Here is a 121,896-nt window from a genome sequence, read left to right on the forward strand (position 1 = left end):
TGAGCAAAAAGTTGTATCATATGTGATACAAAAAAAATGTCAGAAACAAAATGATATGGCAAAAAATTTGTTTTGGATTTTGATAAAAGGTTTAATAAACATCTCAATTCCAAAAAAAATAGAATTTTCTGGCTATTTTTTGATGGGTCAGGCTTTACAGGGTTAGGGCAGGGGTCCATGGTAATTATTCTCAGATAGATTTCTTTTGTATATCCAAACAAGATATCGGCAAGGTGGAATCCTGTAATATTGAACCAGCAGCTATATCAGATCATGGACCTGTAACCCTTCAATTTAACCTTGGAACTAATAAGACTTTTAAATATTGGCGACTTAATGTATCCATGCTGTCTGATTCTATCATACGGGAGAGAATAAGTAGAAAACTTAAGAACTATTTTGAGACAAATAATAATGGGAGTGTTTCGCCATCAGTTTTGTGGGATGCAGCAAAGGCTGTAATGAGAGTAAAAATTATTTCAATGTCAGCTGCCCTAAAGAAACATCGACTGGAAAAACAGCTTGATCTTGAAAAGGAGATTAGAATATTAGAAAGAAAACATAAACAGTTTAGAGATGAAAAGGACCTAAAAGCTTTGCAAAATTGTTAAAAAAAAATTAGATGAACTCTTGACATACAAAGCAGAAGGGCAAGTAAGCTGTTGGCATTCCAGCTTCGCAAAATACAATCAAGTTGGATAGTCCCAAAGATTAAGCATCCAATTACAAATTTGGTATTAATGCAAACACAAGAAATTGCCAATGCCTTTGCTGCATACTATAAAGACCTTTATGAAAGACAAGAATTGGAAAATAAGGAAGAAAAAATTTAAAAATGTTTGGATAACCTTCAACTCCCCAGACTAACAACTAATCAAGTAGAGGAATTGTCCTCTCCTATTACTGAGCAGGAGATTTCAGAAATTATTCGGCTGCTTAAAAATAATAAATCACCAGGTACAGATGGGTTTCCAATTTTATAAATGCTTTACTGACCAGTTAACCCCTTTACCATGTGAGATCTACAACCATGCCGTATTCAAGAATGACCTGCCAGGAAGCTGGTCGGAAGCTATTGTCTCAGTAATATACAAAGACCCCACTCGATGTAGTTCTGATAGACCTATAAGCCTGCTGTGCAATGACTTGAAAATATTGACATCTATACTTAATAAAAGATTGCAAAAATTATTAATCCAGATCAGACAGGATTTATTCCTGGACGCCAGGGTATAAACAACATTAGAAGAACTTTAAATCTACAATCAGTGGCTGGATCCAGTGGAGAACCATCAATGCTTCTCAGCTGGGATGCTAAGAAAGCATTTGATAGAGTTGACTGGCTGTATCTGGAACTAACACTGAAATGTGTGGGATTTAATGATACATTTACTAATTGGATAAAAACCATATATAAGAACCCCAAATCTAGAATCAGGGTCAATGGTCACTGTTCTCAGTTTTTTGAGCCACAGAGATGTTCTATCTCTTTCGCTATTTGCAATTAGCATAGAGCCATTAGCGGAGATGATTAGATTAAATCCACAAATACAAGGAATAGATGACCAAAAGGGTACTACACACAAAATTGCCTTATTCGCAGATGATATTTTACTTTACATAACAAACCCCAAAAACTCAACCCCAGTTGTAATAAACAGTCTAAAAAAGTATGGAGAGTTGTCGGGGTACAAAATAAATGAGACCCAATCAGAAGCTATGATGATAGTGTGAAGTTGGCCATCTCATTTGAACAGTATAGCACCCTTCCACTGGGCAAGTGAAGGATTTAGATACTTAGGAATCATTTTAACCCCCAAGACCAGTCAGTTATATCAAGCCAATTATGGGAAACTAATTTCACAAGTCAAATCAGACATTGCTAGATGGGAAATTCCACCTCTGTGTTTACTGCGATGAATAGAGACAGTTTGCATGAATGTGCTACCAAGATTTCTCTTTCTGTTTCAATCTCTACCCATACAAGTACCTGCAACTACTTTCAAGATGTTAGATGAACTGTTATCAAGATTTATCTGGCAGAAGAAAAGACCCAGAGTTAGGCTAAAAACACTCTTTTGCCAAAACACAAAGGTCTTAAATCTTAAAAACTATTATTGGGCAACCCAATTACGGATATCAGTGAATTTGATTAATAATGACTCGGACACAGGATGGGTACAGATTGAACAAAATTCAATTCCAGAGACCCCTCTCCGATCAATAATATTTTTGGGGAAAGCTCGCTGAAAAAAAAATATAGAAATAATAGAAAATAGAAAAAAAATTGCCGGGAAAAAAGTATATATCAAATATTTATAGAATTTTGCAATTGGAGGAGGCAGGAGATACTTCATATATAAAGGAAAAATGGGAGTTGGAAGCTAATGTTATTATAAATTATGAAGAATCCTGTTAGATATTTGTGCAAATTTTTTGTCAAAATTAGAAAGTTGAAATCTTGAGCTGTGGCCAAAAATGTGTTTAGTGAGGTCACAGTGACCTTTGACCACCAAATTCTAATCAGGTTGTCTTTGAGTCCAAATGGACATTTGTGCTTACTTTGAAGGAATTCTCTCAAAGTGTTCTTGCTTGAGATATCGCGTTCACAGGAAAAGGATGGATGGATGGACCACGTGAACACATAATGCCTCCGGTCAGTGTGGTCAGTGCGGTGCGGAGGCATTTATTTACTTATCTATTTATTTATGTATTTATTTAAAATGCACTAAGTACATTTAAAAACATAAATGTCACTATTTGATGTACCATACCAGATTAAAGCTTAAAGCTAATTCACATCTGTAGCCCCTGTGGTTTCTTTCTTCTGGACACTGAGCGGCTCAGTTCACACATGTGGCTCACCTGGATTTAGGACTGAGGTACTGGCAGGATCGGGTCTCGTTCAGCTAATAGAAACATTTGTGTTCACACATGCAGCTCCCCCAGGCAGTGTCTTTTTGCAGGCTATAATTGTGTATTGCAATAGTAATGCATGGTTGTCACAAAATCCCACAGCACGCCTGAATTTGACTCACTATTTGGAACCACTGCATTAGGATCTCTGGTTGAATATTTTGTTGAATTTTGTTGAAAGAACACATTGAGCATGAATGTCTCCATGCCGGTGTTGTATCCCTTCTGGTTTTCAATTTAACTGATTACTGTCAGGGTGTGTGTGCTCCTGTGAAAAGATTTGTCACACATTCACAAACATATACATGTGTGAGTTTCATGTGGCGCTTCATATGACTGCCACTACAGTTTCATTTTGAAAGTCATAACCAGATGTTCTGCTTGTTGACACTGACTACGGTGAGCGGCGGTAGTATAACTGTGTGTGTGAGCTGCAGGATGGCTGAGAGCTCCCCCAAGGAACGCAAATTCACCTTATTCGACTATAAAACAGAAAAATACGTCGACACCAAAAATAAGACAGTTGGAGTTTTGTACAGACTTATTCAGTTATCTGTCATCGGTTACATTATAGGGTAAGTGCATTAATGCTGTGTTTTTCCACGTTTTTTATTACCTCATTCCATATGTTATAAATTGGCACAAATTACTTAACTGATTGCAAACAATCGTAGTTTACGTCTCTGATGTTGACCCTAATAAATAACTTTTGATAAATAAATACATGTATTGGTGACCGATGAATAACTGTAGGCATTTAATTTCTTATTAATATCATCTCATATTGATGATGATTTTCAGGCTTGATAAAGCTGTAAACTCTTTAGTTGGTGCTATAGTAGGCTACGGTAAGTGACAAGGTTTGTTTGTTTGTTTGTTTTTTACATAATCAGTTGTTGTAAACTAAGTTTTACTAATGTTCAGTGTCTTGTGACTTGTTCAGTGCACTAAAGTCAAACCCATAAATATCGTATCACCTTTCTAGAACAGAAATCACAAAGTGCTCAGTAGTAAAAGTGAAAAGTAACAGGCATAAAATTCAGTCATTGTAAGAGTAAAGAAAGACACGCAAGTCTTATAGTAAAGTTTGTGTACATTTAGTCCTATTTTACCACTTACTGTTCAAACATGTTCAGTCTGGAAGAAGAAAAGAAGATTTGTCCAGTGTGCTGTTTGACTGATACAGACAATAAGTTACACTCTGTTTTCTATTGTCCTCTTTACTGGGAACAGCACAATACTTTGTTTAGTAAAACTGAAAGAAAAACAAAACAGATATTGCTTTTGTGAGTACACATGACGCACAAATGATGATTTCACAAATGAAAGGTTCAGATTAGCTAGCAAGTTACTTGGAGAAATCCTGGGAAATGAGAAAAAAAAATTATCAGAAAAACTGTTGGCATGTAGCAGTTATTTTCAGTGTACTATTCATTTGATTTGATTCTTTATTTCAGATATGTTATATCTCATCATACTTTAGTGGTAGTAATAGTGGTAATCTGTCTGACATGCAGGGGTGGAGGGAACGAATTACAAATACTCACTGTAATTAAGTAGTTTTTTTCAGTACACGTACTTTTGGGAGTATTTTTTTCAAATGTGTAATTTTACTCATACTTAAGTACAATTTACACCATGTAATCTACTTCACTACTTTTAAAATCATAAGTCACTACTGAGTACACCCACGATTTGGTGTTGGGTACTTTCGAAATGAACCGCGCCTAGTAAGGCGAGATCAGGCGGCTGCAGCAGGAGGTGGAAACAAAAAGCTACAATAAAGTTGGATAGTTCTCAGCAAACTTCAGAGAGCAGACAGGAAGAGACACTAACATCCTGTTAGTTTACCTGTAGGTTATCTGAAGTTTGCAGAGCACGTTCATAGCTGAAGCAATGAAGTGTGTTCTTGATCGTTGATTGAAGTAGAAACAGAGATTCCCTTCTTTTACGTGGAACATTTGTTCTTTTATCTGCTTTGTAAAAGGACTTTGAAACTGTTCTTCTGATAAGTCACATATAAAAAAAACTTAATTATTATTATAAGCCACAAGATATCTGCTTGTTGAGCACTGCATAACCGACACCTTTAAAAACTCCAATATTAGAAAATATAATATTTGCAAGATCACGCTGGTCTGAGCTCGATCTCACCAGAGCAAAAGTAATATTGTCTCCATGTGCAATACTCTGCACCAGGGTCCACTGGACCACACACATTGATCTGTGGTAAACCTGCATTGATTAACTCTGTCATCATCCAGGTAACATGTTGTTTTGGCTGATCTAAAACAATCCGTTTCCCGTTAGTTTATCTTGCAAAGAACGCAAACATGCTCATTAATAGTGTTTCCTAGAGGCTGCGGCCAAATAGACCACTACATTGCAGCTCATACAACACAGTTAAAACCAGAAAACCAGAAGAGACACAACACCAGCACAGGGGTCACATGCCATTTATGGACATGTGTCACGGTGTCTCATGCAAACATAAACAAGGCATTAGCTCACCTGTTCAAACTCAGCTTGTTTCTAAATTGTGAGCACATCTGCATCCCAACATTTAGCTCAAAGCACCACTGTGCAAAAATCCAGCCTCACAGAGAGGCTAAACAATAACATAATTGTTTTCCTATCTAAGTCCTCAAAACAGCATGTTCAAACCACCACCATGTGTCTACAAAGAGAATACCGGATATGACTGCCACTACAGTTTCATTTTGAAAGTCATAACAAGATGTTCTACTTGTTGACACTGACTGCAGTGAGCAGCAGTAGTATAACTGTGTGTGTGTGTGAGCTGCAGGATGGCCGGGAGCTCCTCTGATGGATGCAAATTCACCTTATTCAACTATAAAACAGTAAAATACATTGTCACCGAAAGTAAGACAGTTGGAGTTTTGTACAAACTTATTCAGTTATCTATCATCGGTTACATTATAGGGTAAGTGCATTAATGTTGTGTTTTTTTTCCAGGTTTTTTTTTACCTCATTTCATATGTTATAAATTAGCACAAATTACTTAACTGTTTGCAAACAATTATAATATTAATGTAGTAGTTTACATCTATGATGTTGACCCTAATAAATAACTTTTGATAAATAAATACATGTATTGGTGACCGATGAATAACTGTAGGCATTTAATTTCTTATTAATATCATCTCATATTGATGATGATTTTCAGGCTTGATAAAGCTGTAAACTCTGTAGTTGGTGCTATAGTAGGCTACGGTAAGTGACAAGGTTTGTTTGTTTGTTTGTTTTTTACATAATCAGTTGTTGTAAACTAAGTTTTACTAATGTTCAGTGTTTTGTGACTTGTTCAGTGCACTAAAGTCAAACCCATAAATAGAAATAGAAAAGCTGATCTAATAGATTAAGGTAATTTTATTTTCCTATCACCTTTCTAGAACAGAAATCACAAAGTGCTCAGTAGTAAAAGTGAAAAGTAACAGGCATAAAATTCAGTCATTGTAAGAGTAAAGAAAGACACGCAAGTCTTATAGTAAAGTTTGTGTACATTTAGTCCTATTTTACCACTTACTGTTCCAAACATGTTCAGTCTGGAAGAAGAAAAGAAGATTTGTCCAGTGTGCTGTTTGACTGATACAGACAATAAGTTACACTCTGTTTTCTATTGTCCTCTTTACTGGGAACAGCACAATACTTTGTTAAGTAAAAGTGAAAGAAAAACAAAACAGATATTGCTTTTGTGAGTACACATGACGCACAAATGATGATTTCACAAATGAAAGGTTCAGATTAGCTAGCAAGTTACTTGGAGAAATCCTGGGAAATGAGAAAAAAAAATTATCAGAAAAACTGTTGGCATGTAGCAGTTATTTTCAGTGTACTATTCATTTGATTTGATTCTTTATTTCAGATATGTTATGTCTCAACTCTTATCTTACTTAGTTCTTATCTTAAGTTTTATACTTTAGTGGTAGTTGTTTTTAAATCTGTCTGACATGCAGGGGTGGAGGGAACGAATTACAAAAACTCACTGTGATTAAGTAGGTTTTTTCAGTACACGTACTTTTGGGAGTATATTTTTCAAATGTGTAATTTTACTCATACTTAAGTTCAATTTACACCATGTAATCTACTTCACTACTTTTAAAATCATAAGTCACTACTGAGTACGCCCACGATTTGGTGTTGGGTACTTTCGAAATGAACCGCGCCTAGTAAGGCGAGATCAGGCGGCTGCAGCAGGAGGTGGAAACAAAAAGCTACAATAAAGTTGGATAGTTCTCAGCAAACTTCAGAGAGCAGACAGGAAGAGACACTAACATCCTGTTAGTTCACCTGTTGGTTATTTGAAATATTGAGACCACATTCATAGCTGAAGCAATACAGTGTGTTCTTGATCGTTGATTGAAGTAGAAACAGAGATTCCCTTCTGTTACGTGGAACATTTGTTCTTTTATCTGCTTTGTAAAAGGACTTTGAAACTGTTCTTCTGATAAGTCACATATAAAAAAAAAAAGGAATTATTATTTTGAGCCACAAGATATCTGCTTGTTGAGCACTGCATAACCGACACCTATAAAAACTCCAATTTTAGAAAATATAATATTTGCAAGGTAAGGCAATTTTATTTATATAGCACCATTCATATACAAGGCAATTCAAGGTACTTTACAGAACTTGAAAATGCAGTATAATAGAAACATTAAAAGAACATTAAAATTGCGTTTGAGATAATTAAAATCAAAAGCTAAAAGCAGGACAATAAATAGTTTAAAACATTACAGAAAATGCATTTAAAGAGCAAACATAAAACTAAAACAAAAGCAACAGCAGACAAATATAAAAACAATAACTACAGATTATCCTAAAAATATGTAACGTATCCACTTCACTGGTAAGCTGCAGTAAACAGTAATGTTTTAAGACCTGATTTAAAGTTTCAGCTGACCTCAGGTGTTCTGGAAGTTTGTTCCACAGGTGGGGAGCACAGAAACTAAAGGCTGCTTCACCTTGTTTGGTTCTGATCCTGGGAACACTGAGTAAACCTGTTCCAGATGATCTGAGGGGTCTTGGTGCTTCATAACGTACAAGCAAATCAGAGATATATTTAGGCCCGAGACCATTTAGTGCTTTGTAAACTAGTAACAAGATTTTAAAGTCTATCCTTTGACACACGGGAAGCCAGTGCAGTGATTTAAGCACTGGTGTAATGTGCTCCACTCTCTTGGTGTTGGTGAGGATTCTGGCAGCAGCGTTCTGGACGAGCTGCAGTTGTCTGATTGATTTTTTACTCAGACCTGTGAAGACACCGTTACAATAGTCCAGCCTGCTGAAAATGAAAGCATGGACAAGTTTTTCTGTATCTTCCCCAGACAGAAATCCTTTAATTCTTGCTATGTTTTTAAGGTGGTAGTAGGCTGATTTAGTAATTGTCTTTATGTGACTGTTGAAATTTAGGTCTGAGTCCAGAATGACACCAAGATTTCTGGCTTGATTTTTAGGTTTTAGTGTCATGGATTCAAGGTGAGCACTCACTTTTGATCTTTGTTCTTTAGGGCCAAAAACAACTATCTCAGTTTTGTCTGTTTAGTTGAAGGAAATTCTAGCACATCCATGTATTGATTTCATCAATGCACTTATTTAACAGATGTAGGGGACTGTAGTCATCTGGTGACACTGTAATATAGAGTTGTGTGTCATCTGCATAAGTATGGTAGGAGATGTTGCAAGATCACGCTGGTCTGGGCTCGATCTCACCAGAGCAAAAGTAATATTGTCTCCATGTGCAACACTCTGCACCAGGGTCCACTGGACCACACACATTGATCTGTGGTAAACCTGCATTGATTAACTCTGTCATCATCCAGGTAACATGTTGTTTTGGCTGATCTAAAACAATCCGCTTAGTTTATCTTGCAAAGAACCCAAATGTGCTCATTAATAGTGTTTTCTAGAGGCTGCGGCCAAATAGACCACTACATTGCAGCTCATACAACACAGTTAAAACCAGAAAACCAGAAGAGATACAACACCAGCACATGGGTCGTATGCCATCTATGGACATGCCACGGTGTCTCACAGAGAGGCTAAACAATAACATAATTGTTTTCCTATCTAAGACCTCAAAACAGCATGTTCAAACCACCACCATGTGTATACAAAGAGAATACCGGATATGACTGCCACTACAGTTTTATTTTGAAAGTCATAACCGGATGTTCTGCTTGTTGACACTGACTGTAGTGAGCAGCAGTAGTATAACTGTGTGTGTGAGCTGCAGGATGGCCGGGAGGTGCTTCAAGGGACGCGAATTCACCTTATTCAACTATAAAACAGAAAAATACATTGTCGCCAAAAATAAGAAAGTTGGAGTTTTGTACAGACTTATTCAGTTATCTGTCATCGGTTACATTATAGGGTAAGTGCATTAATGTCGTGTTTTTCCACGTTTTTTATTACCTCATTCCATATGTTATAAATTGGCACAAATTACTTAACTGATTGCAAACAATCGTAGTTTACGTCTCTGATGTTGACCCTAACTTTTGATAAATAAATACATGTATTGGTGACCGATGAATAACTGTAGGCATTTAATTTCTTATTAATATCATCTAATATTGATGATGATTTTCAGGCTTGATAAAGCTGTAAACTCTTTAGTTGGTGCTATAGTAGGCTACGGTAAGTGACAAGGTTTGTTTGTTTGTTTGTTTTTTACATAATCAGTTGTTGTAAACTAAGTTTTACTAATGTTCAGTGTCTTGTGACTTGTTCAGTGCGCTACAGTCAAACCCATAAATATCGTATCACCTTTCTAGAACAGAAATCACAAAGTGCTCAGTAGTAAAAGTGAAAAGTAACAGGCATAAAATTCAGTCATTGTAAGAGTAAAGAAAGACACGCAAGTCTTATAGTAAAGTTTGTGTACATTTAGTCCTATTTTACCACTTACTGTTCAAACATGTTCAGTGTGGAAGAAGAAAAGAAGATTTGTAGCAGTTATTTTCAGTGTACTATTAATTTGATTTGATTCTTTATTTCAGATATATCTCATCTCTTATCTTACTTAGTTCTTATCTTATGTTATATACTTTAGTGGTATTCTGTTTTTAAATCTGTCTGACATGACATAGAATAAATATAAAGTTAAATCTAAACTTACTAACCTATAACCATCACAGCATCTATCATAGCAGTACTTATAGTTGACTAATAACTCAAGTGAATATCACACAGAAACTTAAACTCCTCTGGAAATCTGTATTTTCCCTCATGTTTAATGTAAACAATGGGAGAGTTTTTAAATGTTTGCTGTCACTCACAGGTGGGTTTTCATAATTAAGAAAGGCTACCAGGAGACAGACGAGGCCCTCCAGAGTTCTGTCATCACTAAACTGAAGGGAGTCTCTGTGACAAACACCACTGAGTCTGGTGTGCTGGTGTGGGGACCAGAGGACTACGTCATCCCACCACAGGTAATAATAGTTAGACCTTAGCAGCAATATACACGTACTTATTATTAGTGCATGGTCATACTAGTCACTGCTTTTATTTTTAGTTTTTTAGGTAACAAAACATGTTTTTAAACTGCTTGAATTTATAGATGAAGCAGATTTAACTGAACTGCAGTAGTAACAAACATCAATGCAGGCCGGCAAAGCAACAAAAAGTGCAGAATTGCCTGATTCAGGAAGTAGGGTTGTCTGTCATTTTGAGAAATATATTTTAGATGAGAAGATTAACACCACTCTCAAGTCTCTGGGGTAAATGATACCACACCCAGCAGCCCGTTAGATCAGCATGGCAAAAAAAACAAAAAACACCTGTGAACAGGTTTACTGTTTGTTAACAAAGGTAATTACAACATGCACAACCTGATTGGAGAAGCAGGTCAAACAGGTAGCAGATATCAGGCGGATTTCAATCAACCCTCCCCCCAAATCCGCCTATGCAGCTATAATAGATGGAACTATTTATTGATTGAGTTCATATTTGCCATTTAAAGTATAACAATATGTTTTTTTCTTAAGATTACATTATTTACATAATTAATAATGTTTTGATAAGAACTAAACAAGTTAACATTTTGCAATACTGGTCACGTCTTACATTATTTTATCCTTTTAAATATATTCTTGTGTGTTGGTAGGGTGAGGGCTAAATCAGGTGATGATGATGCATTGATGATTGATTGATGATGTCAGTGCAGAAACCAATTGACAGAGTTTCCTCTTCATATAGGGTGAAGCTGCTCTATTTGTTGTAACCAATTTCTTAGAGACGCCAAACCAGAAGCTGGGACACTGTGCTGAGGTAAGAATATTTTGTAGAGATACAAAAGATTGAAATAGTAATTCATGGACTGTATGTAATCAAATTCATGAATGTTTTGTTAATCATTTGTTTCATATTTGATGTAGGGCTGAACAAATTTTATCAGCATTACTGCATGGTCCAGTCCAAAGTTTCATTGCGCAGTTGATAGTCAGAGCCTTTTCTCTGTGTTGTGATTATCTGTGCATTAAAGATAGTCAGCTGCTGAGTTGTTTGAGGTCAAAATCAAGTACCTGCACCTCCATCCACCCTTTGTATAAACAGGTCAGATCAGTTTGTATTGTCACTATCAGTGTTGTTTAGGGTCCTCACCAAAGCTTTACATCTTTTTAAAAAATACACAATAAGCCTGTATCTCACCACCATTCGTTTCTGTAAAGAAAACTAAAAGTTTTTTTTAGTTTAGATTAATATTTAAAACATAAACTTAAAAAAAAGGTCACAGGATAAGTGCACGGTGAAGACCTGAATACAAGCTGTCGTCACAGAGCGTTCAGTCTTTTCTAAACAGCCTCATCCTGCATTAGAAAAGTAGAACGTTAAAACAACCAAAGAGCTGAAAGATCAATGGTGACACGTCAGTGTCAGTGTTATTATTAGGCATTGAATAATAAGAAATATCTATAAAGTATATCATTTAGTCAGATAGCCTGATAGTCACCAGGATGAACCATGTGAAATTTTAGGCAAACATGTTAGTTTGTTGAGCACAAGGATACTGGTGAGTTTTCAGTGAGTTGTTTGTATGAGTAAGCTGGAGGGTATGATGTGCTGTTAAGACACCCCTCAGTTCACTGTTCCGAGCCGTCTGAGACTAACTGTGTTTGTTTTAAGGTTACTTTGTTTGCTCCCCACTGTTTGACGTCTGATCATCTGGAAACTATTCCAGCCGGCCGTTTTGACTGTAGGCAGGAGTATGACTGAGGTTAGAGGAGAGCTGGAAATGACCTGTCCTGTATTTAAGTTTTATGAAAAACGAAAGGTCTCAACACTTAGATCATCTGATACCCAGAGGTGTGTCCAGTCCAGTAGCATTAATTAACAATTTCTCTACATCACAGTATCTTCAGTCTCTTACATTCATATTTCAGATTTTTATTTCAAAGATTAATAGTCCTACTAATCACAACTCAACAGAGTGGCACCATACAAATATAATATAAAGGCTCCATACTCCATTCTTTAAACACTTAAAAAAGAAATTGTTCCCCCATTCTAAATTCAACTTCAGCATTCTACCATGAAAAATTGTTTTAATTTTATGATTTATTTGCTGTATATAGTAATAATAATACTAGTAGTAGTAGCAGTGATAGTAGGGAATTTCAACTAACATCTCTTTATAAAATGATCCATGAAGTAAATTAACCACATAAAAAAAGAAAAATAGGCTACAGAATAGAGCTGGAATGATTAATTGATTCACTGATTATTAATCGACTATTAAATTAATCCCCAACTATTCTGATAGTCGATTAATCCTTTTGAATCATTTTTTGAGAAAAAAATGTCCAAATCGTCTGATTTCATCCTCTTAAATGTGAATATTTCTATCTTTAGTGCTCTATGAAAATAATCGAGTATCTTTTGGTTGTGGACAAAAGAAACTGAAACAAAGATTAACATTTTTTGCCATTTTATTGACCAAATAACTAATTGATTAATCAAGCGGTTAATTGACAGATTGATTGATGATGAAAATGATTGTTTGTTGCAGCTCTACTACATGCAAAAAACAAACAAACAAAAAAACAATGCACATTCAGAAATACAGACAGTTGGTTTAAACTAAGGTCCCACTTCTCGCAGGACAGATAGCCAATCAAAGTTGAGAGTAAAGGGGTGACACTTAAGGTGGCCAGTTAGATTTCAGGGGTGGCCAGTGTCCCCCCAGGCCTTCCCACTAGAGACGTCCCTGCTGTTACAAGCATGGTATCTCTCTTGAGAAGTGATTTCTTTAGCCAATCAGCTACCAGTAACACCACAAATCCGAACAATTTAGAAATAGCAGGATGGAGAAGATAACAAAAATATCATCAGTGACATCTTCTGTTATTATTGACTGTCTTCTGTTCTATTCAGTGAGATGGTGTCTCAGTTCTATAAAACACACTTGAGTTTTGAACATGTCGTAGACTGTTGCCTGCTAAAGTCGCCCTCATTTATAAAGTTGTGGCTCATCAGTGCTTTTGTGGACAACGAGCAGAGAAACAGGCAGTAAGATGAACTATGGCAGATCTGCAGTCACTCTGATTTTTGTAGCACAACAGCAAATGACCCGTACATGGTGGCATGACCATCACAGTCAGGAGAGCACTGGTCTGTATTTTCTTAGTCATAACAAAAGACTTAAAACTTTTAACAAGGGCTGATGTCTCGCTTTTCTTTCTATGAGTGTGTGTGTGTCAGTTACTCTATTCACCATTTCTCTCAGCTGCATCTTCAGCTACAAATTTCCAGAGGGTTCCTGGTATGTAAACTCAGCCTCTGTTGGCCTCCTGCCCCACTGCAATGGCCAAGATGAATAGCAAAGCCCATGCAGGCACTAACCAGCCATAAAACACTGCTCTTGTATACATTTCAGCTCTCACACCAGTCAGAGTACCCGTGCATCTAAAAGGCTACCCCAGACTTCCAGCCAGGCGCTGTCACATGTCACTAAAACAGATTTTAAAGAGGAATTTCTCATATTCTGAATGAATTTCTTTCTAAAATCTATAACCATACAATCAGTCAAGACTGGCCTGTAAACAAATACATGTAAACAGGGAAGCTGCTGCACTATGATTACATTTCTAAACCAGTTTTTGTATTCAAGCATTCATGATGTAAGTGCAGTAAATTAGAAAAACAAAGTTTTTCCCCCTCTTCCATGTAGATCATAAATAACATTATAACATGATTCATTGAAATTGGTTAGGAAATGTAAATGTTACAGTGCATTTCACATAAATTGCGAATGTTGGGACTTTACCTGTTTTAATAATGTCTCATTTCCAATTTTTTTTTTTTAAATAACAACCAGTATATATGATATGTAGGGAAGCCCAAAATTATTAGCTAGTAAATCAAAGTTATGAAATACTTAGTCAAAATTATGAGCTATTTAGTATGTAAAAAATCATGCATTATTATGAATATTTTAGATTCTACTTTACCTGAAATGGGCTTCTGTAGTTATGAGCCTTACCATACTTTACCCTGCAGTATTTGCTTCCTGAATCAGGGATGCTGCTAGAAGATTTTCCATCCAAGATGGTTCGTTTGTGACTTCTGACAAAATGGTAAGTTGTTGTTAAATGTTTCCTAAATCTCCTTTTTTCTTTATTCATTTGTCCTCAGAGCCCCAGGGTGCTGGATGGCCACTGTCACGATGACGCAGACTGTGAAAAAGGAAAGATGGTGGTGGCTGGTCATGGTAGGAAAGAAACATCACTGCTATTAAATAATCAGACCTAAGGCCATTTTTAAAACATAAATCAGCAAGGTTAATTTGTTTCTTGGAGTAATTGAAAGTGAATGCATCATGCACAATAGAAAACAACAGAATAACACAGGTGATTAAAATAAAGTTATACTTTCCCTGACAAGTAGTCAGTTCAAGTCCATGTGCTAAATATCACTGAAATGAAACCTGGAAATAATTGCAGATTTCTCATTTGACCTTACTGTAATCCATATCTTTGCAACAGAAATTCAGATGCAGTGTCTCCTCTCGTGTGATTAGCTGGATGATTTCAGGCTGTCTTATTCTGGTATTTTTCTGAAGGAATTAAAACTGGCCGATGCTTAAGAAAAGATGAAAACTCCACCGGTTCCTGTGAAATCTACGGCTGGTGTCCCACTGAACAAAAATTCAAACCACAGTAAGGAGCACGTCGGTCACATCAGAAGCTCTTGACATGAAGAGTTGGTACATGTTCCACATGTACCGAGGCTTGATGTGAAGTTAGTAGTGAGTCATTGTTTTATTTTTTTTTGTTTTGTTTTGTTTGTACAGAGGGCCTCTGCTGACAAACGCTGAAAACTTCACCATCTATATCAAGAATTTTATCCAATTTCCCAAATTTTTATTTTCAAAGTAAGTTCTGTGTTCAACACTTACTCATCATAAACTCTCTATCTACTGCTTGTTAATGTGGAACAGTTGTGTACAGTGAGCCCTGCAGACTCATAATACACTCTGTGTTTTCTTACCTCTGAGGTCCAACATCCTTGAAACCCCTGATAACTTCTATTTGAGGAAATGTCGGTATGATGAGGAGGTCCACCCCTACTGCCCCATCTTCCGCCTGGGAGACATCACCAGGCGAGCTGGATACAACTTCCGGGACATGGACACATTTGTAAGTATTACGCTTCTTAAATTTTTTTGTGTGGTATTCTTTTTTTCTCCAGGCACCATCGCATCTACATCACAGCTGCCTTAAAACATTTAATGACATCTTAATGACCAAACTGCAACACTTTACTTGAGGTCATGTAAAATATTCATGATGCTAAACTGTTTGATCTGTACTCGGAAGTTGGATTGGTGCATAAAGCTGGGCAATGTAGCTGAAAAATTTGTCATGATATGTTTCATTCCAGTCAATAGTAATAATTGATGATATTTTTAAATGACATATTTTTAATTATTTTTATATTTAAAGACCAGGAGAAAAAAGTTGAATTTTAACTGCTTCATTGATCACACCAATTACTGATACATGTCGCTATCGTTATTGCTGAAGCTTTTCAGTGTCTTCCCTTTTGTTTACTTGCTAGTTAGTCAGGCTGCACTTTAGTCGACTCATTATTTGGGCTTTCCACCACAATAGTTGATGAATCATATGAAAAAGCCATGATGAATGTGAGCAGGACACTGGCAAAGAGAAAATCAGGAAATGCAAAAAGTCAGAGTAATGACTTTATTTTTCAGTTCAATGTTCCTGTACAAACACGTCTCATTCTGGAGTGAGCATCAGTGTCTTGATGTCTCTTTGCCCTGTAGGACTAGTGTAGAGATGTGCACTTCAGGGGAGCCAAACTATTTACTACTGTGATTAATTAACGTGTTTTTAGAAGCCACATGTGATCGAATCTATCCTCTGTTTTCCAGGGTGGATCCATCGGCATCATGATAGATTGGGACTGTGACCTGGACAAAGGCTACTCTAACTGCCACCCACAGTACTACTTTACTCGCCTGGACACCAGTGTCTCCAACAAGACCATCGCAGCGGGACTGAACTTCAGGTGAGACTCACTAAAAACGCTGTCTTGGTCCGTGTAGTTATTTTTCTCGACAACGCATTTAAAAAAAAAAATCATTATTTACAATTAAAAACATATACTCTGACTGGAGAAAATGATCCAGAATCTGTAATTATCATAAATGACTTTTTTGTGTTCTCATGTTTCCATATTTTCCTTTTGTTTCCACAAACAGACACACTCGCTATTTCAAAAATGCTGCTGGTGAGAACTATCGATCTCTATTCAAAGTCTATGGTGTCAGATTTACCATCATGGTGTATGGAAAGGTAAGTAAAATGTGTTTTACAGGATGAATGTATGAAATACGGTCAACTCTGCTGGAGCATTATGACATGACTTCATTGATAAATAAGAATAAGAATAATAAATCTGACTGAAGCTTGTAGGTATCCAGATAATAGGATTAACTATTACTTTATAAAACCCTATAGAGAACTACTTAAAATATATTTTCATAAAAGAGAGACATATTCTTTAATTCTATGTGTTAAGGGTTTTTTTTTTTTTTCTTGTGTTTTTGCTGTTATTTGTAGGCGGGGAAGTTCAGCATCGTCCCAACAGTCATCAATGTTGCATCAGGACTGGCTCTGATGGGTGCTGTAAGTACAACTCAAACTTCGTTAGAATGATTGTAAATGAACTGCACACGATATTTTTTACTTTTATTTTGCCAGTTGTGACAGTCACATCACTGAATAACCCTTCATGTCACAGGGAACCTTCTTCTGTGACATGGTCCTCCTCTACCTGATGAAGAGGGGCGACTCTTATCGAAAGAGCAAGTTTGAAGAATACAGGTATGAAAAGACAGACATGGCTACAGATACCCTTTCTACATAGTTAAACTTCACAATAATGCATCAGATACTTTTCAATGGAAAATCATCAGTTTGTAAGGATACAGTGCTGAATGTGTCTTTGATGTCTTTAATGTTTTTGATTTTTACCACTACAGTTAAGAGGACAAAGGTGTGTTTGACTTAGGGATGAACTGTCTCTAACAGATCTAGCTAGTATAATTCTGTTATGACATTTGTCTTATATGCAAAAATCATGTTGCTTTCTTACGTATTTCTCATCACAGTCTGGCTCTCTTCCACAGACTGGAATCATCTGAAGACAAAAAAGGCCAAGAAGAGACAGCACTCTGCCATTGTTTGTCACAACAAGTAGAATGATAAATATAGTGTTATAAAAATGACATATACAGTATAATGAATAGCCATAGAGGTATGACGGGGCCCATAGAGCATGTATATATGTATATAGGATCCAGAATTGTCTTGCTATGCCCCTGACTTCAGAACAGAAATTAAAAACATTCATGAACAGATATTCTGTTAAGTTTATACCAGGTTTAGCCATAAAATGAGCATGTTTTAGCAACACTTTCTGAAACTGATGTTCTTGCGTGCACATCACTTTTAAGTTGATAAGATTAAGTTGTATAGATGTTTGTTTGTTTGTTTTTTTGTTTAAGAAACATACATTTTGTGTTATATTTTGAATATTCTACGTGGAAAATATTGTTGAAAATCAGCCAAATATCAAGAATGAAGATATGACATTTTTAGTCATGTAATTCTGATCATCTGACTGCTAATTTTTCATTTTACAACTGTTTTGATACTCGGTCAGATTGTAAGAACCTGCATTCAAATCTCAGCGACAACATAAAACAAACAGTTTTCACTTAAATTCAAATAAGCATATTTTTAAGGAAATGCAGCTTTTCTATATAATCATCATTGTGTAAAGATCATATTTCTGATTGTTGATTGTGTAAAAGGACACATTTGTCTTTCAGTCATTTGCTGACTGACCTTAAAGGTGAAACAGGAATAATGATAAACTGACTTTGCAGAGTATATACGTACTGTAATATTGCATGTATTTCATTTAAATGTCACTGTTTAGACCTAATGCCTCATGCAGTGGCTCAGTGTTTATGACATGGTTCTTCATGTTGCAGAGACTCTCATTAAACTATCACAACCCACACTAACCCCGCAGACCCGCACAAGCACAGTTAACTCATGACTCATACATGAATCCTGCATTAAGTGCCAGTTTTCCTGCAACATACTTGTGTCCTCAGAGTGCTCATTCATCATTTTATATTTCTTATGTGATTTTGTTCGGTCAGATGACCAACTAAACTTTTTTTTTATTCTTGGGTACAGAATAAAGTTCTGATTGTAACCTAAGTGAATGGTCAATTAAAGATTTTAGTAAAAAACATGATGTGGTTTCCTGCATGTATCATGACTTAATTCTTTATGATAATGCTAGTAAAACACAAGAGTTTTGCATGGAGTTGTAGCGCAAGATGCTGATGTAACACATGCAAAATAAGCTCAAACACACTGAGGCCTCAGGGTGTCTACACAGGATCAGAGGCAGAGTTTCTGTGTGACAGATTCTGTATCGGCTTCTCTTCATCATGACATTAACAGTTCTTGTTTATAGATTGTATAGATGATACGGTGTGATGATGAAGAAGTGGTGCTGAGCTGAGCTCCATATTAAGTCTTAGGGACATCAGAGCTCCAAGAAATATCATTTTCTTTATTTTAATTCCTGGAAAGTAACTGTGAAAACAAGTAAAACGTTCTTTGTTAAATATTTCCTTTGGGTATTGAGGGGGTTACCTTTCTATCTACACAGCTTTGTAGAGTAATTACCTCTATCTGCAGTGCCAACTTGTTTAGCAAGAGTTGGTAACTTTTGATGTGACAGGCAATGTCAGTGGGGTTGGTAAACCGGTTAGTTTGTCACCCCATTACAGTTGGGGTTAATGCAAATTCTTGTGGAGCTAAGAATATTGAAATATTGTTGTCAACATCAACAGTAACTCTGGAAAATCTACAGGCCAAACAGTTTGTCTTTGAATACCTTTCTACTGAAGAGACAGTTCTTATAAAAACTGCTGGCTGCTCTGTGGATTATCCAGAGTAACAGGGACATTGTCTCTGGACAGATGTGTTGTTGCATTTTTCAATGCATTTTCCAATGACTCACAATTTCAACTGCTTAGTGAGTGTACAACCAAATGGAGCTTATAGGGCAGGTAAAATCCAAGATCTAAAGTTTTACTGCATGGTTTGTATCGTAAAATATGTCATTTGTTATCATGGGATTAAAAGACCGACAAACATCTCACAGTCTCCACATGGATGTTTCTATTTCTTTATAGATTTCTAGCAGTTGCTTTAACTTGTTGCCTCATTAAAAACAGTTTGAGAAAAAACAGAAAGTCTCATGCCCACACTATCTTGCACTTTCCCATTGTTGCCTGCCGATGTCACTATAGGACAACTGCACTCTGTAGTCGCCTTCAGCAACAGCAGGAGCTTCTGCACAGGCTGTTTGTCAGCATACAAAGTTCTCCTTACAGTTACCAAAATGGTTCTTGTTCTTTGCCACAGCAGACATTTTGGCATGAAATAGTAGGCAAACACAGGTGGTGGACAAGTTACTCGGGGAGTGTAATAAGCTACTTTTTACTGAGTACTCCTTTAAAAATGAATTATTTGTTACTTGGTATCAAAAAATAATTAGTTACAGTACACGTCATGTTATTTCATTACTTTTGTACCTTGTTGGCAGCTTTGTGGTGCTCCAAAGTTGAACTGCTGATCCAGTTAACTGCTAACACCCAGAAAGCCTTTGTTGTGCGCTGTCGAGATGTCGGCTGTGGTGGAAGCAAAGGAGCTAAAGAATCTCAAAATAATGACAAGCCTCTCTCCCTCGCCTTCATCCTCCATCCTGAGTTTATTTTTTTGGCTGTAGCTGACGTGACCTGCCCTGACTGGCTTAGAAACTGAAATATAATTACTTTTTTGAAAAGTTTAATCCTTTACACTACATACAGTATTTCTGGGTAAGGCAGCAACATTACTGTAATACTTTACTGTAAAAATTAAACTGGTAGATTATTACATGTTAGCAATATTAAAGAGGTAATTTATTGACTCACAAATGAGATTTTATTGTGATGATAGTGATGGTAAAAGGATAATAAATTCATGAAATTTGGTATCTATTATTAAAGGATTAAAAATTCATATAAACATCTCTTTTCATAACGTCAGATTTTAGCTAGAAAACAAAACGTACAGATCCCCTGCAGATAAAACTTGTAGTTCCAAGTCTGCTTGCAACAATAATGTGTTTATAATGTCAATAATGTGCACAACAGTATAATTTTCACGTTAGACCCATGAAAAAGGCACATAATCCTACTTCACTGAAAAACAGAGAATCTGTGAGTATGCAAATTTCGTTAATTTCTTAAGTTTTGCTGCTGAACACAAGATGCCACCTACTTCACTGTAAAGTCCAATATCAGTATGTATGCGCTGACAGCTTCCGGTTTCTACATCCCATTTGCATAGGTTATACATTGGACCAGGATTGTCTTCCAAACTATTTGCAATGTCACAAATCATACTCACAGGCCCACCTACAACCTAAAAAAAAAATCCACTTTCAGCAGATAAATGTGACAACAGCTTTCTCATGTCAAACTCTGCACGTATACACTCCTGTACAGTGAAACTCAAACATCCAAATGTAGGAAAAAGGAGAAAAACATATTTCTGAGTGGAGAGGGGCTTTAAAGAATTTAAATAAATTGCAGAGTTCTGTACAGCTCCTTTACTTTAGTGGACTTTAGTCTACTGCTCTCTGTCTTATTGTCCTTTCAAACACTTGTATGCTTATTCTGTTTGCATTTGAATGATGAGTAAATGTTTGTACCTTGCAGACGCTAAAGCTGTGATTTGTGTTAATCACCAAAGGTCAACATGCTAACACACTTAAATGGTTCTGAACATAGCAAACATTATACCTGCTAAACACCAGCATGTTAGCTTTGTCATTGTGAGCATGCTAGTATTCTGATGTTAGCATTTAGCTTACAGCACTGCAGTCCCTTTGTGCAAAAGGCCAAAGTTTCCAGTGGCTTTTTCTGGCTTTCTAAACTGAACAGGCTGGAACTAGCACACTGAGTAAGGTTCAATTTCTCCCAAGTCTTATGAAATGATACCAAACTCAGGCACTGTAATTTAGTAGTTGTATTATTATCACGTAGGACAGTAGGCTTAGAGAGCCAAGACAAACTAAAACAACAAAACACATTATTGTCCTGTTGTGGGAGGGATGTTATCTCACTGGTTGGGTGTGTGAGGACAAAATTAGACCTTGACTGCTCCTGCAGAGCCAAAGAATGGAAAACTCAAATATAAAGCAAATATCTGAAAACAGCATCATTAATAACCCACAGCAGAGGGTTAAAAGCAACCTTAGCCGATCTTCCTGCAACACAACCCTTTGTCCATCAGCAAAAGGTATAAAGCAGATTAAATAACTCTTTGTTCACTTCGTCTTTTCTTTGAGACAATGAGATTGAAAGGAAAGTTACTGGAATATGGTACTCAAGGAAGTGCGTGGCTCAGTTCTTGTATGGTATGTGGTATGTGTGTACCGGTATAAAAGTGCCAGTAAGAGAGGTTTGTCCACATACCATCTGACAACATGAAGGTCCTGCTGCTCACGCTCCTGCTGCTGCTGCTGTGTAGCACACAAGGTGAGGGAACAATCAAGACAAAAATACTGTCATAAGAATCTTATCAGACAATCTACACCCGTGCTCGGACATTGCTAACTTGAGGAGAGCTGGGAAAATGTCTTCTGTCATTGATAATGAAAAGCTATCCAGTATACCTAGTAAATATTGTAGCAAGTAGTAAGAATGTTTTGATTTTGATGGATTTTGTCTTCTCATCAGTGCTCACGCTCAGATGCTACACCTGTGAAGGTACCGACTGTAAGACGGAGACTGACTGCCAGGACTCAGCGCAGTACTGCAAGGCTGTCATAAGTGGTACGTTCTGCTGCATTAACTTTGTTTTCTCTTAAGTCCATGTTTTAATATGTGCACTGAAAAAAATTGGATTGTTAGACAAAAATGCAATTTAATTTTAACAGACAAATAAATTCTTTAAAAAAAAAAAACAATTGTATTAATATAACTTGTTAACTGGATTTTAAAAGGAGTCTTAAACAAGTTTTAAACTGGTTATGAAACAGTCTCAGTTTATTACTGAAGCTTCTAAATGACCAACATAAGCAAACGATCATTGGCAAGAAAATCTGCTATTTCTGTTGTTATTCTTAATATCAGTGGTTTGGATTTTCTATGAAATCAGGTGAAACAAGTCTGTGTTCACATTTTCCCAGCCAAAGTTACAGTGATTAGCATGTTCTATAAATTATGTTTGAAGATATGGAAGCAATACCATTTTTGTCCACAGGTGCCTCCACAATCAACAAAGTATTTTTTGGGTTACAACCACACTGAAAAAAGTTTTAAAAACGTTTTAAACGTTTAATAGTTACTTTAACTGCTAACACACAAATCAATAATGTTTCAAATCAAGTTAACAAGTTAGATTAACACCAGCGATTTAAAAAACTGAATTCATCATTTGTGTGTCACCCACTGAATTATTTTTTTGTTAAAAGTTGGTCCAACAATTCTTTCTTTTTGGTGTGTTTAAAGCTACTGCAAGTAACTTTCAAACTATTGACTTTGGAAAAAAGTATTGTTTCCACTGAAATAGCCACCAAAAAAAAAAAAAAAATCTCAAAAAAAAAAAAAAAATCTTTAAAATAAAGATCTCCTCCTGTTTCCTTTTAAATTGCTAATCTACTACTTACTGTATCCTTGGGTGGGAGAATGTAAACACAAGCTCATTTGATTTGATTTCACTGAGTGGTTGGGGAAAAGCCATATTATACGTTACAGATGCAGACGAATGCATATTGTTGTGCTTGTTTTTCAGATGGTGAAATTGTGTCTCGAACTTGTGAGGAGTTGTGTGATGAGCAGGAGAATCCTCTCACAACCTGCTGCCAAGATGACTTGTGCAACTGAGACATCACTCACTGCTCACTTTTGCTTTCTGTTTAATCAAAAACTATGAAAAGATCAATCACTTATGATATGATCATCTTATAAGATTTTAATGTGACAACACTGTCTTTGATTTTTCTTGCTTTCATTTAGATTTTTCAATGACATCTAGAAATACTGAATTGTTTATCCTCATTCATCATCTCACTGACTTCTCAAACTGTGCACCATGGTGGTTGTCACAGCCATGATCTTTTTTTTTTTTATGAACTAGTGCTGGAAGCAGGGCAACCACACACACACACACACACACACACACACACACACACACACATACGCAGACACACACGTGCAAAACATGCACGCTCTTAATCCCTTCCTGATGTCACTTAGTGGGTCATTGCACAGCCTACTGCTATGTGGGTCGCTGTCTGTCTCTAAAGTTGGACTGTCTTTAGGGAGTCATCTGTTTCAAAATGATTGAATAAAAAGTCTTTTAATTGATCTCATCAGTTTGTCTAATTTGTCTTTTGTTAGAGGTGATGCAGGTTTATACCAACTGACATGCCCATACCACTGTGTAGCTGACGTGTGCTGACTTTAAGGGTTTCTTGTGGTTTTCTTTAGGGAGGTGAAACCAAATACTTCTTTCTGATGGCCACTGACTATAAAGGAACAGGAAGAGGAGTTTTTGTTTGTTTGTTTGTTTGTTTGTTTGTTTGTTTGTTTTTTACCACTTGTGGCACTATAGAGCAATGTTTTGATAACAAGGTCCTAAGTATTTTATCTTCTCTATGCACAATGCACACAAAAGGATGCAAATGGATGCAGTAACAATTTATAATAAGGGTCAAATCAGATACTTTAGTAATGCTGAACTAATGCATGACTCAAGATGATTTACTGCATGAATTCATGCATGACGCTGGCCTGCTGCTGTCCAGACTGTAATTGTATTCTGGTGTCCCCCAGTCATTAATTTGTAATATAATTAAGCATGCGAATAGCTGTCACATACTTAACATCATTATGTTGTAAACCCTCATACACTTCAGAATAACTTATAAGAATAAGTCTCATAAGTACATTTTTGTGTTGATGCCATTTATTACACAGATGTGGTGTAAAATGTAACCATTTTTGACATCTTTGTCACAATAGGCGATTTTATACATAGAGGTCAGGTTCCAATAAATGGAATCACTACAGTAAAATAGCTACTATGAGGACTAGCATCATCACACAAGAATACATACAAGAATTAATTCCTGTCACTCATCATTCAGTTATTTCATACTTTAACTGAAATGTGACCAAGTTAATTGGATTTCAGTTACATGAAAGTTCATTCATGTAACAGTATGCATTTATGGTTATTATATAAATGTTTACATTTTACTTAAAAGTCTCATTTACTTAAAATCTCATGTGTCTATGAGATCTTTTCTGCTTACAGTAAGACAGAGCAAATACATGGGTCTGGAAAAAAAAATTAATTAACTGGAAACCAGCCAATTTGGTCACATATCAATTCATATATAAAGTAACAGGAGTAACTAAACGTCTTGCATTAAATCATCATGAGTCATGCATTAGTTAAGCTTTACTGAAGTCTATGATTTTTACACTTGTTATGATGCAATAAACAAGGTATATTGCTATTCCACTGCCAGTTGTAGGTGGTGAGGCAGAGAAACGTAGCAATGGGCTACAGAGAAAAGGCAGCAAAGAGGAAGACTGCTCACTGATTTGAAGCTGGATTAAACAATGCAGGTTTAAATTTTTCAAAAGATCTGCCCTGCAAATTTATTCAAAGAAGAAAATGTAATCAGCCTGTTTATTAGGCCTCAAAGCTATACACATAGCATTTTAGCGAGAAAACGCAAAATGTAAACATGACTGTGTTTATTAAGAAGACTACACAGGGTGCCTTTAAACTGGGCCAACAATAAGTTTCATATTACAAAGTTTAGCCATCAAGTGGTAAATTAAACCGGTTAATAATTCACAGTAGGCCACTTATCCTGGCTAATACCACATAGGCCACGCATCGATTCATGATAGGCCAGCATCTGGACCAGTCGGGCTAAAAATCTAAAAATTAGCTCCCTATAGGTGTGTCAGCTCAACTGGGGCCAAGATGGATTATATGTATCATCTGTCATCCTGAAGGCCTGCCCTAACCTGTTTTGTGTCCTTTTGTTTTCTCATGAAAAGAAAGTGAAAATGTTTAACTCGTTTGTTTTGACAATAAAACGCACATGCAAAATTCACCCATGAGTCATATGCAAAGTTGTCGTGCGCACCTGTGGCTGTAGAGCATCTTGCCTAGCAGCATTCCTTCACCCAGAAGTTTATGTCACACGCTGTTATTGTCAGGCTCCCACAACACCTGGCAGTCTGGTCCAGAATCAAAACACTGTGAAACTTAACAGGGAATTAAGAATAATGCACAATTAAAATTGATAAGCATCTATGAATATGCTGATTAACTGAGCCATTTAAACAGACTCTTAAAATCAGTGGACTGAAGTCAATGAGAAAATGTGATTATTTAGTTCATTCATTCACTTATAAGCATATGATATTAATATGATCAATAAAGGTTCTTCACTCCTTTAAAATGTGTTCCCTTTTGCTCCAAAAACACAAATATATATTATTAAAATACTACAATGACTTACTAGACTGAATGAACTGGATTGATACTTGCCGACATCACAGATCATTTCTCTCATAGCAAATCATACCGTCACGTCAGCATGAAAATATAGGTCATAAGTGTTAATCTCTCCAGCTGTTTCTTCCTTACATTAGCGCAGCTCTGACATCAGAGGTGGATGATTGGTGGATTAATAGACCACAACCTTTACACTAAATGTGTTACCATTTAATACACACATATTGTACATGGGATTTGTCCAAAACATACATAGACTGAACCTTTGACTTCTTGTGAAATGCCTTCAGATGATAAATTAAATCACTGCACGCAAAACATTTTTTATTATTTTTATCCTGCATCACTTTTGGGTGACCTCCCTCAAACCAAAAATGTAACCGCTTTCCATCCTATAGACAAATTATTCTAATTTATGAAGACGCCAGCATATTGTTCAAAGCCACATTTAGAGCATGAGGAAAAATACGCTACTCATCTGTTGCTGCCCACACAGGAAAGAGTTGTGGCTGAGACTGTGAGAGCTGTCTGTTTGTTTGTTTTAATCAGTAAATGGGGACGTGGTTGTTTCAAACGAAGTTCAAGTCGTTTTCCTGGAAGAGCTTTTTTCTACATAATTATCAAAGCTGCTGCTAATTTCTAGCACCTCAGCATGGCTACTTGGAAAGTGAGGGGTTTTTTTTGTCTATTTACTAAGCAGAGTTTCTAATTTATTTGTTTGATTCTGTTAATACTGTGGATACAAAGGAGTAACACCTTTATCAGACTTTTTTATAATGACCCTGTAAATGTTGCACGAACCCCAATTCCGTACACTGTCTCGCTTTCTGTTGATTTATTAAATATACGGCGTTTCGAGGTCGACGAGGTCGTCCAGATCGAAACGCTGGATATTTAATGAATCAACAGAAAGCGAGACGGTGTGGTGGAGTGTTTTCTGATTTTCTTCAAGTCGAATCTTCCTCCGGCGCACCTAACAAACCCCAATTCCAAAAAACTTGAGACACTGTAAAACTTAAATAAACACATATTCAACGATTTGCACATACTGTTTGATAACTGACAACAGAATAAAGACAAGATATTTATTTTTCGTATGTTCAAACTGATAAACTGTGTTGTTTTCTGTGAATCTTACCACTGTGTTACATCACCTTTTCCTTTAACAACACTGAGTAAGCATTTGGGAAATGAGAGCACTAATTGCTGACTTCATGTGCTTAACACTTCAGAGTTTCTGTCACCACATTTTGTGCTTCATGATGTGCCACACATTTTCAATGCCAGACTGGACTGAAGGTACGTCAGTCTAGTACCTGAACTCTTTCACTACGAAGCCACTTTTGTTTCATGTGCAGAAGGTGTCTTGGCGTTGTCTTGCTGAAATAAGCAGGGATGTCTCTGAAAAAGACATCGTCTGAACGGCAGCATGTTGCTCCAAAACCTGTATGTGCCTTTCAGCATAAATGGGGCCTTCACACATGACACATGACAGTTATCCATGGCGCCATGGGCACTAACAGGGTCCCATATCAACACAGATGATGTTTTTTGAACTTTGTCTGTGTAACAGCCCAGATGATCCTTTTCCTTTTTAATCCAGAGGACGCAACATCCATGATTTGTGACAACAATCTTAAATGAGGACTCATCAGTGCACTTTTCCACTTCGTGTTGGTCAATTTCAGATGAGCCTGTGCTCAGAGACGTCGTCAGCTTTCTAGATGTTATTGAAGTATGGCTTTTGCTTTGCAAGGTAGAACCTCTAAATTTCTTTCAACTGTGTACTGAAAAGCATTCTTTAACTGTTGGACTGTTGGATATTTACTGTTTGAACATTAAATATCTCATCTTTGTACTGTATTCAAGTGTATACAAGTCAAAAATGATTTGACTCATTGCATTCTGTTTTTATTGCAATGGTTGACTGTTGAACAGAGTGACTGATTAATGTGCAACACCAACAGGCTATGACTGAATGTGAATCATGTAGTGTAGGCAGGGGCAGAAAGTCAGAGGTCTTTTTATTTAAAAATGAATGGCTTAAGCACCTAGACACAAATATAACAAGGTATTCAGACCATCAGGGGAAAATAGATACATACAAATATTTTATATTGTAATTTATTTCCATATAACCTTATAACCTTATGCAGCGTGCTTCTGGCAGCAGCACAGCATCTCTCTCTCTCTCTCTCTCTCTCTCTCTCTCTCTCTCTCTCTCTCTCTCTCTCTCTCTCTCTCTCTCTCTCTACCCTCACACTGTGCACCAAGAGAGTGAGCTTTTATAAACATACTAAGCTCATGGGGAAACTGTGTGTATCTGTCGCTACAGGTTTTTGTAGCAGGACACTGTTTTTTCTTCCCTCCCCTTACATTAATCATCTCAACACTCCACAGAGACCAGATTTATCTTGTGACATTTGCAGGGGGCTCAGCCCCTTGATTGGGATTAAACTACCAGAATATAAAGGAGTAAAATAGAAAAGCAAATAATATATAAAGTAGTTAAAACTAGTTCCACCAGCTGCAACAGTATAATCCTGATACTATATACATAATGCATTAGTATTCATCATTCAATTGGAACATTTTGCTGCAGAATGAGTATATTTAATTTATATTTGAGAGAATAGTTCAGAAAGCAAGATTTTGCAAGCTTTCTGTTGTTCTGTTATCCTAACTTGAGTAAAGAATAAAATAAGCACCACTGTGCAAGTAAAAAAAATGGTTTCCTGACAAAATTATCTGGGAAAAAAAAAGATCACAATAAAGACTCATCCTGTTGCTCCACCAATGGTGGGCTTGTTGTCAAGAGTGAGTTGTGCTTCAGCTGGTAGAGTAATGGTGGTCCATCTATTGGATTAGTGGAGGGATTTCACTGTGGTATTAATCTGAGAAGACAGCAGGCGGCCTGGGCTCTGGGCTCACACTGAGCTGTTGTGTCTCTCAGTCTCTGGCTGTCACTCAGCTCGCTGTTTCACCTCCATCAGACGCATCAACAACACGAACAGAACATCTGTGAGTCGACATGAACCTCTTCTGCTTCTCACTGGTAAGAGACGCACTTTCTACATCTACTGACCGAGCTGTGTGTGAGTCGCTGAGGGAAAGAGAACTTAACACTGTGGTGCGGACGTGAGCTTTGTCAGCTGCAAGGCATCAAATATCTGTTGATCAGAGCATGCTGTGTCTGTAAGTGTAAGTGGGAGGGAGTGCATACAAAGTTATCACTGAGCGTCAGCCCCTAAGGAAGCTACACATGAACCAAAGACAGGCGACGCTCCCACTGTTAGATCTTGTTTGTAGTCAGATCATTAACTCACTGACTGTTTAAGCTGCCCCTGTTTTCACAATGCATATTTTAACTGTCTCAAAATGTAAAAATACTTCTCTAAACTCATCTGCTTTATTAGGTTTTCCTTGGATGTTTGCCTATCTTGTACTGCAAAGGCACACTGTACAGGATTTTTCTAAAAAAAAGTGATATATATATATATATATATATAGAGAGAGAGAGAGAGAGAGAGTAATATATAAATAATCCCTCTCAATCATCATTGTATGTCCTGATTTTCTCATTATTTTACTATGCTTGAGACACTTAACCAACCCAAAATGTCAGTATTCAGTGACCTGAGAATGAGACTCAACAATCATCTACCTTTCTGATGTGCTTGTTCTACCTTTCCAGTTATGGATTAGTAATTGTTAATGATGTATAGGACGAAGCAGAGGAGTATTGATGATAAAGTGAAGCGACAAGGGTAAAGGTAAAAGTGTGCGGCGGCAGGCGCACACATAAGCACATGCACCGCTCTCACATATGGTCCCTCAGATGCTGCTGCAGCTGTCACGCTGCACGTGGGAACAAGGGCATCTATACAGAAACTTTGTCTTTAGACAGATGTTGACGAATAATCAGGATTATTAACTAACATCTCGCTACAGTAAACAGAAGCTTGAACTGTGATTGCACTGATTGTCCTCTCTGTTGCTGTTATTCCACATCACGTGTAGATTGACTTCTTGGGCAAAGACAAACTCAGTCATGAGATATTTTAAAAAAACTTTAAACACATGCTGTTTGGTTCAGGTTATCATTTGGCCCCACTACGTTCACACCGCAGGCAACCGTGGACCAAATCTGTGGGGTTTTTTGTTTGTTTTCATTTGCTTTCATTTCATCTGAGATTTTTTTCATGCCAGTGTGAACAGCTTTAGGCAAATGGACTCTGATCTTATCAGTTTTGGTCTCAGTCACTTTCATATGGGCTGGTAGTAGTCGTGTTTGACACTGAGACAGCAGAGCAGACACACCCTCAGCATTTCAGAACAGAGAAATCTCCTTTTTTCATGTATTTCCGAACTAATTTTAGCATTTTTTTGATCATTCAGAATGATCTGGGTGGTAAATAACATGTTTCTGTGGTGTCACAAACTCAGGACACACATTTATTATTGCTTTACACAATCTTTAAGAATTTGGCTCTGTTTCTCCTTGCCCTTGTTATCATCTGCTCACAAATGTGATGGCTTCCACTACACATCAACTTATAAATTAAACTGTAAATGCTGACTTCAGTGGCCTCCATATTTACCACTGTACAACAGCATGCTGCATGTAAAGTCTTTGTTATTGTGCTTTTGTACATGCGGGCCTTTTTTTTAGGACTGTGACCAGTTCACACTTGAATCTGATATTGGCCACATTTAATAGATAATTTAAACAGCAAAAAAAAAAACATCAGATCTGAGCAATAAATCTGAAATGAACACTAAATCTTGCAGTGTGAATGTAGCAAGAAAAAAAAATGGGGTAAATGATATGGTACACTCAACTTTAGTGGGTGAAATAACACACATACACACATTACATGATTATATCACATGCATAATTTAATATATTACAGAAATTAAAAGAATGAATAAAGGGGAGGAGTTGAAATTCAGTAAAAGTCTGTCCAGTACAAGATGAGATGAATGAAGAGAGATATTGGCTGTCTGTTCTTCGAAGGAATCCAAATAAGCCAAATACATTTTAATCCACGCTGAAATCTGCTCTGAGGAATTCCAATCCTCGCCTACATCCATGATTGTCAAGCAAATATGAGGACCATTGGCGCAGCATTAGCAGCATATTCCAACAGCCATATCAAACCCTCATGACCCTAAATGTGATGCTCTGTGTCTGTTCATTGGTAAACATAGATTTATGTGGCATCCATGTGACATTTCTGCAGGTTTTCTCAGCTTCAGGCTTTTTGAAATAACTTTAAACTGATATGTGTGCTTTACCGTTGTGGAGAATTTATTTTCAATTCCTGAAAGGCAGGAGTGTGAGGATTGACTCAGCAGTCAATATGACATTTTCTTACCACTCATATAAAGTGTGTAACCTGTTAAACCTACTTGATATGTGCTCCTCATCACAAGTACTCATCAGACTTAATCCAACAGGATAAATGAAATCCATTCATAAATTGCACCTGCTCCCAAAGCTCAACTGTCTAGCAACTGTCTGTCTGTCTGTCTGTCTGTCTGTCTGCCCACACGGCATCAGGAGGGGTCTATGGACAGCCTGTATGAGGCAGTGCAGCAGAGCTCCAGCGATGGCCCACCACCGCCCATCCCCAGCCGCTCCTCCAGCCGCTCATGCAGCCGTTCCTGCAGCCGCTCTTGCAGCCCAGCGGTCCTGCTGGATGACAACACAAAGTGGCGAGGCTCCGGGAGATCCATCTCTATGGTGAGAATGATGCATACTGTTAAAGGCAGCGTATGTATGCAGCATCTGAGTCCAAGACAAATTTACCTACTGAGACAACGAAAGTTATCGTTTCTTATCATATCTTATTGCATTGTATTGTATCGTATTGCATCTATCATATCATATTGTATTTTACCTATTGTATATATATTATATCATATTGTAAGGTAATCATATTGCATTGCATTTATTGTATCATATTGCATTGCATTGTCTTGGTATCATTTGTATGAAAATGATGCCATTTCAAATTGCTGAGAGGTTTTCAGTATAAAAGTTGGTAAAAATGATTTCAGTGTGTGTCTCAGTACTTTCCAAACATTTCTAGCACATTAAAAAAAAAAACCACTATACTGATAACTGTGGTCATTTTGGTCACCATATTCATGACATGAAATTTTCGTACAGTTTCATCTCTGGTCCACACACATGCATGTTGTACAGATCGTGAATGGTGGAGCCATATGAGCAGTCATAACCAGATTGTATGAGGTCACTTCTCAGAGGAATTGGGACTTTTGGACTCCGCCAGATTGTACCTGTAAAACAAAGCTGATTATGAAATGATGAACAGAGCCGGTTGACAGCTGCTGCTGCTGCTGAAGCCAAACAATTAAGAAATTTTAATTTGAGCTTGTCATGTCTACTAAAAGTTACTGATGCCATTTTATATTTTATCCTATCTATTGTTCCTTTTCCTCTTTTATTTCTTATGCCTGGCTATTTTTTCATACATTACTGTGGATTTTACTGTTATGTTTTATGGATAAAGCATTTCGTAATTCCAGTTTTGATAAGTGCTATGCAAATAAACTCTTATCAGATTACTAAAATCTGCCTGAAAATGCTTTGTTTTTTTCAGGACATGCCTCAGATGCAGGGAACCAATTGTAATAAGAAAAAAAGAAGGTGAGTTCACTACAGAATTAGAAGCAAACATGTCAACATTGTTTTTTAGCTCACAGGTAAATACATTTTGTTCCTTCACTAATCATGTCATTCTGCCGTAAACAGACACTGAATAGTGAATCAAGAACATTGTAATCCTGCCAGGAATTCAGGGCTTTTGTGTGTCAATAACCTTCTTTCTGTTTCTTTTGTTGGATGTGCGTGCAAACTGCTGCGAAAATCTGACATGCAAGTGAAAGCGCTTTCCCCATAGAGTAATAATATGGCTTGAAAGGCTCCCTGTTTATTCTCACTGAGGGTTAATACTGTAAATCCTTCCTCCAGCAGAGCAGACAGGCCCTTCAACAGTGCTCCCCTCCTCATCCTCATCTTTAGCTCATTCAGTCTGGCCAATGCAATGCAGTACTTTAGGAAGAGGGATTGACAGCCCATTAGACACAATTGAAAAAGCTTTATATATATATTGTTTAGTTTGAATGGTAGTGAGTGTTTTTTGAGAAGCAGGGCCCTGTGGACTGTTGGTCCAGCAGAAGGCAGATTATGGCTTTAGGCTAGTTGGACTAAGCGGATTCAAGGCCCACCTACTTAGAGGCACCAGTCACCTCAACACCTTCACTCCCCCGGCTTTACTTTAAAAGAAACGCTACTTTGTGGTCACAACATGGTCTCTCAGCCCAGAGAAAATGTAGATCATGCATTCACACAGAGTAACTCTGCATGACACCAGCCACCTTTCTCACGCTTTTATCCTCAAGTGTCTGTCGCGTTTGGTTATTGTGTTAACCTGAGCTGCAGCAATTAATCAAGTCATTGTCAACTGTTAAACTAACCACCAACTAGCAGCTCAACTTTCTACTTTTTATTGTATTTATATTGTTCTTACTGTTTCAGTTCTTGCTGTTTTTAATTTCCATCTGTTTATATCTTGCTTTTTTTTTTAAAAAAGAAAACAACTTATTTTTTGCTTCTTTTTTTATTAATGCTTCTTTCTATCATACTATCTCCTAAGCCGATGTAATAATGCAGATTTCCCCACTGTGACTGACTTAACTGTCACAGAAGAACGTTAAGGATTATATAAAGAATTAATCTGAACTATTTTGGTAATCAATTAATCGCTTTCAGTAAATCTAAGTTATATAGGCCAAACAATTAATTAACTAATTAGTTGAGAAAATAAATCACAATGAAATCAATCATTAGTTGCAGTTCTATTTTTAACTGACTTACAAAACGATCCCATCAGTGGGGCTGTTATGGTTTGTTGTCAGACTAATGAGCTAGAAAATATCTGCTCAGACACTTATTAAACTGTGCAATTTATATTTCTTTATCATTTTAATTTCAGAACACATATATCCAAATCAGCATCAGATAATGAAGCACTTGGTGAGTACAAACAATTGCCTTTGTGTTTATCAGTGTTGGATTCGTCTAAAGACTTGCCTAAGTTTAAAGGGGTTTGATAGCAGCAGGAACGTCATTGGTGTTTGTAGTGTAGAGTAAATGAAGATAATGTTGACCAAGACACTGAAAACAGCGTCAGCTCCTGTGTTGTCCCATGCATTCACTTGCATCATACACTCTCAGGAAGACTGCAGTAGAATAATTGACTTTATCAAAGCTGCTATGAACATGCTGTTGTCTTTTATTCAGACTAAAACCTCCAGTAACCCACAGGACCGCCTATCTGTGACTCAGAAAACGATTTCATTCAGCCTGATGTGTCTCTGTGACCTCCGCTCACCCCGACTTTTGACTTAAAATCCTCAATGTCTGTGATTTGTGTCCCTTCACGGCAGATAACCCCAGCTGTAATACTGCTGTCTGGCAGTCCGCCAAGAGCCGAGAAGATTTAGTCCACATCACCAACAATCACAATGAAGGTAAATGGGAAAATAAATAGGTTAAGCTCATCTATATGCCAGCGTTCATTTGGACCCTCAGCATGACGTCTGAAGACGTGGGCTGGGTTTTCCAACTAATTCACCACCAAAATTTCATCTCAATCCATCGGGTATTTTATAATGTTGCACAGGTCTACTCCTTTTCTGATTCACTTTAAAGCATCATAAACGAATTTAGTGGAATCAACTTTTCCTGTTAACTTAAACATAATATACCATAAATATATGTTTTAATTTTTCAGACCACTTCAGAACTTATAAACATGAATTGTTTTGACTTAAAGCCTTTTGAGTCAAATCAGTGAACTGCAGTGAGTTAGCTCAACTCATTAAATCAAGTTTTGAAAGAAATATTGTCATTAGCAGACTTCCGAGTATGCAAGTGTTTGCATTTTGTTAAGACTCTTTTTTCTCTTCATTTTCTAGTTTGTTTCTTTTCATGCTAACGAAAACAATTCAACCAACCATGATTAAAGTTACATATTCATTCCTCCTCCCTGCAGACTTTAGCTTATTAAAACTGAATGTTTTCGCAAGCTCACATAACTCAAGTGCTTTTTCAATGTCAAAATTCATAAGACATCTTTGAACCACTTATTCAGCCCTTTAACTCACATTGTAAGGCAGCAGGATGCTTATGTTTTTAAGTTGAAACAGCTTAAAATGATATACAGTGTTGGGGACACTTTGGTATCACTTGATCTGATCAACTCAGAACCTCATATTTGCTTGAAATCAATGTTGGAAATATAATTATGCACAGAGAGATTACTTTGGATTTTGTTCCCCATCACTTATGAATGTATTAGGATGAGATCTCTTAATGTCCAGCGTAAAAAGAATGAATGATTTCAACATGCAAAACCTGATTCAGTGTTCATACCTAACTACTATTTTGAACCTGTCCATTAATCTTGAGGAATAGAGAAAAACATAAATAGATCAGCTTCATGAGTAACTTCTTCTTTCTTAGTTTTGGCGTTTCTTTCGTTTTTCCAGCTTTTCACTAACCTGATGATGTACTGTAATATCTTGTGTCCCTGTAGAGATGAGGAAGACCAAACACAGAACAGAAACCAAAGATGGGAAAGGAGGTCATCACTCTGGCACAAAGAAAAAGGAGAAACCGCACTCAAGCCAGGTTAGAATAAAAAAAAAACTTCCCTGCAGTCTCCTTAGCCAGCTTCACTTATTAAAGATCTCACTCAACAGATATTTTCATGTAAATGTGTTGCAAAGGGATTTTTGCGATGCATGGACCTGTTTTGAGATCCTTTTGTCCCTCTGTTAAAGCAAAAATATGCAGGATTATTTGTGAATGCACCATTTGAAGTTGGCCCCTCCTCCCCAGTTAAACAAATGAAAGGGGTAGAGAGTGAATGAAGGGGTGGAGTGACTGGCCTCAGTGAGATCAAAGTAGTAATCTGAGAAATGAAATGTTATTATCTGATTGGTTCATAATCCTTACATTCTAAAGCACAAATAAACCTGCCCACATTTACATACAACACCAGACTTTGCTTAAATACAGCAGAAGTGAACCTTCATCCTTTTTCTGTGTCCACTCAGTCTGCTCTGCCTGTGTGTGTGTCTGTGTGTATAGCTCTCTCTGCAGCTCTTACTGACAGAGAGCAGAGGAGAGAGACACAATGTGGTGTAACCACTGGTCACTATGTTTTTATTCCCAATCTCACACCATACACACTGTTATTGGCTGGAGGCTATGCATCACTGTCAAAGGTTAATGTCCAGAAAAGTCCTGAACATGGCGACATAAGAAAATACAAGCAGATACAACCACTTTTAAAGAAAATCCTGCATAAATTGCCTTCAAAGCACATAGTATGACCTGTCAAAAGACCTTCATTTATATCTCCGCACCACTGTCGATTGATACAGCGCTAAATAAAATTGTTGTCTATCACAGACTGGTGCATCTGTGCCCAACCTGGTGTTTGAGCAGCATTAAACTTGAGGAGTTTCAAGCTGCCACCTGCTTGTGACATCCACAGAGCCTCTGGTGGCCTAAATGGCACAATCATTTAACACAAATGCTGATTGGGTTTTAATACAGTGCAGATGGTCCAAAGAGGGTACTGCTCCCTGTGTAATCTCCTGGCCACATGGTGGAGAGAGATGTGAAAACAAGAGGAGGACTGTATCTCTGTGTGTTTGTATGTGGGCGTGTGTGTGTGTGTTTGGAGTTAGACGGGTTTAGAGGCCTCATGCCAGGTCACCCAGTGCCCCTTCGAACTAATGCCCATCATAGCGAGAAGCAAACAAAACAGAGCTTGCCAGTAGTGGATCAGCAGCAGCTTTCCGCACCTCACAATGTGGCTCTGCTTCTAAAGAGACCAGTGACCTAAATGGGATTTGGTAGAAGATATTATTGTGTCTATCCTTTTTATAAATAACCATAAAAATCCCAGCTAGAGGCTCTATGAGGCACTTCAGTGCTTTCAGTTAAATCAGCATGCTAACATGTTCAAATGACAATATTAAAATGCAGATGTTACGTAGGTATACTATTTACCATGTTCACCATCTTTGTTTAGCATGTTAACATTTAATTAGCTCTAAAGGCAAACCACAACTGATGCTGACCAGGGTTTTATTAGTTTAGCAGGTGTTTGGTCATAAACCAAAGTACTGGAGAAATAATAAGAAGTTTAAAACTGATGATAGCACAAGATAGAAAGTGGGGGAAAACCCCCAAACCAGGACACCAGCATTTTCATTGCTGGTTACTTTTGGAGGAAAGAGTAGGCCTCCCGGAGCTCTTTAGAGGAGACTCGTTTTACGTTCAGCTTATTAGCTAACTGTTGACATACTGAAAGGTTCTGTCAGAAAGAGTCAAGTGTCATAGCTTAGCAACAGCCTTGCTAACAAAAGCCTTGACAGCAACACCACTTTATTTGACACACACAGAGATAAATAAGTGAATTTAGGTGTGTGGCGCATTGTTTATGTTATTGGTAATAATGAGTCAGACAAAACATGATAAACGTATGTGTAAGCTCTGAAACAAGTATGAAATTATAATTTTTTAATTGTGGTGGAAAATGGGACAATTTTATTGTGAATGTTGGGACATTTTGTTGTTTGGCACATATTTGCTGGAATTTGGCACCCCCAGCTTAAAACTGGGACAATCCCAGAAAAAAACAGTGGGTTGGGTCACTGTATGAAGTGATCGCCAATGTTACAAAAACATCCTGAGGGAGATTTGAACGTTTGTACCAAATGTCATGGCAATCTAAACATCATGGTGGCAGTAAAACAAAAGTCAGAGTTTTGCCAAAGCCAGTAGAAATTGTCCTCTGGGTACCAGGAATGATGGCAACTGACCAAAGGACCAACATTGCAAGCTCTGCAGTTACGTTACTTGCATTACTAAAAACTGTGGGGAAATAAGACTCACAAAATGTGTTTTTATATGTGTGATGTGTTGCATCTTTCCAGAGCATCCATGCCAATGGCATGTCAACAGAATCCAAACCTGCTGTCAAAAGAAGCCAAAAGCCTGGAAAGAAACAAGGTGGAAAGAATGGGAAGGAGGGGTCAAAGAAAAGCCACAACGCCACAGGTGAGACCACTTTCCACAACAACGTTAAGATGAGGGGACTGTCCCCTTACTCTGTCAATTAAACTGTCCTTTCTGACCGATGTATGATTCAATGACCAAGCTATGACTAAACTAAACTCGTGCTTACAGTGGCAAAAGGACGCCCGTGCAACAAAATGTAGCAACTCTAGTTCATGACTTTTCTTCTTTGAATTCTGAGTTGTACTTCCGCTTTTAAGTGTTGCAACAACTCCAGTGTAGGTGTCACTGGTGGCTCTTCGGCATAGGTAGACAGAGGGGTGCTTTGTAGCGGACATACTTCCGCTCAAACTACCCACAGGGGCTACAAAGGCAAAGGTTAACACCACAAGAACTCTGGTGCTGCTGGTCTTGTTTCACAGATGTGCTTCTCAATCTAGAAAAGCCATTTCCAAAGCAAAATGTCCCTTCACTGTCTTTGTTCACTGTCTTTTCCGCTGTAAAGTAAATCTTTAAAGAGACTAAAGGGAAGTTTTGTGGTGGTGTGTGCCGTTACAACACTTAAGAGCAGAACTATGAATCACTCTCTGCTCTGATGAATTTTTGCTGCAGTAACACTTCAACATGACGCATATGTCTGATTGCAGTTTAAATGAGGTTAAATATGACTTCCCCAGTCTCAGAACGATGTCAAATGTCAGTTTTTCATTCATATTTTCTTCTGTCTTCTCTCTCAGTGCACTGCCCACCCTCTGCTATGAGCCCACCCATGGGACCCCACTATCTGGACGTGCCATACAGGTCAGACAGGAGACCCTACCTTGGCAAGTCCTCTACCCTCCCAGCTCAGGAGAACACAACCCCGGGCCGATGCTCAGAGATGGCCATCCTCCCTGGTGGAGCGACACCCACCCACACCTACCACCAGCGCTGGAGCAACCCTGGTGATGGCAGTCCTGCCTGGGGGGGTGTCCAGCACACCTGCCGCAGGCCGCTCACAGAGTACCGCGTGTACTCCCATGACTTCGCCACGCCCAATGGGAAGGAGTGGGACGGAAAACAGCAGCAAGGGACGGCCCAGGATGACAGCTTGAAACGGGACTGTAAACCCCAGATTCCCCCCAAAGTGCCGCGATCGATCACAGACGTGGATCTAACAGAACCAAATGTGAGTTCCAAAACCAAATGTTTGTGTCTCTGAAGCCATCAGTTAGTCTTTGAAAGAGATCGGAGTATGCTCTGAGTCACTGCTGTAACAATTCTGATGATTAAATGACGCTTAAAGGATAATTTGGATTATTAAAATGAGACTGTATGAGGTATAATAGTCAGTGTATTACCTACAGTAGATGGTGGTCAACATGTCCCCACACAGAAAGGCAGAGGAGCACCAGCGCAGAACCTAAGCTACAGACTGCTGTGAACAGGGTCAGCAGCAAAATAAATTTTAGCCACTTAAAAAGGTACACCTAAAAAAATCAACATCAATTTAAGCGTATGCTACATGTAGAATATTTCCACCGCTTTACTTTGCAGTCAGTTGTTACATAAGCCAAATATCACTCTTTCCAAACCAATCAAATATAATGAACTCTAAAAATGGTCATTTTACCTCATAGAACATGGGAGTTAATGTTGTGTTGCTGCCTTGATCTGTTAGTTAGTTTGTTATTGTTTGACTTCGGTGAATCCGCACTAACCTTTTAAAACACCCAAGTCACAGAATAACACAAAAAACTAACAAATCAAGGGAGCGGTAGACCAGCAACTCCTGTAAACATCAAAGTAAAGCTGAGAAAATTTTCTAAATATGGTGCACACTTAAACTGATATTGATTTATTTAGGTGGACTTTTTTAAGTGGCCAAAATTCCTTCTGCATTTACACTTCAGAGCTGCTTAGCGCAACTGCAATTTTACAGTACTGGTCACTTTGCAGCTGTAATGACATATCTTGCTTAAAGCTGCGGTGGGCAATTTGAACATTCACGCAAAACCTTCTGCCTCTCTTATCTGCTTCCTCCTTTCACTTCAAGCAAATGATGCACCAAACATGAACACACCAAACACATTTTCCTGGATGCTTTTGTACAGAGTTGTTGTGTTTGCCCGGTTACCTGAGAGCCTGTTTGGTTGTTTGATTCAGACTATGGCTGTGCTTTTGTTTGTTTTTAACAACACAAAGGAGCGGGTGCTCACAGACACATATTTTTAAAGGAACCCTTCAATTAAATATTGTTAGTGACATGCAATGGAAAGTAGTTATTAATTCAATCAAAATTATAATATTTCCTACTGCAGCGTTAAAGTAATCTTAACTTTTCTTGCCATTGTCATGCATTTTTGATGCACTTGTGCCCCACATGCTGTGACACTATCCTTGAATGGGTCTTTTAAGGATACTGATAACCACCACAACATTACACAGTACTGGAGTCATAATTTAAAGCCCACAAACTCAGCGGCAGGTCCATGCCGTCTGGCATTTGAAGAAGAAATTTGTTGGATTCGCTTGGAAATTCATTTCTACATTAATCTCAGACTCTCCCATTGGGATTCTTTCAGTCAGTTGTTGTTCAATATGGCAAGTTCGTGGTCACTCAGTGCTAATACCACACAATAGTGCAGATTGACCTTAAGGTCAGTGCCTTTGCCTGCATCTCCTCTGCAGCTGATACCCAGTGAGCACGTGCAGCATGCACCCTGTGTGACACAAAGCAGTTGTGAAAGCTTAACATGACTTGGGAGAAAATTGTCTCAGATGAAAAGGATGATCCGGTGTCGGGATTACAAGATCCCTATGGATCTATAGTGTCATTGGTTCTTAGAGATAAAATGTAATTTCATTAGAAATGAAACCTCTTAAGAGTTTAGACAAGGGTTGTGCTCTGCTTACTATTAAATGTTAAACTGGGAACTACTATTTGCTACTTAATTCTCTGAGATTCTAAATATGCCAAACTTTTACAATTTCTAGTCAGTCTATAGTGCTGTTTTTCAGTAAATCTAAGTTATATTCTCTTGCTCAGTTTAAAACACCCTCACACTCCCTTCACAGCACTTATTTAAACAATGATCAGGTGACTTTTTCAAATGGTGGATATCTCATTTTGAACTCTTCAGATGAACAACTGCCTCTCCAGGGAGCTTCTGAAGTAATAGATTAGAAACCTTAATCTGGATTGACAGGAGTTTACAGTTGATTGCAAGCCGTGGGATTAAGCAATGGTTTTGTCTGTAGAATTCCCTTTTCTTCAAACCCCCTGCAATGTAAACACAGTGGCAAATCCCTGCATGGCAACATCAGAGCAATGACTAACAGCACTGTGGGATCCTGTGAGTCAAACAGTGGGGAGGCCATATTTATAAGAAGGTTACCAGGTGGTTATTTTGTGATTTTAACCCACAAATCTGCAGTAGAAGATTCTCATTTGACAATGAAGTGTTTCTAAGACAAAAAATGAAATGTATTCACTTCTAAAATGAGAGCAGAGACAGACCGGAAAGTGTTTCGACACAGCAAAGTTTCAGCTGTTCCTCTGTCACACATCAGCACTTCCTCAAACATATTCACCCCACATGAAGAAATGACCGCACAAGAATAATTACTCCAGCATCATTTACCATAACCAAGTTCCCCTTTGCCAATAAGGGACATTTTGAGGAATATTGATATGAATGAAAGATTTTGATCTTGTCCATGAAATTAAGAAGGAACTGATTTTGCGTTAAAGTTTATGGGCACACAGAATAATTGTTAGTTATTTCATGTGAATGTCCGTTTCACGCATGATGATACACTCCAGTGGTTAGTTTAAGTTAAACTCTGAGTAGATCAACCACAATTATGAACAGTAGCAGGTATGAGACAAGCTCATCCTCACCACGATATCTAAAAAAAACAGATACCACAATTATAAAGCCTAAATACAGACGTTCCTGGAAGTGGTTCTTGATGTTTTTGTTGAGCGGGCCACAAAATGCACACTCAAGCACTTGTATTTTTCCCCTTTCAAAGCGATACTGCTTCTAGAGACACACAGTGCCAATTGCCTCACATCCTGTGTTGTAAGGAAGTGGGCCAGCCAGTCCATCAGACAGGCCGCCTGAGCGCTAGTTAGCACTTAACACTTAACTGTCAGGAGAGTGGGGTAAAGACAAGAGAGAAGCAAAGACCAAGATTTGAGATTAACCTCAAAACAGGAGAAAATGTTGCAGAGGACGGCTTCCAGTGTGTCAGACAGAACAAAGAGCAACAAGCCAAAGGTAGGTGAAACTCTAAAGGAAATATAAGTATACTGTAGGAGCCATTGAGATACGATATGACATTTTGTTGAAAACTAAGATGTTCAAATGTGACTTCTAACATAGTCACTTTAAAAATGACAGAAAAGAGAGAGAGAGCTAAAAAAAAAAAAAAAAATCATAAAAGTTGGAAGTTGCTGAAGTTAATGTTTACTTCAGAAATTTTATTTTGAAAGGATGAACAGTAAAAAAAGACTATAAGACTAGTTGATGTAAGGTGAAGTTTCTGCCCACTTTTATACAGTAAACTGTATTTTCCAAGTGAATTTTCAGAAGGTAAAACCAACAAGCAACGATGACAATAAAATACAAACCATGCAATAACACAAAAATGAAAATTAGGCTTTAAAATGAAAACCCTTCAATTCTGCTGCTGCATTTATAGACAATGGAGTAAAATGTGGGCCTGGCAGACGCCACTGCATTAAATCAATCCAAAGAGGGCCGTCTAGGAGTATGGAGCTCATATTTAACCAGGATTTCCAGGGATTATTCATTTATATAATTATTTTGGTGCTCTGCTGTGGACATGATGGGGAGTTGGGGGGGATTATAATGACTTTTAGTTTTATGAAAAATTGGAAAAAAGGGACAGAATTAAAACAGAGCCAGAGTAAAGCCACTATGAGTGCACATCACCAGTGATCTGGGGACACAGTGTATTCATCTGCTCATTTTGAAGACTGACAGGTTTGTCACTGCATCGGTATAGAGACCAGTGGTCTCTCTGCTACCACTGAACTGCTACATGATTTAAGACATGACCACAAATGTACCACATATTTTCCAAGCTCTCATTTTGAAACTCTGTAGGGTACTGCAGGGTGTCCTTAATAGACAATAAAGTAAAAATAGACAGCTGAATCCACTGTAAAGCTTCAATGGTATTTCATCAGTGAGGTCCACTCAGGTTAGGTCATAGAGTGAAGACGCAGCAGGTTTTTAAGGATTTTTGAGCCTTGAGACAGCTGGCACAAGGATTCGCAAGTGCAATGGCTTGATGTTATGCAATGCTGTTAAAGCTTGCTGCAAGTTGTCTCTATAATTCTTTGTCTTTGTCTTTCAATCCTACCCACAGCGCTCCACAAGCTTCGGCAGGTTTGAGGGTCTCAGACATCATTCATCTCAAGCCAAACCAGAGGAAAATGGAACAACTGTGGTGTGTAGATTTGTTTATTTTCATTTCATCCCCATATACATAATAGCAAAAATTATGAATAAATAAAGATGAATGACTCAGTGAATAAATTAAATGCACTTAAATGCTCCAAAATATTTTTTTTAAATAAATGTAATTAATTTATAAAATGTGACATAAATTAATAGTAATTGTAATTATTATTAATTCCCCTTTTAATCTACTTTCTCATTTAACCACCATTTCATTTATTTATTAAAAAATTGAGTTATTTTTTCTTTATTATTTCCCTTGGTATTTTTGCCCTATCTATTCCCCCAAAGTTACTTATTTCTGTATTTTCTTTATACATTTCTGCTTCATTATGCAAAAGAGGGCTGTCATTTGAAGTGTGACATGGTGTCAACTTGTCACCTATAGGTTGGCTATAATGATTATATGCACATATACAAATATTTGCAGCCATGGCGCTGCAAGGTGTTTCGTATTTTTAAAAAAATGACATCGGAAAATAAGTCTCATGCTGGGAAAAAAAACCCTTTGCTGCACAGGAAGTAATATTTTTTTTTGTTTTTGGAGCGAAAAGACAACTTGTTTGAACAAAAAGTGATGAGATTTGAGAAACGTGAGTAATTCTGAATACACTGTCTTTAGTATGACATTACTATATATCCTAAACCAACTGTCTTTACACAGCTCGCAGAAGAATGTGAGAGCCTGGACCCAAACAAATCAGCTGGACTTGGGAAGAAAATGAAGGCAATTTCACTGACCATGCGAAGAAAAATGGGCAAAAAACACGCCAAGTCTTTCTGTGAGGAGACAGTGAGTAACTGAAAAATACACTCAAACACATTTTCATTAAATCATCTTATGATTCATTCATATAAATTCATAATTCAAAGGTACAGATAAAGCAAAATTCCAGACTTAGCAGCAAATCGTAGCTGTATTTCTAAAGAGTTTTATCACGCTCATCTGTCTTAAACCCACATCCTCACAGTTACGCTGCTGCTGGTAACATTTCAATGACGCACTTCATTCTGACCTACATCAAAAAGTGTTTGTGTTGTGTTTTACTGTAACACAGATGGAGAGATGAGATGAAACTTTTGCCAAGCTGTGAAACTTTCACTACCTACATCCCTACCCAAAGCTCTCTGTTTTAGTGTCCTTGTTTTCTTTTACTTTCACATGGACTGTTGTTTGCACGTTTTGGCAGCCCGGACACCAGACGGATTTGTCAAGCTCATGTTTGCATTTGCTCTAATTCACATTTTGGCACATTTGGCAGATCTGGTCAATTCACATTTCAGAACTGACCCTTCCTAAGTCCCACCCCTTTTAGAACCTTGATCAGCTTCCCCTTTCCTGTTTTCTGTACTCATCTAACATTCATCTATGTTTAAAAGACAAATAAAATTTGAAAATGGTCAAAAGATGCGACATGTAGCCTATTGTCAGATTTTAAGTTAGCCAATGTTACCAAAAGCTAGCTACTTACGCTACATGAATCGTCAGTTAGCTAATTAGCTAGCATTTTGCTAACATTATCTAATTTAAGATGTGTATGTATATATCGCTTTTACGTCCACCTTTTAACCATCTTCAAAATATGGTCTGCTTTTTGACATAGACAAGTTTAGCACATAAAACAAACCCAAGTGAAGGAAGTTCTACTTTTTCCCCAATATGGTGATGATATGACCTGCCCTACTCTGACAGTGATTGGTTTATTCTTACCCTAACTTTACACAGTCTCACCCCTCATGCCTAAACCTGCCTAATCCAAACAACCTAAGTCAACAAAACAGGAGAGTAGAAATTTGACCGAGGTTCTGTTGGGTACTTGGCTTGTTCAACTGTTCATGGAGCACAGAGCAAAAGGGGCGGGACTGAGGAATGTTCAATTAGTCTAGCGATGCCAGGTCAGCACTTTGGTACAGTTCATCCACGATTGCTTGATCTATGAATTGACTGTATATATTTTCACTTTTTTCCTCCCAGGGTGATGACACAGACAAAGACCCAGAGGCAGAGGCAGAGGCAGAGAGTGGTGTTCCCGCTGAGAAAAATTCTGCAAAGACAAGCAACTCCTTAGAGAGTCTTTACAGCGGACAGAGCTCCTCTAGTAAGTCTCTGCACATACTGCAAGCCTGGACCAAAGAGTGCTGGGTTGTTCCACAAAAAAAAAAAAAACAGTGTAGAATTGGCTTGGTCTGCATGTGAATTAACCATATCTGTGTAATAACACTGTGTTGTGTGGTGTTTGTGGGTTCAGGTGGTGTGACCAGTGAGTCCAATGGTTCCGGTCAGAGAGACAGTCTGAGGCTGGAGGAAGACGGCTCTTACCAGGGACAGTTCTGTGGCAGAGCTCGCGTTCACACAGACTTCGTTCCCAGCCCGTATGACACAGATTCCCTCAAACTCAAGGTAAGATATCGCTGTGTTTGTGTGCAGCGCTGCTGTATGCTGTGCACTAACAACAAGACCATCTCAACTAAGTTAAGTTTTCCCCATCGAGGGCCCGTCCCCCAAAAAAATCAGTTTCACAAAACACCCTTAAGTCTTCTCCCTAAGACTCCCTTAAAATGCTCACTTATGTATTTAAGGTTTTCTCTTATGTTGATCTTATATTTAAGTAGTCCCTTAAAGATAATTAAACCATTCAGTAAGCTTTAGATATTAAGTTGAACCAAAAACCCCTCAGTCACACTGACAAACATTACAAACAAATTTGATTTCCTTTTACATTTACTCCATTTGAAAAGTCAGTTCTTCATCTTTCCACAACGTTTTCTTCAATCTATAAAAAGAAGGGCCTCAGCAGAGTTTGAACTTTCAAAAGATGCATGCTGGGAAGTCTGATAATATGCTAATCATAATTCTTTAGAAACTTAATTTAATGAGTTGTTTGCACTCTGAACATTACATTCATTAAACTAATCATTTCAAGTCAAAAGACTTCAAGTTAAAAGAACTCATGGTTATTAGTTCTGAAGTGCTCTGGAAATAAATACTCAAAGTTTTATGTTTAATTAATGTGAATACATAAAATATGTATATTTAAGTTAATGAGAAAAGATTAGTTGACACCACTGAGATCCTGTGTGATTTTTTACACAGTGAGGTGCTTTGTGCAACAGGCTGCTGATGTAAGTGATACTTTTAAGAGATAAAGATAAGCATCATCTTCATGATTTTAAACTTTTGCTATAATTTTTTCCAGGTTGGTGACATAATTAACATCATCAGTAAGCCTCCCATGGGCATCTGGACAGGCATGCTAAACAACAAAGTGGGCAACTTTAAGTTCATCTATGTCGACGTAATAGTGGAGAAGGAGGATGAAGAGGAAGCTCCCAAGATCAGACCACAGAAGCTGTGCAAAAGGCCTCGGCCTAAAACACTGCTGGAGTTACTGGAGCGACTAAATCTGGAGGTGAGATTGACGTTGTTTTAGTCAACGGGTTTTCAGAGAGTTAGGATCATAACAGGAAATCAGTTAAATGAGTAATGACTGTGAGTCTGAGAGTATGAGTAACCTCATCTAATAATTGAAAACAAGCATAATGTGCAAGTGTTGTTGTCAGAGGACATTAAAATGCCAGATTTAAAAGAAAAAAGCTGTGCAAATTCAAAGAAATCCTTCTAAAATTCAACTTATTTACCAAGAAATGTCACCATACTTTCATAACTAAACCTCACAGATCTGATATTATAAAGTCTTTGTTGTCTCAGATTTGAAAGCCCCATTCATGTGTAAACACGTCTACCACAAATGATCTGAAACTCGCACATCACTGGGGTTTTTACCCAAGTATGCTGTATGTGTTGATGCTAACAAAGATAACCATTGTTGCTGCCGCAGGAGTACGCCTCTGCCTTGCTGCTAAATGGCTACCAGACAGTGGAGGACCTGTTGCACCTGCAGGAGAAACACTTGATAGAGCTGAACGTCAAAGACCCTGAGCACAGACGCCGCCTTCTCGCCGCTGCTGAGTACCGCTACACAGAAGGTTAGCAACAGACCAAGTAACAACTATATTATTAACAATTAATAACACTTCATTTTACAGATCACTAACTAAATACTGACATGTCTGTAGAGTTAGACTGTCTCACTGTACACGTTCCTTTTTTCACAGCCGACATTTTGTCATTGTGGGAAAGCACAGCAGGTCTAACTAATACTGTAACATTAAGGATGACTCTAATCTATTTGAGTGTGCCAGTAAATTATGACAATAAATGAAAACTGAAACTAAAGCAGCAGTTATATTTGTGATTTTCCGACTGTGACATGTCCAAAGTTGAAAAAGACCGGTTTCGTCATTACTTACAACCTTCGCTTGACAGTACCTATAATTTCACACAAAATATTGCTGATAAATTATTTTTGATTATTAGTTTCCTGTGACCTACTGTCATCTGCACATGGAACTTTTTCACAGCAGCCATTTTGATATGAACTCATAGAGCAAATGCAGGTGTTACCGATGATACTAATTAAGGTTTGGTTCTATTCAGGTCAAACAGAGTCGGGGTGCTGCTATTGTGCATGTTGACTCACTTAAAAGACTCTGCTGCATTAAATGGAACAGGATGTCCATTAGTATCATTGATAACACCTGTGTTTACCTCACTATTTCATTTCAATATGTCTGCAGAGAAAAAGGTCTGTAAAACAAGTTTAATTGTGACACGGTGACCTAGTGGTCCGGACACATACTAACATACTAAGAATCAGGAAAATCTCTTTGCATCTATCTGTAAAGATGGTGAAGTGTATTTTTCTGCAGTAATCAAATAATAATGGTAGTACTTATGCAGTAGTGAAAAGTAACATTTAACACTAAGTACATTTATCCAATTACTGTACTTCAGTACTTGAGTATTTCCATTTTATGCTATTTTATACTTATGCCCCACTATATTAGAGATTAATATTGCACTTTTACCCCACTGCAGTTCACTTTTTATATGATATGATATAATCCAGTACTATAATACTCATCTACCCAGTATTACTAATACAAAGCACATATGATTGGCTCCATACCGACAAACTACAACATTAAAATGCTCTTACATGTATTCGTTAGTAATAAAAAACAATAGTATGATAGTTTTTTTTTTTTTTAACTTTTGATACTTAAAGGACATTTTTAGGATTATGCTTCTCTACTGTAACATTCTGAATTCAGAAGTTTTACATGAATTCAGGACAGTATTTTTTACACTTTTTCTCAAATAAAAGCTTTTTGTTCTTCTTCCACCTCTGAAATTATGATTAAATGCAACACACCTGTGTGAGATGAGATTTTTCAATAGCCAATTAGAAATGAGAGCAGAGCCCTGCGCAAGAGTAGTTTTATACCGCTAAGACTAACCAAGTCTACTCCTTTAGGTTTAAAAATACAGAACAATGTACGTGTATTTTTGTCACTCATTGTTGCTTATCACTGATTTGGTTGGAAATTATTTAATTTTTTTAATCTATGGTTCATTTCTGATAGCTGAATGAACATTTTTTAAAATGTAAAACAGCAGGAGAAAGCTAAGACATTTGTGCTGCACAGAATAGAAATACATCCTGCGCACTGTGAGAGGCTTATCAGTGATTTCCTGTTACTCAGATAGAAAGTGCTTAATGGGGCAGAAGGTGTTCCTGTAATCTGATGTCTTGAAGCAGAAGGCTGATTATCGCAGATCCCATGTGAATGAAAACAAAACTGCTTTCCTGTATGCAGAGGAAGCGACATTCTAGTTTTGTTCAGTTGTTTCATGTTTTACTGCAGTTGTGTACAAGGCAAAGGAAAGTTAATAATGTTTCTGTTTGGGTGACACTTTGACACAAACAGATGGCAGTGGCTGCAGCGTGACCCTGCCAAGCCGGTTGACTCACATGAGATGCCAGTAATTTAATCAAGCCGAATTCCATTAGGTTAGTGGTTTGGCAACCTCGACGTGAGGATTAGCAGCCTCAGTCAGTGAAGTAGAAATATTAAAGAATTGAGAAATATTTTTTACTTTGTGAGAGTGGAAATTAAAAGTCAAAGAGGACATTTTGTATTGTATCTAAAAAGAAAAAAAAAAAAGATTTTTGCTGGGTCACACCTGCAGAAGTTATTTCAGTATTTGTGTTATTTGGCCACTCACAGTCAGCCAACAACCCGTTGTTCTATTTTCTCAGTAATCTTAGCAAAAACAGCTTTTAATCTTGGAAATCTACAGTGCTATTACTATCACAGCAATATGGGTTAATTTCCAGTGACTGAAGCATTAGGCTCAGACTTCAATCCATCTGTGGTTGGAAACAGAAACTTGCCATATTATGACATTTGATTAATTTCCGTCCGCTTTGTTGCCACAGGTGATGACATCAGGGAGGCAGAGGAGCATAAATCCTCTCACAGTCTACAGGAAGAAGACAGTGACTGTCCCAGAGACTCGGGCTGCTTCATCCCATCTGAATGTTCAGACAGCAAGGAGGATACAGAGCAGCTCACAGGCACTGTGGAGTCTTAGTGTGATTACTTGTCACATGGATTGTTTGACATTTGGAATTCAGAGTTCTTATAGAAATTATCCCTTAATTTTGTTTTTCAAAACGTTATGTTAATAACCCTCATTCCAACAGGCTAGCCACTAGCTTGCCTAATGTAGAAGCTTTTTAAAATTATGATATGTATAGGAAGAACAACCAATATTCTAAATGTCATCCTATCCATTTATTAATTCATCAAGACAATAATTGAGTTGTAAAAGTTCTTGGGTTTTTTATGTTGTTGAAAAGGTGACATTTCAGTGATTAAATGTCACTTGTATTTATTGCATTTTAAATCTTTCAGTGTTTTTCCATATAAAGCCTTTATTTATCACACCTGCATCATTTTGACCTTTCTATCAAATCCAACCTCAGTTCAACATCCAGTGTAATCTTTCTTTCCTATGAACTATGGCTGATGGCTGATATTGGTGAAGAGCTTTTTGCAGTGGGTTTGAACAATGCATATTCAAATTTTGCCTATAATGTATACTGTACAGGAAAACATGTATGTTATTTTCTGAATGTGTGTGTGGAAATGTGTGTGTGTGTGTGAGAGAGAGAGAGAGAGAGCCTGTGTGTGTACTCATGTGAAAGCCAGCATTTCTGCTGTTTTCACAACTTTTTGTAAATAAAATAAAATAAAACAAACAAATATGTTTTTTGTCAGTCAGAATAATTTATCTCACCCATTGATGCCTAATATACAGTTAGTGCCTTAAAGGAGCAGTATAGAAGCTTTAGTGGCATCTAGTGCTGAGGTTGTAGATTGCAACCAGCTGCCTCCTCCTTCCAAGCATGTAGGAGAAACTACATTGGCCACAAAACTTGTGAGAAACAAGAAAGGTGTTTGGTTTGTAAGTGGAAGAGGACCTGCTCACTCCGTAGATATAAGCAGATCATTCTAAGGTAACAATTACACAATGATTCTTATTTTCAAGTGATTATATACGAATGAAAACATACTTAGGAATATTATGTTCCTGCTGCATTCTGCTGAGAGACCCCCAAAATCTCACACACTAACTTTTAAGCCTAAATAGCTATCAATAATATAACATATACGATAAAAAAGTGACAAAGTGATTTTTAATTTGATAATTGAAAACATTATTTTGATATTATTTAATTTTTCTTTTCTTTTACATTATTGTAAGAGTGCAAGAGTTTACATAAATTTACATTTGTTTACATATAATGTTCATCCTTACATTAAATTCTTACAACATATACATATATACACATTATACAACCCAACTTGCAAAATAGTTGGTACGTTGTGTTGAATGTGAAACAGATAGAATGCAGTCTTTCATTAATTTAATCACCTTCTTGAAAATCATTGTGATATTTGTGCAAATTGCGTTGCATTTGTGTTTTAAATAATGCATGTGAGAACAGCAAAGGAAGATTATTAAGTGACTGCTGGAGGAAAAAATCCTGCTAAACATTACTGTATTTAGATTTACAGTAATAATATATTTACTGTAAAATTATCCTGCCAATTATAAGTATACAGCAACTTACTGTATACATATTATGCAGTAAGCATGTCTACATTTTTCAGTAATCATGCTGTAAAAACTACAGAAATTGATGTATACATATTATATAGGATTTATGCATTTTACAGTAATAAAGCTGTGAAATTTACAGAAATTTGTTATGTGTTATGAGCAGTGTTTTGAGCATTCTGTTGTTGCACCGGCCCCAACTTTTTAAAAATGTGTTGCAAGCACTGAGAATTAAATTTTCTTTGTATTGTATTCAGCTGAATACAAATCAAAAACTATTTGCAGATCACTGCATTCTGATTTTGTTTATGTTGGGAATGGCAAACTGGAATTACCAATCTCAGGTCTTGTGGAAGAATTCAAATGCACCAAAGCAAGACTAGTCATGACCCTTTCTGAATCGAGGACACAGTCATTCGAACAGCGGCCCCCCAGGTGACAACAGGAAGGAAGTGGACTCCATCAAAAGCGGTTCAGAGGGCAAAGTCTGCTCTTCACTTCAGAGATGTGGTTGGCCAAGTCCAGCAAGGGAGAGCGGGTCTTGGGCTTATCCCAAAAACTCCTCTGTGGCACAAAGCAACATCAGTGCAGAAAAGACAGCTTGTGGTAGAGGAAGTCAGGAGGCAGGAGGAGGCGGAGCGTCATGCCAAGGCTGTGTCAATGGCTAGGCAGGGGAGATGGACCAACTGGGAGAGCCTGGAGAAGAAAAAGCTCAGTTGGTGTGACATCTGGCAGATGGAGGGAGCGAGGCTGAGTTTTATCATCAGAGCCACGTATGACCTGCTACCTTCCCCTGAAAATCTGAAGCTGTGGTACGGAGATGATCCCACTTGTTCCCTGTGTCATGCACCAGCATCCCTGAAGCACATTCTGTCAGGGTGCACTACAAGTCTCACCCAAGGGCGCTATACATGGTGGCATAACCAAGTACTCCGAGAGCTGGCATCAACACTGGAACAGAGGCGAACCACCACAAATAACCTCCCACAAACATCAGCAAGGAAGGTCCATTTCCTACATTTCGTACCAGCAGGCCAACCTCAAGAACACCAGACAACACCAAAGGATGCAAGCATCCTACAGTCTGCTCGAGATTGGAAATTGGAAGTGGATGTTGACAAAAAGCTTGTGTTTCCCCCAGAAATAGTGGCAACAACACTCTGGCCAGACATGGTCCTGTGATCTCTCCAACAGCAAAACTGGTTTACATCGTGGAGCTGACAGTACCGTGGAAAGATGGGGTTGAAGAGGCTTACAAGAGAAAAAAAATATATATATTCTGACCTGGCTGCTGAAGCATCCCAGAACGGCTGGAAGACAACCATCTGCCCAGTAGAAGTGGGATGCAGAGGATTCGTTGCAGCGTCTGCCATCAGTCTGTTGAGGAAAGTGGGGGTGAGATGCTGCTCCCTCCAACAGGCTATCAAGACCTTGTCAAGTGCTGCCGAGAAAAGCAGCAACTGGCTCTGGATTAAACGGAACAACAACAGCTGGGCAACAAAATAAAGACAGATGGTATGCGGCCAGGTGTTCACCTGGCTCAGGGAGAAGGACGCCCCTGCCATGCAGAGTCCACCGAGGGATATGGAGCGTATGGCATAGAAGGGGGTGTACCTGGGACGCTGGGTACACCGTTGAGCCCTCTGGAGACGTTGTGGGCTTCAATCAATGAAACATCGAGGAAGCAGGGTGCCCACCTGATGACCCCAATGATGTCCATACCCTCTCCTTCACCACTCCACTCCGACGGCCACTTCCAAGAGGTAACTACGTGCCAGGGATTGAAACACCAAGTCCTATTAGCTTAACTAAATGTTCCAAACAATATTGGAATTGGGGTTGTACATACATACATACATACATACATACAGACTCATACAGAAAGAAAAAAGCTGATTCTTTAAACTCTTCATGGCTGAATCCTTCAATATTATTTAAATAGCATTCCTTTTATACTTAAATTTGTGTTGTATTAATTATTTTCCTTATCTTCATTTATTTAATAATAATAATTTATTTTAAAATGTGTTTTAATGTCAGTTTTCCTTTTTCTTTTCTTTTCTTTTGATTTCTTTCTTTCTTTCTTTCTTTCTTTTTCCTTCTTTTTTTATTATACCTCAGCTGTCCTGGCTCTGCATGGTTGGCTGAAAACACGGGTACGTTCGATAATAGGTGCGTTCGAGATGAGCCAGGCCTGTGCAAAATCGATCAGCGGTGATCGCCGCACAATGCATGACGGTTAGATTTGTGTCCAACTTGTGTCCAATGAGTTTACATCTTTATTTATCTGTAAATGTAATGGAATACAGTTACCTGTTAGATGTAATCTATTACCCCTCAAGTCTGGGAACGATGCTGATCGTCGATCCGCAAAGACACGACACAACTTGTCTGACAAGCCAGAAGATCTGAGCTCCTAAAAGCTGAACAGCGACAGTTTTCTTATCGAATGTATTTAATCTGAAAAAGGCCTCAGAATTTGTGTTTCACCAGCAGTCAAATTAGAGGGGTGGTTGTTTTGACCCAGCAGGAGGTCGGGGCAGGACGCAGGAGCAAAGTAGGCAGATGTGTTGCTGTCATACATAGCAGGATGTGTCTGTGTGGAGCCAGACCTCTCTATAGCTCTGTGGACAGACGTCTGTCTCTGTTTTGTCAGGGCTGAATGCGGCCCTGGCTATGTGACACTACTTGTCATATTTTGTTTCTGTTTTAGCTTTTTTATTTATATCTTTTACTCTGAGCCCTATTGTCTTTTTAATTGGATTTCAGGAGTCCTCCTTCATCACCAGCATCATCATCATCGTTGTTATAATTCTTGTTGAAGATGTTCCTTTCCATTCTTCCATTTGACAAGCTTTCATCTTATCTACACCAGGGGTGTCAAACTCATTTTGGTTCAGGGGCCACATACAGCCCAATTTGATCTCAAGTGGGCCGGACCAGTAAAATTAAAGCATAATCTATCGATTATTCTGCCGATTAATCGACTAATCAGATAAGAAATATTGCGTGTTCTGCATGGTCTATTACATTACTTTTGCTTTATTTAAGAACAATGGTAAATTGGTAAATTGCTAAAGTAAAAAAACTCAGTAAAGTAACTTACTTTTACTGTAGATTTACTTTTACTGTATTTAATTCATTTTTGACTTTTTTTCAAGTACAAAGGTAAAAGTAAAGGTAGTAATGTCTGCAGAAACCACAAACAGAAGATGGAAGTAACTCTTTTAACTGAAACAGTCACCAGAATGTTGTTAACATGTTAAAATCACAACATTTTTCTTCTGGAGCTCCCAGACCCCCAGAGGACAGGGGACAGAGGACAGGGGACAGGGGACTGGTTTACCAACATGCCACCTTTTTCTCCTCTTATGAGTTTGCAGGTCTGTATTTAGTCATCAAAAAATAACGACTAGAATACCATTAAAGTACAACAACAGCAATAAAAATGTTGATTTTTCAAAAATGGAAACAATAACATACAAGATTTTTAAATTGTAATTAGGTATTTTTAGATCGTGGTATTAGTGCTTTTACTTAAATAAAGAATGTGTGTATTTTTCCATCACAGCAGGTCAGTGATCAGTGTTTCAGTGACTCTCTGTGGTTCAGTGAGTACGCTCTTGTAAGTCTGTGGAAAACTGTCCGACTTGACTGCAGACTCTCGTCACCACCTCCTGCTGCAGTTCATCTCGAACGTACCTACTGTCATTTTACGTTGCGTTTCTCAGGCGTTGACGGGAAGTGTAGTACAAAGTTACCATTTGTTACGTAGTCCGTGGCGTCAATTTTGTACGCCACAAACTACATTACCCAGCATCCACAGCGAGCAATGGAACGTTGACGTGTAGTTTGTTGGTAAATTTCCTATTTCGTATCATCCACTGGTCAAAGCCAGACTTAGTTTAACCGCAACCTGAACCATTTTACTCATATTTTGTGGAATATAAGCGTCGTTTGACTGCGCAACAGTTTGCGACGATGTCGGGAGAAATTTCAATGATTGGTAAGTTGAATGACATTTTTCCTCCGGTAAATAACGGGTGGTGACAGGCTGCTAACACATGAGCTAACCGGCTTGTCCACCTGTAACACTCACAACAACATGATGTTACCCCGCCACAGGTTCGGTGATTCTAGCCTTGTTCCTGGCTGGATATCTGGGGCAGCAGTACCTTCCGCCCCCCAAACCCAAAGTGATCGGCCTGGACCTGGGCACCACCTTCTGCTCTGTGGGGGTCTTCCACCCGGGTAGCGGCGAGGTGGAGGTGATAGCGGATGAAGAGGGAAGGAAGAGCATCCCTAGCGCCGTCTCCTTCACCACCACCGCGGTGCTGGCTGGACATGAAGCCACGGAGTTGGCCGACAGCAATCCCCAAAACACCATCTACGATGCCAAGAGGTTCATCGGAAAGGTGTTTGAATCGGAGGTGCTGGAGCAGGAGAGTGCTCGGTACCCGTTTAAGGTGGGTCATGATGGGGCTGTGGAGCACACTGGCTATGTTCACACTACAGGCAAAGGAGGCCTCAATCTGATCTGATCTTTTTTTATGCTGGTTTGTGGGTCAGGTCTGCTTTTTTTCAAGACGGTAAATAGTTCTAGTCACATGATTTTTTTTTTTTTTTTTTTTTGCATTTATGAGCCGTTAGTGTGAACAGTCATATTATCTGTCATAAAGTCTCCAGTATCCCTTAACATCCTGAAATTTTGGATAAAATCTGTGTCCGTGAAGCCATTCACATCAGTGCCACCACTTCCGGCTCTGACTTCACATCCACATGCACCTCTGTACAGAAGTAGCAGCCCTTGCTCCACAAAATGCCATAAATTAAAATTTGGCTCTTTCTTCCTCATCCCCGTTATCATCTGCTTGTGATTTTGATGGGGACCACTGCACATAAACTTATAAATGAAACTATGCTGATTTCAGTGGCCTCCATGTTTACTTCTGTACTACAGTCTCTGTAATTGTTTTATTGCACATGCAGGTGTATTCAGGACTATGACCAGTTCACTCTGGTAGTTGAACAGATAAAAAAAACCAAAAAACTGTGTAAACAGCCAAACAAAAAAATAGCAGAGCAATAAACCAGAATGGGGCAGTAAGACTTAGCATGAACACACATGCATTAATAGATAAGTGATTCCTGTGGCCGTTTACCCATCAGCTGCGATGATGATGATGTTATGAGGGTTTTTCTTTTCACAAGAGTACATTTGTAGCATTACATAGATTATTCTCGGAAAAAGTGATCTCACAAACCAAATAATGACTCTGACTGTGTAACAGGCAGCACTGTTGAAACATTAGTATTAAAATAATGTTTGGATATATATGCTGAAACAATTTGGCAGTCAATATTGAGTTTAAGCATGCATTATATGTAATGGCTTAATAAGACAGTGCCACATAGCCCTCATTAAGACTCATCAGCCCTTATTAGAGGCAGTCGAATATAGTCTGCACAAGATAAAAGCATCAAAATTGTTGTGAAGATATTTGTCAGTTTTGTGAATGCAAACCAGTGTTCATCCTCACATTGGTTTAGTTCAAGACTTGGACCTATAGGCCTGCCCTTGAGCAACATTGAAAGTTTAAACAAAACCATGTTTACATATCACCTGTCATTTGCTCTCACTTTTGAAATCTCTATATCTTCACTTCGTTCACTTTCCTCACGTTGTTTCTCACGACCCCTCTTCCAGGTGATTAACAATAATGGAAGTGCAGAGTTCGTAGTCTCCACCAATCGTACCTTCTCCGTGAGCCCTGAGTTCATCGGCTCCAGGCTGCTGCTCAAGATGAGGAAGATGGCCGAGCAACAGCTGGGTGTGCCCATCCAGAAAGCCGTCATCTCAGTGCCTGCAGAATTTGATGAAAGACAGAGGAATTACACCATCAGGGCAGCCAACCTCGCTGGTCAGTTCTCTTATTATTTGACTTTGGATGTTCTGTTTATGTACTGCTATGTGTATTTTTTGGCTTTCCATCTTTTGATAATAAAGTGAAATTTCAGTAAACACTCACATGTCTGGACACAACCTGTTACTGGGGTACTTGGATGTATTTAAACTATGATGTTGAAATATGAAATATTCAAGCTGCATGCACTGCATTAGTGATATATCCGACATATAGTGTACATTCTTTCCTTCATTTCATAGGTCTGGAGATCCTGCGCGTGATCAATGAGCCCACGGCTGCAGCCATGGCGTACGGTCTGCACAAGGTGGATGTGTTCAACGTGCTAGTGGTCGACCTCGGGGGAGGAACCCTGGATGTCTCTCTGCTCAACAAACAGGGAGGCATGTTCCTCACCAGAGCCATGGCAGGTAATGTTTTTCACTGCTTCAGTAACAAGAGGCAGGAGGTGATATGAGCCCATTGTTATCTGAAAAAAGAGATTTACCTTTGTTTGAGAGTTCATGTCCCAGTTAAAGGCTTATAATATTGTTTAATCATATGTTCTCCACTTTCAACAGTTGATATTGTGGGGTCAGAACTTGCACCTGGTTTCATGCAGACCGTCTGTTTCACAGAATGATCGGATGTCTAATATCTGTTCACAGAATAATCTGGTGTAATTTCATCTTTAATCTGAAACTTTGCAAAGCAGCATATGTCTAAATTACAACTCCATTTCCAAAAAAGTTGGACATTGTGAAAACATAAATAACAACAGGCTACAATTACTTGCAAAAACTTTTTCACCTGTATTCAGGTGAATACAGTACAGAGACAAGATATTTAATGTTCAAACTTATTAGCTTGATTGTTTTTTGTAAATATGTGCTTGCTTTGAATTTGATACCTGCAACATGTCCCAAAAATGTTAGGACAGGGGCATGTTTACTACTGTGATATGTCACCTTTTCTTTTAACAACACTTCTTGCTTGATGTTCAGTTGCTCAACAGTCTGGTGTCTGTTGTCATATTTTGTGTGAGTTTTTCACAAAGTGGTGAACCTCACCCCATCCATAATTGTGAATGACTGAGCCTTTGAAGGATGTCTCTTTAATACCCAGACATGATACTGTCACCTGAAACCAATTAACCTGTTTACCTGTAGAACATTCCAAACTGTGTTTTTTGTTGTCCCTGTCCCAGTGTTTTTTAAAATGTGTTGCAGACATCGGATTCATAATGAGTGCATATTTAAATAGAAAAACAACTTTAATAGTTTGGACATTAAATATCTTGTCTTTGTACCGTATTCAATTCAATACCAGTTGAAAAGTATATATAATAATTGCATGCTGTTTTTAGTTAACTTTTACACAACGTTCCAACTTTTTTGGAATAGGATTTCGAGAAGTGTTGTTGCTTGATGGAACAGTGGCCTAATCTTAAGTGGACTATATTTTTGGCAGGAAATAACAAACTAGGAGGTCAAGACTTCAGCCAGAGGTTGCTCCAGTACACCACAGAGCGAGTCCGACAGGAGTTCGGCGTTCCACCCACTCTCAAAGAGGACATCCACCGTCTCCGACAGGCTGTGGAAGCTGCCAAGCTCAACCTCACCCTCCAACCCAGTGTCATTATCAAGGTGCCCCTGCACCTTCACACCCATGACAACGCCGAGTTACCCAAAGGCTCCGCTCCTGCTCCAGTTCTCTTCCAGGCTGAAATCACTCGTAAGCTGTTTGAGGAGCTCAACGAGGACCTTTTCCAGAAGATCCTAGCTCCTGTTGAGACCGTGTTAGCGGAGGGGCAGCTGGAGAAAGAGGACGTGGACGAAATTGTCCTGGTCGGAGGGTCCACCAGGATACCACGGATCAGGAGGCTGATCAGCGAGTACTTTGGGAAGGAGCCCAACACATCAGTGGACCCTGACCTGGCTGTGGTTACAGGTGTGGCCATTCAGGCCGGAATAATGGGCGGCTCCTGGCCTTTACAAGTGAGCGCCATAGAAATCCCCAACAGACACCTGCGCAAGACGAACTTCAGCTAATCTTTACCCATCTTTATTATTTATTATGGTAAAAGTGATGCCATAGACTTGCCACTGATTGCTTACTGTTTCATGCTTGTTATATGTGCATAATTTAAAATCTGTTGCAGTGTAACAAATGACCAATGAGAGGCACCTGAAAGAAGACAAGCAAGATACTCAGGTTTTTCAACTGATTGGATGTTTACTTGCTTCTAAAACATTTGCCATACAGTAGCAGAAAAGTGTGATTATATACTGAGACATACAACATTCCACTTTGAGGTGAAGTAACGCTGCATTTCAGGCAAAATCAGAGGTCAGAATTTCCTGACCTCAGTAAGTTCGAGGTGCATGAAGCCAAAAGTTAAAAAAAACAAAAATCAAAACATGGCTGACAGTGACAAATTGATAAGTTTCTTTGGCAAGTGTCCATACAATTGAACCCCTAGCAGTGCTACCTGCTGTATGTACAGAAGACAGCAAGGAGGAAAATGGTAACAGGTGCCATTCTAAATTTTATTTTATGGCACTCAATAACATTGTTCACATATTTTGGTATGCAGAACAGGTTTTACTATATGATAGTATTTATTTTTAAGGCTTCCGTGGGTGTTGCCATTGTTGCATAACATCAGGAACTCCATCTTTGAATGGTGGTCAATTGTGGTTTTTCCAGTAGGGATTCGAAAATGTTTAATTTCTGAGTCATCTGGAATGCAGCCTAACTGATAACAATTGCAGAAACCCTGTCAGGTTTCTGTTTATATAGTGACAGTTGCATTTATTTTGCATGTATCTTCAGCAGAATAACACAGTGAAATGCTGATGAAATGTGAACACAAAGCCTCTCAAAAGGCAACATCCTCTTTCTTGTGTCTACTGATCCATTCAGCTTTTTTGATGCTTATTCATGATAGACACTTAAATGGGGTTCAATTAATTGAACAGCTACTGTTTAAAAGGACTGAAAGACTAATCAGTGCATCTTCAGCTATTTATTTATTTATTCCCATTAACTGTATGGCTGTGAGTGAGTGTATATGTATGTATGTGTATGTATGTGCGGGTCTTTTTGACGGTTTTTAATGTGTTTTTACATCTTTCCATCAAAGGTTGACACACAGTGTGCCTGTTCAGGAAGCTGCTATATTGTTTGAATTGAAGTGTGGTAACTGAAGTGAACTGCTGCACCCTGGTGGTTCAGTGAGACAACATGCATGGTGTCCCAAAGATGATTTTATGTCCACTGGAAGTCATGTGGACAGAGGGAGACCTCAATGACTACATTTACATGCACGATAATCTTCCGCTATTTTTCAGAATATGACAACACTCTGAATTTGATAGAGGTCATGTAACCAGCATATTCTGTGTGGATATTCTGAATTAATCCTTTATGTGATTATAGCATTTTCCAGTTATTACATTGGCATATATGTGCAAACATCAAAACACTGACCTTTTCAAAAGTTGGCTGAATGAATGAAAGAGGAAGGCTGTGTTCACATGGTCCAATAGGACCACCACCAGTGGAAAACTTTTCATGCAGAGATGCAAAATGGCCCAAGCTGCTTTCAGGCATTCCACATTTCCATAATCAGGGAATGCCCCGGAGCTGCAAAAATTAGTCTATTAATCAATTAGTTGTCGACTGTTACAGTAATTGACCACTATTCTGATGAATGACTTATTGCTTTGAGTCTTTTTTTTTTTTTTTTTTTTTTTTTTTTTTAAAGAAAAAAAAAGTCTAAATTCTCCAATTTGTGCTTCTCACATGTGAATATTTTTTGGTTTCTTGACAGTAAAAGGAATATCTTTGGGTTCTGGACAAAACAAGACATTTTAGGACCTAACTTTGGGCTTTGGGGAACAGAGATCAACATTTTCACCATTTTCTGGCATTTAATTAACCACTAATCGGTTAGTGAAATAATAAGAATAAGAGCAAAAAAAATGAAATATTTTCTGCATGTAAATGTAGTCAGTATAATAATATAATTATGTACAATTCATTTCAAACAAATCCACTGCAATAAAGACTCCTCACTTCATAAATAAATAAAGGTGTTGTGGTGAGGTGGAGAGTAGATGAAGGTGCATGATGGGGAAAGCCTTAATGTTCACTCAGTACTGTAAATCTTAAATTGTTAGCATCACCGCCCTTTGAATAAAATACAGATTCTGTTATTTTTACAAGTGACAGAGGAGTCATGCTCAGTGCTGCACTTTGAGGACTTCCACTTGTTGGCCAACTTTATATTTTTGTGCAATAGTGCATCTTATTGAAATGGCAGTGGCTTATGCTGGATTTACACATGTCAGATGTTTGTGCTGCATATCAGAGACTGAAGAATAACTGTAGGTAAAAAAGGTCAACTCTGGTAGTCTCACAGGAGGACCAAAGCTTTGCTTACTGGTGCCTTGAGTATTTGACATTGTATTTGTGGTCGCTGGGGTGCCTAAAATGTGATGAGAGACGGGAGATTTATTTAGTGATTGCTCTTACTATGGTTACTGTACATCCAGTATGAAAGCTGATTTCTGTTTTCATTCCATAAGTATGTCTTTGGAAAACATAAAACTCAGAGCTCTGTATCTGAAATGCAGAGGCTCCAATATCAACACTTTCAACCAAGAAGTAAATGAATCTACATTCCTTTCAAAAGTATAACAACTTAGGTTTGCCAAATGTCTATTTACTTTGTCTATTTTTTTTCCCCTCAAATGTATTTCTTTGGAGCTGAGATATTGATGTAACACAGCCTTTAGTAAGGATGCAGAAAATTTGAGGCTCTGCTGTTTGCCTTTGACACTGTACGAAACATCAGTCGTTATTGAAATAGGTAGAAAAAAAAACTATGAGAATATGATCTATTTTTATATGACGATCTACTCACATCACCTACAAAATGATGAAGTTCAACTGTTAAGACTTGCTTTTTAGCCAATTAAAGCTTTTTTTCAACTTGATGAGCCCTACTGTGTTGTCTTGTCTCTGCTCACTCTGCAGGGGGGTCGGTAGTGGAACTGGAGCACCTGAGGGCCCCAGCGTGTTCACATGTTATTAAAGCCTGGCTGCAGTGTAGTTCTCCCTTCATCTTAAGATGACAGAAAAACCCTGTTAGCACATTCATTTTGGGGGTGTTACCACTTCATCCGTTTCTGAAGTGAGAACATATACTTAATTTAATGTGGCCATTTTGTGTCCACTAGATGGCCACAATCATTAGATTAGTATTTGAGCATAAATGGCAACTTGTTGAATTTTATGTACATTCTGGAGAAAAGGAAAGAATGTAGTGTTCTGCAAAGCAAGAACCTTTAATGACCTTTAATTTTCGTAAAGCTAAGAAGTATTTTTAAATGTAATGGTAGTTGTAATATATACAAGGTTGGGAAGGTTACTTTAAAAATGTATTCTGATACGGTTACTAAGTAAGGGATAATGTTCAGTGAGCAGGTCAATATTGTGAAATAACTCCTGACAGGATGATACAGGTCTTGAACATGGTTATTTACCAAAAACTTTTTTTTTTTGAGCACCATTACCGAGTGCCATTTAGTTATATTGGAGAGAGGGCAGACATCTCTACAGCCGATATCTCCATAACTCTGCAACTCACACACACAAAATAAATAAATAAATTACAAAAAAAAAAATAAATAAATAAATAAATAATCCAGATGAATGAATAACCGTTTAAATCAATAATGGTAATTATGCGCTTTTATATGGACTTTGTCAACAATGTTATTCACTCTCAAACTTAAAAAAAAAACTCTAGCCCACCTGATTTGACTGTTACCAGCAAACAATCAGGATGACATCCGTATCAAATTATTTTGGGGTGACATGGATAATATCAGTGGACAAAAATACTGAAAAGTAAAATAAAGTAAAATAACTACAAATAAATATTATCAGTAAACCAGTCTGGGGAAAATACAGATTTGTTTATATTAGTATGTCAGGTTTAATGTCATCTTCGCTTTAGTTATCACAATACCTAAATATGTAGCCTGAGATTTCAAAGCAATGCCAATAAATATGTATGTTCACACTGTGACATAGACAATAGTTAACATGTTTTATATACTTAAACAAAGACGTGATTCTACCGAAAATAATAAAATGCGTTTTATTGCATTTCAATGTTAAATTGAATGCCTTTATTGTGAAGGGCTTCAAAATGAAAAGTACCTTCCGTCGCTACATCAGGCAGTGGTTGTCGGTAATTTATCGCACTTTCGACAGACTTGATGCGTACAGTATTTAATTACTGTTCTATAGCAGCATTATAAAAAATCAGCTCTGCTTCGAGTGACATACACAGTGACCATAATATTTTATTTGGTATGAAAATTACTTTTTAAATAGGTATTTATGTAGGTTCTTATTTTTCACGAAAATACCTCCTTCTACACGCTTAGATTGGCTTTGATAGCCAGTGAGCTAACATGTGAGAGCTGGATTGAAAGGTACGCTATTTCGCACATGACTAAATCAACGACAATTAGCGTTTACTTTCTCCAAAGAGAAAGGTTTACAGTATATTAATGTTACTTGCATGAGTTATTCTTTTGCCAGCAGCCTCACGTGGAAGCTAAACTTTAGCATGTCCTCTGTCAGCCACTGTCAATACTATCAGCTTCAGTAGACAGCAACAGGACACAACAGCAGATTCAGGACACAATGTCTGCGTGTAAAAGGCTGCTTTACTTTGTGAAGCACAGAAGTTTATGGACGCATGTTGGGAGAAACGTGACAACATGGTCTCCCGTTGGAGCTGCTTTCAATGCCAAAGCTCACAGGAGACTGAACCTGTTCGAGAAAAACGGGGTTAGTATTTGTCCTCCGTGTGTCTCTCAAGTTACAACACTACTGCATTAATGAAATAATGTGGATATAAATTGCACCAGTTTGTGGGGGGAAAAAACAAAACAGTTATGACATTCTCAGTCTCTGTGTTCGTGTGTGTGACCTCTGGTTACAGGGTTTGTTTGGGGTACCAGAGCTGAACTGTCCTGCAGGTTTCCAGGTGGCCACAAAGGCAGCTCTGAAGAACACGGAGCGCCTGTTGGACAAAGCTTGTTCTTGTCCTCCAGGAGTGGAGACAGTCGAGTCTTTTGACCAGCTCTCAGATGGTTTGTGTAAAGTGGCTGATCTGGTGAGTACAACCCCCAAAATATACTAAAACTTGAGTATTAACTAAGTTCCTATGCAGGATTATTACATGGCTTTGGTAAATACTCGATTCTGATTGGTCAGTTACGACATTCTAAGGTCTGTTATTTCTGTATGAGTGACAGACCGGTGCTATGAAGAACAGGCTGTTGAGCATTTAACAAAGCCCTGTGATAAATCATCAGTCACGTATGTTCAAAAATGAATGAAATGTCCCGGCATATAGGTATTTTAGTGTTGTGTGTGTTCACCAAAGATGTTCTATTGCAAAGACATGAACTCAGATTCAGAGTGGAGGGGATGTAGTTTACAATAGACAGTTTTTTTCTCTGTAAACAACAGTATTATGCAGAGCATCTAATGATTTCTGTTGATTACTAACAAGTTTTTTACAGCCCTTCTAATAACCGTAGCAAAGGTCACGATATTATACCAAACTGAGATGCTTAACACAAAAATGCTCTCTGATATTTAGTTTGTTTTCAGTGTTTGTTAAATAAGGTATTTTTGCAGGAAAAACAGAACCAAATGGATCTTATTTAACACTTATTGATTCTGAACCTGTGCTGCTACCATCAGCATGCATCACTTTGTGCATTTCATGTGATCTCTCCAGAGTTGTAAGGAAACTGTGTTTTGTCTTCTTCTAACAGGCTGACTTTGTAAAAGTAGCACATCCAGATCCAGAGTTTCGTGAGGCTGCAGAGAAGACCTGTATAGAGATTGGCACAGTTGTGGAGAAGTAAGAGGAAATATATATTGATCTGACATTTATAAACACGTAATTTGTGATCAAAAAGAAAACATGCTGCATGACTGCAGTGTGGAGGTCTTCTGAAGTGTCCAAAATGGATAGCAAAGTTAATATTTGCAATGATTGTTCATCCTTCATCACTACAACTTTAATTGGCCATCTTAAGAGACGTCATCACAATCAAAATGACAGATTTGTGAACAACAAAGAAAAACAGGCACCACTACAAAACATGTCAGTAGTATCTTTTTTGTTTTGCCCAATGAATATGTTTATGTCTGCATCATCCAGTGAGCCATCACAATAATAGTAAGCACAATAATATGTTAATTCCACTTCCGGAGAGACATGATGTTCTCTGAAATTAGGTGGAAAAAAATATGCATATATATTTGCATCAATAATCGGCCAAAATCAGTTAGAAAATATTGGCATGTCAGATATCAGCAAAAATGTAATATTATGCCATCGCAGTGGTGGTCATGTTTCTGCATGCTCCAGTTAACACAGACCTTGAGTTGCACTTGATAGATGTTCAGGTTTGCTGTTTATATGTTTCAGGCTGAACACTAATGTTGAGCTATGCCAAAGCCTTAAAAAACTGCTGGACAACCCAGACATTGTGGCTCAGCTGGACCCGGATACGAGGTAATTTTACTGTCATCTTATGTAATATATGACTTAGGGCTGCACAGTTATGGCCAAAATGACAATTTTGAATTTTGAAGTATTTTCAAACAGCAGATGATAATCCATTTTGAGGCACTAGCTCGTCACCTTCTGCTCCAGACATTAGATTTTTTTTGTGTGTCCTCTCTATCTTCTACTCTGGACTGTGGCTATAACATCCAAGGAGTTTTGCACAGGCTGCTGCTGCAGGGCGTCTGGCTGTTAGTTTTCGAAGCACTTGATTTGATATGCTGCAGAGTTAATTATGTTAATTTGATTATGGGAAGCTAGCATCATAATAAAGATTAATTCTCAGTTAGTAGTGCAGCCCTTTTTTAACTCTGTGGTAGGCATCTGAAGCTGTGGATATGTTGGTCCATGATCTCTGTCCATAATAACATCAGTAACTAATGGTAATATCTTCTCTTATGTTGGTGAGTTACTGATGTATTTGTTCCTTTCCAGACGAGTGGCAGAGTTGTTCATGTTCGACTTTGAAATTAGTGGAATTCATCTGGATGACAAGCTGGTGAGATGTTGTGGTAGCATGACAGTGACCTGTGAAACATGAATTTGAACACACAAGTTATCAATAAAACATTAAGACAACATCAACAAAAGACATTTTAATATGCCTCTGCCCTCTCAAGTGTAAGGTATTTTCTGAACATGATGCTGTTTTCTCTGCAGAGGAAAGAGGCAGTTGCACTTCATGTGAAGCTGTTGGATCTAAACAATGAGTTTCTGGTCGGCTCTCACCTGCCCAACAGAATTGCGAGGTCTGCGATTCCTGAGCACCTGCACTTGCACTTTGCAAGTGAAGGAAGCTTCATCCAAGTTGGGGGATTACATGCAGATTCCCCTGATGACTTGGTACGTTGTTTATTTGCTCTGAGTCACTGGAACATTTCTGCCTTTTGCTCAGCAGGTGGCGCCTTTGCCATGTAACAGTTAACAGGCCTGGCTGTAAGGGCTGGTTTGACATGGCAGTAGCCTGTTCTGTCCTGATTAATAAATAGATTCTCTTTGAAATGTGTTTTTGTTTTTGGCTCCAGCCTCCTGTCAGCATTTTCTAAAAAGTAGTAAACAGTAGCTATAAAATCTGTCTTAATGCACTCTCTATCAAAATTACCAACTTTTATTTGTATGACTTTAATATTTCTGTTACCTTCACCTGATATGGTGATGATGATGATATGATATGGTTGATACAGAGTTGAATCAAATCATGAGGTGCCAAGAGATTCCCACCCCTAGCCTACACTCATGTCAGTGGTGCCACAGATCAACATGCCAGCTAAATTTTTGCTCATTTAAGTGACACCATTGAACATTTTATTAAACAATTTTGCTGTTTGTTATTGATGATGTGTCTATTGCTGATACATATCCTTATTTTTTACTGGCCAGGCCTAAGTCTAAGTCACATATAAAAGGACACTTTACAATAATGTGTCAAAACATAACAATCTGACCATGCATGTAAGGGTAAAGTTATAATTACTGTCTACATCTGATCGTCCAAAGATCTCTCTGAGTAGTAGATTGTATTTTTACTCTGCAGCTTTGTTGAAATGCTGCTTTTTAAATGTCATATTCTGTCTGTCCTGTAGGTGCGAGAAATAGCCTACAGGATTTACCTCTATCCAAACGCAGATTTGATGGAGTGTCTGGAAGAGCTGCTGAAATGCAGATACAAACTGGCTAAACTGGTGGGCTATGATTCCTACGGACACAGAGCCCTAAAGGGAACGATGGCCAAAACACCAGGTTAATATGTGTCTTTCCTACAGAATCCACATGGTTATCATTAGTCAGTGCCGTGACTGTATGATTGTTTGATGGAGAGAGTGTGAAAAGATTAATTTAATTAATATTTCAGAATTTTCTTCACAAGAACTTGTAACCAGATAATTCTCATTTTATTGGTTTTATACAAGCTTCAGAAATGATTTTTCTAAGCTGCTTTATCTGCACCCTTGGCAACAAGTCTCAGATAATTTTACATGCTGCAACTTAATATTTATTGTCCTTTACAGAGACTGTGATGAGCTTTCTTCAGTTGTTAACAGACAAGCTGGCAGACAGGTACAGCCTACTCTTAAAAGCTTTTGTCAAAGATACAGAAAAATGTAAAGTTCCAACATTCTGTTTGACGGTCCTGGTGGTTGTTATCAGCCGGTATTTGTTTGATATCATCTCTTAAGATTGTTCCGTCATTAAAGATTGAATCAATGCTTCCCTTTATAGTTAAACTTAAGTTGATGGGCCATTTAAGACGGCATGATGCACCAGGAGTCCTAATTTTCTGAAATTTGTGACTCAGGTTTCTTCCCTCTGATAGGCGATAGTGATTTGATTAGTTCTTGTCATGTGATTCACACTCAGAAGGACACAGGCTTTCTGTGTTGTTCTTACCTTCTTCCTGTTTTCATGCATCTATAAGTTGTGTGATTGCTTCCTCAAATAGTCCAAAAATATGCAAGTCAGGTGGACCCGATACTCTAAAATATGGGTACAACCCTAATTCCAAAAAAAGTTGGGACACTGTTTAAAATGCAGTCATTTGACTCTGAACTGTCCGGTGCCCCTGTAGGAATATCTTTTATACAATTATGTGTTTCACAAAGTAGTGAACCTCACCCCATCCTTGCTTGTGAACCACTGAGCCTTTCAAGGATGTCCCATTATTACCCTCAATCATGATCATATCACATGTTGAGATTTAACCTGTTTACAAACAGGTGTTGATTGATGATTCCACAACTTTGCTAGTCACTTTCAGAATAAGAGAACAAAAATCAATAAAGTTGATGAGGTAAATATATTTTCTGTACAGTTTTCAATTGTGTGTGTCAAAAAATGATCACAATCTGTTTTATTTACGTCTTACACAGAGTCCCAGCTTTTTGGAATCTGGGTTGTATGAATGTTAGCCTGTTAGACTGGCAGCAAGTCCAGGGTGTTTCCCTGCTTTCAGCCAAATGCATGCTGGGATAGGCTCTGACCCTGACTGGTGATAGGTGGGTAAAGACTGGAATGAATGCCTCCAATCAACTTGTTCATAACATTGTTTTCGTGTTTTTCTTCTTTTCTCACAGAACAGCCAAAGACTTTAAAATGATGAGCGACATGAAGAAAAAACTCAACCCTCGTAATTCTGTGAGTGATTATTTTTTTACATGCAAGGATTTGTTTCTCGACTACACAACATTACAGTGTATCGTGATATGCACAAATATTAGACATTTCCCTCAAACAGTATTCATTTTTTTAAAAAAAATTCTCTTTTAGTTTAAAGTGTTTGCTATCACATGTAAATAAAATACTCCCGGTGTGTTTTTTACAGGAGCTCATGCCCTGGGATCATCCGTTCCTCAGTGGTGTCTTGCGTGCTGAAAGGTGAGTAGTTGGTATCTTATGAAACATATTTTTTCAGCCGACTGTCATTTGATAAAGTCATGTTGATCAGTATCTTTGTGGCGGTTTTAGATGATCGTAATGTCATATTCCACCAAGGTGTAAGTTGTTGTGTCCCAGCTCATCCTCAGGTGTCAGGTGTTACAAAAGGTGTTAATGGAGAAGCATGGGAGTTGTCTAAGTGCTCCCTCTAACTCCTTTCTTATTCAGGACAATACGGTCTGGTATAATCGACGTCTCTTGCTACAGCCTGTTGTATTCTTTTTTTAGTGTTTGTAGCAGTAGTGTTTTGTGTTTAGCCCTGAATTCCAGTTTTGTTTACACCCAGCATTTCTTGCGGTGCCCCATTCAGCACTGCCATTGAGTTCTATTGCAATCTGCAGCTCCCTGAACATTCAACACAAGGTTACATTACTGTCATAAAATTATTTCTCATAAACGTAGTGATTGTACATTTTTTCTCTTCTAATTCTCTGATAATGGTTTGCTGCGCTCTTGTGATGGTGTTCTTGCTCCATATGATTTTTTTTTTCCCAATTTGAAGAATCTTGTTCAATGTAGATTACAGTTATAGTATAATTAGTAAATGAAAATTGTTGCATGATATAGTACAAAAAAATCATTACAATGACAGATAATTTGATATGATTAGGGTCAATGCATAATTTTTGCATCACAATTTTCATTTTCACTGAAAAAGCAAACATGATGATGTGCGATTTTTTTGGTAGAGATGAAATTATCATTGGCGTATCGATAAACCACAATAAAATTCCTAATTATCAGTATGACTGTTTGTGATAACCACGTTTGATTGCTGTTTGATACTGAAACTGGTTTCTTGTTTCAAACTGAACCAGTGATCATCTTTGACCTTCAGCAAGTCCATATGCAAAATTCAAGCCACCGTATCCTTAGTTTAACTCTTATTATTGAGTGTCTCCAAGTTTTCACAGATATCTGTTCTTAATGAACAGCACTTTTCCTTCCCAGCACTAAGACATGACGGGCCAAATGTTCCAGAGAAGTTTCAAGTAAATCTTTATGGCAGACGTTATAGAACCCTCGTGTCCTTTGGATTCACACGACCGCCAAATTATGTGTGTACATTGCCATGTGTTGGTGACTGTTCCCAGAGCCTCTGAGGAGGAGTGGATCTGTTAGCTTGTCCTCATCTTTCTCATGATGCCACAAATTTCTAGTCTTCCCCTGATTGCGGCTTTGGGCTCTGCTAGTTGGCAGAGATCCTTAAAGAAATTTAGGATGCAGTCTGATTGCATTAAAAAGTGGTTTCCCCAGAGCTGCTTCTGTTTTCTGCTGCACAAGTTTACACACACACACATACATGCACACACACACAGATCTCAAAGCTATCATCTCTCTCACAAACACACTAGTCACTCCGTCATGCTTTTTCTCTCAATCACTCACTCAATCTTTTTCTGTTTATCTCTGCTTTTCCATCAGTAACTGTTTGAACTGGAGATTGTTCAAATCATATTGAAATGGGGTACTGTGTGTGTTTGTGTGCGTGTGTATGTGTGTGTGTTAAACAGAGCAGTCTGTTATTCATCACTGATAAAACACTAGATGTGGTGTTCAAGCTAAACAAGGGCTTGGTTTGGTGGTCTTTATCTAAAGTGCCTTATAGCAGAATGAATGCATCCATTTTAAGCCTGGGTGGCCTCAGGACGGGAACAGCCCTGCCCTTGCCCTGAGCCTTGGCAGTGCTGTGGTTTTGACCTGCCATGTGTAATGGTGGTTGGGGGGGGGGGTTAGCCAGACTGCTCAGTAGCGTGCAAAACAACACAACATACAGGTCTGCTAAAAGAAGGGATGTTTTGTTCTTAAACCTGTAGAAAATTAACTACAACTTGGGGGGGGGGGGGTCATCTGGAAAATTTGAGTCTGTGTGGGACACATGATTAATTACATAGTTAAATTAAAGACACAACAGGACAAATGAAGCACTCACCATTGATGCATGCTTTGTCAATGCATGCCAATGCTTTTCAAATCATTTGCAGTGTAACCATTTGCATATTCTTTTATTTATCTTTGACTTAACCACTATATTAAAAAAGGATGGATTGGATATTTATTTTTATTTGTTTTATTCAGATATTATTATTCATATATTATTTTTGATGTCCACAAGGGGCTCTAAACTCAACAAAATGTGAAGGTTCCTTGTAGTAGCTTTAAATGAATGAATATATATGTATTGTAAATTATCTATTCATTGAGTTTTAAACCATTTTACCCTCTCCTCAATCCCCTTCCAGGGGGTAAAACTTGTCTCTTATAAGCCTTTTAATAATAATTTTAATTAGGGTGGACATGATACAACTTGCCCCCAAGGGACAAAGCACATTCCTCATCATTATCTGCAGTTATTCAAAATGGCTGCCTCCTTCATTTCTTTGCTCTGCTTTATGTTTTGCTCATGGCAGGTACAACATAGAGCCTAGTCTGTACAGTCCATATTTGTCACTTGGCGCCTGCATGGAGGGTTTGAATCACCTCTTCTCTCAGCTGTACGGTGTGTCCCTGATGTCTGAACAGCCCAGCGCTGGAGAGGTCTGGAGCGAGGATGTCCGCAAACTGGTAAATCTCACAAATGGTTGCAAAACGTCCGAGATTGTGTTTGTTTTTTTGTGCTGATGTAAGTTTTGCTGCTGATTAAAGTCTGTTTTATGTGCTATGTTAAACTAAAGAGTTTTTCATCATGTGGTAGCAAAAGTATGTATCTTTTAAGTTTGTATGTGTCTTTTTAATGTGTGTGTGTGTGTGTGTGTGTGTGTGTGTGTGTGTGTGTGTGTGTGTGTGTGTGTGTGTGTGTGCGTGTGTGTGTGTGTGTGCGCGCGCACAGGCTGTGGTACATGAGACAGAGGGATTACTGGGATATATCTACTGTGACTTTTTCCACCGGACCGATAAACCTCATCAGGTCTGTATACACAAACTCATCTACAACGTTTTTACAGGTTCATGTCGGTTTCTTCTCTGCGAACAGGTCTCTCTATTTTTAAGTTATGTCGTTTTGTTGATCATCTCTTTTCTCAATTCAGTTTTCAAATCAAATATTTTTTATCGGCATAACAGAATAAAAACCTATTAGATAATTAAAAAATATCAGCGAAAATAATAATACATAATATTGGTACTGAAATAATTAAAATAAATTGTGAAAAGAAATCTAAACATGCATGCTTATTCATTTTTTCATTTATTTAATGACAAAACTATGTCAAAAACAAAACTCATCAGTGGACAAACAAAACAATAAATACAAACAGACACAGCAGCAGAATCACATGAAAACAAACCAAAATACAAAATCAGACCATTACATCCTGATAAACACAAACACACAACATATGTCATCACAACTGTTAAATCAACAGGCCTGACAACCTAAAAAGATTATAACTTAACAAAATTAGAATGAATATATTTACATTATTATATGGAACAGCAGAAAAAAATATTGAATATTGCCCCTGTTCTTTCAGTTTCTTTTAGTCTTCAGCTTCACTAAACCTTCTCCATCTTTAATCCCACCAGGCGTAGGCCAGGAGGGGATCATGTAATCGCTTTCACAGTGCGTGAGTGAGTGTTTCTTCCAGCGTGACACAAATGTTCACCTGGACTCAAAAATGAACTAATTAAATTTTGGTGGTTGAAGACAAAGGTCATGGTGACCTCACTAAACTAAAATTATATGCTAATTCTAACAAAATTATATAAATCACAAAAATATATAATAGGATAAAATGGTGAGGTGATGACATTTGATATTCCAAAGATCAAAGGTCAGATTTACTGTGATATCATAATGTTCAGCTCTCTGTTGTTTCTCTTTACTGTAAAAATGGCATGTTTCTCACTGGAAATTATTCCCTGGAATCACTCATAGTGAGAACTTCCATTTTACAAAAAACTACACTTATCTTTTATAACATTCCTTCACAGTTACAGGTCAATATAGTGGTAAGCTCCATGGTAAATTCCTTAAAAGTCTCCAAACATTATATGAATCTGGACAGACATGGATGTAAACTGTAACTTGACTGGCTGGTGGTGACACGCCACTGACATACAGCTGTCACAGAGTTGACTTGTCACTCTTCTTAACCGGCCACTAGGGGCCACAAGTGATCAACAGCTGCTTCAGTCTGAAGTCTTGCTTCAGCTATAGGGACAATGTATGTGGGGCTCATGTTAATGCTGGTCAGACAGTCTTGCAGTTATGGTGGCATTGCAGTAGGTGCTTCACCATCTGTTGACTCGCAGGAATCTGCACTCTACTGACAACACTCTGCTATTTCTGTATGTTTTTTTAAGGTCATCGTTTCTTTTTGCATTGTGCACTTACAAAATGAAGTGATGCTTAATAAACTTTCTAAAATGATTAATATTCAAGGAATCCACACCAGCAGCTTTAAAAAATCCCTAACAAAATAATAAAATTAATAATGTACATAACTGTCTCTGAAACATTACCTGTTACCACAGAGAAAACATTTGGTTGGTTTGTACTTGTTATTTAAGGTTCAATCTGTTGATTTAAAACAAACAAACAAAAAAAAAACTTTTGAATTTTGTTTCCCCTCACCACCTGTTAGTTGGTAACACCTGCAGTGTGATTCATTGGTGTAATGTGTAATTAGCCATGCAGTGTGACATTTCAGTCAAATAATGATTATTAGACACCAGAGAAAAAGGTACCAGTCACTAATTAAATCACTGAAAAAATGTGCATCTTCATCTACATTATAATTTTCAATCTCACCTTCCCTGCCCACCTCTGGTCGTACCTCTTCTTCCTCCTCCTCCTCCTCACAGGACTGTCACTTCACCATCCGTGGCGGCCGCTGGTGCCAGGAAACGGGTCAGTACCAGCTTCCGGTTGTGGTGCTGATGCTGAGTCTGCCCCACCCCACCAAGAGCGCCCCCACCCTGCTCACCCCGGGCATGATGGAGAACCTCTTCCACGAAATGGGACACGCCATGCACTCCATGCTGGGACGCACGCGCTACCAGCATGTGACAGGTGAGATGAGAGCAGATTTATATAGAAATGACAAACAAACCAAAAACAAGAGATAATGGAACCAGGATTGTACACATGGATCATTCAGTAGCACCAGCAGAGTATGAGAGACATTTTATGTGCTCTGTACTTTAGAATAATGGCTATGCAGTTCCCAAATGTCACAAGGTAAAATTATGTTGTTGGATACAGAGCTGTAGGTTATTCATTTCAGTGTGGCGAATTGCAAATGAAGGGTAAATCCGATTAAGTGTAAGCCCCAAGGAGAACTTCAGATGATCTTTACCTACCAGAGATGTCATTCGACTCTGTCTCACTTGTCAGATAAATTTGATGGATACCTTCTCCAGTAATTTTAGATCCCCAAAAGTATTTATTTTACACTAATAAGAGTATCCAGTAACTCAACTTGAGGCTGTTTCTCTCTTGGACACTGTGTTTACACCTGTTTAGACGTGCTAACACTCACAACAGTTGCATTAACAGTAACTTAATACCATATTTTTAACTTGTCCTATCAGATGTTGTACTTGATATTATTATTTAAACAGAATGTATATGATTTGCAGTCTGAAGGACATTCATGCATTGTGTGAGGTCAATGGCCAATTGGGATATAAAGACCAGATTTTCTTATGGCACTGCAAATGATTTAAATTTTTATCATTGAATGGACTGTTCTCATGATTGGAAGTCATATTTAAGCTCTGACATCTCTCCTCTAGGAACCAGATGTTCGACTGACTTTGCTGAAGTCCCCTCCATCCTCATGGAGTACTTTGCCACTGACTATAGAGTCATCAGCCAGTTTGCACGCCATTACGAAACTGGACAGGTACATCCAAACCCTCAGACTAAAGGGCCGTCCGCACCAAGAATGATAACTGCAACAATAACTGTAAATATATCTTTTTAAAAATGATTCTAACTCGAGTGGATGACGGAGTCTGTACCGTTAAAGATGGTGGCGAACAGTATAGTTGGGATCGCTTTCAGATTGATATGATGAATCAGAGACACTGACAGCCAATCAATAGCTACCTGGATTTACAAGCTATAGCCCACAACTTATTGAACATTTATATATTGTAATATTAGGCTGCAAATTACAGATAAAAACCATAATTTTACCTAAACCATACTGTCAAACAGTCTTTGGGATCAAACGTATAGGCTCTCCTTCCTTGATGTCCTTGATAATTGACACATACGAAGGTATGAATAAAATGTGTCCTGCCAAAGATGACAACTCTTGGGAATACATACTTGGATTCTCCAACCCCCCCATAGATCATTTCATGATCCCATATCCCGCTGGTCTTCCTTTGGTCTCTCAGTACAACCTACGGCAGGTCACAGCTGGGATGCACTGGTGATGCTTGGCATCACTGTTTACACATTATCGTTCATTAGTGCAGATGCTCACGTCATTATCATTATAGTTATTGCTCTAGTTATTATTCTTGGTGTGGATGGCCCTTAAAGAACAACATGAAGACTTCGCACAACAAACATTCAGTGGTTATCAGGAGATATTTTCCAATATATCGTCATTACAATGATATTGGCACTGTGATGTTGTAAGTTAAAATTGTGACACATCATCTGTTATCATGCCAACCTTCTCAGTTCATTTATTATTTATAGCGGGAATAATTCAAAAGTTAAAAGAAATGTTTTTTCTGTCTGTGTCATTGTCTCAGCCGCTGCCTGAGAGTATGGTGGCTCGCCTGTGTGAGTCAAAGAAGGTGTGCGGAGCTGCAGACACCCAACTGCAGGTACCAACCTCACACATCACCCCATATGTTTTTTTAGTTCTATAAAGTACTGTACGTTCTTCAAGTAAAAAAGCCTCCACTGCTTTAAAGATGAGGGTTTGGAAATGTGGCTAGGGGTACAACAGATCACAAAACTTGTGTCTCGGATCATATTACAGACGGATTTGATTTTTTTTTTGAAGATGTGCGGGGGGTGGGGGGGGGGGGGGGTGGGGTTAGCTTTAAATCAGTATAAATCTGTGCTACTGTGGCTCTGATGTAGCTGCCTCTCCCTGTTTGAAGTCACCATAGACTGTACACAAAGGTCTGTTCATAAATAAATAAAATCTTTATGCAGTCTACGGAAGTCAGTGCCCAGTGTCCTGCTCACAGCACTATCTGATTGGTTACATATCATAATTAAAAACCTATCAGCACTGAAGACTACTGTGCAACAGACAGGAATAGAGAGTGGATCTGTTTCAGTGAACAAGCCGAGCTGTGAGTGAAAGGGAAGGCAGTAGATATGGCCCAAGTTGCAATTAAAATCACAATCTTACAATCCCTGTTTGTATGATGACGAGTATGCCCATTTTCCCAGTTACACCAGTGGAAATGCCCAAAGTTGCCAGCCTGTGGGATTTCACTCTATTGAGGCAAAAGTTTTTTTTTATCAGTGGCTCTTAACCCAGTTATTCAGCTTCAGAGTAAAACACAGCACACTTTTGTCCCGTTTGTCCCTGTACCTCTGCATTGAGATTTAGGAAATTATTAATTTAAAAACTAATACTAGTAGTTAAAGTGTATTTCATACGATGATGGTTAAATTTAATCAGCAGTTCACATACATGCCAAACCACACTGGATGGAAGCATATGGAACTATGTGTATATATTGGTTAAAGAGGTCACAAGCGTTTTTGAATTTTGACTGGTTCTCATAATACTGAGTTTGTCACATATTGCAGGTTAAATTGATAAATGAAAGTACCTTTGTGGATTGCTGCTGGATTTGTGCTTTTGTCTTTTAGCATTTTAAATTAACAAGGATGTCACAGTCCTAAAGTAAAACTAAAATCAGTGTAGACGCCCGTTAAAAACATCTTACAGAGTAATCTAAGTGCTCTAAGATTATTATTGGTGGTAAGTATAGAAATTTCTATTATTGTCTATTTCTATGGATATATCTAGATTGTATTTATTTTCTTTTAACATGAAGTTTGTACGTGCATGTGTTTTTTTTATGTTTTCCTGGACAGATTTTCTATGCTGTCTTGGACCAGATCTACCACAGCAAACCTCAGAACCGCTCCACCACAGACATCATTAAGGAAATGCAGCAGAAATTCTACGGCCTGCCTTATACGCCCAATACGGTACACCCTCGGCTGTCTTTGTGCTGTTTAACACACTGACTTTGATTCATTTTCGTTGGAGGTGCTTTTGTCTTGAATGCTGTTCCCTTACATCAATTACAGTCTTTGAGATTGATGATAATTTGGGGAAAGTTCTGTTGTCACTGCTCACTTGATCACAAACTTGACTGAGGAGTCCTTCTCCTCTCATTCCTTCCTCTTCTTCTTCTCTGGTTTTATATCTTTTAGCCAGGCACAGCAGTGTTTAAGGGATTAAAGCCTTTTTTTGAAGCCCTGCTAAAATAACAAAGCAGAGGTATACTTGAATGAGCTCTCCCTCGGGGAAATATTTGAAACTCTTCCTCCTGGTTCTTTAATGAAAAAAGCTCTCTATTTCCCTGAATTTTGCAGCTGTGGGCGAGGGGATGAGGCCAAGAGGGAGAAGGGAATCAAAAACACAGTCATAATTTAGCCGGCAATGGCCTTCATAGAGCATTTACTCTGGGCTATAATTATGTGGGGTGCCATCAGGAATAGAGATTACAGAACTGCTGTATATTCTCCGAAAATGTCAGTGTCCCGGCCAGCGTTTCTCCTCGCTCAAGTCCTCCCACTCTTCTGCCCCGCTTTGTAGCTCCCTCTCCAGAGAGTGTGGTTTATGTTATATAGTTTCTCACTGTCGCAGTCGTTCCCCCTCAACGTTTCAAAGTACACTAAAAGCTCTAACAGACACTTTCGCCTCCGTGTGCACAGCTAACCACAGATCGTTTTCCTCATTTGAACTCTGTAAAATCTGAGGATGATTGCAGCACTTAAGTTTCTTGAATTGGATCATCACTGGATCAGAGCAAGTGAAAACAGATTTGTTTAGATCCGTCAACGACAGACTTAAACTTGTTTTCTTTTTTTATATTCACCCTCTGTTTGAGTCTCCCTTTTCAGCCGTCCTCATGGAAACACAGCTCAGGAAAAGTTTCCACAGTAAAGTGAACATTTGAGTGGCTAATAGGTTAGGGAGAGCCACAGATTATAAACATTAGGGTGATGCTGACATGTGTATAGTTTATAGAGCAGGGCTATCATTTCCCGCTGAGCGCTGAGAGAGAGGATCAGCTGTGAGTAACACAGACCACATGCTCACCCTTGAGCCGAAGATAATATTTGGAAATAAATGGCAGAAAGCAAGATGCTCTGCTCGCTGTGTTGACATTCTTTAATCTGCGATTCTTGGCCTGAATGTTTTGGGGCCAACTGGTTGCTCCTCTTTTTAATAAGCAGTTTTTTAAACGCAGACATCCATCCACATTCTATTGTAAAAGTTGCATCTTAGAGCCATGACTTGAGTTTAGAAAGAACAAAAAAATGTTTTCTTATCTACTTACAAGAGGAAGAGAGCAAAAAGCCTGCGCCGACTTTGTCTCCTTTGTATGTGAGGATCAAAAGGATATCTCTCTCACCCACTTGCACTCTCTCACTGAAGTCAACATTAATCATTTGATGTGAGGCAGAGGGATTGGAGACAAAGAGGAGCTTGAAAGTTTGAAAATCATTTTTTGTGGCACGTTGTGACGAGTGTCTTAAACCATCTTGTCAAAGGCTCAGAACAAACAGCTCTTCAGTAGCTGCTTATTTGTTTTCAGAATATCAGCGGCCATCAACCACATAAGAAATACAGTGGAACCAAAACTTCTCCAAATGAAACGCTGGCTTTCCAGTAGTTTAAAACTTGAATTAAACAACAAAAAAAGCACAAAACAGCTGTTTCTCTTGACTTGTTTTCAGTATATCAATTCATTTTGTTTTTATACATCAAATTAATCCTTTGCAAGTGTGTTGTAATCTTCCTTTCATATGAATATGAAATAAATCCAAACTACTATAACAGACTTCTAACCTACATGACCCAAGGCTCTGTATCACTGCTACGTTCAGCTGACAAAGCAAACTCGGTCAACTTCAGCTTGCCCGTGCCTTTCTGAGCCAGACCTCCTCTCTGGAGCGCTATTTGCTCTTATTAAAGTGACTGCAGCCCAGAAGAGTCCCGTCAAGTAGACACATCGGAGCTTAAGCATTTTTAACGCTGTTACACCACAGAGCCCCCTCCCTTCACCGCGAAGATAAGCAACCTCCATTTTAAGCTCTCAGACAGCTGTTTCAGAGTTTATTACACTTAATCATCCAGTAAGATCATTTTTAAGGTATTTATTTATCACGAAGGTGTCTGTAATATACTTTTTTGCAGGCATCTTCCAGAATGCAGGATACAGGATACAGGATCCATTTTGAATTCCTTGCTATACCTTCTAACTCTGAACTCAGTATTTTATAGTAAAATGTCACTGCAGAGGAAACAATTAGTATTTCAGATATGTCACTTGTCAATGTAATCCAAAACTGAAGAAATAGACTTAATCAATTTCTATATCACTGATATTATTTCTTAAAGTATAGAAATGCTGTATAAAATATGTACTCAGCTCTTCCTTTAAAATACGTTCTCAATCTCAATGAGTCTTACCAGATTTAAGTTGCTATAGTCAATATTTTTATATAAAAAATGGATTCCAAGACCATTTGTATAGTGAAAGGGGGTGCTTTTAGGGTCAAACCGACAAAGACACTAGACTCAGCTCTGCAGAGCTTTTCCAGCGTTTTGTACAGGATTTCGTTAAAGTGTGTAGGATTTAATGAAATCTAGCAGTAAACTTTCAGATTGCAAACACACCTTGTGTCACCAAGTGTATAAAAGAACCTGTGGTGGCTGTGTGCAGAACACCTAAACATATCTCAAGCCTGAGTTTGGTTTGTCTGCTCTGGGCTACTGTAGAAACAAAAGGACCCTCTATAGATAGAAATGGCTCATACTAATGTAAAATTGCAGTAGATAATACATCAATGACAACATGCCAATAAAGAATGAGATCTCAATCTCAGTGAGACTTACAATATTAAAGCTCATTTAGTCAATATGTTTATATAAACAATAGATCACATGTCCAAGTGAAAGAAATTGCTTGTTTTGGCAAACCCACAGAGAATTATCACCCGACTCTGATCTGTAGAGCTTTTTAGCATCTTTTAAGTCATAATTTTGTTTTTATGGCCTGCAACTGTATCGTTACTGACCATTCATAGGTCATATCAGCGTCATTTTTTTAGCAGCAGTAGGCAACTGTTTTGTCTAAAAACTGACTGTATATTACGTTCCCCGCAACAAACTGCAGACAGACTAAGCGAGCAACTAGCTGGTGAACATTGCGGATTATTCAGCAGTTAAGGAGCGAGATATTTCCCCCAGAAGAATAAATAAAGATGACGTAACATTAGCAGGAGTCTTGTTTATATGTACTACATTTCTAAGCAATAAGAAACTGCTAACAAGTTTTCCATAACAAATTTAGAAGGTGCTGCCAAGTGGCCAAAAAATCTGCTGATACTGATACTGCTGTAGGTATTCTAATCATTAAAAGGATTAGGGGCAGAGATTAAAGTAACTATAATCACCAAGGACAATAAACCAGGATTTTCTCTGGCACTGGTACTGAAGCACATAGCTAATTTGTGTACAAACAGTGCAAAGGTTATCACCATCCTTTGATTCAGACAGTTATTTCAGTTTCAGTTGGAGTATAAATCATTAAAGTGTTTAAAGTTATTATTATTTTTTTATGTTGAGGTGGAGGGAGGCGTCTGCAGTCTGTTATGGTTTTGTTAACTGTGGCAGCTGCTGTCTTTTCTAAACGGCTGAATGTTTGAGTGTTTGCCAGCTGAATTCCCCCAGAGTCCCCGTTTGCAAAGATCATAAAAGAGCTTGTCTTTATAGATATGGAGAGGGGCCCCCTCAGGCAACTGCAGGCAGAACAGAGGACAGGAGAAGGGGGCTTTCTACCATTTAGGAATTTCCATATTTTGTGCTTTAAAGAAGGATCTTGCAGGTTGTGATTTAAAATTTTGTTATAACGGTTTGAAGGAGGAAAGTAGCATTTATTCCACTAATATAATGATATCAGCAAAGATGCCGCTTAAAAGCTTTTTTCATGGATATCCACCTCATCTTATTAGCAGTGTCAAAACTAAAACTGACATAGGGTTCACTCTACAAATTTCAGTTTGGTTTTGCACTTGCAATTGCAAGTTGAGGTTAAAGTTTTAGTTATAGCCTCACATTTAGTCTCAACAGGTTTTACGAGGAGAAACATTTAAGCCTGTGATGTCCGCCCTCTGCCACACTGATCTCTCACCACACACACAGTATCTAACAAATATATAACATATTTCACTTTGTCAAAACTAATACTCTGTTTGTGTAATATCTTAATTTTAGAGCCAGATTCCTGCTGTCTTTTCTGTTTGTTTTGTCATGTCCAGTCTGGTGATTTTTTTTTTTCATTTCTTCTACAGGCATGGCAGCTGAGATTTAGTCACCTGATTGGCTATGGGGCCAAGTACTACTCCTACCTCATGTCCCGTGCTGTTGCCTCCATGGTGTGGAAACAGTGCTTCGTTCAGGATCCTTTAAACAGGTGAGACGGCTGCTGAAGGTTAAAAATTCAGTAACAAACTACCACACTGAACATGCAGGTGAAAATGCTCAATTTCCCTCTAATGAAAAAGTAAATATCTTTAACTTTTTACATAAAACAAACTCAAACTGAACATTTGCTATTGCACTTTTGTGCAGGCGGGAACTATTGTTGACTTTCATTATCTGAGATTTTAGCTGAGTCAGTTTAATTTCTCATAACTCACTTCTTAGCGTTACAATATAATTTCCACCTGCAACACAATGGCGTGAAGAAAGTTTTATGTTTTATTAATATTTTTTAAAGACCTTTACTGTGAAAGGCCTGTCTCAAATGGGCAAGGCACAAGTTCAACATTAAAATCCACTGACAGTAATTCTGCATTAGGGCTGGGCAATATATCCCACCGTTTTGTTGCAATATTGACATTGAGATATTCAGGCTTATATTATGAGTCGTAGTATCATCTAATGTAAAGTCCATTATTATTTTGGGAATATTGAAGATTTTCAAGGGGAGAATGCATAATGCATCAACTGAGCAATGCTTATATTGCCATTTGTTGCTTATCATGGAGAATTGCAAGTTAACCTCTTTAATAATACTCTCCCCTTTAATGCAGAGTGCACTCCACAGCTATAAATGCATCTTCATGTCAAACAACACTCATTTGTAATGGCCATCGAGGTGGGAAGGTTTTCCAAATAGCACCAAAACTGATCCTAGTTTATGACACAAATTAAGCAAAGAACTTAATCTGTAACATATGTAGAAAGTTTCACATTATCAGTATGTATCTACTTTACCTTTGTGTAAAGTCTGAAGGCATCAATTCATGTTTTCTTTCTGAGTTCAGTGAGAAAATGTAACTTTTCAGATGCAGGCGCTGATGATGATTTTTAGATTGATCAGTATGGAAGTGGATAATTTGTCCTTTCAATGCATTTGATTGGCATCAAGGTGATGAAGATGACTAGTTTAATCATTGCATTTCAAAGCGAAACAATGGTAGAAACCACATTAGATTCACTGAGGCTTATTTTTCATTCAGTTCCTGTATTTCAGTTTCCACAGAGGTATAAGATATATTTTGATTAACCCACAGTCTTAACACTGTTTTAAGTCACTTGTAACCCTGTGTTCATGGTGAGAACATTATATAATAATGTAAAGCCACAGCGTAAACCTGTTTTGCATTTAGAGCGCTGAGACAGATGCCTCCTGACAGGCCGCCTTCCCTGGATACTGTTTAAGTCTCTGCCGTCTGACATTGAACATGACATTAATATGAAACTCACGCCGGCCTGACAGGTGTCTGCTGTAATTCACAGACACCCACCAGCATTGACTTCACCAGAGCCTCCCTTATCACGAGCGTTTGCCCCTGGACAAAGCACAAAGGCTTTGTTTTGAAAAACGAAGCTCCTACCGTATCTCCATCGAGTCGAGCCCTGCAGCCTTTTCCCTCTGCATCTCCATTCTTTCCTTTTCTTTTCCTTTGCCGTCTCTCTGTCTTCCTGTCTACACTTTTCGCCTGAGATTGTTTTAGTTCCACCTGCAGTTGTCAGATCTCTGTTTCCTGTCACCTGTCTGTTGTGAACAGGCAGCTTAGGAGACTTGGCCCTGGGCTCCAAGTGGCAGCAGCAGTGGTGGAGCTGACAGGGAGGAATACAGGTGTCTGTAACCTTATCTCCTTCTCTTCTGTGTTTGTCTCTTTGTCAGGGACATGGGTGAGCGTTACCGTCGGGAGATGCTGGCACATGGAGGAGCCAAGGAGCCCATGCTGATGGTGGAAGGTAATTTACCATGTCCAATCTTTTTTTTTTTTCTTTTTTTATCTCTTTTTTTTTTTTTTTTTTTTTGCAAAAAGTTTACTAAAGCACACACATCCAAATTACTATTTCAACCGTGCAACATTTTGGCTGCAAGCTGTTCTACAGACACGAGACAAACTCAGACACACTTTACTTTAGTATCCATCCAAGATGTCTGCTGACAGGTCATATGATTACATTGATACAAAACCAAGAGCTTTGTCAGAACAACTCGAATATCACATGACTAGAGCATCAGGTTTAAACCTTCACAATATAATGCAATAATGAAGAAGCAAAAGTAAAATGCCTTGGCACAAATGTTTGGCACTTTTAGACCTCAGGCAGCTGTTTTTTGGGCTCTCAGCCAACCTTTTGACCCCACAGCCTTCAGGCAGCGGTCGTCCCACCTCATACAGGACACCTGCAGATTTAACTGTTTTGTAACACAGTTTAAAAGCTTTAGGATTCTCCAGAGTTCATTTCTAGGTTTACTTCAGTTTAGGAATTAAAGTGTCAGACCATAAGCTTCCAGTAGCAGCAGTTATAAATAGTTTGTGTAATTACTGTAACATAATGCTGTTGAATTTGTTTTGACATGCTGGACAACCTGGATGCTCTCATATCAGGCAAAAAAAAACATATTTGAAAAAACATACAGCTTGTGTTGATGGAAGAGAGTCCACCCTTAATTTACTCACTTGACAAGGTTTTTCTTTTTTCAAATTGTTAAAAATATTGTGAGGATTTCAGGAGAAGAACTTAAATAAAATACATAGATGAATAAGTAAATGAAAACAATATATGGAAACAGACAATATTGTTATATATACTGTATATATTAAGACATCTCTGAGGTTAATTTCTTCTGTTTTATACACAATACGCATACACAATTCAAAAACAACAAAACCAAGAAAGGGGAGAAAAGTTCAGTATTATCATTTATTATTTTGCAGAAGAGATTTCACCTTATCAGCTACAGGCACATTGATATTATTTTGTCTGTTTATTGATATTTCCATTCAAAGTATGTGAAGAAAAAATTGCAATGACCAACCATTGAGCATAAACAGTCAGCAGGCATGGATGAGAGAATGATGGGATTTTCCATTCACAGCAGTCACAACAGAAAATAAGACACATTATTGTTGGGTTGATATCACAGGGGAAGGATCACCAATCAATAGCAATAATTTGAGGCAACTGTTTATTTATATGTCAGGTAAGATTTACCTGTTTTCTTGATGTTAATTACAGTCCTTTGACCTCACCAGTAAAGGTTGCATTGAAGATCACCTGAGGGGAAAATTAGCACTAACCTGAGTTGGTTGTCAGACAGAAGCAGCTGTGTGTCCTTGAGTCAGGTTGTTGTTTTTTCAGGCGGTCACAGCTGCTGCTGCTGCTGCTGCTGGTGTTGTGGTTTGGCCAGTTTTTGTGCTTCAGCTCCCACAATGGCACATATTTGCCAGTTTAACGCACCTCCCAAGGTTTTTTTTTTTTTATCTTTGTTTACAAGAGCTTTGGGAACCCAGAAACACAGCCAGCTCTGCTGTTGTAGGCTGCTGTATTATGAATTGTCGAGTCAGCTCTCTCTGGCAACTGTACACTATTCATCCGAGTCCAACCCTTTTCTGAGCTCAGATTTTTGATCTGCTTTAAGAACAATCTTAACTAAATGACATTGTACATTATTATTAAGCTTTTTGAGCTCATACAAAATGCAGAAAGCAGGAAAGACAGACATGGATGATTATAGGTTTGAGCCCTAAAAACTGCTGACTCTGCAGGGCTGAAAAGACAGACTGGTATATTCCACACTGCGTTTAACCACTTCAAATCAGCATCTTATTTTTCAGCCATGAGTTTTTTTGTGTGTGTGAAATGTCTCAACAACTATTGGATGATGTATGTGTGAAATACCAGGTGCTGGACAGAAGTATATGTTAAAAAAGATAAACTAGACACTGCGCACTGGATAATGTTCCCAGGAACATTTATTTAAATACTACCATGTGATGTCTCAAGCGCTGCAGAAGGGCTGGCACCTGAAACTTCACATGTATATTAATAAATATTTATGGGAGCATTATCTATAGTGTGAACTCTTTTTTTCTAAATTTGAGGTCATGGCAAATCATCCCCAGACTACCTGTAAAGAATCTTGAGTTTTGTAAGTTGTTGAGTTAGGGGAAACTTTTATAAACTTTGTGAAACGCTGTCTTTGACTTATTCTTAGTTATGTGTGCCCTTGTGTAAAGTCAGCAAATGTAATACATGAAATTATACCTTTCTTTGTTTTAAAAAATGTTATGTCAGTGGGTCCCAGTGTGTTGCAGCACCATATTGTAGGCTACTCTGTGGCTGGATGAATTATGTCCTGTTAACAACAGCTGCACAGATAAATGCAGCACACACCCTCACATACACAGTTCTTTCTTACTGTACATCACTCATTTCACACAAATGCCCACACCAGTGGGGTGGGAAATGCTGATTCTATCTCTTTCAGCCTCCTTTTTACAATCTTTATTTTATTTTAGCTAAAAACTATCTGTATCAATGTTCCGGTGTTGATAGATGCCAGCACGTTGTATGGATTGCATTTACACCTACAGAAGAAACAATGTGAGCCAGACTACGTTCAGATGTGATCAGGCAGATCCAATTACATTTATTTATTAACATGAGTTTTTATTATCTGCATAATATGTCCTGATACAGATGCATTTTAATACCAGCTGTAATTAGCGTGCCGGCCTTGTTTGACTACATTCTGAGGTGTCTTTTGGTTATTCCTTAAGCTTGTAGCCATCAAATGGTAGTTAATCACATTATGTCATTTTAGCAGAAGCTATAGTTGACAGGCAAATAAACAGCTACTTCCTCCTCTTCCCTCCACCTTCCCATCACTTCCTTTTCTCCTCGTGGAGCAGTCACCGTGGCATGTCTGGACAGGACAACAGAAGAGGAGCTGAGAGCAGAGAGACGGAGAGAGGGAGTAGTAATATCAGGTGACATTTGGGAGTGTACTGTAAATCTCTCCCTCAGGGTCACCTCCTCCCTCCTCCATCGGATTGTCCCTTCTGACAGCTTCAACCAGGGCTGTACCCAGCCTCTGAAATTACAACCACCAACAGATCAGTTCCTTGTTATTAAATCTACTGACCAATTAACTGTTGTTGAACTGACAACATTTGCTTTTATGGCTCCCTTTGAAGTGAATGCTGCTCTAATTATAGGCCAAGGCCCTATGTGCCGGATAGTTATCAGGGTCATATTAATCTCTCTGGCTGTCTTTCCCAGCCTTAACTCATTGTTCAAGCCTCCAGACTGTAAAAATGTCTGCTTTGGGAATAATACTTACCCAGACAATTCAATGTTAGAACAGAAAATGCAGATTGACTTAATTCAAGTCCCATGTTTTTGGCAATTTCCCATAATACAGTTTTCAGTCCAGCTTCGCTTTGTGCACCTGCATTTCTGATAATCATCTGAGCTCCTTTTCTTTATTTCTGTTGTCATAATAAAATCTATTCCTTGTCTGGAGAAATGCTCAAACTAAGGTAAAACATCCCCGCATTTTGAAAGGAGACTCATCCAGCCATCTCACCATTTTGATGGCTACATATGTCCTCATAATTTACCTCAGCATCATGAAAGCTGCAGTCAGAGTTATAAAACTACATCAGTGCATGTGCTGAAACATTTAGCTTTTCACGACTATTCACTATGGGGTTGAGAGGTTCATAGCAACCATCTTGAATTCCTATTGGGGAATGGAAAAGGATTTTGAAGCAAATAAGAAGGGCCCTTTTATGTCTGAAGCACTATTTGGGCCAAAAGAGAGTAGAAGACTAGAGGAAGGACACAGAATCCAGATCCAACCCATTACACATAATCCTTTCAAACAAAGACTCTTGTAAATGGAGGTGTGTAACATTTCCCTCCTATCCCCTTCGGCGAGGTGGTCGCGGGGGCACAGGGGCACACAGGCAACCGGAGCAGACCCAGCAAGGCTAATCGGAGGCCAGTCTTTATCTGCGTGGCTCCCTGCCCACCACTGGATGTTTCCCAGGAAAAGACGGTGTTGAAATGTAAACCCAGGCGGGTATTAAATCCAGGGCAGCAGCATCAGGACTGAGTGAGTGAGTCCGAGGAAAAAGTGCGAGTAAGAGGGAAGAGAAAGGGAAGGAGAGAGTGAAAGGTGATCGACTGACTGAACTGGACCTCGGCTCCTGCTACAGAGAGGGCTTTCATGGCCCAGCCTGTTCCCATAGCCCCGACCGCAGAGCACAGAAAATGGATCTACTTGGGCTCAGTAGCCGAGTCCCAGGACCCTGGTAGTTCTTTGTCTGGAGGCGGCTTGACTGAATAGTTCTTATGACTGCTTGCATGGCTGCTAATAAACCCCAAGAGCATGGTGGTCTGTATAGTCCCACAGCACTTTTGTGACAGTGATGTATAGTTGTGTCTGAACAGGAGGAGAGAGTTGGATTGAACTTTGCAGCTAAGATGTAAAGCTGCTAAATACTTAATTTATAGCCCGTACTTAAAAACAGACATGATTTGTGATGAAAATTATCATTTTAGTGCTCCATACTGTGCAAGTACAGAGGGAAGTGTCTTACCCTTGATTTACTGAGAGTAGTTAAGCTTTAGTGAAAAAAGCTCAGAGTCCTGAAACATTTGAAGAAATATTCGTCATTGCTGCAGACATAGATGGCAATTTGTTTTAGCTTTTGTGTGATGGAAATCCCACCAACTGGATACATTTTAAACTAAAATAATAATATAATAAACATTTATGTAGCACCTTTCAACACATTTTAAAGTGCATTGCAATGAAAATAGACCCAGGAACAACCAGGAATGACTCATCTGAGGATTTCAGGGGGGCAGGAAAGGACAAAGGGCACTAAAAGATATGCTAAATAACTTGGACCTAGGCCTCTCAGGGCTTTTATAAAAAATCAGCAAAATCAGTCCTTAAAGCAACAGGTGTAAGGAAATATTGGTGAGATGTGGTCATGTGTCTTAGTCCAAGTCAAAATCCTGGCAGCAGCATTTTGTATGCGCTGGAGACAGGAGAGGGATTTTTTTTTTTTAACTGATCTCAGGGAGCAAGGATTCACAGTAATCTGACTGACTAGTTCTGATGGCATAGCAGTTTCCATTGTCTCTAGTATTCAGTGTCTCTGGACCTGACAAGTGTTTTTTTGAATTTTCACAAGGAAATGCATCAGCAAGACAAACAGTCCACAGCTGAGCTAGCAGCTCTGATAAAGTGATCTTTGGCACATGCAATGCTTTGCATACAATGCCAACATGCTGCTGTTTTGCAGGTATAAAATTGCTAACATTTTCTTATTAGGGCTGAACATAAAGTAGAGCTGAGTTGAATGAGAATGTCTTTAATTTTGCAGCTTATATAGTTATGGCACGTGTGTTGGCTAAATTTTTCAGCCCGCTGAAGTGAAACAGCATCTGCATGGTCAAAGTTCATCTGTTTGCATAAACCTTTCGAAAATATTACCGAGATACACACATTTTAGAACCTCATAAGCTGTAGGTAGGGAAAATTGTCTTTCATTAGGAGGCTGGTTTAGGTTGAGTTTTGTCGGGTTTATCCTCAACAACATTGCAGGTTTTTCTTCTTTTGTGAAGGCACTTGCTCAACAAAGAGCCTCCCAGTGCAATGTTTGTCATCACCTTTGTCTTGCTTGCTTTCTGGGCCTGTCTTAAGTGCTGTTTGTAGGAAAAGCTTCCTGAACTTCAAAGGCGTAATTACAGAGGCAGCGAGCCGAAGGTTTGCCTCCAGGTTTGACAGAGGTAACTGCTTTTCACACCTTGACATGTTTCGAATGGTTATGAGCAGCAGCTGAACAGGAAGCCAGCAATGTGTTTTGAAATGTGTGATCATAAACTCTTACTTACAGTAGCTATATAAGTATTGTTTCATACACATACTGGGAATAAGACACTACAGAGGCAGCGAGGTTGATGCTCAAGTTACTGCACGCTGCAGTTTGTTCGCATTTTAAATGTACAAATGTGGTTCACTGCTGCTCCCTCCAAGCTGCGAGTGGGTGTAATTGGCCTATAAAAGCAACCAATTAAATCATGAAAGAACAGAACACGGCCAAGCCCATGGGACTGGGATCAATAGCACTTAGAAAACAACCAGTTTCAGCTAAGCCTTCTGAGTGGTTAAAGACACTTTCCAGCAGTGCTGATTAGTGTTCTAACAGCAGAACACGGGTAAAAAATAAAAGTGCTTGCTACACTTACTTTCAGAGAGACAAAAAAGAAATATATGGGTTTTTGTAGAAAAGCTTTACTACTCCAGAGGTTGACTAATATGACTTACAATAAAAATCTTAAAATCAAATCCATATTCAAAAAATGGGAATACTGTTTTATTTAATTGTTCTTAGAAGAATGTTGTCGTCACAGTTTATTCCCAGTTTCTTTATCTGTGACAGAAAAACTCTTTCTAGGCGGTTTCTCGGATGTTTGATAAATTCAGTCTGCAGTAGCTGCAGGCTGGGCAGCAATTTTGAAACATTTCTGCTGAATTCTGCTCCCCAGAGCTGTCATTAGCAAGGCTCAGAGCTGTTAGCCAGCCACATAGGTCTTCATTTAACTGATACCCATCGCCCACCACCCTTTAACTAAATAAATGAGTCTGTGCAAGCTGCATATGAAAGATAAAACTCTGTTTACTTGAAAGATTTTTTTAACTTTTAGTGTAAGTGCAATTGTAGAAAAAATAATAGGGCAGATTTGGGTGGACTGGACATACTGTACCATTCATTAGGATTTATGACGCCTTCACATGCTCCTCGGATGGTCCCGTTTCGTGAGCTGAGTAGTCATTCTTCTGACTTTGGTGTTTTCATGAGCTTTAAAGTCATAGTGTAGAAGCAACATGGATGCTGCAAAGGGTAGGGTTAGCATTGTTGCATGTTTGGGTGACAGCTTGGCTGAGACTAGTGTAGTGTAGCTGTTTTTACATATAACGTCAACATAAAATGAGTTTCCATTTTTCAATAAAAACAGTCTCTCTGATCTGTATTGAGAAAATTACTGTTTCAGACTAGAAGAGGAAACTGAGCTGAAGAGAAGAGTCTGTGATTCGAGCGTTCCCACACCAGCTTGGAAAAATTGGGCTGTGATAGAGAATGAGTAGTGCACTTTCCTTCCCCAATAAGTACTCTTGAAGTACCCTTGAGCAAAGGCACTCAATTGACAGTAGTTCCAGTGGGGCTGTTCAGTAGCAGGATTTGGCTTAAAAGGTGCATTCTTAATCAGTTTGTCTGGGGATGCTGTTGTTAAGAAAGATCCACTGTTAATTTAAAACACTTTGTTATGTGTCTTTTAACACCTGCCGTTTTGCCCAAACTCCATTGGCCAAGTTGGCTAACGCTCCAGGTCCTGAGATGACTGTAATAGGTAGAAGCCTTGTTCCTCAATGGCTGTGTCAGTGCCATTATGAATGGAAATGGAAACTCTTAAATCTGAGATGACTCACATGGCAAAGCCTCTGTCCTAAGGCTTTCCTAACAATGGACACAAAGCACAGCCTATGCTTAGTTTGGCTCTGGCTTTCCTCGGTGCGTTGCCAAGACTGAGTGTATATTTCTGCCCACTGTGATGCTGTCAAGCATGCACAGAGATTCGTACAGCGTCAGTGCTGCGGAGGTGGTGTTGTTGTGAAGTGGCTGGAACTATGTTTCATCAAAGCAGTTTGAGTGAGGCCTGTGTATTATCCAGTGCGTGGGGCAAAACATCTTGCTGAATTATTTGATGTACCGTGCTTTGAGCACCACAAATGAAAATAATCGCCTCCATTGTGTTGGGGTGGTGACAGAAATCTCAAACCTTGAACAAATAAAACTATTTCCATGGGTGAACACTGCTGGGCTGAGTCCTCTGAATGGAGCCTTCTCTTTAAATGCAAATTAGTGTAACATGGTGCAAAAGAATCCACTGTCTAGGTTTTTTGTGGTTGCAGTAGTTTGAGAGGTTCTTCATACTTTGCTGTGATTCGTACTATAGTTTACCTTTACCTGTGTGGTGCTGTTAAAGGAATAGTTTGGATTATCTGACGTAGGGTTGTATGAGGTGCTTATTCATAGGAAGTGTATTACCTACAGTGGATACTGATGAGCAAACCCCCAGTTTTGGGAAGCAGAGAGGAGCACCAGAAAGGAAGGTACGAACAGCTGGGGACAGGAACAGCAACAAAAGGTTATTTAGCCGCTTACAAAAGTTCCACCAGAAAATATACCAGTTTAAATATATGCAGTTTTGTCAAATATCGCTCTTTCCATACCAACCAAATTCTACTGGCAAAATCAGTCATTTTAATCTCCAGAATACAGGATTTGCTGGTCTACCGCTGCCTCCGTCTGTTAGTTTGTTTGTGTTATTGTGTTACTTCAGTGTTTTAAAAGTACAATTCAGACTCACCAATAAACACGGTGGTAGACCAGCAACTCCCGTTTTCTGCAAGGTAAAATTGCTTATTAGGCTACACTCCTTAGCCTCTGTACTCGTCTCTCCTTCTCCAAACTGGGGTTGTGCCAACCGGAATCTACTTTAAGTAATACACTGACTATTGATAAGTACAGCCCCTCTTCAAATAATTCAGACTATCCCTTTAGTTCAAAGGATCCGTTTTCTTTAGCTTTAGTGCTTGTCTTTTTACGGTGTGCTGATTGTACCCTGCTGGTCTGTTTTGTCTGATTCTGCCGCTCCACCTCCTTGTGTGTATCTGTCAAAGCAGCTTCTCAGATCAGATAGTCCTCTGCACTGTTGTTATGACTCTGAGGTTATCTGTGCATTCCTCTCAAACTCGCTCAGGGATCTGGGTTGAAAAAAGACTCACTCCTCACCGCTCATTGTTGTGTTTCTCTTCATCTACTGTTGGTAACCATGTGAGACACAGGTGCTGACACCCAGAACTGTTAGTGATGAGGAGCCAGCGAGGGCGCTATTGTTTACCTGAATAACCTCTTTCATGGTCACACCTCCATTTCCATCTCTCTCTATCTCTCTCTCTCTCCCCTCCTCCTCCTCCTCCTCCATCTGTCTCTCTCTCATCACTCTTGTCATGTTAACTTTGCTTTTTAACACACTAACCTATGGCAGGCGAGGCGGTAGGCATCAGATCTCCCCTGTGGATATACAGTCAGGAAATTACATCTATTAGAGAAAGTGCCGGTGATGCTGCGGACAGAGAGTTCAACTGGTAGCTGAGCCCACAGCTCTGTCCGCTCACACACTTTAAAAAAATCAACCAAGTAAACGTGTCATGTCAGAACATGTGTGTACGTGTGTGCTTGTTTCTTACATTTACACTGGTGTAGTAATTGGGGAGGTGACTACCCTTGACACTGTCCTTTGAGCTTCAAGGAAGCCTGAAGTAAAACCAGTGACTTCCCTTTTTCTACTGATGCTGTTCTGTGACTGACCTCTGACCTTTGGCAACATAAAAGAGGATATTCATGCAAGGATTAATAAAATATCTCATCAACATGCAATTGTTCTTTCAACAATGACTTGGATTGAGTCAGAATATTTTGACATAAAGTCTGTAACTTATAACAAATTACACAGCAATTTTTGTATTTTTTAACACAATCCATGCTCTTTTTCCTTTAGCAAATCAGGTTCAACATGCTGTCATAATAAACCCATCCTTCATTTTCATGCTCTTTGGCCGACACTCCTTAAAATACACATTCATCAGTTTTAAGGCATTTTTAAATTACAGTGTTACTGCAGTAGAGGGCTCAGTGATTGAGAACTGTCAACCATGACTTTCATGCATGTTGGCAAGCCAGTCATGGTGTCATGTTTTGTAAAATGTAAACAATTCCCTCGTGCACTCTAGTTAATACAGTACAGTAGAATATTTAAGTCATTGTGAGCATGTTAGCATGCTGACATGCTGTCTAAGCACAGCCTCATAGGGCTCCTAGCAAGGCTTCAGACTCTTAGTCTTGTTTTACATCATTAAATACTTAGGAATGTATTTAAAATTAAAAGGAATAGACTAAGATGTCCTATGCAGGAATAGTGTGCTGAAAATGTCCCCCTTTCTCCTCATACCATGGCGTTATCTTGGAATGATATTCAGTAATGAAATTACAATACTGAAGCACTTTTCTATTACAGTTGTGTTAACTGTATTACCTTACAGTGCCAGCTCTCTGAAGATGCATTTAAGTGCACCTTGATAAGCTGACCTCAATATCCACTCTATTAACGCTTATTAATGCAGCTCAATATGTTCATAGCATTTCAGTCTCCACTTCAAAAGGGACCATCAACTGCCACAGACATCAACAGTGGTCACAGCAACAACATCCTGCAGCTTTTTACTTAGCACTATCATTTATGGTTGGAAATCATCACTTTCATGTGGCTGCCGTGTTCCCAGGGATCCAGGGGCCTTGCGGTTGTGGTGCGTTCAGGACCCCTGTATGTTGGGATCATCTTGTAGCCAAGAGGCAGGGTGCAACCAGTGGGTAAGAGGAGATGATAATCCCTTCTCTGGTGCTCTCATGCAAGGCGATTCACTGCAGGCCGGGCCAAACCTGCAATCGGTGTCTACCGGCTGAGCCAGTTTCAGGATGGCAGCAAAACAAACTCCCCAGTGTGTGTGTGTGTGTGTGTGTGTGTGTGTGTGTGTGTGTGTCTGTTTGACTGTCCATATCTTGCTGTGTGTCCATGTTCAGGGTCGCTGTGTGAAACTCTTTGCGTCTCCATTCATGCGTGCCTGTGCAGACATGCTTGTGTGCTTGAGAGTGTGTGTGCGTTGGAGGTGACCCATGGAGGAAAGAGGGGGAGGGGGAGAGCGCCTATTTACATTGGCAGCTACACAAGGGGAAATGAACTGACTTCAAAGCGGGCGTGCAGCTGAATTGTAAAGCGAGCAAGGGAGTCCTCCACGCATGAGCTGGCAGACAGGCTCTCAAAACACAGACAGACATTCCCAGGGCTCGCTCGCCGGCTGCACAGTCATATTCGCTCTACAGCACTAGTCACAGTCTGGTGTAACGAGAGTGTGTGTGTGTGAGCTCCGTATCACCTTCTATAAAGCACTATAAAATGAACAGTATACCTTTTGTTAAAAGCAGAAGTAGAAGATGTTGTGAACTTCATAGCTACATTTTATTGTGATCGTATCACCATTTGAGACCTGTTAAATATATCCTTGAAGCTGGTTTCTCTGAGTTTTTGTGCGTATTTACGCTCATTTTCAGTATGAGGCAAATGGGCCTCATGCAAGAACCACAATTGTGAACACACACATCATCACATGCAGGTTCATGGAAGTTGTTGTCCAGGGGAACATCCTCTGTTACTATACCTCGCAGTGCAGCATCACCTCTCATGGCACGTATACTGTTGTCCACCCCCACTACAAAGACTTCCCCTTGACCAATTCTCATGAACATGCACACAGTTAAATAGTTATCTAAAGTTAGGAGTGTCTGGTGTATCTCATGTGGCACACTCGTATGAGTCCAGCATACAAAATAAGGTAACAAAGATAAGACTATGAAAATGTTATTGAACGAAGCCCAATGTGTGAGGGTGCAGTTCAGAAAAAAAATAAAAGTGCTGCACACTGTCTTTAACGATTTAGTATAAGAAATTTTGCCCAAAATGTGATTTACATTTCCTTATATAGACATATTGGATTGATATCTCTACAGCAGATATTCAACGTCGTCCCCTCCCTCAGTCAATCTCTACTTTAAAGTAGAATGCCACATGAAACTGCAAAATCCAAACTAAAAATAAATCCATCCTTAAAATACATCACACTAATGTTGATGATATTACGAGCAAACTAGAATTAGAGCAAACGTCTCAGAAGCAGTGGTCTGTATCCATGAATGTAATTGGATTTTAGCTTAATTTGGGATAAAAATAAGACTTCCTTCAAAGGGTTTCTTGAAAATTGTTCCTTTTTACCTCAGAGTGCTCTGGTTTATAAAACCACTGCAGTGACTTCATCTATAATGTTCCAAAAAGCTGTGCTTTTGCTGTCAGAATGAGGTGAGATGGAGTGATGGAAAATAGAAAACCAGTTCATCCCAGTGTCCTGCCAGAGCTTTTTCCTTCCCAGAGGCAGATGTGCATTGGACGCAGACTAAAACCTGCTGCTTTGTGTTTTTGTGCGGCAGGGATGCTGCAGAGACGGCCCACCATTGAGGACTTTGTGGATGCGCTGGTGTCTGAACTCGATCCGAACTTTGAGACCTTCATTATGGACTCTGAAAGCTGAAAAATGCTTCACGTTGGCATGGAAATGGACATCGAACTTTTAAAGAGCAACAAGATCTCCGGTGATGCAGGTGAAAGACATGACAGCAGGGCGTACACTCATTGTCATTAAGCATCTTTACTCTGTCTGCACATGAACTATTAGCATTTTATATGTTGCTGGACTCTCTTAAAGTCACATTGACTTGTATGATATATTCGTCTAATTCTGCTGCCAACATGAGGTAACATGTTAAGAATTAAAGACTTGTTACCAAACCTGGAAAACTGATGATTATGCCTAAATATTGATTGTTGCAGATTATTATGGTAAATTTTCTCCTATTCACAGACACTTTCCCAAAACTCCCCTTGTTCAATATCATAAAACCATTTTGAGTTTGTATACAAGGTTTTGATGTTTTGCAGCATTTGGTTTCTTTTTTAAAAAATAACAAAAAGCTGTACTCTGCAATGTAAACTATCCCTACAGTTTGACTAATTTTATATTTTTGTGTTTTTCATCATTAATTTGTCTTTATTCTTATTAATTAATTAATCCCACAGCCACTACCCCACTGTTAATATCCGTTTTCAGCTCACACACTAGCAGAACTTTGTTTTTTCCTGATCGAATCAGCGTGAGGAAGAATACTTAATCTGTTCTTCCTGTCATGTGCTCATTGTTTAGGCTCTAAATTAATACTGCTCCATCTGTTTTGTCTGTCAGAGTGTTTCAGGGGGAGGAGGAGGAGGAGGAGGAGGAGGAGGAGGAGGAGGTGGTGGTGGGTGCGGTGGAAAAATTTTGCACTTTGTCTTTTTAAATCATAAATTAAGCTGTGGTCATATCTGATCTGGATTGTCTTCATGTAGTACAGTGTAGAAATGCAAGTCAGCTGTATTATTATGAAAGGTTCGTATTTAATATTTTTATAACATGGTTACTTTTTACTTCACACCGTCAAAGCTGCTCAAACATCACTCTAAAGCAGGGCCTCTTGTTGCTTGGTTTTTGAAGTTTTCCACATGCACTCCGAAGCTCCAGAACATCCAGTCTGCTCAACACACCATATGTTTCAACAGATGCAGGCAGCTGCTCCCTGTAACAATGTCCTTGCTTGCCTAGCCTCAGATATGAGACCTGAGGCAGGCGGCGAGGAGCAGCTTCGTGCAGTTATTGAAGGTGTGAACATGCCATCAGAGAGAAGGCACGAGCTGGGTGGCTCTAACCACACAGGCAGCAACACAACAGTTTTACTGTTTGTATATGAAATGTCTCTAACATGACTGATACTGTCATTTCATGTTTTTTTTTGTTTTTGTTTTTTTTTACCCCTGTGATGCATTGTCAGGTGAACTTTGAATTTAGAAACTTTAAGGAGACCTCAAAGGGACACTTATTTATTTTACACATCAGAGTAAGTTTTGTTGTCATGAGGAGTATAACTTAGACTATTTCTATTATTTTGTCCATGCTATTTATATCTGAGGATATGCTAAATAACACAAACACCTCACTGGGTATTTTAGGTACAGGGAGGGTCTAACGAAAAAGACACAGTTGAGTTGTAGGACTGCATCAATTATTTGCATTAATGATTAATATTTTTCAGAAATATACATTTGTCTGTTTGCTAATCTATAAAATGTGAAAAAAATCAGGATACATAGGAACAATTTCCCTCACAGTGACTATGTTTACATGCACACTAATTTTCCACTATTTTTCATATGACAGTATTCTGAATTTGTTAGAGGTCATGTTAACAGTGTATTCCATTAGCATTTCCCAGATAAGCCAGATGTTATACCAGTTTTAGAAACATTCTTTGGCCATGCATAAAGCACGTTCAGAATATGCAACTCAACTCAAATGGAGTTTTTACTGCAGTTTGCAAAAAAGAAAAAAGAAAATAACATTTTACACAGTAAAACATCCATCTCCTATCCCATCTTGTCACAAAGAAGAAAAATGTCTCAAGTGGCTCCATAATCAGAGTATGCACAGTTACATTTAATATATTTTATAATATTATAGTGGCCTGGTAGCTCAGTTTGCCCCATGTACTGAGGCTGTGAGTCCTCTGGAGTGGTCATGGATTTGCCTCCTGCCACTTCTTGTTTTAATGAAAACAATAAATTGAGAAGACAGTCTGTTCAGTATTTAAACTTGTTCGAGTGGTTTATTTACAAAAACAATATGCGGAAGTGACCATTCACAACCATCAACACTATAACTGGGGAAAGAAAAGCAAACATACTGTCAGTCATGTCTATGTTACAAAAATATTGACCTATATAATATTTTACATTATCTACAACACTTTTATCACTTAAAACATTCCTCGTCTTAACTTGTTCCATATCATCAAGATTGTCTTCAATGTGCAACATAATCACTTTTGACACTTTTCTTCACACCTCAAATTTTACAACTGTTACCTTTTACACACAAAAGCTTCATAACACCAGCTGCTAGATCAGTGGTACAGTTTATGTTCTCCTACATGTCAAGATGCAAGACATTCTCAGGGTGGAGCAGAGGCTCACTTTGATTCACTTTGCTCCACCGTATCAAGTCAATACTCCTCAATGTTTGAACTTCATTCGATTTCACCTTCCTGGCCAGCGAGTTCACATTGTGTCCGTGTGTGTATCTCTGTGCCTTCACCCTCGTGCTTTGCTTTCCCTCAGCAGTGCTTTTGTTTGCATGTATGTACATATTCTGTTTGGACCCTTTGACGAGGGGCTCTGAGGTCAGCGGCAGGCGTTTCAAAGAGGCGGTGTGGCCACACTTGAGAGTGGCTGCTGCCTGTGTGTGTGTCGGTGGTGGTGGGGGGGACGAGTGAGTAATCTGATATGGGATCTGGCCGCGGCTGTTGTTGAGTTCGGGGTGGTTCAAGGTTGGAACACGAGCCAAAGAAATCCATGTCATCCTGGAAAGAGAGCAGGAAGAGGAACACAGACACGCAGTGATTAGTAACGTATCTCCCCGGAGCCAGCCAGGGGCCGACTTAAAACAGGATAGTCTTGTCTACATCAAAGAGCTCTCAGTATCTCTTGTTTCAGTTACCAGCTGCGCTTCATGAACACACACACGTATAGCAATGTCCCAAGAGGAGCCCAAGTGTTATAAAATAATGGTTGCAGGAAAATTAAATGCAACAGTTTGAATGTTGTTATTTAGTCTATTAATGTCTGAAGGAATTAATAAAATAAAGCAAAATAGTAACAGAGTCTATGGTTTTTATTTCAAATGTGTTTCTAGAGCGGCAGAGGCCATATCTTCTGTTCTTTGCTGCTCTCGCCCACTACAGAGGACCTTTTAGTGGTTTGCTTTGAAGCAACCAATTTTAAGTGCCAGGGGAGTGTCTCAACACACCTACTGAAACATTCATGAAAACTAATTTATATCCAGGAAAAGTGATGCGCAAACCAGAAAAGACTCAGCAGAATTATGTGTGCAGTTTGGTGTCTAGAAGTTAGAGGTTGTGCAAAATTATTGTTGGGTTTCTGGGGACATATCCCAGAAATTTCTGAACTTGCAGGTCCGATCTTAACTGTTTGGTAATTATGGTAATTAGGTTTAGAACTGGATTAAAGCAACAAACAAAAAAGTAAATGTTCCTGTTCTGTGTATTACAAAAGTATCCTAACTTTAATAAGCTCTCCTAACTTTAGGATAACTGATAAAGTGTCCTGACTGTCACTTTTCCATGAGTTACTGTGAGTGAACTGAGTGGTTTTCATACAGGGGTCCCATCTATAGGAGGAATTGAATATTTTAACTGTTGTTATATTTTGTTGAAGTTGGAACAACAAGGCAAGAAACAGGGATTGCCTTTTTGATTGTCAATGATAGTGATCCTAATTTGATCAGTTTAATTATGAAGACTACTATCTTCAAACTCAAAAATAAAAACACAAAATCCTCTCACATTGGGGGTCTGTGGTCTAATGTGTATCTACTGCAGGAGTACTTGACATGAATTAATTTGGCAACCCCTGAGCTGCATTATTTAATCCTTGTGTAGTTCTTTTATTGATTTTACAAAACTGATGCCAAATACAACTGTGAGACTGTGTCTGTCTTTCCAGATTTAGCTTTGTTGTAAACTTCTCCAAAAAACATCTTTGGGTTTGTCTACAGATGTTACCAACATCTCTAATTCATCTGTGTCGAAGTTAAGTGCCCGTCATTGTTTATGCTCCAGTTTTTTAGGTTTTAATGCATGTTTCAATGCATAAAAACCAACAGTTACCAAGTTGTTTACCTCGGTAGGATGAGAAAAGTCTCAGTTTGTAGGTCATGGATATGAAAATTGATGAGTGATGTGGGAAAGAGTATGTAGGATTTACTAATCTGCGATAAAATAGGATGAAGTAAAATAAGATTTCTAAAATTAGCAATGCCATATTGCAAAGAAAAGACTCTTCTTATCTTAACTTAAGAAGCAAGAAGGTTCTGTAATACAGACTCTGGTCTTTGGTGTGATATGCAATATGTCACCTCACCTTCCTGACTTGATGAGTGTTGTTTGGGAAGAAGTGCATCTGTCGCAGCGTCACTGTAGCTCTGCCTGGTGCTCTCAGGTGAATTCTCCCTTGACCTGCACCCTTCATCTTTGTCTTCGTACCCCTCTTCTTCCTCCAGTCTTCCTGCAGGCTCTGCAGTGCACTGAGGCAGTCCCAAACACTCTGTAGGCTCTACACTCCCTCTAGTCCCACCGGCCTCTTTGCAGACAGACTCTGGATGTCCTCCCAGCTGCATCGGGTGGCCCTCCTCGTCCTGGTTTGTGTTTCTGGGGAACGGCATAAATAACAATATTATCATCATGAATCTCTGTTCACAGACACACCCTGAGACATTTCACTTTTAAGTGCCTCTATTTATTCTTGGTGCTTCAAAGAGTCTAATTAACCACATTAAATTATGTCTACAGCACTTTGAAAAGCAATAAAAATGGTTTAGTGTTGCTACATTAGCTAATGGGGAATGAACTGAGAACAGAATTATATTCTTTACTTCACACATTTTATGGTATACAGTATAATCTACGCAGCTGGGGCTGGTTGAGCTACACAGTAATCTATGTTGAACCATGTGTCTGTTGTGACTTATTTACACCGCAAAGTTACTAAATTGTGTATATAATTTTAATTTTATATTGTTTGTTGAGTGGTTGATGTTGAGTTTGGCCATTAGCCAGCTGTAAAGGTTTAGCCAAGCGTGGTGTAAACATCGCAGGATTTTATAGTTATTCCCCCTCTGGGCTGGGAAATGTTCCCAGCCATGGCGTTGCCACAAAGTTTAGAAAGAGGTCTTCACCAAACACTATGTAATGTTCAGTCATTTTGTAGTACATGTAAGATGGAGTAGTTCAGCCTGAGTCTTCTGTCTTCATCCTGTCCTTCCACCCACTATTTTAAATATATATGTTATTTTATATATTATAAAAGGGAAGAAAAACTTCAGACAAATTTTTTATTTCTATTTATCCTTGTATGATTTCCTGACCCGTCAGTGAGACTCATCTGGGACTGGAAAGGACTGTTGTCCTGGCTGCGGCCCAGACTGCAGCTCTCATCACAGCACAGAGATGGGATCAGGTGGACTGGACCTGAATGACACACACACAAACATATACATAACACAAATGGAAGGCACAACAAGGCCACTACAGATTTTTTACTGAATTTGGAATACAGTACTTTCTTTAGAGTCATTAGTAGTTAAATGCCAGTTTAAAAATCTCTTTTGTGTGAAGCACAACCTACCACAGGTGTGTCCAGGGCCCAAGTGACATTGGCACCAGGGTCTCTGGGGAAAGTCATGCAGCCAGCGTGGGTCCAGGCAGGACAGCTCTGCTCCACTGTAGGGACAATCCTGGGACCTCAGAGAGGCTGCTGAGGAAACATGTTGGAGACAGACAACACTGATATATCAAAAACAGCCCACTACCCTGCTGGACTGTACAACAGTGATCTTCTACTAGTACTGTTTTAATAACAATAAGGTATCCTTTAAGACGGCTTCATAAATTATTTACTAGGGACGTAATGATACCAAAAACTCAAAGTATAAATAATACAATATTAATTGTGATATTTAAAAAAAAAAAAGGAAAAAACAATGACTTGGAAAAAATGCCCTCTAATTAATAATAATTCTGATGCATTCAGCATTTCTGATTCATTTAAAATTTGTTTTTCCTTTTTACTCCTCCTCCCCCTCCTACTTTCCATCTGTATTAAAACTGTCTTTGGCACTAAATGTTTTAATCATGTATGCACAATTACAAAACAAAACAATGCAGCAGTGAGTAGCAGTCCCTTTATAAAATAAAAATAATTAAATAATTAACTATGTAATAAGTAGATATCATCACAGTCCCTGGACGGCATTGAGACTTTTTTTTTAATTGCGATATTTTGATATTAAATATATTTTTACATCCTTATTGTTTATTAATACTTTACAGATCAGTTACAAGCAAACTTTGTGTGAAAATGCCCTTTATCACCGGTGGATGGATTTTATTCTTACCAAACAGAAGGGATAAATAACAGCCTAGAATTTCTCACAACCTGGCAAACCAACATTTTGTTTGACTTATCAGTTATAACTGATCTATAAAGCATTAATAAAAGACTTATAAGCCATCAGTGAAAGCCATTCTAAAACAAGGCCTTATAGAAGTTGGAACTATTTAACTGTAATCTAAAAAACCAGAAACAAGTCAGTAGTTTCTGTGTAATTGCTGCCATCAGGTGAAATCCTTGCAGCTCCAGTTGTGATGTTTATCTGTCTAAACTTACATGCTCTCTTATGTGTTGGGAAATGCCTTACAACCCTCAGGTCCATGAGGCCGATTAAAATTCCTTTGTATAATTTAAAAAACAACTGTGTTAGCGTTTTGTAGCAGCTCGGGTGAAGGGTGGGGTGCATGTTTGCACTGAGAGAAACTACTGGCAAAATATTTAATCCAAGCGTTCACTTCACACCATAACAGTGAGAGAAACGCATAACTGGTACCGCCTTGGTAACTTGTACCACTCTCTTTGTTTCAGGCAAACTTAACAGGGAAACGTGATGTCATTAGTTCTTTGCCTCGGGATGTTTCACATACTCAACACTTTTGGCCTCAAGAATGGTGCTCATTATACAAGCTCCCACAAATATGCAACATCAGGGTTTAATAAGGCTTAACACTGGAGATCACAACTGACAGATGAACTGGCACTCTGTTTGTGTAGTTAACAAAAGAGCGATGAAATCATACTCATCCAAGAGGATATACTCTTAAGTTACCCTATTAAAGGCTCTATAAGTGCCACTCATATTTTAGTATACATATATTTAGCCCTTGCACAAAATTGATGCATTAAAGGTTCAGTATTTTAGCCTCTGCAGTGCACTAGGAAATAAAAAACACAATAAAGATTGCACACAAACCAGTAACACATTTAGGATAACTTATCTTATCTTCTTTGTTTGGCCTTTCTGATAACTGAATATGTTTTGGAACACATGGTAAAGCATGCGCCTTGCCGTCATTTTGGAAATCTTAACTAAAGAACAAATTGTCCTGGAGATTCATTGGCTGTGTATTGAAATGGCAGCACCTAGGGAGGGGGTTCAAAGTTCAATGCTCGCTGCATAGAACCACACACATCCCCAGCTTGTGAAAAATACATGGCCTCCAGAGAGAGCAGTTGCAGCTGTGCATGACAGGTATTTTGTTAAAATCATTCAAATGTGAACCAAAGTTTTGGCCTCTATTGGTTTTACGACTGCAGCCATTCCACCAATGCGCCTCTCTTTTTTCATTAATGTACCTTTAAAATATTTTTCCAGCCACGTACCTCCCGACCAATGCAATAGTTTTAGTAGAAAAAAACCCCTATAGCTACAGTACATCATTGTCTGATTTGTTGTGGTAAATGACATTAAAACATATTCCTCTTGATACTGAGGTTATGTTGTTTGTTCTGTTTTTGGTTTCTTTTGCACTTTTTTCTGTCACCTCTTTGTTTTCAGCTGTATTACTGCTACGTTTCCACCGAGCACATATTTTCTTGATTTTCGTCTGTCATACAATACCAAGCCTGGCTTCCCGCTCAGAGTGAACACGTTTGCATTTGTTGCTACTCCTTCTTCTTCTTTGAGCTTATATAGCTGTTGAAAGTTTAATGTAAGTTTCATGTATTTGTTTTAGGAGTTATGCACTAAAATGATATTTTTACATACACAAAAACAATCTCACGTAACCCCTGCAGTACTCCGAGGGGAACTAGTACCCCCATTTGAGATATGCTGCATTAGTAAATTGTTTTTAAGAAGCTTCAAAAGCTCCAGCTCATATTATGATGCTCCTCTTTCTCAGCCTCTATTTAACACACGTGGCATCATTTATAAAAATGTACTTATGATTAATTTGGATTTTAAGTATGACTCACACATTAAACCTATAATACTTACTTTGACATGAAATGATCTTATCTCTAAGCAAAGTCTAGGTTTGACTTAAGTGATTCTCCTGCTGGGTATGAAGCATCCTGTGTTGAACTCTGCATTAGCTTTATGATTAATTATTCTATATTATTTTATCAATTTAAGTTGTGAGGAATTTATTGCAACACACTCCTAGGTGATGTATTTGGCTTTGTTTGTCAACCCACTATTTAGTTTTTACCCTCATTTCACTAATTGTAAGGCAGCTGCTGTCAATTATAAGTTAATTTAAGATTAAGAGATCACAGGTACTTAAGTTATTTTTTTTTTTTTACTCAGAACCTGCCTAAGAAAGGTTTTTTATGCTCAGTTTATTTTATTATTCAATCTTAAGAACACCCGCAGAAATGATCTGAAGACTAAGTTCAAGTACAAATCAAAGAACATTTTTTTTTATGAAAGAGGCCTTTGTCCTGATTTCAAAAGTACACTGGAAATGTCTGTGCAGATGTTGTGACTCACCACTGGGCTTCTTCTCCAGCAGCTGTCTCTTGCAGTAGATGACACACAGGACCAGCAGGGCCAGCAGCACGGTGGCCAGAGCGCTACAGATGACTGCGGCCAGGGCCATGTCCCGCGGGCTGGTCACCACCACAGGTAGCGGCACCAGGTTCACACGCCCACTACCTGCAAAGAGGGTGTAGGGAGGGACATGAATGTTTAATACTTGTGAGTAGCAGGGCATGAAGTGTTAAATGGTTCTTTGATTGACTACATGACAGAAACTTTCAAGGTGATGAATTGCATTAATATAAATTGACCTAACGAATATCTCATGCACAACAGTAGTAAGGGAAAAAAAAAGAATATATGACATGATGAGGTGCAGCTTCTTCATATTTACTGACACTTCTCAGCCAATCAGAATCGGTAATGTGAGACAAATTATCCCTTCTTGCCTCGAGCCAGTCATCTCGTTGCTAAAGTCTTGTGAAGTAAGCAGAAGAGTTCAAAGAGAAAATGCCTGTGGTGGATTCTCTCTTTATCTGCCTCTGTCTCGTTCCCCACAGAAGATGATTTACAGACATTTCACCCCACCCCCCACCCTCACCCTCTGCCCCCAGGCTGCCTCACATGCTAGTCACACTGGCCTAAAATCTAGCACCAGACATGCTGGTCAGGCTTTTTAAACAGGTCGGATATGAGTGTGCAGGTGACGGAGGGAGAAAAACAGATTGGACAGACATTAGGAGTGTTTTTATGCGTCTGTGTGTGTGCGTCTGTGAATTGTGCGCACATGCACTGCTTTCATGATTAAGCTGCTGTTAAATAGTTCTCCTTCTGCCCAAGGGGAAGCGTGATGTCACCATTTGCCCCACCCTCAGGACCCTTAATACACTCTCTTAAGAACACTTTTGGCCACAAGAATGCTTATCATCATACAAGTTCCCACAAATACAAAACATCAGGGTTTAATGCGGCTTAACGCTAGATATCACAACATAAGACAGATGTACTGGCAGTCGTGTCTGAAAAAAACAGGTTTCAGCTACATGTAATTATCCTTTCAAACGCTCATCAGAGATAAAGGAACAAGATGTGATCCAAATGTAAACGAAAGAGTAGCAAAATCCACAAGACAAGTGGAACTTTCAATCACTCTCAAACTTTTCATTTTGTTTAAAAAATGAATACAAGACAAGTATGAGTTATTTCAAGGTTTCCTTTATTATTTAAAGCTACTTGTCTGCTTAGCACATCAATCACATGGAGCAACATTTGCATTCATTTGGAGTCGTGGCTGTGTGCAAGTCCAATATTCACACACTTTTAGCTGTTTGTTTGGTCTCTACCAACTTCTGAGGGAAATATCTCTTTAGCTGCTAAATGCTCCACTATGTTGACCACCTCATCACTAACTTTATCTGATGTTTGTTTTAGGGATGAGCATTTCAAGCAAATATAAGATTTGATATTCACTGAGTACTGTTCTGCATTCTTTGTGAGTATATTTGTTGTAGACTCGTGTGTGACTAATTTAGCCCGGCTCGTAAGTGGTAACTAGCCTTTAGCTGTCCAGACTGCTCTGCTGATGAAAGATGGTAGTGAGATGTTGAGGCTGCACTCATAAACAGGAACTTTTCCTCTCGAACAAAATACACAACCCCCTAATTTTTCGGCTGCAACCTGAACAGCAAGCCCGTTTGATGTCACAGTAACAGCGCTGTAGCAAATGCTCTTCTAACCTATTGCAGGAAAGAGCCTTACTCTTCTAACCTATTGCAGGAAAGAGCCTTACTGAAAGTGCAATGGTCACATACATACATTATAATTTAATGACCATTTAAAAATCATGATCCATCTCTAGTTTATTTGACAGAGATTGTCTAAAATGATCAATGAGAGAGGTGAGAACCAAAATATTATAGTTGCTGGCCGTAAAAAACAAAACGGAGACCTAAAAGGTCCATAAGACTGGGGGGAATGTCTGAGTTGGGTCATAGTATTCTGTTTTCTTTTACACTGCACAAGGTTTAAGTCCATAGTTAATATAAAATGTTGATTAGTGAGGATTTAAGGTTTGTTTTCATCGGTGATATATGTAAACAGTAGGAAAAAAACTTCAAGTATGATGAGGTGACAAACAAAAAAAGCTCTTTTTGTAACTACCCCATAATCTTGTGAATTCACCTCAAATTTGCTCAGTCCAAAAGCTGTGATTGGGGCTGAAACACATTAGTAATAAAAACAACTCAGTCACCCCCGTCACTGGGTTACAGAAATCACTGTTGTTTCTAATTACTCGACAGCCTCTGATAGGTGATATGTAACTTTAAAACAACTACCTTTATCTGGGATTGTATGGATAAAGAGCAAGTCTGTTTTCTGCCTCCAGGTTGAGACTGAACCCTGACACTGACAAATCATTTGGCTTTCTGGATTTAACTGAAGTTACTGGGTTATGAAAGTCCTGCACCAGCAGTATCTACAGCAGCACATTACTTATCCTCTGCAGCTGTTCATCACACAGAAACTGTGTATAAATACACTGCGACTTTGCAGACATCCGGTGTGATAGCTGAAATATCAGGGAGCAGTTTTACATCAGCATGTCCCCCATGTCAACCTTCACCTCTCTGTTTTATAGCTTTAGGAGGAAGCAGGAGAAGAAACAGTAGCATGCCTGAATTCTCAATTTGACTGACATTTCTCTCTGAGGCTAAATACATGTAGCTTAATATAATTGTCCCTGATCATTATCAGTAATCAAATATAATTTTCCTGATCAATGTATGTATGATAGAGAGGGCGTGGGTTGGTGCAGAGCAAACAGTACAAGTATGCTGGTTTGACACTGTGAAACGTAGTCCAGTTAACAACATGTGGGAAGAAAATAAATTGTGGAAGAGATTGTTGATGAATATGGCAAACATAATGAATGACTTTTTGTTTGAGAAAATCTTTTTCAGTTAGCCGTGCTGTTTGCTTTTCAGTACATTAATCATAAAGGGACCTGGTTTCAACCTTTTCACATCCAAGAGCTCTTTGTTATGCAATGTAAACATTACTTTAGCTTTGGGCTGTTTTTTTATTCAGTGCGATAGGGGATAAGGGTATTTTTGCATTCCTTCTACAGGTTAAAAAAAGAGAGAAAATCTCAACGCGGCGCTTTAAAACTTACTTTGACCCAGAGGGCACAATAAAAGAGCATTTTGATACAAAGTTCACCATGTAAAAAAAATATTACTTGTTCTCAAAATATATTGCCAAGTTTGAGTGTCAAATCTTAAAAATAGTTGCGGCTGTCAACATAACACAGCTGCAACTGCTCTAAATAATTTGTGGTTTATATAAAGATATGTAATTATATTAAAAGGCTGTGTTCAATTACGCTGATAAGTTGCCTGAGACATAAATAAACATTAAATCACAATAGAGAGTAATAAAAGACATTCTGTCACCATTAACAATAATAATATACTAAAAATAGACTGTAAACAGTGTATTGCTTCTCAGACTGACACAATGCCATGTTTTATATTTAAGTCTGAGACTCATAATGAGTTGTGTTAGTACCAATCACCATAATAACTTTCAGATACACACAAACTGTACTGTATTGTGCCGGTAATCCACAGATGTAACATCTGACCATCGTGTTTACATTTGGTCTTCTTTGTCAAGGTCAAATTCAACTCATCCAAGGTGAGCATCATCTGCTTCACAGCACAAAGGCAGCCTGTTATCAGAGGCCCAGCAGCTGCAGCAAACACAGATAAACACTGGCCCATTGAAGAGACCTCACCTGCTGATATTATCTCCACACAAACCAGACCAATAAACCACAGCCTTTCACAGACTCCCCGCCTGTTGACTTTATGGAAAGCCGCATACTCCAAATAAAAGAGGCACTTCTTTACACCTCAGAAAGATCTTTGACTTTTGTCTGTGCAAACTCTTTTAAGAGGTTCTTTAGCAGAACTGAGCACTGCTTTACCCGGAACTCTGAATAACAAAAAAGGGAAAATCGATTCTTTTTTTTCTGACACCTATAATAGTTCAACCCTGGATTTATGAATTTATACACAGAGCCTTGGATTTACCACTTTGACTCAACTATCATATGACACAAAATGAAGTTTGTTTGGTCAGCATGACCAAAAAAAGACAGAAAAACTGAGAAGTGGATACAGTCTTTTATCATAGACAACAGCTAATATAAGGAGGTTTTCTTCGGCAGGATTTTAGCACTCAGTAATGGGAGAGGACGTCTAAAACATCTGTAATGAATGCACAATCTAATGAACAGCCTTGGGGAGTAATGGATTACATGTAACAAGATAATGTAAAGTAATCAGATTACATTTAGTAAAAATGGGGATTATTAGTAGGATTACAGTTTTTGAAGAATGATATGCTACCATGTACAGTGCACACACAGCTGCAAATTCATTATCATGGCCTCTAGTGAGAAAATGCTTCACTGGCTAAAAATTTCTTTAAATCAATCAATCAATCAATAAATTGCATAAAACAAAGGAGGGAAAAGCTGAATAAACTAATAAACCTAACAATGAACATAAAAAAAACACTTAGAGCTGCTATGAGTAATCTATTGTTTATCAACTATTAAATTAATCAGCATCTATTTGATTACAAGTTTTGAGTCTTTTTTTTATTATTAAAAATAACATCTAAATTCTCTGATTTCAGCTTCTTAAATGTGTTCATTTCAGACAGAATATGAAATAGATTTTAGTTTGAGGAGATGTGCATCTTATCATCTGTTATTCTCTTACTTTTCTTTTTTAATCATGAATTCAGTTTCTTGTACTTGTTCAATGGAGTCTGCTCTAGAAAAGCTTCAGCGGGTCCATATATATTCTACACAAATACACCTTTACAGGGGCTCTTTTTTAACCTTTGGAGCTTATGACCCATTTTATTTTAGTATTTTATGGAGGTGCAACAGACAACATGTTAAATCTCCATTTTACATTCTTTTAAAATGAAACTGGATATGTCTGCTGGAGTGATTTATAACATCCAAAAGCAAAACACCCAAGGTTTTATGTTTGTGGTAAAGCACTTTATAATCATCGCTCCTTGTTATGTGGCAACACTAAACATCATTATGTTGTAAGGTTGTGGTCTGATAATTGCATAATAACTTGATTAAGACAGCAGTGAGAATAAACTGATCATTCCTGCTGCTGACGTCTGGTCTGATCATCTTTTGACTATTGAAAGGTTTGGTTTGAATCGCTGGCAGCCGACTGTAGTTGGGAAAGTTTCCTGTACCTAGTCAGGCTGGTATGTTTTGGGCCATCTGTGGTGAGAACTGATTACATGAACCTTTGAAGTCAGTGAAAATGCCTTAAGTGTGAGTACAGAATATGTTGTCTTGACTTTACAAGATAGAGCACTGAGGTTATCAGGAGGTACAGAGGTTTGTTGGATCATGTTTCCTTTGGAGTGTCATAATAAGGCCAGTAGCACATAAAAATGATAACTGGCAACAATTTCCCAGATTTCTTGAAAATATTTAGTTTAAGAAAGATGGAATATCCTACCAGAACTATCACAGGTAACTGATGTTTACGCTGCATTTCATACCCTGGACAAAGAAAGACAAAATTCCCATCTGATTTCAAGTAAATCCAGTTGGAGACAGTAATAATGCCAACACAAGAATAAGCTACAAAGAGCAGGTAGGATTCTTTCTACTTGTGTGAGTACATGCAAGCATGTGTGTGGTGTTTCTGCATGCATCTGTCGGCATGCCTGTGTTTCATCCTGGTCAAGTCAGCTCTCCAACATCTACCGTGACAGTGAAAAACTACAGCAGATGAAACACATTAAAGAGGCTGAAGGAATCCATAAAACCAAATCTCGTTTTTAACTCGGCCCCAAAAAGCCACCGGGGGAAATGGGAGGAGAAGAAAGGAGGGGTGGTTTTAAGATTTACAGTCCACCCCAGACGGCAACTGCCTCCCCTGCACAGCTGCACCATTGCCCCCGGGCCAGTGTGGCCTATTAGAATGATCTGCCCTTTAAGTTTTCACCACCCTCCTCAAGATAACACTGGAGGGAGGGATGGAGCAAGACTTTCAAACATTTGGAAATGCTCCACTGACAGTCCCTGTGGAAGCAAACTACCAGCTATGTTCTCAGACACAATGGCCATTTTGTTTCGCAGGCCTCCTCCAGTATCAAAATGGGAAGCTGCACAAATGAACAAATGAGCAGACAGAGGGAGGCCAGTTGTCCCGAGGCCAGCATTCATTACACAAACAGTAACCCCGCTTGCAACAATATAGTTTTAAAAATCAAGAATGAAAAAGACGCTAAATCAAAAGCCAAACTAACAGTGGGTGGGTCTAATGAAATCATAATTCTTTACATTAGGAGCTGAGTAACATGGGGGTGCTAACTCTGGCTGGGTCTGATGCTCATGCTGCCAAAAGTCTCCACTGAAACAGCTGCAGCCTCCTCTGCCATCAGGAAGTCACACTCAATTACCAAAGGTATAAGTTCACTCGCCTGTTGGTTTTATGTGGAAACCTGAAATCATAACTTCGTACTTAACTACTCGTAATGGCCGGAAGACAGAAGTTAATTGGATCTGTAGCCTACTGGAATGTGAGCCCTGCTTTGTGAACATACTGTAACACACCTCCTGCCTCCTCTTAGCCAAATGGATCTGCACAAAAGGTAATAAATTGTGCTGCTTGAACTGCTGCGCACTCCCTGTCATGTTTACCCTGGTGCTAAAACAAAGCCACGTAGACCAGCTCAGTCGCTTTTTGAAATTCTTTGGAGACACGTTTTGTCTAGAAATATCAATGGAGGTTTTGTTCAAGGAAGTTTGCTCATTTAATCCAAACTGAGTGCTGAGAATGACTGACATGTTCTGAGCTAATATAATCCAGTGTTGGCAAATCCAGCATTATGTTAGTGGTATCCATTTCAGCTTTTCAACTGCTCTGCCTGTAAATCCAAGCATTTATTTGCACATATAGCATAGCGGCTCGGCTCAGTGAGACTTGAATGAATTGTGGCTCCCTCCACCCTTTAAAGGCTGTGGTTCTGGTTAGTCCAAGGACCTTGTGCTGGCATGTTGCATGTGTACAGGCTTTGTTGTGGCACTGCAGCCTGAGTTTTGGTTCTAGTAGAATTTGGCTAGGAGTTCAATAGTGTGCTGTAGCTGGTGATGTTTGCTTTTAGACTATTGTATCCCTGTTGTTTCATCTTAAAACATCACCTATTGTAAGCAGGGATGAATAGCCTGGGAACATTTAACATAATGCCCCACTGATGTTTGGCCAACTGTTAGAAGAGGTGAAAGAAAGAAAAGGTGCTTACAGTGAGGCTCATAAGGAGGCGGAGGGTCCCCACAAGGTATACACTCCATGTCCTGGAAACCACTTAATTTTGTCTTCCTGTAATATCTGTTGAAGACACAAATCGCATGCTTTAACCCTCAAAGCTGTAGTGAACACAGGAGCAATAAACATGCACAAACTCAGTTCATAGCAGAGATGTCATGAGAATCGATTCTTTGGTACCATGTCTAGGCCAAAATTCTGAAACTGTGACTGTACTCATTTTTCTTCAGTACTATACACACTGCGGTGCAATTCCTCTGGACCAGACAGGGGCAGCATATAGGCCTACAAGTATTCTAGTCAGTCATAAAATGCCAAAGCAATGCCTACTGGCACATGAGAACAACAACAAAACTTTGAAGATGGCAACGAGTGCAGCTGCACCAACAGCTCCACCACCTCAATTCAGCAAAAAGAAAACCACTAAGCGTCTATGGAAGTACTTTGCATTCAGGGTGGATTATCAGTGTAGACATAGTGCTATCGAACTTTTCAGACAAAAGAAGAAAATACGATGAGTAGAGTGAGGTTTAATTCATGTTAACGTTACACTAACTACACATCCAAAGTGGGAGCTTTGTTATGCATATCCTGAAAATGCATGTTACCATATTAATTAGTTCCATAGTGTTTGCAATAGCTTAAAGCTAAAGGCTAAGGTTACCATGTTTAGGCTAACATAATGAAACCATAGTACAGTAGAAGGCTACTGTACTGACGATTCATTCTGTGTAATCTGTATATTAACTATTTTAAATATTTAATATACAATAATATATTGTAAATATTTTTGGACTTATGGTCTTATATTCAAAGTTCATTGGCAGATTTTGACTCCATTACTTTGCAGACATGAGTAACATCACCCTATGGCAGCCTTTTTAAATATCCCCCTCAGTCTTTTGTTCTTGAAGCTCAGAAGAGTTTTTATTTCACATAGCAAAGATAAGTAACAGCTATCGTGAACTACAAAATTTCTGTTATCATGACATCCCTAGTTGTAATGTTACATATGTTGTAACATGTTTCTCATCTTTGTTAAACTATTACTGTAACAAATACATTATTTTTGAATTAGTAACTCAAATGTCTAGTGGAGATGTGTGTGTCCCCTCACCCTGGCAGACAGTCGCCACACACTGCATTGCTCGTGGTGGAACAGTTGCCCTTCTGGAAGCGGTTGATGAGTCCACAGTCCAGGCAAGGCTTGCACTTCTGCAGGCTCCGGTCCTCTTTGAAGCGACTGCTCCGGCAGGGCACGCACCGGGCATCCTCTCCATAACCAAAGCCACATTCCTGTGGGGATTAACGGGAGAAATACACCGGGTAAGAGGTGGGGTCGGTGGTTTGGGGAGATGTGCAGCTGGTGAAAAGCGGGCCTGAATGTGGACTACCGGGGGTCTGGAATTAAAGAATGATCTTGGCTCACAGGATCAGAGCAGAACAATGGCCTGCCTCTTTTGAGAGTCCATCTTACACTGGCAATAATCTCCCTGACTCTCTCAGTATGAATGAGCGGCCTTCCGCTGCAAGACCCAGAAAGGCCAGGCATTTGAATAATAAAGGCCCTGGGGGACACCCACTGTTGTATTATTGCAAGTTTATTGCTGCGTTTTTGTGTGACTCCCTCTCCAAGCAGACTCAGTGAGTGTCCCGTTGATTGAGAGGCCAGCAAGCAAAGGAAACGCTTCAGGAAGGGGGCAAGGATTATGGAGAGGTATATGGGGAAAATAAGATGAATACTCTTTTTGTGTTCAACAATTGAAAGTGCACTTAAAAAGCACAGCTTCCTATTACTGTGTGACTGATCTAATGCTGAGCCATCTTTTGAGGCTTTGTTCACCTGAACCAAGCAAAATCTAAATTATGAAACATATTTTTAAGAAGAACATGAAATATAAGACATGTATACACAGTTGTCTATAAAATATATACAGAAGGTCAATTATGTATCTATTTTGTTTGGCAGATAAAGTCTCTCAAGGTTGGCATTGTTTTCCTATTCTATACAGCAACTGGCAATGCAGAAACACAGTAGTCTGGCACAGTTTAGAAGCAAAATGATAAGAAATCATAATAATTATTACTGTGGCTGCTCATTTCTATCTGCCAGTGTTAGCCTAATCTCTTTCCTGTTTGGTTCTCTGTCACATCCCTAAAATGATCTTGAAAGACTGGTGACCTCAATGACAAATTGACATTCACATGACAGCTGATATTACTGTACACCACCCAGCAGGGATGACATCATACATTGATCATTCATTATCAGCTCCATAGCAGCTGCCCTCCTGTTGTCCAGTATTGCCATACTGCAATCCAAAGCCAGGAAGATAGACAGGGGGCGGCGGGGGTGGTGATAGGGGGGTGCTCATATATCATTAAAGTGAAGGCCAGCTTCAAACAGGGCTTCTCTCTTCTCTTCTCTCCTCGCCCGTGTCCCATTTCACTGCCCGGGCATGCAGTCCTGCTGGAATGTGGGCACAGGAGTCTGATATGGGGGTTGGGTTTGGGGAAGCAGGCTGGCAAGAAATAAAAAGGGAGGTTAAGGACAGGGATGTGATCATGTGATGGCACCAAAGAGTCGGGACAGAAGACGAGGATTTCAGCCCTTCCAGCCAAGCACATGTGAGCCTGACATTGAACCCTTGGGCCAGGCCTGGCCCGAGGTGGACCTGCGAGGGCTGGACTATTGCAGCTGTTGTTATGAACTCTCCATATAAGGCCTCACTCTCCAGCAGGGCAGGGCAGGGAACAGTGGAGGTGGTGGGGGGAACAGAGGGAGAGAAGGGAAGAGACAGAAAGAGAAAGAGTGAGAACCAGCGAGGGGGTGGCTGATGAGTGATAAAGAGGGGAACGGCGGAATAAAGAAGACTCAGCCGCCCACTGGTGCGAGCCATGTTCCTGACTGTCTGAAGGCAGAACTAAGCTCAGACTGAACCAAGGGATGCTGGAAAACTATCTCAACAGGGATGAGAGAAAACAATCGATTCTCAATGTGTCACAATTCTTTCTTGAAAGATTATGAATCGATGCAGAAAAGTTAATAATCAGAAATTTTAAATCCAATTCTCAACATTTTGTGAGAACCAGCTGAGAGTTCATTGGTACATTGAACCAAATGGATGTTGAAATGTAAATTTATGCAAACCTGTGCTAGTTCTAAACCAGGCTATTTCTTGAGTTTTGAATAAGGATTGCCTGCTTCTCCGGGGCAAGTAAAATGACATGTCAGGCAAGTAAATGTGGAATTAAACTATTAAGTTATTTTGATATTTGATTAATGTTTAAAGTATTTCTTCATGTAAAATGGCATAAAATGGTGTTTTCAACCACTCGTATATAGAGATGTCCAACTTTTCTTCCTTAACTATTATATTAACCTGAATATCTCTGGGTTTTAGACCAATAAAACAAGACATTTAAAGACATCTCCTTGGACTGAAAAATTGCGATGGACATTTTTCACTATTTTCTGATATTTTGTAGCTATTGTAGCCATAGATTAAACATTACAATTACCTTTAGCCTTTGTTGTTGTTGTTTTTTTTATAACAGCTAATTCAACAATTTGTATCGAGGCAAGTCAAAATTTTTTGATTTCTGACCCACTTGCCCAGTTGTGAGCAACTGCAGATGGATACAATCAGATCAGCATCCCCTGGCTTAAAAGCTGGTGCTGTGGAAGCATTTTGGCTTCTACCTGAGCCTGGACAAGACCCACACTGTATGCAAGGTGTATTTAACAGAACTAATTATGGATCATTACAAATATGCTATGTTTTAAAAACAGCAAGTAGTCGGCTCTCTGAAGTGGAATCAAATCTAGAGGTGCCAAGAGATTCCCACCCCCTACACTGAACCCTGAAACTGTGAGGTACCCTGCAGTGGCATAGCACTATAGGCCCAGCCACTGCAGGGTACCTCAGAGAGCTTCTGTGACCCGCTTCCATACGAAGGAAGGGCCCCTGAGATGATTCACTCTTGCTAAACCCAGCACTGGCACAAGCTTTGCCTGTGGGGCACCACATGGCAGGATGGGGGTTGATGCCACGTAGACACGAGCAGGTCAGAGCACTGAAACAAAAGGAGAATGCAGCCAACTCTTGGCCCTCTGATCCAGGCAGCACAGATCATCAAGGAGTGATCTCTTTCTTCTTTTATCCCTGCTAACAAAGCTCAACAGAGCTGACACCCTGCACTCACTGAGACTAGTTTAGCAGCTGAAAGAAAGACTGCACTCAATGGTAATCTGCAATATTGAACCTATTATCGTATGAAAAGGTGTGCAGACAATATATGAACCTTTCCCAACACATAACTACCATACAACAGCCACCAACATCAACAAAAGAGCATTCAGTCTGTTAAACCTCTCTGAAAAGACCATATTTTCAGGGTGTGTAAGGGATACAATAATGACAAAAAACACAAACAAAAAGAACCAAGTTAACTCTCTTACAAACATTTGCTAGCAGTTGAGGGACACTATTTTAATGCTGCTGTTTGTACTATTCAAAAGCATGAGGTGAAACAAAGCATTTGGCGAGAAAACTACAAGGGATGTAGCCTAGAAAAAAACTCAATTTCCATATTGTACTTTAAGGTGATTTCACGTCAAAGCCATCCAGAAAAAGCAGATGCTTAACATCCCATTTCCCTGTCCTATCTCCTGATCTAGTTTGGGTGAGACTGCCAAGCATAACAGCAGTGTGGAGGGGAGAGGAGCGGCGAGCGAGGGGAGAGCTGGCTGGGAGCTGAAGCATGTTCAGACGCAGAGATATTTCTGAGATTAGGAGGAATCACACGGGGGGGTGGCCAGTCAGATGATCTGGTACTGAAACAATGCCAAAAACAATGCATGTTAATTAAAGCAGCGTTCTGCAAAACACACTCCCTACCCCTTTTGTGTACTTCTCTTTGTTGCACTTTTTGAAGCTTGTTTTAGTGTTTCCTTAGACACAAAGACACAGCTAATGTCTGGCTACTCTGATTCTGACCCTTCTACGCACTACGTGCACTTCTGTCTCTCTCTTTAGCCAGTACTAGCCAAAAGTCCTTTGCCCTGGGAGTGTGGCTGAAGGAAATGTTACACTCTTGCTACATACTACAAGAAGTTGACACATCAAAGTTGTGTCCCTGCCTTTTTTGCCACTGGCAGTTTTCCAGCATGCATTGGAAAGCAGTTCACCCCTTCTCCTTCATGCTTGACACAACACAAGAGACTGAGCAACTTACTATGAATGAAACCCAGAATGAAATATGTCTGAAAAAGAATAAGTGGTTTTAATGGACATTCCCTCTGTGTGGGTGGTTCTTTTAGCTACAGTTAGTGTGAAGGGGCTAATTGATGTTTGTCAGCCCGCCTAAGAGCGGCTTCCAGAGGCAAACTTCCAGAGCAAACTGGGGCACATTCCTCTGGGATCGCTATGGCAGCTGCACAGAGTGACTCCAAAAGTCTCCTTCCCTCCCAACAGTCCGTCCGGCCTTTCAGGCGCTGGACAGATTGTCTTGGTTACGCACAGCTCAGATCAGAAGTTGTGTGTCTGGGAAACTTTCTCTGAGTGCAGGCCTAGGTCTCCACTGCGAGCCGACATCCCGCTACCTTCAGAGAAAGAATGAGGCAGCCAATTATTAACCAGGACCCCAGGGTGGCTAGCAGCATTCATGCCTGTTGAGCTGGCAGAGGAACACGAGGACTACTGAAGCGTATTACCAACCACAGAGTGCATGTCTGTGTGCGCTGAGATTAAAGGCAACTGGCTTAAATGCATGTGTGCAACAGATGTCAAGGGTGATACAGAGTTTTTTTCCCAAGCAGTTAAAGATGTAGAGGAGTGTAAACTTACCTAAAGTCAATTTACCAGCCTTTTCATTTGCAGAATATTGTTACTTGATTACTTACTTGATTTTAATGATACACACAAGTTATAGGGGCAAAAATCTTCTACTGAAAAAAGCCCCATCTTATTCTCTTAGGCCCACCAGTATCTTCTCACTAGATAGATATTCTCATATACACCCAGTTGCCAGTTTATTAGGCATACCTAGTTGGTCTAATACAACAGCCCTGCAATAAATCCTGCATCATGACAACAATAATGTTTCCTTTTTATTTTAAACTGTTTTGATTCAACTGCATTGTCATTCTGGGACCTGTTGTATTACATCAAACAATAGTGTTTTTAATATTTAGTCGACTACTGTTAATATAAATGGAGTGTTATAATATTGCAGTAAAAGTACTGACAGACAATCACTCTGGGAGTAAATCCTACATCATACTTCATCACTGTTTTGATTCAGCTTTATGGTCCTTCTCGGTCCTGTTTCTAACATGTAGTCAACCACTGTTAATATAAACAGGGTGTTATAGTGAGTCTTAGTCTGTGTATTGCTGGTAAAGTATTGAAGTAACAGCAGGTTCCAGTCGATGATGGGTGGCAAGTACCTCCTTCTTTCACAGACTGTGGCTTTGAACTTTCAAAGTGAAGAACCTGCCAATTGGTTGAGACTGCTTCACTTACCTCCAATATAATTTAATTGTGTTAAGGATTTTATACAACCACATGTTTTTGATATGTAGGGAGTATGTTTTCCAATGTTTTGATACTATGTTTGTTTACATGGAAAACAAGCACAGCAATAGTTAATTTTGTTATCTTTGAAAATGATTCTTCACAATAAAATAACATTTGAAACATCATGAATTAAAGAAAAAACTAAAGGTGTTTCTTGATATATTTATCTATATTCTTGAAAGTCTTTGCCGACACTACAGAGGCCTGTTTGTTCAAAGCACACAAAAACCTGTGGCTAAGGTGGAGAAAAAAAAAAACTGTATTCCCAGTCGAGAGAGCAGCAAGCTTAGGCATGGCTTGCTTCAAACAGTGAAGACAATAAGTTGGACAGGGTGCAATGGGGAAAAACAATGGAAGCCATTCAGCTGCAGAAGGTCAAAAGTATGGGTGTGACTGATTAAAGAAGGGTCGGTGTTGTACAAAAGCTAATAGCGGCTTGGCTGTTCTCTGCATGAAAGAGAGGAAGTAATAAATAATGTTGGTTCCCTGGATAAGATACACTTTAACTAAACAGTGATGTTCATTCTTTTCATGAACTCATCAGCTGAATTTTTTTTGCGGAGATATTTTTCACTACACGAGTATTCCGATCCAACTTTTTTTTTACAGTTTAAGGAAGTTGATTTAACTGACCTGTTATGGATCCCTTGTGTTACTACACTTTCCTTTTCCTAAATAAACAAGTGACAATACTTTTTCCTTTGAGCAGCTCTGTGGAAAATGCTCCTGAGTGGACACAGTACAGACAGTTCCTCTCTATTGAAGTTAAAATGGGTGAGGTGATTTAAACAAAAACAGAATAAGTCCATTATAATCTTTTCCCAACCTTTGATAGCTCCTGTCCTGCATCACACTGCTTGCAGGGTTTGCAGTTCCCAAACCGGTCCTTATACTCCTGTTCTCTGCATTCTCTGGTCTCCTCCTCAGTCCTCACAGGAATCTGAAAGGGACAGTCATTTGGTGAAAGTTAGAGATTCCTGCATTTCATCACCACTTTCATCCATAAAACAGAACACAGAGTGTATCCAGAGCTATGCATTATAATCTCTTATAATAGTTTGACGGGATCAACCCTCGCCTCTTGAAAACAAGTCTGATACTGTTGGGATGAGATAAGATGAAAGTTTAATGAGTCCTGTGGGAAAACTGCAAAGTTACAGCAGCAGAATCTAAGTAATCTAAGTCAAAAGCAACAATACGGGGCTCGCCAAAACTAGAGACTAGAACATAGATAGCAAATACAATCAGGACAGTGTAGTGTATAAAGGTAAAATGATACTCAGCATTGTCAGTGTTACAAGTAAAGGTTTCACGGATCCCACTGTGTGAGCAGATGTCTGTCTGACACTGGCATGCAGTGCAGTTCAGGTTCATGTGTGTGGTTTATACAAAAACTAAGCTTGTAGCCTCTGCACTTAACTTTTGCAGAAATTTCTCATAAGTTGGGGTTTGCTTGGTTGTCACAGAGAAGATTGTGAATCAAAGCTTCAGAAAAAGCAAGTAAAGGGACCTTGAGTTAAGCTTTTTTTTGCTAAATTATATTAATTATATTAAATTATATAATTATATATTAACTTTCACTCTCCAATAAGACAGAGCAGACTAGAATTAAATTGAATGGAGTTGATAATATAGCCTAATAATTTACTGTGTGTATCTTCTATCCATGTAAATGTTAACAAAACTTCACCAAACAATCTATACACACAATGTTGGTTAATAAAAGGTTGTGAGCAAGTCAGAAACCCTACATACTCTTGTTTGTTTCTGTCCAAATGAAAGATTTAATGAATCACTTACCAGAGTTGAATATATGACGTGCACAGCTAGTAGGAGTGAGAAGGTGTGCTGAAATATCCAGACCATTTTGATGAGCAACTTGTTACCTGCAGCTGAAAAAAGAACACAGTAATAGAGGACTGAGCAAAAGTATGCTATTAAATTGTTTTTCTAATAAATACTAAAAAATTCATCAAGAAGAAAAACATGTTTTCTGAAGTAAACCCAAACATTTTTATTATTACCAACAACATAAGTAAATTCAGTTGTTATTAAACACTGGGTTTTAATATTCCACTTCAAACTGTAAACATCAATATAGCTGCAATGAGGAATTATAACCCACTGGTTATGTAACTGCGATGGTGCGATGTAACTAAGTACAAAAGTACTGTACTTAAGTACAATTTTGACATACTTGTACTTTTATTGAGTATTTTCATTTAATTCTACTTTATACTTCCTACTTTAATGCATTTCAGATGTAAACATCGTACTTCACCACATTCAGAGTTACTTTTCTCAGACAAAAAACATGATATGCTTATACAACTGTATGATATAATGCAGTATTCCACTAATCTACAGTGGTATACAAGGTATCTGAAACTGGCTACACATTGATGAACTACAGCATTCAAATACTTTTACACATATTATATTCTACTGTGTAATAACACTTTTTAAAGCGTGAACACAGTGAACATTTTTAATTCAGT

The 121,896-nt window shown here is 38.8% G+C and overlaps 6 protein-coding genes across 11 annotated transcripts; 5 read left to right on the forward strand and 1 right to left on the reverse strand.

The window, feature by feature from the left end:
• Positions 1 to 8,974: 8,974 nt before the first annotated feature.
• Positions 8,975 to 18,409, forward strand: LOC146328260 (P2X purinoceptor 5-like). Its single transcript, XM_084716370.1, has 11 exons — positions 8,975 to 9,310; positions 10,220 to 10,370; positions 11,137 to 11,208; positions 14,572 to 14,647; positions 14,999 to 15,095; positions 15,230 to 15,310; positions 15,434 to 15,575; positions 16,331 to 16,467; positions 16,661 to 16,754; positions 17,022 to 17,087; positions 17,203 to 18,409. The coding sequence occupies exons 1-11, from the start codon at positions 9,108 to 9,110 to the stop codon at positions 17,326 to 17,328; spliced, it is 1,245 nt and encodes a 414-aa protein (XP_084572496.1). The 5' UTR covers positions 8,975 to 9,107; the 3' UTR covers positions 17,329 to 18,409.
• A 3,509-nt stretch (positions 18,410 to 21,918) lies between these two features.
• Positions 21,919 to 23,916, forward strand: LOC146328261 (lymphocyte antigen 6D). The gene is made up of 3 exons (XM_084716371.1): positions 21,919 to 22,078; positions 22,280 to 22,375; positions 23,337 to 23,916. The coding sequence occupies exons 1-3, from the start codon at positions 22,027 to 22,029 to the stop codon at positions 23,426 to 23,428; spliced, it is 240 nt and encodes a 79-aa protein (XP_084572497.1). The 5' UTR covers positions 21,919 to 22,026; the 3' UTR covers positions 23,429 to 23,916.
• A 5,092-nt stretch (positions 23,917 to 29,008) lies between these two features.
• Positions 29,009 to 50,807, forward strand: samsn1a (SAM domain, SH3 domain and nuclear localisation signals 1a). Of its 3 annotated transcripts, none has more exons than XM_084717162.1 (15): positions 29,009 to 29,142; positions 31,651 to 31,833; positions 32,717 to 32,763; positions 34,112 to 34,152; positions 34,566 to 34,649; positions 35,717 to 35,811; positions 38,133 to 38,256; positions 38,952 to 39,382; positions 43,597 to 43,677; positions 44,353 to 44,481; positions 45,664 to 45,787; positions 45,932 to 46,089; positions 46,886 to 47,098; positions 47,528 to 47,675; positions 50,033 to 50,807. In XM_084717162.1, the coding sequence occupies exons 1-15, from the start codon at positions 29,119 to 29,121 to the stop codon at positions 50,185 to 50,187; spliced, it is 2,037 nt and encodes a 678-aa protein (XP_084573288.1). In that variant the 5' UTR covers positions 29,009 to 29,118; the 3' UTR covers positions 50,188 to 50,807. The 3 variants fall into 3 exon arrangements, with proteins under 3 accessions (XP_084573288.1, XP_084573289.1, XP_084573290.1); XM_084717163.1 differs by having other exon boundaries at positions 45,938 to 46,089; positions 50,033 to 50,806; XM_084717164.1 differs by lacking the exons at positions 29,009 to 29,142; positions 31,651 to 31,833; positions 32,717 to 32,763; ... (3 more) ...; positions 38,133 to 38,256; positions 38,952 to 39,382 and adding an exon at positions 42,288 to 42,479 and having other exon boundaries at positions 45,938 to 46,089; positions 50,033 to 50,797.
• Positions 50,808 to 55,541: 4,734 nt separating this feature from the next.
• hspa13 (heat shock protein family A (Hsp70) member 13) lies at positions 55,542 to 60,012 on the forward strand. Its single transcript, XM_084717165.1, has 5 exons — positions 55,542 to 55,726; positions 55,846 to 56,186; positions 57,428 to 57,641; positions 57,887 to 58,054; positions 59,094 to 60,012. Exons 1-5 carry the CDS (start codon positions 55,702 to 55,704, stop codon positions 59,672 to 59,674), a joined length of 1,329 nt encoding a protein of 442 aa, XP_084573291.1. The 5' UTR covers positions 55,542 to 55,701; the 3' UTR covers positions 59,675 to 60,012.
• A 3,888-nt stretch (positions 60,013 to 63,900) lies between these two features.
• On the forward strand, positions 63,901 to 96,765 carry LOC146328264 (mitochondrial intermediate peptidase-like). 2 transcript variants are annotated; one of them, XM_084717166.1, is made up of 19 exons: positions 63,901 to 64,496; positions 64,651 to 64,824; positions 65,495 to 65,583; positions 66,157 to 66,243; positions 66,730 to 66,793; positions 66,955 to 67,137; positions 67,878 to 68,034; positions 68,304 to 68,352; positions 69,366 to 69,426; positions 69,614 to 69,666; positions 72,138 to 72,291; positions 72,557 to 72,634; positions 74,533 to 74,740; positions 75,466 to 75,575; positions 76,444 to 76,518; positions 77,756 to 77,872; positions 82,253 to 82,374; positions 84,097 to 84,170; positions 87,125 to 87,728. In XM_084717166.1, the coding sequence occupies exons 1-19, from the start codon at positions 64,350 to 64,352 to the stop codon at positions 87,673 to 87,675; spliced, it is 2,553 nt and encodes an 850-aa protein (XP_084573292.1). In that variant the 5' UTR covers positions 63,901 to 64,349; the 3' UTR covers positions 87,676 to 87,728. The 2 variants fall into 2 exon arrangements, with proteins under 2 accessions (XP_084573292.1, XP_084573293.1); XM_084717167.1 differs by lacking the exon at positions 87,125 to 87,728 and adding an exon at positions 96,395 to 96,765 and having other exon boundaries at positions 63,912 to 64,496.
• Positions 96,766 to 98,629: 1,864 nt separating this feature from the next.
• Positions 98,630 to 121,296, reverse strand: LOC146328265 (tumor necrosis factor receptor superfamily member 19-like). 3 transcript variants are annotated; one of them, XM_084717170.1, is made up of 9 exons: positions 121,199 to 121,296; positions 120,225 to 120,338; positions 113,935 to 114,113; positions 112,795 to 112,880; positions 105,451 to 105,615; positions 102,252 to 102,377; positions 101,992 to 102,094; positions 100,989 to 101,275; positions 98,630 to 99,409 (listed from the first exon to the last, which is right to left on the reverse strand). In XM_084717170.1, the coding sequence occupies exons 1-9, from the start codon at positions 121,262 to 121,264 to the stop codon at positions 99,405 to 99,407; spliced, it is 1,131 nt and encodes a 376-aa protein (XP_084573296.1). In that variant the 5' UTR covers positions 121,265 to 121,296; the 3' UTR covers positions 98,630 to 99,404. The 3 variants fall into 3 exon arrangements, with proteins under 3 accessions (XP_084573296.1, XP_084573295.1, XP_084573297.1); XM_084717169.1 differs by having other exon boundaries at positions 102,252 to 102,380; XM_084717171.1 differs by lacking the exons at positions 120,225 to 120,338; positions 121,199 to 121,296 and adding an exon at positions 115,071 to 115,957 and having other exon boundaries at positions 102,252 to 102,380.
• Between the last annotated feature and the right edge of the window lie 600 nt (positions 121,297 to 121,896).

The sequence above is a fragment of the Lutjanus erythropterus genome, chromosome 4 (genome assembly GCF_056507025.1).
Source record: "Lutjanus erythropterus isolate fLutEry1 chromosome 4, fLutEry1.hap2, whole genome shotgun sequence".
NCBI lineage: Eukaryota > Metazoa > Chordata > Actinopteri > Lutjaniformes > Lutjanidae > Lutjanus > Lutjanus erythropterus.

Coding starts and splice junctions, on each gene's coding strand:
- LOC146328264 (XM_084717166.1), top strand. CDS start 64,350: ATGTCTGCGTGTAAAAGGCTGCTTTACTTTGTGAAGCACAGAAGTTTA. Junction 64,825..65,494: donor TGTGTAAAGTGGCTGATCTG/GTGAGTACAACC, acceptor TTCTTCTAACAG/GCTGACTTTGTAAAAGTAGC. Junction 82,375..84,096: donor GTTCAGGATCCTTTAAACAG/GTGAGACGGCTG, acceptor TCTCTTTGTCAG/GGACATGGGTGAGCGTTACC.
- hspa13 (XM_084717165.1), top strand. CDS start 55,702: ATGTCGGGAGAAATTTCAATGATTG. Junction 56,187..57,427: donor GTGCTCGGTACCCGTTTAAG/GTGGGTCATGAT, acceptor CCCCTCTTCCAG/GTGATTAACAATAATGGAAG. Junction 57,642..57,886: donor CAGGGCAGCCAACCTCGCTG/GTCAGTTCTCTT, acceptor TTCATTTCATAG/GTCTGGAGATCCTGCGCGTG.
- LOC146328265 (XM_084717169.1), bottom strand. CDS start 121,264: ATGGTCTGGATATTTCAGCACACCTTCTCACTCCTACTAGCTGTGCAC. Junction 120,339..121,198: donor ACGTCATATATTCAACTCTG/GTAAGTGATTCA, acceptor TGTCCCTTTCAG/ATTCCTGTGAGGACTGAGGA. Junction 112,881..113,934: donor TGTGGCGACTGTCTGCCAGG/GTGAGGGGACAC, acceptor TGTCTTCAACAG/ATATTACAGGAAGACAAAAT.
- LOC146328260 (XM_084716370.1), top strand. CDS start 9,108: ATGTTCTGCTTGTTGACACTGACTGTAGTGAGCAGCAGTAGTATAACT. Junction 9,311..10,219: donor GTCATCGGTTACATTATAGG/GTAAGTGCATTA, acceptor TGTCACTCACAG/GTGGGTTTTCATAATTAAGA. Junction 15,096..15,229: donor GAACAAAAATTCAAACCACA/GTAAGGAGCACG, acceptor TTGTTTGTACAG/AGGGCCTCTGCTGACAAACG.
- samsn1a (XM_084717162.1), top strand. CDS start 29,119: ATGAACCTCTTCTGCTTCTCACTG. Junction 31,834..32,716: donor CCGGGAGATCCATCTCTATG/GTGAGAATGATG, acceptor TGTTTTTTTCAG/GACATGCCTCAGATGCAGGG. Junction 34,650..35,716: donor CACCAACAATCACAATGAAG/GTAAATGGGAAA, acceptor GTGTCCCTGTAG/AGATGAGGAAGACCAAACAC.
- LOC146328261 (XM_084716371.1), top strand. CDS start 22,027: ATGAAGGTCCTGCTGCTCACGCTCCTGCTGCTGCTGCTGTGTAGCACA. Junction 22,079..22,279: donor GCTGCTGTGTAGCACACAAG/GTGAGGGAACAA, acceptor TCTTCTCATCAG/TGCTCACGCTCAGATGCTAC. Junction 22,376..23,336: donor CTGCAAGGCTGTCATAAGTG/GTACGTTCTGCT, acceptor CTTGTTTTTCAG/ATGGTGAAATTGTGTCTCGA.